The 121896-nt window shown below is 34.0% G+C and overlaps 1 protein-coding gene and 1 long non-coding RNA gene across 5 annotated transcripts; both read left to right on the forward strand.

Annotated features, from left to right (window-relative positions):
• Positions 1 to 6802: 6802 nt before the first annotated feature.
• Positions 6803 to 13450, forward strand: LOC143235552 (uncharacterized). The gene is made up of 2 exons (XR_013019283.1): positions 6803 to 7131; positions 11822 to 13450. It is a non-coding gene; the product is annotated as an uncharacterized LOC143235552 (long non-coding RNA).
• A 4852-nt stretch (positions 13451 to 18302) lies between these two features.
• LOC143234068 (dual 3',5'-cyclic-AMP and -GMP phosphodiesterase 11-like) lies at positions 18303 to 120798 on the forward strand. Of its 4 annotated transcripts, XM_076471113.1 has the most exons (21): positions 18324 to 18434; positions 58594 to 58802; positions 79250 to 80109; positions 82000 to 82161; positions 82420 to 82509; positions 84459 to 84596; positions 84992 to 85062; positions 85235 to 85298; positions 86354 to 86401; positions 87120 to 87263; positions 87965 to 88108; positions 89376 to 89522; positions 90291 to 90398; positions 103631 to 103740; positions 106531 to 106618; positions 111011 to 111111; positions 111437 to 111514; positions 114682 to 114745; positions 114849 to 114923; positions 118827 to 118910; positions 120187 to 120798. In XM_076471113.1, the coding sequence occupies exons 3-21, from the start codon at positions 79378 to 79380 to the stop codon at positions 120292 to 120294; spliced, it is 2556 nt and encodes an 851-aa protein (XP_076327228.1). In that variant the 5' UTR covers positions 18324 to 18434; positions 58594 to 58802; positions 79250 to 79377; the 3' UTR covers positions 120295 to 120798. The 4 variants fall into 4 exon arrangements, 3 of the variants coding, with proteins under 3 accessions (XP_076327226.1, XP_076327227.1, XP_076327228.1); XM_076471111.1 differs by lacking the exon at positions 58594 to 58802 and having other exon boundaries at positions 18303 to 18434; XM_076471112.1 differs by lacking the exons at positions 58594 to 58802; positions 82420 to 82509 and having other exon boundaries at positions 18303 to 18434.
• The last annotated feature ends 1098 nt before the right edge of the window (positions 120799 to 121896 follow it).

Raw genomic sequence — 121896 nt, forward strand, 5'->3', positions numbered from 1 at the left:
CTGGGGATTCAATAGCACCCTCTAGCTTGATGTATAAAGGAGCTGTGTGCCTTCTGATGACGTTAGAAGACGGTAATTTGTTTCTAGTACCCTCTCTTTAAAAACGCTCCAAAGTCAAAGAGAGGTGTTCGTGTGGTTAGTCGGTGATCTCGAGAAACCGATAAATAGCGATTTATTTTTACACTAAAATGAAAATAATGATATTGTTGCTCAATAGATGACACCCGTTTCTAGCAGTTTAGATAATGGCGGAAAAGTAACACAAACTAAGAGTAAGAGAGACAGAAAAAAACGTTGGAAATTAACGTAAAATGCAAAAGTAAACACATTATGCGTAGTATAAAACCTCCAATAATATAACAAATTTTTACTCTTATTAAAATGATAATAATAAAGAAAGCTTGTTAAATAGATTGTGATTTAAGCTGATGCATTTGAAAAAGAACAGTGATATAATACATATAAAAAACAAATATTTAATTTAACATGTCATTCACTTCTATCCAGTATTTTAAAAAATCAGAAAGTGGATTGAAAGAATATAATAAATAATTATGTCTAAACTAACTGATATATAAATAATTAGTATATTATTTGATGGGTTGGTGTGTATGAAATCAAAGACAGGATTTACGACTAGAATTTTCGATTAATTATACGAGATATATGATAAGAAATTATATGGTATAGATAAAAATAATAATTTTCAGACGTTAAAGTAATATATGATATACAAAAAGTAAAAATGAACTAATCACGAACTTGATATAGAAATTAAAACTTTACATGACTGTATTAAGGTCGTTTATTTGCAGATACGTGTTTCATGCTTCACTGATCACACTATATTACAAAATGACCGGGTTTCGAACCCGCAACCGTTGAATTACGAGTCTTACGCCTTAACCCACCTGGCCATACCAAGCCAGTAAACATTAATATTTCTTCTATTACTATTAAACGCTTGAGGGCTTTGGACCAGCATTTGTGAATGCTTTCCTACCTCCGATAGTCCCCCAAAGGTATCCATCAGCAAAAATACATAATTCATTTTGATTTAAGTAGCATATGTTACTTACACTTGCCATATGACAGAGGAAAATTACGTTACAAAATATCTTGCCTTCTTCAGTTCACATGTCCCACAAGGCCCGGCATGCCCAGGTGGGTTAAGGCGTTCGATTCGTAATCCGAGGGTTGCGATTTCGAATCGCGGTCGCACCAAACATACTCGCCCTTTCAGCCGTTAGCGCAGATAGCCCTCGAGTAGCTTTATGCGAAATTCAAAAAACAAACAAACAGTATGACATTTGCCTTTTAATCAAGTTTTCGCTTGTTTGCCCTCTGTAGGTTGTCCATATTTTCGACAGATTACACAATAAACCAGACAAAGGATTGAACAAGTGGAAGATGCTTGGAATGTGTATGTAGTTTTATTGATTTGATATATGAATTATTATTGATAGATTTTCTTGTATCATGAAGTGTAGAAGTTGAATTAGTACCAATGGATGTACTACACAGTAAAAAATTATGAAAGCTTATGTCATTTCCATAAGATTTAATTAGTTTTCTGTGCAAATGATACTTGAAGATCATTAGTTAGGATTGATATATTTTTCAAGATAATGGCTTAGTCTAATATCTTTGTAGTATGATGAGGAATCTGTCGTTTTCGTTTTTTGGGGAACTGTTTAATATGTGATTTCATTGCAATTTTAATTCCATGCGAAACTATAGGTACAGAGTAGCGTCTATTCGTTATGATTTTTTGTTTGTTTGTTTGGTGAGCTTTAAACGAAAAGACAATGCCATAGGCGTGCACAGGACGAAATTGTACTGTAAGGATGGAAGAAGTTATACCTTGGAGAACTGATCTGAAACATGAGACTTGAGAGACATTTAGACGTGGGTATTATATCTTCAGAAAAGTACATTCCTCTGTAATTCTGACATACAAGATAGCTAACGCCTGGTCTATTTTAGTTCCCACAACTATGATACAAATTTGTTTCTAGTGGCAACCAATTGAGTCCGAAAGCATGAAGTGATAACAACCTGTGTTTTAAAGTCCCTCATTAGGTGGTGTGGATGTGTGTAAAGACTTTATGTCCTTTGTGAAAATAAAACTTTAACATCTGAGAAAACGTAGCTTGTTAAATAAGGTGAGTGCATGATTTGTGTCTTTGACATAAGGAAAAATAACAACAATGAAGGGTGATAACTCTTATTTCAGATAAGAGAAGATGATTTCCATGGAACAACTACACGTTTCTTCAATAGATAGTCCATGATTGTTCGTTTTGTAAATTTCAAAAGCGTGTAGAACAGTAGTATATTTCCTCAAGCTTTTCCGAAAAAGGTTCTTGACCAGTAAGGAAATTCCACCTTGTTAAGTTAAATCGTTATTGGTTGATTAGGTATTATTGTTGTTTTGGAGATTCGGATGTAGTATTGGGTTTTCAGAGATGACTGTACATCTTATAAATTTTTTCGCCAAATGACTAACGCTTGTCATTCGTAAGCCGGTTAGATGACCATATTGTCCTTTCTTTCTTAAAAGTTTTTAATATTCCTTCACTATTTGTAAAGATGTTTATGTTTTCATATCAAGATTTAGTTACCTTTTGCTTCTGTATTTTTCAATAAAATAGTCTAAAGTCACGTGTTCTTTGGGAAATGAATGATTACTTTTCATTAACCTAATTTATCTACCACTACTTTCATTAAAATTTCAGTGTATCATCTGTAATCATAATTCTACTACTATATTATTATTACTACTACTCATCTTTGTCATTAACTGTATATACATATATGTGTTTGTATTTTCTGATAGCAAAGCTACATCAGACTATCTGCTGAGTCCAGCGAGGGGAATCGAGCCCCTGATTTTAGCGTTGTCAGTCCGCAGGCTTACCACTGTATCAGCGGGGGGCATTTATATATATTAATTCTCTCATAATTTGTAAATAAAATTTGCCATCATTGTTACGTTGGTTACTTTTCAGCATTGTTACAAATAATTCCTACTGGTACACGTGGAATGTGATACTTGGTATTAGAACACGTTAAAAATGTTCCAATGTTTAAACAGTCGACATTTAGGTTTGAGAAGAACGGTTTTTGGAGTGTTACTATTTAAACTGTTTTTCTTTAGTGATTCCCCTAACTACATCCTTCATTCTTTTATTATTCAATATATGGTATATTCTAATATATATCAGGTCACCACATAAGTAATGTCTGAAAATTCAATACAGAAAGTGCTTCATCATTTCTGTCTTTGTAGAAGGCTTTAACGACCTGTAGCAGAACGTGTATAAAAATGTTCACAAATAAAAGAAACTAATCCAACTCCACTTTTTCATATCATTAATCAAGTAAACCCTTATGAAGATGGATGTGTCTGAGAAGTACATTTGTCACATTATGCTTTATGAGTTTAAAAAAGACACTAGTGCAGCAGAAACTACACGAAATATTCAAGGTGTTTATGGTCCGTAGTCTCTCAGTGAAAGAAAATGTCGAAGGTGGTTTTAGAAGTTCAGATCAGATGACTACGGCTTAAGTGATGTGTTACGTTCAGGTCGTCCTGTTGAGTTTAACGATGACTTGCTGCTGGCTGCACTTGATGAATATTGTACTGTAACAGTTGAAGAACTAGTACAGAAACTTAATTCAAACCTTTCAACAGTTCACTGTCATCTGCAACATCTTGGAAAGGTGTCAAAACATGGAAAAATCCCCCTAAGATTAGACACAAGCCAATCTCAGAGCATGAGTGGACATTTGCACTTCTCTCCACTCTCGTGAACGTAACTCACCTTTTTTGACAGGTTAGTGACTGGAGATGAAAAATGGATATATTATAAAGATATTAAACGCCGTAGACAATAACTCAGTGCAGGTATACTGGCTAAAGAACGGCCCAGAATGGACCTCCACCCTAGGAAAGTCTTGTTAAGCGTTTGGTGGGATATTGTTGGTGTGATCCACTTTCAGTTGCTGCCACTCAATGCAACGATTACATCAGACTTCTATTGTCAACAGTTAGAGTGCTTGAATGTTGCACTGAAAGAAAAGAGGCCTGCTTTGATCAATTGTAAAGGTGTTGTGTTTTACACCAGGATAATGCACAGCCCCATACAGCAAGGATCATATCTGCAAAGATTGAAGAGCTAGACTGGAAAAAACTTCCACATCCTCCTTATTCTCCAGATCTTGCCCCATCTGATTATCATATATTCCGAAGTTTGCAGAACTATCTTGATGAAAAAAAGCTTAGAACACATGAAGATATCAAAACTACCTTTTCTACATTTTTTTCCTCTAAACCCCAAGAATTTAATAGAAGTGGCATTCAGGAGCTTGTGAATCGTTAGCAGGAAGTAATTAATTATAATGGAACATACATTATAATCAGATAAGACAGAAAACACTTGGTTCTCTCTGGGTGCATTCCGAAATAAGGTTCTACCAATAATAATATAATATTACAAATTAGGTATCACATGTACTGTATGACTGAAAGATGTATAAAGCCTGAAACGTATGGAGGTACAGTGATAAAAATATCAGGCAGACAGTGACGGCTCGGATTCTGCATCAAAATGATATGTTAAGTATCTCCCCAATAGTTCATCATAACTTTACAATACTAAACAGTGTTTCTTTTTATGACAATATCTATGAAATGACTGAGTCACGAGTTCTGGAAAGGTCTTTAAATATGATACTAAAAAGTTTGAATTTTTTGTTCTTTTTTCCGCTGCTTGTTTTTTATTACATGACAACTCGGAAACCAAAACAATGGTGTCAACCAGTATCGCTGAGATAACATAATTTCAAAGAGAGTAATTAAAAAATAAATTATAGTCATTGTGTAAACAATGTTATAATTAGCCCTTGAAGTTAGTTTTCTTACTGAAATTTGATGTTCTTTCAGAAAGTTTAAGTACAGAGTGAAACAGGAATTACCAACAAGTAATATATAAACAATAAATCTTACAGTTAGAACCTCATTATATTTGAAATTTGGTTATAAACACAATCTTCATGTGTTTATTGAAACACTGTATTAAAAACAAGCAAACAAGAAAAGAAAACACTTTCCAAAGTAAATCTATGGATGGCTAATTTCAATCCTTCTAAAACAATACATCATCTTTACGTAATAGCACAGGCAAGAACTAACATATAATATATATATATATGGAACTATTCAATCACAAATTAATTTGCCATATTTTTATCTGTTAGCATTCTATTACACTATGTGCTTAGCTTCAAAAAAACAAAAGTGTGCCTCTGTTATCATGTACGGATGGTGTAAATTTAACCTCCATTTTGTGAAAATAATTTCTTCACTTCTACAGATTAGCTTCGGAAATATTCATAACTGTAAAAAATTACTAGATCGCGTGTGTGTGTTTTCTTTTAGCAAAACCATATCGGATTATCTGCTGAGTCCATCGAGAGGTATCAAACCCCTAATTTTAGAGTTGTAAATCCGCAGACTTACCGTTGTATCAGCCGGTGACGAGTTAGTAGAGACCATTTTGAAATAAAATATGCACATGTAAAAGCTAAAAATACCTTCAAGAAACATCATAAGTTGATGTGTTATCATTATACTGACTTTGCACAATGACTTACAAATAAACTTACTTTATGCATTTTTGCGTAAATAAAACTTAAATAATGCTGATAAACTTATTTTGAAATTTAGTTCTTAATGCCTTTCTTACCACACTATATACAGTTTGTGGGTGTTTGGTCTCAAAACATAGACTTAAATACCCAAAAATACATATTAAATACTCTGTTTTGAAAATTATGCAAAATAACGTATTTAGTATAAAAACATTGAAAGTGTATCAGGAAGAAATGGATCGTACGGAAATAATTACTTACCAATCACTTGGAAAAAATCTAGTGCCATTCCCAGGTAAGAATGGAAAAAAGTCGATTACTTTTGGATATTTCCATGTGTGTTCACTTTTCCATTGAATATAGTAATGAAAGTTAGTGTGACAATGTTTCTATATATCAAGTAAATGGGAAAATATTTGGTGTTGCAGGAACATGAAAATATGCTCTGGCATTGTCAATATTCATAAATAAGACATTAGTAGCAGTAGCCATAGCACGGCTATTTTTTATGTGACAAGCTGTGGGGATAACTGTTAATTCGACAACATATTCAAAAAAAGATTCAGAACTGGTTTTCTGGTCTTCAGTTAAATTATCAGTTCAAGAATAACCTAACTACAAGTTATGGAATATAACCTAGTAAAGGGCTATTGCATGTTTGGAGTGTATATAACTTAGTAACGCACTATAGCTTTTTCGGGGGTTGGGGAGGGTAAAGTGGCAAAACATTATAGTTTTTGTTTAGAAAGGGTAGAGAATGAGATAATTATAACTATTTGTTGGCGCGTTGTTTTGATCTTATGACGTATTTTTTTTTTATGTACACGTGAATACATATTTGTACTTTGTATGTAAAAATCTGTTCGCCTCTAGAACCTTTTGTCGTCAGGACGTTCGATATTTTGATTTTTTGTTATAACATGTGCTTTTTTATTTGTTTGTTATGTAAGATACATTAATTCGCAAAAGATTTACGGTGCAGTAAGTTTCAGGAACGCCAATAAATGTAATGCAATAGCAAACTAACTTAAATAGCAATAAGAAGAAGACAGAGTAAATTAATGTGTGAGCCAAACAGACTTATGGATGGTGTTGCACTTAACTACGCAAGAGATTGAGTAAAGTAAGAGCGGCTCGGTAAAGATGCGACAAAAACAAGTTGTTATCTTGGCAACAGCTAGATGATGCTCTAAAGATAGATTGCTCTCACCGCGTTTTTCTTCACGAGCTATACTCGTGAAGAAGAAACCATACATTAGTCAAGAGACTGAACAAGTTCAGAAGTCTCATCATGAGGCATTAGCAAACTTGAAACAACATCAAACGATTACGTTTGAGAGCGAGGCTGTAATTTCTTAAGCCTACCATGCAGGTTCGAGTGTTTGACGCTCGATTTCACGTGAAAAAACGTATGGAGGTCATGATACTTTACATTTGTCTTACGCAAATCACTAATAGTTTTCTTGAAAACGGAAGGTAAAATATTTTCGTATCATTGTCGATGACTTGTTTCAGACAGCAATACAATATATATTAACGATGTTTAAACGATTATTTTTCTCACTTGGTTAAAAAAGTTTGAAATCGAGCGGATATAACGTTTTTAAATCTTCGTCTAGAGTGTATTATGTGTTATACTTAAGCAAAAATTGTTTCAACTATTGTAAAAGTAAACAGTCTCGGTTTCTGCACGTCGTGTACAGAAATTCTGGGAGGTTTTTTTCAGTTTTGTGCTTTAAAGATGCTTTCGAATCAAAGTCGTTTTTCTTTCTAACTGTAGAACTTTGTTTATAGACAGTCAATTAAAGTAAGTGGAATATGCAAATTAATTTTATTTGTAAAAAATATAAAATGTTTTCCTGTTTCTTTTGTACACACACATATATATAAAATAAACATTTACTAATCTTCAGAAATAGTGGCAATATATATATATGTATATATACATGGCTTGGTTGTTAGGGCACATGAATTGCAATTTCCAAGTTGTGGGATAGAATCCTATCGCCGCATGTGTTTTCCCTTCAACTGAGGGAATTTTTTAATGTGACAGTCAATTTCACTGTTCAGTGGTAAAGAGTAGTCAAAGTTGGCAATGGGTTATTTTTATTAGGTGTTTATCCTCTAGAGTATCACCGCAAAATTAGGGTTATCTGCATAAGATATCACTAAACAAACATACACACATGTGTACTCGAAGATAAAAATACGAAACGGACAAAACTGTGGTTTTAACAGTTAATCAACATACAACATCGTTACCTTCTAAATCTATAAAAGGCGAAATAAAATAAGATAAGCCTTAAGATACATATTATATTGTACCGTGTTGTTCTTTGAATCCGACTTTTGCACACTGGTAGATGAATGAAGCTACATCATTTCATAAACTTAAAATTTATTCCTAAGACATTTAACCCTAACAGTTTTCCGCCGTATTACTTTACGAAACTTGTAAAACAGTTATGGAGGTATTTTAGTCAGCTTACAGCAGTTTCTCATTGAGGTGACGTCACAAAAAATAACGGTTATTTGTTATGGTAAACGATATTTACCATATCGGTTTTTGTTTGTCTTTAATTAAGCACAAAGCTACACAATGAGTTATCTGTGCTCTGTCCACTACGGGTATCGAAACCCGGTTTCTAGCTATATACGTTCGCAAATATACCGATGTGCTACGGGGAGGGGCTACTACCCTACTGGCGATTTATTGAACAATGTCTGTTAGCTTTTTTTTATTTATCTGTACATATTTCTTTTCTATAAAGCTTAAAACCATTCCAAAGTGTTGAGTTGTAGTATTTTTTTCTTTCTCAAAGAGGAAATATTTTAAGATCTCGAAACTGAACCAAAAAGCTCGAGTTTTTGAGCAAATTCCTTAGGGATTAAAAAAGAAAACAAAAAAGACAACGATGCAATGCTGTAAAAACTAAATGTGAATATGTTATTTTTACGTCACTGAAATTATATTTGGTAGGTGTTACTATGTAATTTCTGATACAAATTGAAGTTAATCTTTGTCACTTTGTATATTTGTGCTTTACAACAAATATGTGTAGTCATGCCCACCGCGTGTTACGAAACCCGGATATTAGCCTGATAAACCTTTTGCCTTTTCGCTTAACCACCAGGTGGGAACTTTTTCATGCAAAAAAAAAAAAACAAAAAACTGTACAAGAAATATGAAACATTTTATCTCAAATTTACTGCTAATTACTATTTCAGACCCTTTACAGTTAACGCCACAGTGATACAGAGGCATGTTTATGGACTCCCACAGCTAGAAACCAGTTTTCGATACTCCTGATGGACAGACACGGATAGCCTATTGTGTATCTTTGTGCTTAACTCCACGCGACGTTGTCAAGTCAACGAACACCTCTTGTAATCAAGTATCACAGCCTTAAAAATATTAGTTATTATTTTTCGTCGTTTGTTTAATAACAAATTTATTACTAATTTTTGTTGTAATGCAATACAGAAAGTAACTAAAACTAAATTAATTCACATTCTCAAAATATGTCTTTTAATATTTAAATAGTGAAAAGAGGTGGAAATTGAAATCATATATACTAAATTTAAAGAATACAGATGAGCTGTCTGAAGCCCCAACATAATTCGTACTTGAACAGAAACATCAGAAGACCATAAATAATAATTTTTGTTTGCTTGGTTAATAAATATTATTATGCTTAAAGCTGCACAACGGGCCGACCACCTATTCTGTGCGCATTACAGGGATAAGATTCTGAATTTTCAACGTTGTAAGTCTCTAACTCACTGCTGAGCATAGGATGAAAATGCAACTTTATGATAAAAACAGTCCACCGATACTAATTTATTGGTTTGATTTGTAGATTGGAACTGTTGTAAAAATTCCAATTAAAACTGGAGGGGCACTTTAGTTATCAACGGTTTATTTGGTTTCTTTTGAATTTTGCGCAAAGTTACAAGAGGGTTATCTGTGCTAATCGTCCCTAATTTAGCAGTGTGAGACAAGAGGAAAGGCAGCTAGTCCTACCAACGAATAGTGGGATTTACCGTCACAATTATAACGCCCCCATGGCTAAAAGAGTGAGCATGTTTGGTGCGACAGGGATTCGAATCCGCCACCCTCAGATAACGAGTCGAGCGCCCTAACCATCTGGCCATGCCAGGCCACAGTTATCAACGAACATAGACTTCTTTTTTTTTTTTTAACAGAACAATGAGAAATAATGTTTCATCAAACACTAACCCGATTTGACTGAGTTACTGAGGAACATAATGTGAAAAATCGGTTCCTATGTTAACAGCCAGATTTTTTAAAATTTTTGTGACCTTAATTCCACCCAAATCTAATATATTCTAAACTGGGTCGTAATCTGAATCCTATTGTAACTTTCGTTCAAATCCAGTCAGTTGTTGTGACAAACCCTACTGACAACACACATGGGTAAAAAATAACGAGCTTGAGGTTCGTCATATTTCGTAAAATAAAAATAAACAAATAATTAGTGTTAAGAATGAAGTTAATAATATTGTGTTACGAATTCTTGCCACAGAAACTTGATTTATAAATAATTTAAATAAAAAAATGATAATAATTACATTTATTTGTTTAATCGTATTCACACCATAATTACTGTTATTTATGAAATGAGGTAAAAATGCTGGGAATACTTTATCGAAAGTTAAGATGAAAGTCGTATTAAGTCTAGCGTTTACTCACAAGTTGAATATAAACTGTACGATACCTAATGAATGTCTTGAATTGAAATATCTTAGGTTGTTTTATGAAAAGCAGTCATGACAACTATTTATGTTGGCACATTTACATGTTGTAGCACTTAAGAATTTAAGAAAAACTTGACTTTATGAAGACGTCAGCTTCTGAATTTTAACAGTCTTTAACTTTATATTTCCACTCCATGCTTTCAACAGTGTGTGCGTTTTGTTTGATAAAGTGTTTCATTTTACCATCTGTAAACAAACTATTGAAAGTATCATTGAGAAACGTGGTAAAATGTTTGTAGGTTCCTATGATATATTTCTCACACAAACGAAGTTCGTTAATATATATATTATTTTACACTGTTTTTGTCCTCTGGGGAACCAGCGGTAAGTTTATGTACTTACAAAGCTAAGAGTTTGCTTGCCTACTGTGGAAAGATGTAGCTAGTTTATTGTGTAGTTTTACACAGGGAAAATAACAAAAACTAGCTAGTTTTATACTTCTGAATTTAAATTTTTAAACGGAACTGTACCAAGTTCTATTAATTTAGTAACACATGTTGGTTGTTCTTGTTTCTTTCTGTGGGTAAATATGGTTGCTTGTTTGAGTTCACGCTCGATTTGTATTTTGAAGAAAGAAACAACTGATCATTGATAGCTATTGCACAGAAGAATTCCTCGCGATCCACAAGTATACCAAAACTATTGCTGTTTATTATTTGTTTACTAAAATACACATGACAAAACTGATCTTATATGAAACGTATATGTATAATATTAGTCAGAGGCTAGACAGTGCTTTAGTAACAGTTTAATTTATTTAGTTGTTTTGAATTTCGCGCAAAACTACACGAGGGCTATCTGCCTAGCCGTCTATAATTTAGAAGTGTAAGACTAGAGAGAAGACAGCTACTCATCGCCACCCTCCGCCAACTCTTGGGCAACTCTTTTCCTAAGAACAATGGGATTGACCGTAACATTATTATGCCTTCGCGGTTGAAAGACCGAAGATGATAGGATTCTAGCCCGCGACCCTCAGATTACGGGTCGAACGCCTTAACCACCTGGCCATGCGGGCCATACTTTAAGTTAGAAGTCAGATTACGCCTTTTGTCAATGTTTAAACGTATGGCTTGTCCTGTTTGTCTATATCAAACATTAACTTATGTAACTAAGTCTTCTAAAACCTTAAAAGGTGTTCTTTCATTTACATGAATTACATTTGATTGATATGAGTTCTTAAAATTACCATTGTGGTTGGTTGTTGGTTCGTCAGATCTGGTGAATTCAAACAACAAATCAATTAATAATGTGTTGTTAATTATCCCCTTAAAAAATGGCTTATAAATAACTTCATTGAAAATCACAATAATTACTATGCACTTGTTTAATTGTGTTCACACCATAAATTATTGTTGTTTATGAAAAACTGATTATTATATATATATAGCCTCCAGGTAAAGTACTAAACCTGTGGTGTCCCAGCCGGTTTGACGAACCCTAGTTGAGGGAGAAGCTGTCTGGATATAGTGGTTGACGTATTATACCATATTTTTCCTGACTTTCACTCATGGGTTCTTAAAATCAACATCGACGTTTGTTAGTTGCAAGCATGTGCAAAAGTTATTATTTGTATCCTGATATGTTATATGCAATCAAGTTTCAATACGTTTAAATTTCATCCAATTGTGGCTTTAATTCCCATGCTCAAGCTTTTAATTTCTTATTAGTATAAGAAACCACTGTTTTAAGCATTTTTATACAGTCTAAATACTCTTGTAATTACACAGGAGTGGTGCCAGAATAGCTGTAAAACTTTTTAATAGATTATAAGCTATTTGTGAAGTGGCTTTTATTCATCAATGTTTGTAAAGTGGTTAGTTGTACAAACAAGCTTTATTTTACTTCATATTATCAATTCTTCTGCTGGAACATTTACCTATTATGTGTCTACACAAACTTATAGCTCAGAAACTATGTCGTTTAATCTCTGAGATAGCCACGTTATAAAACTGTGTGATTGTATTTTTAATGCTTTTGTTTTATTATGTACTATATACACTTATGAACTTACATATTTGACACAATACTTTATGAATTAATCACATGATTTATAGAAACTCGTGCTTTAATCCAGACTTGTATCCTGTGTACTGACTGAACTGAGTATTTGAGCTTTAATGCCACAAAAGTGTTTTCTTTATAAGCTATGTTGACGTCAGGTTTGTTGTCACGCCTTTCTATTCGCAATTCAGGAACAACAAATAAAAAGTAAAATAATAACCATAAACCTTTTTTTTTATTATTCTGGTGCCAGGCCACGGCTCATTTCTGAAGATTAACTATTACCCCACCATTAGTAGATTGCAAACTTTTAATGAGACCGCATTCAGTGCAAGTTTGCAAGTCCAGGAAGGAAGCAAGGAACGGTGTATTCCTTATGGCGGTAGACACCACCCAGAGTTCATCACCGCTCGTAAGGATGTGTTTCGTGTCATCCGTGAAACACGTACAGGATAATAAATCGGCCACGAAACGGAGCGATTTACGAGCGTAAAACCAGTCCATGATCTCTACAAGGATTACAAATATCCTTCTAACCGGAATAATAAGGAGATTCCGACATAACGATGCTGAAAAAAAGAACTTATGTATCAAAACAAAGAAAAGTCAATTTCAATAAGAAACGTTACTTTGGCACACCCTGAGGTCTAGTTTATTTCAGTATCACCACCGTTCTTCATGTGACCTGCTTAATTACAAGAGAAGTGCGTGCTGAACTCTAGGTTTTTTTAGTTCATAAGCAACTGCGAAGTGAACACAGAAAAATTTTGAAATCATTTCATGCAGCGAGCGAAATATTTGATGAGTTAGTTTCTGTTGTTTCATAATTAAAATGAAATCTTATAGTTCAGTAAGAAAACCGTTTCGTTTTTTTCGTTTTTTATTTTGCATCGTGAAATAATTTTGATAATCTATATATGTTTTACTACGAACATTATCCAGAGCTAATAACATAAGTACAAGAATATGCAATATGTTAACCACACTATGCCCGTACAATAAAATAGAAGATCAATATATTAAGGGCGCAATAATCATATCGTTCGTTCTAGATTTTGAAAGAAAAACACTCATCAGGTTTGGATTTTCATGTTTTCCGGTGAGAAATGGTTAATCAGGAAACAGCATGAGAACGGAAACTGAAATTTTACAATCACACTTGCTCTTAGAGATTGCATGCGTAGTTTTATATTCAAAACAAATCCAATTTACCATAGTTATGATCAAAACAAATAAGTTTTCCACATGTGTGGCTTGGAGGTTGCAATATTAAAGACTGAAATTTAGTAATCGATTTTCTCATTAACTGCTAGTGTGATTTTATTTTCAATTTCCGATACGTATCTGTAACGCGTCACGAGTGACTTACAGGTATCATTGTTTGCACTCGCACATAGCAACATACAGTTGGGGAAATTTCGTGATTTTACTCATACCATGTAATTCATTCACAATACACTCGTATGCTGAACGTGTTTGATTTTACAGTACTTGGAATTTAGACCTGTACCTGATTTTTCGTGTAGTATACATTACCAGCTATACTTAGCGATGTGTTTATAATTGAAATAACCAGGTGAAATTCATTTAGCGTTTCACATACAGGAGATGGTAAAAATAAATAAATTAACAACTGTAGCGTAAAAACTATAGAATGGAATCACAAAATGTTTATTTTTTCGAGATTTACAAAATGAATAGTTGATTTGTTGGATTTTCTCCAAAGCTACACGAATCCTATCTGCTTTAGCCTTAATTTTGAAGATATGGGTTAGAGGGAAAACAGCTAGTCAACATCATTTACTACAAACTCTTCGGATGCTATTGTAAGACCAAATAGTGGGATTTGACCATCACTTTTATAACGTGGCCATGACCTCAACTTGAGGAACTCGATTTTATTTTTGTTGGTACTAGGATGCAAACTGTAGAACTTCATTTCACAGTTCTGCACTGAGTTGCGGTCAGCGAACTCAACAATAAATTGGTAAACTCTACATTTTAATGTTATTTATTATTATCTTTTTCAAAAGCTTTCTGTTCCTTTCAAGTAGAAAGATTTTAATCTACCTCACATCTAAACTATCGCTCAACGTTTCTAATGGAACAGATCAGAAATGAAATATACGTATTTGTTAATCAGGACAGAATTAATAAGCATTATTGGACACAACAGGCTATTAAGGACAAAACTAGAAATGAAACTTATTTTCTCCAATTGGTAGTCTAATTGGTTTGAATTTCGCGCAAAGCTACCCGAGGGCTATCTGCGCTAGCCATCCATAATTTAGCAGTGTAAAACTAGAGGGATTAGGATTAGTCATCACCACCCACCGCCAACTCTTGGGCTACTCTTTTACCAATGAATAGTGAGATTGACCGATACTTTATAACGCCCTCACGGCAGAAAGGGCGAACATGTATGGTGCGACGAGGATTCGAACCCGTGACCCTCAGAGTACGAGTTCAGTGTCTTTACCACTGGCCATGCCGTGCCTGCTAGTCTAATAACCATAATAGTCGTATACAAACTACGAATTACAGATCGTAGCCAAGTACACTATCCTCTGTTTTGCTTTTATCTTTTCTCCTATAAATCCCTTGCATTTCCATATTTTTTGGAAACTTCTCTCCCAATCTGTAATGTAAGCTACGACCATGCTTACAAATACGAGAAAGATGATTAGCACAAATAGCTGTAAACAATTATATATACTTGATAATGATCAGTGACCGAAACGTCGTACCTGTTCTGAAAACTAATCTTACCTATTGTGAAAGCTGTAAGTTATAATAAAGTATTAATTTAGCTTTAACTTTAGATGTAGGATAGTACGAACTTATAGACAATGTATTCACAACTGTTATTTCACTCTTATAATTCCACAGATGTAACTCCTACCAATTATTAATAAGAACCTCTGAACAAAAGTAACGAAGAGTGTTGTATAATATGTCAACCATACACACACTACAAATGTTATATCCACTACCGATCAGGAAGTTCTCACAAATCCAGTGCTCTTCAGTTAGTTGTGGGTGAAACAATTTATATTACTATACCCAGTTTCGACCTTCTTTGGTCATTTTTGTTAACCTGAAGATGACCTAAGAAGGATATTGGATTTTACGATCCCAGCCACGGCATTGGATTTATAGATCCTAGCCACCAGGTGGTCCCATTAAATTGTCCGTTGGACTGTTGCTTTGTCTGTACACTGCCAACTTGTTTCTTCCAATCTTCTAATTATCCCATCATGAAAGTTGCCTCCACCATCCTCGAGCCTATGGCCCTGACCTCGACTTTCACCTTGCCAGCTCCGTTCTTGTGAACGATACTCACCGGATTTTCAGTTAGCAAACACTAAAAACCAAAGACATTCTCATCATTAAATCCCTCGAAATCTCTATAACACATCCGCGTGCAAGGCGAAGGAAGATAATGCTATGCTTGAATACCCTAGTTTGCGTGAGAAACCTTTTCTCAAAAACTAAATACCTACCATGGTTGTTGTTGACCTAAGAAGGTCGAAACGTTGTTCTGTAATTTATTTTAGTTAAAGTTTTAATACTCATACCAGCCATTTCTAGGATACAATTTTACTTCAAGTGGGTTTTTCGTCATCATGAATTCCCATATCCATTCCAATGAGACACACACATTCTGTCCTTTCCATCTGTTAGTTTGTAAATCTGTTCTATTTGCATGCACGAAACTAACAGGTTTTTGTGATTTGGAGTTCTCAATTCCCTGATATTTAATAAGCATCGAAGATACGACATGCTGCTGTTTGATGCAGCTTTCTTCTGAGCCAATTTAACACAATAGTTGTGTGCACACAAACACACCAAATGCTCTATGATCACACTCATTAATAATGCATTTTGTACTATACAATGTTAAAATTCTACATCAAGTTCTCTCGCTATTTTTGAGGTTAGCTTACCTCTTCTTATGCAAAGTACAAGCTATGTTGAAAATAAATATATTATTATTTATATCACAGTGATGATCAGTAATTTCAAGAATGATTTTACAAATTGTTGATCACTTACTTCTTATATGAATCAAACAACATCAATATTTATCATCGGATCACAGCTGAAAACTGTGTAACAGCATGTGAGGTTCTTATCGTAGATGTCACGACTGTTTGAATGCTGGTGGAGTCAGGTTTGATGCAGCAGTATCTATACAGTTAATCTGTTCTACAAAATATCAATAAAGATGTTTTGCACTCTTGTAGGCTCATTTTCTATAGTTATATGAATGTTCGAAATCTGAGTACAAGGTTATTGTTTCCTGATGTTGCATTATCTCATAAGCATTGTTAAAGAGAACATCTGTTATTTAATACTTAATAATTTATAAGTAGCAATTATATTTTTACAAAAAACAATGAAAAACTTACCACTTTTCATACCTGTTAATTAATTACAAAAATATTTCATTTGCATCTCACAGAACCTGTGAATCTTCAAAACGTCATTGTTAAATAGCTAACTGCCTGACATCAACAGCAAAATTCTCCACCAGATTCATTAACTCAATAATCAATAGATTATCTAATGTGTATACTTTAAGTTTTCTTCATATTGAATTCGTTTCTAGATTTCCGAGACGGTTCTGGTAAGCGCTCACCACGTGACGCCACGCCCCTACTGGGTAAACAATAATATTTATTTGTCGTGTTCTTATTTACTCATATTAGTCTTGATTGTTGTTAAGCGCAAAGTTGCACTATCTGTGCTTTGCCCACTATGGGTATCAAAACCCATCGTTAAGTGTTATAAGCCATTTTATTTACCATTGATCCACCGGAGTCACTAATATTAATGAAGCCGGACCTAACTTTTAACGGAAGAGAGATTGCTGATGATAATGAACTGTGACTACTACCTGATGTAGGTCTAAGAAGATATACCTACCCATTCATTTTCTCTGTCATCAACTTAAATAGGTTGATCGTAGAATGGGTTTAGGTAGTAAATGTAAATTAACTTGTTTTCAAATTATAACTTTTTATAATGTATATTTGGCATTTAGTGTTTTATCATAAAAATTTGAAAACTTTCAAACTAATTATTTTTATTTTAAATAGTCCTTGAAGTAAAATTATAGTGAAACAATAAAAATTGGTTAACAGTATTTCAGTTACTTCTCTAACAAATGTTTGAGATTAGTGTGAAAGCATTATAGAAAAGTAAAAATTATTCGAAAACAAATATTTTTGAAATTCAGGAGTAACACTTAGGTACACCATGTGTAACCATCTGTTTGGCCCGGCATGGCCAAGGGTGTTAAGGTGTGCGACTCATAATCTGAGGGTCGCGGGTTCGCGCCCGAGTCGCGCCAAACATGCTCGCCCTCCCGGCCTTGGGGCGTTATAACGTGACGGTCAATCCCACTATTCGTTAGTAAAAGAGTAGCCTAAAAGTTGGCGGTGGGTGGTGATGACTAGCTGCCTTCCCTCTAGTCTTACACTGCTAAATTAAGGACGGCTAGCACAGATAGCCCTCGAGTAGCTTGGTGCGAAATTCAAAAAACAAACAAACTTTCCGTTTTAATTCTTCTGCACAAAATACGATTAACAAGTTAAAAAAGTCACTATTTTGTAATACAGGACAAAAAAAATTGAGATAAAAACATTAAATTATTTTAATAAAATATTAAACAGTTAGTTTTTATGTATTGTCAAGACAATGACTTTGTTTAAAATTAGAATGTTGAACATATTTTTTATAAACAAAACACTGAAACAAAGATCGAGCACGAGCGCAAGAGTTGACTTAACTAGTCGTGCCTTGTGCGCCCTCTATGAGCGAAAACAGAACCGAGTTCGTGAACTCTGTGCAAATTGTCGAATCATGTGCAGACCTCAGACAGCATTGACACATGGATTGTGATGGTGTAAAGAATACTGAAGGGGTTTCTGTAAAGTTGAAGTGCAACAGTGCAAGTGTTGATAACAAACTAGCAACGCAACTGACTATGTCACGTAAGTTGATAGTGTTACTTAACAACGTTTAACAAGTCAATGTCGACAAATTGAATACTTGGCTTTCTCCTCCATGGATTTAGCATCTACCTTATTTATCTTATCAAGACTGTTGGATAAATATGGGAATGCATTATTTTACATTAATAGAAATTTTTGGTACTACTAACACTAGTCGTATAAAGATTACTGCAATATAAGTATTTTAATATAATTTGTAGATTATATTAAAAAGATGCCAATCTTATAAATAAGAATAGGTTTGTAGTAAACGTTCCTTAGAGCATTAGATAAAAAAGTTGAATAGTATAATTTTATAGGCTGGGTGTACGAAACACAGGAAAATAAGGTAATTCAAGTGTGATTAAACTGAAGCATTTATGCGCGTTAATTCTATACTGTTTCAGACGTTTTATTCAAGTAAAGATAATGCAATTTGCTGATTAGCATAAATTCAGTTACAAACTATCTTAACATTAATTAATTAAACACTGAGAATATTTTCTTCCATGGCCAGGTGGTTAGGGCGCTCAACTCGTAAGCCGAGGGTCGTGGGTTCGAATCCCTGTCACACCATACATGTTCGTACTTTCAGCCGTGGGGGTGTTATAATGTGACGGTGAATCCCACTATTCGTTGGTAAAAGAGTATTCCAAGAGTTGGCGGTGGGTGGTGATAACTAGCTACCTTCCTTCTAGTCTTACACTGCTGAATTAGGGACTGCTAGCGCAGATAGCTTTCGTGTTGTTTTGCGCGATGTTCAAAAACAAAACAACAACAAAAGATCCTTTTAGGCTAAATTATTCTAAGTAATGTTAGTACACTGAATGGACTGTCGTCCATTAATAAAACCAAAGCACCACAAATAGCACAACCAGACGTGCATGCTTTTGTTGTTGTTTTTCTTAATGTTAATAGAAGCCAGAGAGAGATTTGTTAATATTCAGATATGATAAGGGCTAAGTATAATCATACAGTTGTATGTTAGAACAGGTGAACAACTTTTGCTGTATTTTCTTATCCAGGTGTTTAAACGAAAGGTTTACCAACCCTGATGTACACATTTCAATGTTTGGACACTTACAGCTTTTCGATAACATTCAGTCTTAATGCGGGATGACAGTCTCACACCTAGTAAAGTAAGGCTGAGTAAATTATGCATTCTTCAAAGTTTTAATACGTTTAACAAAACTAAGCAGTAACACTGGTGTTCCAAAATATCGTTTTTAACGGTTTGTTATAAAGTAAAAAAAATTACCGATAAAATTCTCAATAACAGAACGAACAAATATATGCTCATATAATTCAGTTACTTTAATTTAAACAACTTTTTTATAACAGTATGGGTTTATTATGTCATGAGAAATAAACAGTTTCTGGTGAAAAGTGTATATATAAGTCTTAAACTGTACAGAAAACACCAGCAACAAGATGTCCAACCTAGAACATGTGATAACAATCATGTGAAGCTGAATATATCTTTTTAACATTTGTTAGTGTATTATGCATTTTTGGCATGTAAATAGCATTTTAGGTAGATTAAAATTGTAATTGATTTGTTCTAGTACTTAAAAAAATCTGGGAAGTTACTCGCGACAGAAAAATGATTCTAAATTATACGTTTATAAATAAATATGTGTGTGTGTGTGTAGTGTAGAACTTTATGAAATGTTATGACTAAGAGGGGTTTGAGAACAAGTGTTTTATACCTAAATGTAACTTTGACCGTAATTTTGCGCTTAAAAACAAGCTTATTCCATTACAATCGAACTAACTTAGTCTTTTATGAATGGTTTACACAGGTTAACTAATAATCATTTTATATTTTTCTTTGCGAATTTGAAACATGTCTGTCACAGAGAATCTTAATATTGGTTGACAAGTAGATGTATTTAAGCTTGACTCTTGAGGGATGGTTTTCAAATTAGCATAGTCATACTGAGTTAACCTTTTGACCCAAGAGGAAACATTTCAGCAATTTAATCTTTTAACAAGAGATAATTCCGAGTTATTTTTTCACACCAGATAATCCTTTCAAAGTTGGAGAATAATGATTTAAATAACACTTTTCATAACCATAATGTTTAATAAATACTATGAAAACAGTGATTATATCTAATTAGCCTCATTTCCTCTTATGATAAAACGTGTTAATACAGAAAGCAGTTAAGTTATTTGCTGTTATTCATTACTTTTGTTTCAGTTTTTACACGAGCGTGAGTGAGGCTGTGCTACTTCTCTGATCTTCAGAGCTGGGGAGCTGGATTCGAATCTTTGTCTTACCGTAAAATATTCCCTTTACTTTATGATATGAGTAGGATATAAGAGTGACAGTTAATCCCTTAGCGTGGATGGTGGGTGGTATGATGCACTTAACCGAGTGCTTTCTTCTGGTCATTAGTTCAAAAGTATATATGACACAAGTACAGTGGTTTTGCTATAATTACCTAATACGATCATTTGTAATGCTTATAAAATGTCTCCGACTCATTTGATTTCAATCATAATGAAACAAAAAATACCATTTTGTAATTGCCAAATGAACGTAGTTCATTGACATATTGCTACATCAAGGCATCGTCTTTAGGTCTGATACTTTAGTTTCTATTTTATGTCAATTAAAAAAGAAGGGATATTTTAGATATGCAATTATCATTAATTAATTAATTGGCTGTTTGTGGTTTAATGGAGCAAAGCTATTGGGCTATCTGCGCCAAAACAAGTAAAAAATATAATAAAGTGAAATACTACAAAGACTAAAAAAAAGAAAAATTAGAAACCAAAAATACTCAAAATCAAGTTAAAATACTTAAATAGAATAAAAATGCCAATGGCCTATACAAATTAAACAACACAAACAAGCTGGACAGTGTCACCATCTCCAATGACACCACCCAATGCCAGGGGTAAATCTATAGAAAGTACATGTCGAAAATGGTGCTCATATTTATGGTCATAATGATGGCCCAGCAGTAAAAAATTTGGATTATTGTGACATGAATGTCACAAAGGCCGCACATTGGTGGATCAGTTCCAGATAAAATATAACATTAAGTTAAAAATTGTGCATAGCCTAGTTAGGATAACTTCGCCCTTTTGATCCTTACGGAATCAAGATAGACAAAGAACAACAGAGGATTTGACCTGGAAAAGCTTTTTATGATGTTGCTTACTTCAAATCACTTGCCAACTGGCGCAAAGCTGAGCCTTGAACATAAAACCATACTCCATGTATGGTACAAGCACGGCTATGAAAGCATCGGAGTAGATGAACTTATCTGTGGTATCAGCAAGCTTATTCCGCGAATACAAACAAAGTCAGGTATCCAGAAAAACTGGATAGAAATGGAAGATAGAGAAAAGTGATTCAGTTAGTTCTGAATAATAACGAGAACAAGGGGAAGAATTAATGTTAAATGATTTTAGAGTCAGTAGACAGCTAAGAGATTTGTTGTAGATTGTACAATCAATGTACTGCTTAGCTTTCACATGATCCAAAGCAAAAGAAATGGCATACAACTTGGCATTGAACACAAAAAACTGTAAAGATGATCTTGTGAGCAACCATTGAACCACAACAAACCATGTCAGAGCCCACTAAGTTATCTGATTCCGAACCATCCATAAAAAACGGAAACAGAAGAATGGTTCAAAAGATGCTCAGAAAAGAGAATACGATACTTCCAATCAAAAATATACACTTTCATCAGATGACTCAAGGAAATGTTACAGGTGGGGATGGTAATGAGCCGTGGTGGGAGAAGCCAATAATCAGAATAGCAACAATACCTAATGACAAACTCAATTACGGTAGCTGTACCTTGAGACAAAGGCCAAAAGGAGGAAAGGCAGACCATTTACCTTGAAAGAGCACAGCCGTCTGAGAAAGGAAGACACAACAATAGGTGGGATGCTGTGATAAGGATAGAAGCTTAGTAATATATTGTAAAGGAAGGTACAAACAATGAAGGTAAAGAGGAGTTTCATGGGACTCAATGTACAGACTCTGGACTGGCGAAGTTTAGAAGTCCCCATGTAGAATGGAAGTTCCAGCTAGTAAACGGGTCCAACATCTTAAATGCAGAAGGCCTGGCAGAACCATAGACACATATTCCAGTTTGGATCACATAAGGGCATGATAAATCTTAAGCATAGAACATCGATCCACTCCACATGAGGTGAAAGAGAGGAAATGGAAAATGTTCACTACTCTTGTACACTTAACATGGAGCTGTTAACATGAAAAATGGAAGTAATCTTACAGTCAAAGATAAGTTCTGAGAACTTTGCTTCAGGAAAGGAAAGAATACCACCACCAAGATGGAGCTCAGGATGGGATTGTAAACTCAATTTGCAGCAAAAATGAATGTAAATGGTTTTAGAGAAGGAAAAGGTAAAACCATTTTGTTGTGGTTCATTTCAACAAGTGAGTGAGAGCAGTCTGAAGCTGCCTCAAATAAATATAATGCTCGACGACCAACAAAAAATACAAAAGTCATAGACATAAAGGCTGTTAACAAAAGTAAGAGGAAGTTGTTTAGTAATAGCATTAAGTTTGATATTGAAAATTGTGACATTGAAGACACAAGCTTGAAGGATTTCAAGTTCCTGTGTTAAAGAACAGGAATGGGTAAAATGCACAGGGACACAGAATACTTTGTCAAGTAAAAAGTTACTAATAAACAAAGATAAATTGCCATGCAACCCATATAAATGCAGGTTCCACAAAATGTCAAATGTCAAAGTAGTGTCATAAGCCTTCTCAAAATAGAAAAAAATAGACACAAGAGGTTTTATCTTGAAGAAGGCTTCCCTGATTGAAGTTTAAAGTCAAAAAGCTGATCCATGATGGAGTACTGTTGACAGAACCCACATTAGGTGGACTAGAGGAGGTTATGTGATTCAAGGAACCTAAGAAAATCTAATAGAGATAGATATTCAAAGCAATCAGATGATCATTAGAAGGAAACTTGAGATCCTTACTAAGCTTTGAAAAAGGTAGAAATAGATACTTGTGCAGCATAAGAGGAAAACTAACCAGAAGAAGAGCAAGAGAGGAAGGAGAGAGATGGTACAGCATTTCACAGTGAACATTTTTGGGACCAAATGATGTATTGCCAGAACAATGAAAAGCAAGCTCAAGCTCCAACAGTAAAAAAGGGCGATTATAGTCACAGATACAATCAACCAAAAAAGGAAAGAGGCGGTTACTCTGCTCGAGATTTAATGACGAAGAAGGCAGAAGAAGAAGCAGAAGAGCTGGAGAAATAAAAAACACTCCCCGAGAGTATCTATGATGCTCTGTACAACACCAACTTCCTGACCATTGAAGAGCAACAAAGAAAAGAGATGGGAAACATAGTTCTCATTGAATCCTTCTGAATCTCACCTCAAGTGACTTTGGAACCTGTGGTAGGAAAGATGCTGATTGTGAACTTAATTCAAGATTCCTTTTGGCTTTGATGTCTGACTTGCTGAGCATGGGTAGTGCTGGAAAGAAATGTAGTTGGAAAAACTGAGCTACCTGCAAGAGGTATGCCACGACTGTTTCTGAGACTTCTGTGTCTGCTGCCAGGCAGAAGATCACTATGGACGAGGATATACTAGGAAACATATCGAGGTGTTGGGGGTAGACGAAAAGATGCTAGAATAAAATAATCAGTTATTGCTTCCACACTATCACTAACATATTAACGACAGCAAGATTAAGTTCCGAAAGAGGTGAAAGAGAGCCAGTCAGCTTGCTACAGGCTCCACTGTGGCATTCGAATTGGGTGGCATCACCACGACTGATATGCCTCAAAACGATGAAAAAATATCATTGTTTCGAGAGTCAGTGTCAATCCTCTAAGAAAAACAAGAAAAAGTGGAGGACAACAGATAAATAAAACAGTAGCAGTGAACGACTGACTATATGCATGCAAATATGTAAAAGAACAAGTACTGAAGAGAGAAAGGTTGTGATCTGAGAGCATACGCTACATGGAATGACCCCCTCCCATTAATATCAACAACAACAGCAAGGGATTGCGTCCATTAGAGTCTCCCAAAATGAAAAAGGAAGACGGTAACTGTTTTATGAAACCATCAAGGTCTGATTGATCTTAAGTCTCTCTGGGAGATAAGTAGAGGGAGCAAACAGTGATGGTATGTCCCAAAGAGATATTGACGGCTACAGCCACCAAGGGTGTATCGAGTGGCAAAGGTAACAAGGACATATATTGGACAAGCAGCATGAACTTGTCCACTACTCAACCTGTTATTCTGCTCTAAAGAAACATGTCTAAAAGTGACAGTATAGGCAGGTTTCAGGACTGTTTCCTGCATAGAGAGACACATGGAATAATGGGAATCGTTCAAAGTCTTAATGTAATCTAAATAAGAACGAAAACTTCGACAATTTCATTGTATCTGTTAAAATGGCATATAGACTTCTTCATATAATAGTTCACAAAATTTGGAAGAACTGAAAATGGCCAATAGACAAGTAATTTTGTGGTATAAGCATTTTACCTGTGCTATTTATGATACGCTTGAACACGTGTTCCAAAACGAGAATGTTTTTAAAAAAATTAAATTTTTATATTGATAGGAAAATGCCATAAGCTTTTTGAACTTAAACAAGGGATTTTCAAAATTTTTGAATCCATAACCCCTTTTGTTAGAGTGACATTCAAAACTTCCAGTGGTCAGATAACTAAAATACAAATGTTTGATAGTAATAAAGATCTATTCATACAAATTATTTTGTTATTCCATAATTTTAAAATAATCAATCACGAAACATATATATCACACTAAAAAGACGAGATGGGTGTGACCTAAATGTAACGTTGCCAGACTGTAAATTCGAGCATTGATGGTTCGATTTGGTGCTTTTTCTCTAGAGTATCAGTTTAAAGTTAGGAATGACAAGCACAGTTTTATAAACCCAAAAGAAACTGAGAGCCCAGACGCTATAAACCCAATTTCTCACTTTATTGATCATTAGGAGAGTTGTCAGGATTCTTTCGCTATATAGACCAGCTTAAAATCCAAACTTGAGCCCCGTTATTTTTAATGGGACTAACCGAATTAAGCTCCCAACGGATTAAAAAACGCCAGCAATTGTAAGCTGTTCCGCAAACCATATTCGAAACTCGTTTGGTTACATTAATAGGTTTTGCGCAAAGTTTATGACGGTTGCATGAGTCAGTTTGCCTATCACGTGACACTTTCTTTATTTCCCCATGGAAGCAAGAATGAAGATGTTTTGAACTATGTTTAACCATGTATTAGTACAGGAATAGTTAAAACTGCGTTGGGAAGAAAGTTTGTAACTAATGGCCGCTATTACTACAAAATTTAAATCGAGTCAATAATATAGCGTTCGTATGATGTGTAAATGCGTTAAAAATTGTTTAACATGTTTGAATATTACAAGATTAAATACGTAAGGAACAAATAATTAAAAAATAATACATATGTAGAATCTAATATTTAAATAGAAAACCAGGAACACTTATATAAAATCCTTCGTAAAACATATGCATCTTATTACCAGAAATTCAGACATTGTTTGAGTGTTTTGAACAGTTAACGTTTATTGAGGTCGTTCCTAATCTCGGTGATGTAATGAATTGTTTAAAACTCCATATATAGAAATTGAACAAACATTTGCTTAATTTCTAAACTCTGATATCGAAGGCCCGGCATGGCCAGGTGGTTAAGGCGCTCGAATTCCTGTCGTACCAACCATGCTCGCCCTTTCAGCCGTGGTGGCGTTATAAGTGATGGTTAATCCCATTATTCATTGGTAAAATGGTTCTGGAAAAAGAAAATTTGAACTCTAGTGTTTCCATAGCACGCCAAGTTACATAACAGCTCTGAATATTAAGGTTTATATTTAAAAGCTATTGCTTTAAACAGGTATTACCAGTTTGCTTAATAACGAAGGGAGCAGGCATCGGTTTTTGGAAGATTTTTAATTATCACAGTTGTCATTGTTGAGTTTATTTGACAATGAAAACTAACAACAGTCAAGTAACAAATGTTTGAAAGCTTTTAGCCTAAAATAATTATTAGTATACAGGTAGGAACGAAATATTACCCTTTTGCTTTAGAACAAGTACTACAGGTGAACCTATAGAAGTAATACAGTGTTTGTCAAATATAAATTGTTGGAAGAAAGTTTAGACTTAAATATGTAGGAAGAACTGTGTTGTTTTAACCGTATTTTTTGACGTGAACGACTTCGAATTTCACTGCAAAAACATAAAAGAAACAAGAAGACTTTGCTAATTTGGCAGAGGTGAATGAAATGTCACTTTATTGACGAATTACACGAGGGGTAACTAATATGACGTCTAACAATACACCAGGTTCTTAAGTTGCATTCTCAATGTAGAATTTCTGTAAAAGAAGCAAACAGTTTCAGCAAAGGTTTAGAATTGGGGTAAATATTCCCTATCTTTAATAGTACACTGTTGCATCTGTATAATAGTGATAACTATAAAGATAGAGATAGTCAAGAAAATAATTTTAGTGACAGATAAACTATCCATAAAATGTAGTTACTACTATACTTGCTTTTCTTTCTGGTTTATTAAAGAGGACTTTACATATTCGTTATTTGAAAAGCAAAATTGATATTATTATTATTTTGGCAAAACATATCGAAAATAAACTTGTATTAATAAATTAACATTAGCAGTTGTACAAAATATCAACACCAGAGGTGTTCTGGATGAAACTAGTACCGTGTTTCTCCGAAAATAAGACAGGGCTCATATTAATTTTCACTCCAAAATATGATACTAGGGCTTATTTTGGGAGATGTCTTATTTTGATATATTAAAAAAATGAAGTTACAAAGTAAAACTATTAAACTAACCATTTAAAATAAACTATTGTTAAACTATTAAACTAACTGATTAATATTTAAACAAACTAATTAACTAACTATTAAACTAATTAATAAATTATTTTTTTTTATTTCTTTCCTCTTCCTGCCACTCTTAACTAGGGCTTATTTTAAGGGTAGGGCTTATATTAAAACTATCCCCAAAAATCACACTAGGTCTTATTTTATGGGTAGGTCTTATTATCGGAGAAACACGGTAACTGTATTGATATAACCCTAACCTTGTTTAGTACTAGGTATCTGATAAATATACTGCAAGCGTGCAAATTTATATATATTTTAAGTTAGGACAAAATGAGCAGTTAATTACGCTATGTAACACAAATTTTGTTCCTGGATAGTATGTGTTATTTCTTAATTGCTTATGTTGTAAAAATACACAAAATGGCCATTATTCCCTTCAAACTTAGCTTTTGTGATATGGATAATGAAGTTTAGAAATTAACCTATTTTCTATGAAAAAACGGGAAAATTTGCACAGTTTCATTTAAATAAGGTCTGAATAAAACAACATATGAATCAAGATTTACATGTATTTATACTAAAGTTATACAAAAATGAACAAAATGTTTAGAAGTGAATAGTTTTCCTGAGATTTGCGACTGTAATGTAAATCACTTTCACGTATCAGCCCCAAATATAGTCTCCAATTATGTTTTCGTTATACGCTTCTTGGTAGCGGCGTTCAAAGTTCAGTATATCTTGGTGGAAGCAATCGCCTTTCTCCTATGAGTATGCTCCCATGTTCTCCTTGAATTTATCAAGATGAGCGTCAAGGATATGGATTTTCAGGGACATCCTGCAGTCCATTTTGCCATAGTTCTTCACCAGAACCTCAACCAGTTTCACATAGATTTCGGCCTTATGATTGCCCAAGAAGTCTTAAACCACTGCCACAAAGCTGCCTCAAGCTTGTTTTTCCTTCCTACTGAGCTTTTTGGGGAATTCTGTGCACTCCAGGATCTTCATTATTTGTGGTCCAACGAAGACACCAGCTTTGTCCTTTGCCTCAGACAGCTTAGGGAAGAAATCTCGAAGGTACTTGAAGGTTACATACTCTTTATCAAGAGCTGTGACAAATTGTTTCATAAGACCTAATTTTATGAGTAATGGTGGGAACAACACCTTCTGGAGGTCAACTAGCGACTCACACTTGACATTGTGCCTCCCCACAGAGAACTCGGTCCGTTGTGGCCAATGCTTTCTGTTGTAGTTCGCTGCGGTGTCAGTGCTCTCACAAAGGCAAAGATAACAGGAAACTTGGTAAAGCCTCCTTAAAGACCCATCAAAAATGCCACCATTTTGAAGTTTCTGATAACCTTCCAGCCATATTCATCATACTTCAAGGCTTCTAGCAAGGTCTTGACGCTGTTGTATTCCTCTTTGAGGTGCACCGAATGAGCCAGGGGAAGAGACGAATACTTATTCCCGTTATAGAGCAGCACAGCTTTGAGGCTTTTACAACATTATAGAAAGTTTTTGTGACTTTGAGAAAATTTTCTATCTGAATCTATCTGGAATGTTCTGGAAAATAGGTAAATTTGAAAATTTCATTACTCAGGTCACAAAAGCAAAGTTTGAAGAAAAAATAGGTCTTTTCCATTTACTTTAGGCATAAGTAATTGGAAAAAAAAACACTTTCTACCTAGGAAAAAGAAAAAGTAAACATTTTGTTACATAGCGTAATTTATGTGAGAGCGATCTTTAAAGATGCATAAAGTTGGCGATAAAAGTAAGTTCCTTATTGCTGATTGTAACGGATTCACTATTACATATTTATTCTAATATCGACGTTTGTGTACTTAAAATTTATATTTAGATATACATGTAACTTGTGTTGTTAAATGTGTACTGCGAAATTATCGCCTATTCCTTAAATTTGTAGAAGATTCTCGAGCGTAAGAGTCAATGTCAATAACATACTTTGCGTGTATGTAAAATACTAGTACTGTTGCCTTAGCTGAAATTTCTAGAAAATCTTCCCTCAAGCTTACAAAAGGAACCAACGCAACGCGGAGAGACAGTTTAATATTGTTGGTTTACTACAGTTAGTATACTTTAAACCTCGAAAACTATAATTGTGATAAAAACCTATTATTTTGAAAATACAAATTTTGACGAGGAACGTTTATATAGTTCAAACATTACAAACCGTTTAACTTCAGTGAATTAACTTGAAAGTTTGTGTTTCTAGAAAGACATCGCATAACTTGAACAGAAAAAATTCACGTGTGAAGGGATAGCTAACTACGCGTTAAGTCTACTGTACTGATATCAACTCGAAAGTAATTTGCTCATTGTGAACATTCGACAAAATATTCAATTGCAGACCAGATAGAAGACTCAGTTTTATTTGTAAGTTTGTAAAACTTCTGTATATAAATCATTATTTTGAAAAACTATTTGTAACGACCATTATTATAAAATGTATTATTGTTTGTGTCAAGAAAGAAAATTATGTGTATCAATCCTGTTGGCAAACATTATAAATTTGAAACATCTCCAAATTTTGTTTCAAATTTTAATTTAAATCAGCTTCAGGCTGCTTGAAATCGTAATACGTAACATAATAAATCGGAGACTCGTCCGAAATAAATTATAATATGTAACATTTATACAGACTGAATGAACACCTGAAATAAAAAGCCGTGACTTTTCATATTTTTCAGCCATGTAATAGGTGGCACCGTAAAGCATTGTTTTAGTGTTAGTTTTCTTGCATCATTTAAAATTTTGCTTTCAAAGTATAGCTGACTGGTGACAAACTTACACAAAAACGGTGTATTTGTTTTCAAAGAAAGTTATATGTTTGCGACATCATTTTAATATTTACTTCCATATCAAGCGATATTTTGACAAGTTACACGTCAAAAATAAATTGAATTGCGTTTTTTAATGCTATTACGTGTTATGAAAATATTTTAAGGTGTCATTTTACTGAATTTTACTGGACGTGAAAATTTTTATAGAAAAATAATGATAAATACGTAAGAAAAAATTAAATATAAACGGAAAGTCGGGCACATCGGTAGTTCATAGGATTGTTATATGAAGTATTCTATACAAACTATTTGTTGCAATAAAAAGTACACAAACAGATAAGGTGATACTAGATGTATAAATTTTAAAACAATTCGCGATCTATACTTTGGTTGCCATTGTGATTCATATAGCTAAATTAAAAAGTTTAAAGTTTTTATATGTCCATGGAATGGACACAACATTTATAAATTCAGTATAGCCATATCACTGAGAGCTGTATTTTTTATAATAATGAAAACCATAATCACAAATTTATAAAATTTAGTTCTTAATTTGGTCAAAAGGATAGTGTATAAAACTGTCCTAGTAACTGAGTTTCAATACTTGTAGTGGACAGAGCACTTATACCTTATTTTCTAGTTTTGTGCTTATTTACAAACAAACAATAAAGCTGCCAAAGTGGGGATTAAATTGTAGAAACTTGTGATTGTGCTTTTAATTTTGGTTTCATTACCAGTTGTAAGTCCGCACTTCATTTTAAAATTCATAATTTATAATACTCTTTTTTTTTTTTTTTTACTTTCTATGTTATTTATACCACTAGAAAATATACATTTTACCTCCAGATACTGTCGTGCGTGTCCATCGATATGTATCGCCATCTGTTGGGTAGAATTGGGTTGAAATGATATTTATGTACTTGCGTGATGTGTTTACCATTTATGAAAAAAAAAAAAATGTATATAAATATTCATCGAACTATCAAAATTGAATATACACAGACCAGTCAAGTAAGGTGGATAAATTTTGTAGCGATAGTCCTAGCCATCTAGGGGCTAGCCCCGCTTACGTGATCAAGTAGATAGGTAGGTAGTAGATGAAAAAGTTGCTGTTTTAGAAAAACTGACCACTCAAAGTGTTAGTTACGATATGCTATGGCGTATATATATGTGTGTGCTAATAACACGCTAAAAATATCGCCAGCATTTCGGGTATAACATTTCAGTCGGGTAGTTTTTGCTTGAACTATGAGGAAACCTCATTGATCCCTGCTATTAATTAAGGACTACGGTATTTTATAATAGCATTTTAAATATATCTCATTTAATAGCAGTCGACAGTGGCTTGAAAAAGTATTACATGAACTCATATGTGGCAATTTTTAACTTCACAATGTTATTCAATATTTAACTTTTTAAAATAATAAAAGATACATAGCAAAACATTTTATCAGCCTGTTGTTACAAAATAAACAGATTGTTACAACTGAAAATGTATTATTTATTGACGTACAAAGTTAGTGTTACAAGGCTAATGAGTCATGGCAGTGCATTATGAATAATCCATATTGTTTGTACATTTTTGATAACCATAGCGATACGTACGCAAATAATTATAATTTGTGTTGCGAACATAAGGCCAAGATAATACACGATTAAAAATAAAATCTCTTTTTCACAACATACGGTTATGACACTGCTATTTATATTATTAGTAAGTACTTTTGCATACGTTTAGCTAGTGTATGACAATAATAATCACGAAAGTATTAATTAATTAATTATTATTTGAGTATTTAAATTAACAATTGTATCTCAATTCTCGTTTCTTTTTAATGAAAGTATTTCTTTTATTTCTATTTTTTTCTCAGAAAATAACGTCACAGGCACTTCCTGTTTTGTCACAAGTAACTAGACCATTGCTGGTGTTTTTAAGTAAATACAAAATAAATAAACAAACGACAGTCGCACATCGTACATCACTAAAATATTTTGTTGTTGTACCAGAAGCACAACGCTCACATTATGTTGCTCACGTGCGTTATTAGCCAGCCAGAGTTGACATAAATAGACCGAGAAAAAAATTAAACAGTCTTTCCCTCGACAAAAAATTAAAAACGTTTGGAATACATTCAAATACCAATTTAGTTTTTTTGTTGCGGCGAGCTGTCATGATCGTGCAATATTTTAAATAGCTTATGACAGAACAAAACTAAACCAGCAGAAAATTCCCCTGTAAAAATAACTTCTATGCCACTGTTAGGAGAAAGAATGTTAACAGATGTTATTACATCAGGTGAAAAGTCCCTGTAGCAGATTCCAGACAACTTAAGAACAAGTTTCACAGTATCTAGCAAGCTCGTATTGACTAACAACAAGTACAAATGTGTAACTTGATTTATCTAAAATGTGTTTGCAGCACATTTCGAATAATTTTAAGGTGGTTTACTTTGTTGTACTAAATATACCTAATTGCCATTTATTATTTTACGGGTGTGAAAGCTAAAACATGAAAAAATCCTCAACAGCTGCGGCACTTGAAATTCTTTTAGGCAGGATTAGAGTAAATGAATCTATGAGAACTTTGTTTTCCTTATTTATTAGCTATATTTTAATGTGCCAGCAATACCAAGCAATACCTGATTCTGTTTCATTATTCATCAAAATCTCCACCAGCTTATCCTCAAACTAAAATTATTTTAGGCAGGATTGGAGTAAATGGATCTATGAGAACTTTATTTTCCTTATTTATTAGCTATATTTTAATGTGCCAGTAATACCAAGCAATACCTGATTCTGTTTTATTATTCATCAAAATCTCCACCAGCTTATCCTCAAACTAAAATTATTTTAGGCAGGATTGGAGTAAATTAATTTGTTACATCTTGGGTGTCGACAACTTCATCAATCTATAGGGTTTGACCTCCTGAGTTCAAAACTGTAATTACATCTCAAATCGGCCAAGAGTTGACGGAACTATAGACTAAATGCTCGTACTTGAAGAACACGAGAGATACTCAATAACCGCGGCAGTAATTAGATCTCAAATCAGTCGAGTTTTTATGTTTGTTTGTTTTGAATTTCGCGCAAAGCTACGGGAAGGATATCTGCGTTAGCCGTCCCTAATTTAGCAGTATAATTTTACTAGGGAAGGCAGCTGGTCATCACCACCCGCCGCCAACACTTGGACTACTGTTTTACAACTAATAATGGGATTGACTGTAACATTATAATGCTTCCACGGCTGAATGGGCGAGCATGTTTGGTGTGACGGGGATTTGAACCCGCGACCCTCAGATTACGAGTCAAGCGCCCTAACCATCTGGCCACATCAGGCCAAAATCAGTCAAAAATGAAGCTGTGAACTTGTGTGTGTGTGTTTGTATATTTTCTTATAGCAAGGTAACATTTGGCTATCTGCTGAGCTCACATAGGGAATCGAACCCCTGATCTTAGCGTTGTAAATCCGTAGACTTACCGCTGTAATAGCGGAAGCTGTGAACCAGTTAAAAGTTTGCTCTTGAAAAAATAATTCGAAGTCATTCCATGAGCCGTGGCTAAAAACAAAAAAAAAAACACAATAAAAATGATGTAATGAGGGTTTGAAAAGGTTAAACCAACGCTAGCATTTTTGATAAATGTAAAACTACTTCATATCTCCCACGGACATTTAAACCCAGTATCATGCCAATATGTATAAATATTCCTTATATAAGAGGCATGTAGTTGAAAACTAAGAACATTATTGTAATTAGATGAAAACACAATAATTTTAATTACCATTACATTGATATCCCTCATGGTTCAAAAGAGAAGTTACGGTGCTAAAAGTTGGATTTTAATACAACTGGTATGCGCAGCTTAAATATCTTATCGTATAGTTTAGTGCTAAACGACAAACTATCTCGAACGGTTAGAAACCTTGAACTTAGAATCTAATCAATTGTATACAAGTGCTAGTAACTTTTAGTTTAAAGACAAACTAAACTTTTTTTTGTTACGAAAACTGATATTTCGTCACCAAATAATATGAAACAAAATATCAAGAAATAACGCAATTACAATACTACACTTTTTAAAATTTTAAGAGGATAGTGGTTCTCAAACGTTTTTGTTCGCGAACCATCTGAATTATTACTTTCATATCGACTGACCACAGTGAGATCAAATAGACCATGTTGTTGCCTCTTTACCGTAATTTCAAAACTTTTTAATGGACCACAGATTAAGAACCGTTGTAATACAAAATCAATAACTCTGATTGATGCGCCTTTGTAATTTTATCATTACCAATAATTAAAACTCGCTTCAATGACGTATCTTATCATTTAGCAAACACCCGATAGTCGTCACATAAGCTTCAAATACTTCCCTGATAACCTATGCGTTTATCAAATATTAAAATAGCAAGAATAATGTAGGCACTTCATCTATAATTATTACAATCACGCTGTTTCAACTTGAGTAAATCAGGATTGGACGAAGCCTTTCGATATGTACCTTTCTTGTTTGTTTGTTTTTGAATTTCGCGCAAAGCTACACGAAGGCTATCTGCACTAACCGCCCCTAATTTTGCAGTGTAAGACTACAGGGAAGGCAGTTAGTCATCACCGCTCACCGCCAATTCCTAGGCTATTCTTTTACCAACGAATAGTGGGACTGACCGTCACATGTATAACGCCTCCATTGCTGAAAGGGTGAGCATGTTTGGTGCGACAGGGATTCGAATCCGCGACCCTCGGATTACGAGTCGAGTGCCTTGACTAACTGGCCATGTTGAGCCATACCTTTTTTGCATAAGCTGTGTTTATGTGTATATACATATACAACGTTTTAGCAACGTTGTACATTTATCTATACATGGATTGCTCTTGTTGACAACATACTGAATCCGTTGATAATCAAGAAGACGTTTGTAGGGCAAACCCTCCATTAAAACTTATAGTAAGTTAACTAGGAATGGTTGTTGACGAAGTGTCATCTGATGTTCACATGCTTCGTTGTAGGTCCTTAATAATTACGAGGCCTACCGTTTTTCCAAAATAAACATCTTATCTAAGAGCAAAAGAGGAGTCTGGTTTATTTCAAGACGACACTTTTCTTTCAGTAGGTAGTTTTTTTTAGTTTTTTTTTGTTTTCTTTTTACATAAGGAGTGTTGCTAGTATGCTGTGAAAACATAAGGAAAAAAAAGACAAAAATACAAAACGTTGCGATATGATAATGCTTAAGGATAAACGTAACGAAAGTCATAATATTTCTCAAAGGTAATAAAAGCTAGTTCCCATTTGTATATTTTTGTCTGGAAAAAATATTTTTGGTAGATCGTAAGATAATGCACATCGCAGTCTTCAAAATAAAACAAACAATAATATATATCATAACAAGCTTTCACCAAACTAACACTTCCTATAGAAATTTCTGTTGATATCCAATTAAGACTGTCTTTGAAGAAAATTGGATTGTTATTTAACGTGATAAACACTGCCTATGTGATGACGAGAAAACCTACTTGTAGAGAAAAATATATATGTAAAAGAACCTGATAGACTTGACGATGACCAAAGAAAGTCGAAACGTTGTTCGCTCCTTTACATAGAGTTTTCTCTATTCATACCAGCAGTTTTACATATATAAAACACTGTCCTTGTTTGCTTAAGAAAGAGGGAGCAAATGAATTAAACGCAGCACAGACAGCCCATTGTGTTTCTTTGTGCTTAACAACAAATAAACGAGTAACAAAGTGTAAAAAAAAACGGATGTACCTTTGCCCAAGAAAACTATGAACTTCTACAAATAACGTCTAGTGGCGTAACCACTGCCCATCCATTGTGTTAACTCACCTATGAAATAGATGTGTATATTTATACATATCTGTCTGTTGTAGTTGGCAATCTGTGGTGTAAGACATAATCTAATGGTTAGCGAGCGTCGAACCCGAGGCTATTGATTGGTGGCTTGTTTACGTAAAAACGCACTCCGCATTCTGGGGTCTCATGCCCGCTCTAAGAATAACAACCAGATCTCAGTTTTTGGTCTGACAACAGTAGTACAAAGGTTGGCAGCGTTGACTAACTTCCTTTCCTTTGACAAGAAATTAAACTTTTAACGAATTTCAGCTATTTTTATTGGTGGATTTCAATTGTTAGGCAGGTGAAATTATCACATTTTCTCAATACAGAGACATGGAAAAACACACACATTGTATTTTGGTATTCGCTCAATAACCATTTATTATATATACATGTAAAATATGAACAGTATTGTTCCAATCTTTCAGTTTTGAATACCTTCTGTTTGCGCACAAACCCAACTTACTCGTGTGAAAAGCAGTACTGACGTAACTAATGACTTCTTTTTTTAAACGCTGCAGTAGCTATACTGTAAAGTAGAATTATTTAAAAGACAAAAAATCCTTTTGTTCAGGGCTGGTTTGAGATGTCTTGTGGTTATGGACGCTAGACTCGGAATCTGAAGACTGTGTATTCTTATCCTCGTCCCATCAAACATGCTCGCCCCTTTAGCAATGGGAAGTTATCCTGTGACCATCAATCCCACTATTCGTTGGTAAAAGAGTTACCCAAAATTTGGTGGTGGGGGGGACGACTAGCTTCCTTCCCTCTAGTCTTTCACTCCTAAATTTGGGCTAGCGCAAACAGCCCACAACTCACTTTGCACGAAATTCCATCAAACCAGTCCCGGCATGGCCAGGTGGTTAAGGCACTCGACTTGTAATCTGAGGGTCGCGGGTTCGAATTCCCGTTACACCCAACATACCGCCATTTCAGCCGTGAAGGCGTTGTAATGTGACGGTCAATCCAACTATTCGTTGGTAAAAGTGTAGCCCAAGAGTTGGCAGTGGTGTTGATGACTATTTGCCCTCCCTCTAGTCTTACACTGCTAAATTTGCGCGAAATTGAAAAACAAACCATACGAACCAAAGCGTTCAGGGTTGGCCCTTTAGGTAAGCGACGTGTGCTCCTGCTCAGGGCTTCTATCTCAAGGGACGACAAGAAATAGGAATAAATGAATTGAAACTTTAAACAAATGTTCTAGTTACGCGCCTGTATTATAACATGTATTAGATAGTTTCAAACGTCTATCCATTGCTTGATTATTGTGTTGCAGTACAAGTATTGTATTTTAGTGTAAATGTACAATAAAACAATGACTGTTACAACTATAACATCAAAATATAATCATCGCTTAAGTTTTAATTATGCATCTAATAACTTGTACAGTTATCAAAGTTATGCAAAAAGCAAACTATCATATAAAAATTACTTAAGCATCTAATGGATAATTATGTTCAATGTTTTAAGAATAACAATAAAAATACTAGTTTGCCCTTGAAGAAGAGAAGTTCACTTTTTGAAAGTACATGGGTTATAAGGTGTTTATTATTACTTGTTTTTTTATATCAGATCAGCATCGTGCTGTTTGCTTTGTCCACCGTTCTTATAATTTTACAATAAATGTAAATCAGTGTCTGATAATCTTGTCGTACCTCAGTATGTGAGAAACTATATCCACTATTGGAAATTATCATTTAAACCAATAATTTACACTATTTTTCTTGATTGAAGTCCAGTGATTAATTATATATAACCATAAATATCCTAGGCGTGAAAAAACGTGCGGCTAAAAAAAAAAAGACGAAAAAGATTCAACGTGCGACCTGAAAAAATGAAATCAAAACAGGCGACCAAACTGGTAGCTACACTTATAGCACTGATAACAACTTTATTGTAAATATTTCTTCATTAGTTAGCCAGGCTGCATTTTTTGGTACAACTATGGGTATTATGGTGGGTAAAATAAAACACACAGCCTAGATAATGAATGAATAATTGGTGTAAAAGTCTTAAGAGATTTTTACTTCACAGAATCTATCAGATTCTTTAAAATAAATGGTGGTAGTCTTTCTTTCTAAAACAATGTTACCACTTTCCTTTACACTAACGCCATGGAATTTAAATTAACAGTTTCTTGTCATCATCTCCTATGCAACTGGAACAGCCGTATCAGGCATCATCATTTATGCTAACTGCTTAAGCTGATATCACGTGGCGCTAAAACTTTTTAATTAGCAGAATTTCACAAACTTTATTACATTTATGATGAAAAATTCGCAATGAATAATCAGTAGTAACCGCTCCTCCGTGTGATTGTTTTGAAAAATTGAGCTAGGAAAAACTAATCTAGTTTTCTTGGCCTAGTAAATATTTATGAATCTGCCCATAAGGTCACGTTATAGTTTTAGTGGTCTAAAACAGCCGTCTTTAATCAAATAATGAAAAACTAAAGGAATAGTATTCTTTTACCCATAGGTGAAGTTATAGTAAAAGTGTTAGACCAACACCTCACGTGACCTTTTGTTTAGGCGTGCACAAAAAAAATGTTAAATTTGAGCAGTTTCTTCGTTGAGCAACAATGCGCATGTGGGTTACGTCTATATGAAATAAGACCACAACTTGTAGGTTTCAAAGATCTACAAGTGTACCAAATTTGAAAAAAACCCTTGAAAGTTAAGTATATTTTTTGTGAAATAAAATTTCCGTTCTTTTAGTGCTAAGAAAGTATAGGAGGAAACTCAATCAAACACAAGTTATATTTCATGTGTTTCTTAATGGATTGCTTTGTCAAACACAAGTTATATTTCATGTGTTTCTTAATGGATTGCTTTGGAATTTAAACTGCGAAGTTAGAGTCCAGAGAAGCACATTCAATGAAAACAGTTAGTTCATTAGAATAAGAGTTACTATTCATATAGCATCTCATCGAAATATTAGGTCATCCCTCAAGTAATGTCCAATTTTAGGTTCAGAAAAAGAGAAACGATTTCAAATGATTTTAATGTTATTTAATCAATAATGTATGTTCCTTTATTACTAATTACTTCCTGCTAACGATTCACAAGCTTCTGAATGCCACTTCTAAATTCTTGGGGTTTGGAGGAAAAGAATGTAGAGAAGGTAGTTTTTACATCTTCATGTGTTTCAATCTCTTTTCCATCAAGATAGTTCTGCAAACTTCGGAGTAGACGATAATCAGATGGGGCAAGGTCTGGAGAATAAGGAGGATGTGGAAGTTTTTTCCAGTCTACTTCTTCAATCTTTGCAGATGTGATCCTTGCTGTATGGGGCTGTGCATTATCCTGGTGTAAAACACAACACCTTTACAAGTGATCAAAGCAGGCCTCTTTTCTTTCAGCGCAACATTCAAGCACTCTAACTGTTGACAATAGAAGTCTGATGTAATCGTTGCATTGAGTGGCAGCAACTTAAAGTGGATCACACCAACAATATCTCATCAAACGCTTAATAAGGCATTCCTTGGGTGGTTGTTAATTTTGGCCTGTGCTTTTGCCAGTTTACGTTAACTGCAACACTTAACATTTTTATAAAATATCCATTTTTCATCTATAGTCACTAACGTGTCTAAAACAGGTGAATTACCTTCACGAGAGTGCAGAGAAGTGCAAATGTCCACTCTTACTCTAAGGTTGGCTTCTGTCAAATCATGGGGGACACATTTTCCAGCTTTTGATGTCTTTCCAAGCTGTTGCAAATGAAAGTGAACTGTTTAATGGGTTAAATTAAACAGTACAATCTTTAACTGTTACAGTACAATCTTTATCAAGTGCAGCCAGCAGTAAGTCATTATTAAATTCAACTGGACGACTCGAACGTGGCGCATCACTTAAATTGTAGTCACCTGATATAAACTTTTGAAACTACCTTCGACATTTTCTTTCATTGAGAGACTCCACACCATAAACACCTTAAATGTTTCGTGTAGTTTTTGCTGCACCATTGCTTTTGTTTAAGCTCATAAAGCATTATATGCCTAATGTACTTTTTGACACATCCATCTTCATAAGGGTTTATTTGATTAATGATCTGAAAAAGTAGAGTTGGGTTAGTTTTTATTTGTCTCAACAGTTTTATACACGTCCTACTACATATTTTAGCCATTAAAGCCTTCTACAAAGACAAAAATGATGATGCACTTTCTGCGTTAAATTTTTAGACTTACTTATGGGATTACCCGATACAACGTACATGGTTTTGTTTGTATTTTTGTTACGTGTTCTGTAATGCATAAAATTAATTCTATTTTACTTTGGATATTCTTGAAATCGAAAGATAACTCTGAATTACCTTTGTATTTTTATGCCTATCTGAATCTCCCTTTTTATATTTATTTTTTATAATAAGTTATACAAAAAATATATCTATTGACCTTGTTAATGCCAAACATTTATTGTTGTTATACCTAAAAATAACTCAAAATATTTAATAATATTGTAAACAATGCTGCTTTTGCATCAATAAATTAAGAACATCACTCTATTTTAATGGTAAGTCTGTGTGTGTGTTTTCTTATAGCAAAACCACATTGGGCTATCTGCTGAGTCCACCGAAGGAAATCGAACTTTTGATATTAGCATTGTACACATACTTCACAGATGACCTTCTCTGGGACAGCGGTAAGTCTACGGATTTACAACGCTGAAATCAGGGGTTCGATTCCTTTCGGTGAACTCAGCAGATAGCCCGATGTGGCTTTGCTACAAGAAAAACACACTCATTCAACGGTGAATACCACCCAACCAAAATCAGGAAAAGTCACGAGTTAACAACAGAGAGAGAGAAATGTATACAACTCCCCATTGAAGTAAATAAACTATTATAAAAAATCTTGACTTCTGGCAACGCCATTTAGATAAAAGTTTAATTATTGTAATACGTGAATAATAATATTTTAAAATAATACATTTTTTACAGTCTCTAGTAATTGATATTCGATTCAGTCTTGTGATAAATCTGATTAAGAAAATTAATATTTTCCCCAAAAAATGTAAGTAAATTTTGCCACATGTTTAACTAACGTCGAATCATCATTATTTGTTTCTATGTTTTAATTTTATTAATTTTAAGTTACATTTTAAATTTCTGTGTGTTTGCCCTCTACAAACTAATGTATATTACAAGGACTCTTACAAACATCGCATTTATCTTCTTGTTTCGCTAAATGAATGAATGCGACAAAAATAATATCTTGTGAAATGGGCAACTGAGGTATTTGAAGACACTGATCAAATGTGGAAATTATTGAGGATTATAGAAGATGAAGAAAGTTGGCCAAACAGGAAATTATGACGTCAAAAAGGATGTATGAAAACAATTGATAGAAAATGTAAAAATTAAAGCCAGTGTTTTTTAAAGAGTAAAAAAATATCATTTGGGTAGAACCCTTGAGGGATAATAAAGGCTGGTTTAAGTCTGATGATTATGAGATAGCTGGATTATTAAATTCTGCTTTTACTTCAGCTTTTACTAATAAAGATTGAAGCAGTATTCCTTATCTTGAATAGTTGATAGATAGCAATAAGGTCAGACAGAATGATTGCATTAATTCTGAGCTTGTTAAGAAAAATTGAGAAATTAATGAAATATAAGACTCCTGGATTACATAATATTTTCCCAGGGGTTTTGAAGGAGGTTAATGATTGAATATGTGAGCCACTTGCTACTATTTTTTGAAAGTCCTTAAATAATGGGGAGGTACCAAAAAATTGGAAGTTAGCAAATTTCATCCCTCTTAGCAGAAGAGGTGATCAAAATGGTTCTAGTTATTATAGTTCTATTAGTCTTACATCAGTTGTGGGAAAAGTTTAGGAAAGTGTGATAAAAGATGCTTTGCAAAGTTATTTAACCCAGTTTAGAATTTTATTGGATAGTCAACATGGTTTCACTAAAGGAAAATCATGCCTTACAAATCTTAACGTTCTTTGAAAAGGTTACAGCTTATATAGAGGAGGATAAGGGTGTAGATTTGGTGTATTCTGGTTTTCAGAAAGCTTTTGATAAAGTATCACGTAAAAGCTTGTAAAAAATATCTTTTTTAGGGGTAAAGAATAAGTTAGCTATTTGGATAGAAGAGTGTCTGAATGGAAGAAAGCAAAGGGTTTTTAGAAGTTGAGGTCAGTCACATTGGATTAATGTTGCAAGTGGAGTACCTCAGGGCTTAGTATTAGGATCTTTGCTCTTTTTTGACTTACATAAATGAAGGAATGGTCAATAAGATACTTAAATTTCCTTATGATACTAAGGTATTCGGTATTATTGACTGTTGCTTTACAAAAGGATTTAGATCATTTAGTGAGTTCAGTAAATACATGACAAATGGGTTTTAATTATAAATGCAGTACCATGCATATGAGTTATTATAATTTTAATTATAAGTCATTGTTCTGCAGAAGTATAAATCTTCCAAGTTTCAGATTCTTGACTGATTCAAGATGGTTTTCTTCTAGGATACTCCTGTTTTTTGCACCATTCATCTTTCCCTTAAACCTGACAATTTTCTTATTTCTTGCTGATGAGAAGTATTGCTTGATGATTGATGCTTAATGATTGGGTGATATTCTGTATTGGACTTGCCCCAGATGTAGTGCTTTGAATTTAAACCAAAAAGCTCCATGAAGCACATTCCACTTCTTAATAATGGAATTTTTCGTATTCAAATGGGTAATTAAGAAAATTGAAATGTTCCTATAACCTTCTCCTGTTATTTGTTTCTCTATCACTTTAACCTTTACTTGTTTGGAAATCCCCTTGGTCTTCGTGGTTGTCATGTCACTAGGTACGTTATGGCTGAAGTCTAGTTAAACCACATTGATTACACACAGACAGAGACCATTGAACTAATTTTGTAATATTTGAAACTAATCTTTTACACCCAACCTGATTTAGGGTTGTCGTAGCAAAGGGATTGAATATTTATGCAATTGTAAATATTCTAATTTATTTTGGAAATCTAACTTATTTATATAACATTAGCGTTTTTACATTTTTCTCATTTGGAATAGAACGGATAGATTCTAAAGATAAAGTCCCGTTTAAAGTTTCACGATTGCAATCCCATATAGCAACAAAATGTGAAAACTTTTGCATAGGTTTAATACTTTTGTAAGGCACTGTACAACCTTCTCTCTCTCGCTTTTACTCAAGACTTTTGATGATGAGAGGGTAATATCGACATAAAGTTGTCCAATGAATATATATCAGTGTATTGTCCCTTTCTAACGTCGTGGTGTTTTCAGTTTATTTAAATAACTGATTATAAGTATATTAAACATAGGTTACTAAATACTCCGCAGACATGTCGCTGTGCTAATGGGGGGTAAGCAAATGAAATGTATTTCATTTCATGCTTTATATAACAGGTAACAAGAATAAAACAAAACCGTACACGTAAAACATTACTTTGTGGTAAAATTTCAACTACTGTATGTTATTCAAAGAATCAATTGTGTTGCTTTGTTACGCTGAAAAAGGTTTTTATCACTATTGATTTTTTGCAGTTTAGCTACTCTTTAGCTTGTATTGCTAGCCTGCTATGCAGTACATAAAGTACTCTATGAAATAGTTTTGTTGAAAACTAGTCCGCACGCTCAAACTCCGGATCTGAGATTTCAAATAATGGTTCTGACAGACATTTCCGATATACAAAAGAGTAACGTTATGCTTAATCATCACTATAACAAGCCTTAATTATTGTAAAAATATTAACTCATTTTAATATGTTAATATTGTATAGAGTTATATGTACAATGTTATGAACATAATTAAGCATTTCATAACGTAAAAGTCTCTTTGGAGTTTTCACGGTGTGTGTGTTTTCTTATAGTAAAGCCACATCGGGTTATCTTCCAAGTCCATCGAGTTTTCAGGGAATAAAGTTAATGAAATGATTGTTGGTTGGCGTTTAGTGAGGCAAAGCAACTATGCTATCTGCTCCAAACAAACGGTAAAAATCGAGTTGAAAATTAAACAGTGTCTTAGATTCAGATGAGAGACTCAAAAATAATTAAAAAGGACAAATACCTTTCTCACACTAAATCAGCTATCAACTGGCGCAAAGTCGAGCCTTGAATATAGGATTGTAGTTCATGTTTGGGACAGGCAAGGATGTAAGAGGACCAGAGCAGACGGGCTTAGTTGTGATATCAGCGAGATTGTTTCTGAGAATATCGACATGACCAGGCATCCAGAAAAACTAGATAGTAATGGACGATAGAGAAAAATGGGTCAATCGCCGTATAATATCGATGATACCAGGGTGAGAATTAACACTAAGGCCAGTAGAGAGCTAAGAGAGTTAGTGTAAATGGTACAGTCAATGTACTGCATATCTTCTTCATAATCCAGGGCAAAAGAAGTGGCATATAACTTGACAGTAAACACAGAAACTATAAAGGGAATTCTGTGAGCAAACACCGAACCACAAGAAACCATAACAGAACCCACAGAATCACCTGACTTTGAACCATCTGTATAAATGTAAATAGAATAATGGTTCAAAAATATTTTGCAAAAAGAAAATAACTCTTCCAATTGAGAGTATTCGGCTTCCTCAAATGACTCAAAGAAAAGTCATATATGGAGATGGTAATAAGCCATGGCGGAATGGGCTGATAACTGTAGACAGCACTGCATACAGTGACAGATCCAATTCAGCCAGCTGCACCTGGATATGAAGGTCAAAAGTAGGAAGAGCAGACTGTCCATTACGAAAAAACATAATCTTCTGAGGAAGAAAGACACAACCCTAGGTGGGATGCTGTGGTAAGGATCAAAGCTTGGTGGCATACTGCGGAGAAAGTTGCAACTGACAGAAGTGAAGCAGAAGTTCATGGGACTCAGTGTATAAATTCTGGACAAGAAAAGTTCGGAAATCTCCCATGCAAAACAAAAGACCCTAAAGGTAAATGCGGTTCAATATCTTTAAGGCAGAGGTCCTGGTAGAACCATAGACCAAAGCCCAATAGTAAAATTTGGATCAAATGAGGTCATGATAGATCCTGAACATACAACTTCAATCCACTTCCCAGATGAGGAAGAGAAGATACAGAAAATGTTCAGTGCCTTAATATACTTGACACGTAATTGCTTGATTTGAGAAATAAAAATAAGCTTGCAGTCAAAGATAAGCCAAAGAATTTTTGTCTCCAAAAACCCCTGAAAAAACAACATTACCGAACGGACTTCGTAATCGGGGTGTAAGCCCTGTTGGTAACAGAAGTGTATGTAAACGATTTTGTGGAAAGAAAAGTTATAACTATTTGCTGTGGTCCACTTCAACAGGCGACTGAGGGCAAGTTGAAGTTGCCACTCAATACTTTCAGGCTTTAGAGTAAAAATGTTATCGATAGTTTTTAAACGCTGAATCTCTTTTTTCTTCCACTCACTTAGGACAAGAACAAATATAACAGGAATGGGAACCATCACAATTGACGCAGTGAGGGTCCAGTTGACACTCTTAAGTGTCCTGATTCTTGGCAGCACAACGAGCGAACATAACAGAACCAAAACGAGATGTCTTCGAATGATAAACCACTGACAGCGAAAACATTTGAGAGGGCTAGGAATATATAGCCGTACATTACAATTAATATAATCTGCCTTGACAGAGGCAGGTAGACGTGTAAATGTAAACTTCAAATTAAGAACATTAGTAGGCAACATAATTCCTTCTTTATGAGTGGAAATACGTCTTACTGCAGAAATTCTTTGGCTGGAGAAACTAGCGAGAAATTCTGACTTGGGGATGATTCAACAATGACTCCTCTAGAAGAATTTAAAGTGGCATGGAAAATAACCTCAGTAGGTATATCCCCACTGATTTTTAAATTCACGAAGAGTTCGCTGTGTTTGAATGTAGATATTTTCACCAAGATGTATCCAGAACAGAGCTGAATTTGGAAAGGCAGCTAAACCCCTTCTGAAATATTTCTCAGTGAAAACTGAATGATGAGAAAACCAAATACAGGTATAAAAGTCGGATGGAGACTGCAGTTTAGATTATTCTAATATTGTCAATTTCCAATTAACTGTTTTTTAAATTTTCTTAAGGATTGGGGAATCCATAAGAAAATGAAAATGATTCAGTGCCCATTGATCTAATAAACCATTGAGTCTTACGAGAGCTCTACAATGTCAAACATGGAAGGACACTACAGCAACGCCAGGGCTTTGTAACCCTATACATGAACACTGACATCAGACACAATGTTCACAACGCTCGTTGATAATGCTCAACCTTGGTATTCAGGTGATCTTAGCCCAACAGAAAGCTCACCAATTCTGAGAAATCCAACCCAAAGGCCATAAATCTACATGAATTCAAGGCCAAAGTAGTCTACGAGGTCTGTTCAAAAAATACGCTGACTGACGTCATAAAACAAAATGTACTTTATTTAGAAGTTACAGGTCTGGGACCCCTTCAAAATACTCTCCTCCCCAACGCACACACATATTCCAACGGTGTTTCCATTTGTTGAAACAGTCCTGGTACGCTTCTTTTGTAAAGTCCTCCAGCTCCTTCGTCGCATTTGCCTTAATCTCGGGAATCGTCTCAAATCTTCTTCCTTTCAAGGGTGTTTTGAGTTTGGGGAACAAGAAAAGATCGCAAGGAGCAAGGTCAGGTGAGTAGGGGAGGTGGGGAAGAACAGTGATCGAGTGTTTGGCCAAACGCTCACGAGTTCTGAGGCACAAATTTCGCAGCAATGCGGTGCATCTTCAATTTTTCGGTCAAAATCTCGTAACAAGATCCAACTGATATCCCACACTCTTTAGCAAGCTCCCTGACAGTCAGACGTCGATTTGCCCACACCAGGGTGTTGATTTTGTCGACGTGTGGGTCGTCAGTTGACGTGGAAGGACGTCCAGGACGCTCATCATCTTCAATGGACTGTCGACCATTCTTAAAACGTTCATGCCACTTGAAACATGCCGTACGCTTCATAGCAACGTCACCGTAAGCCGTGTTAAGCATAGCAAAAGTTTCAGTCGCAGATTTTCCAAGTTTAACACAAAATTTCACAGCAAGTCGTCGCTCCTTCAGGTCATTCATTCTGAAATCTGTCAAACGAAAAAATCGCACTTCACTTAAAACCGCGTAGCTAATACACAAATAAAGATATCTGCAATCGGGAAATGGCATCGTAATCAGCTGATCTGTGCAAACCTAGCGACACCAAGCGGATTCCCCTGGAACCAACTGGAGCCTCGCAATTCAAACAGTCCGCGTATTTTTTGAATAGCCCTCGTATTGCAGTGCACCAGACACCACTCAACCACCACGATCCTGTCCTCTCCTTCATGAGTTGCTACACATGGCAAACACGTGAGTGGATGTTCACATTCCAGAGGAGGTAAACCGAAGATGCAGAGTCTTCTCTGGAAGGTCCCTCTCACCACGTACAGGAACACACCTCGATGGGTTTAGAGGATGGAAATTAGTTAATAGCAATATCCAAACGGAACTCACTAGATGCTGCCTGATTTTGCCCATTGAATACACCACCAGTGTATGCGGTCGAGATTCTGCAAGATTTTGCAATTATAAGAAGAAATTAACACAAACATGAATTCGTTAACATGTCTTAAATTGAAGGTCTTACCTTGATGTACCAGTTCAGAATTAGGGAGAGTTCTCGTAGATAACCCTTAAATATAATTTTGTGGACATCTGAAAATAAAGTCTTTAGTGATTTCTAATGAAAATTAATATCAACTTCCGGCCAGAGAAACTTGCGTATTTCGCATAAAATTAAACATCAACTTGGTGATGAGTATAGATAATTAAATATAGTTTCCTTATGTCCTTACTTATAAAATTCAAAACCAAGGTTACTATATCTAGAGAAAGTGCTAATAACGTCAGTAGCTAGCAAAATTCGCGCCCATAGAAATAGGAGGGAGTTAAAACATGTATGTAAGGAATAATCTTTTGTAGTGTAAATCAACAAGCTAAACAAATATGTGTTATATGTGCCTAAATGCAAACATTTTAATAAAAATTAGTAAAATAATTTAGTTTATAACATAATACATGCAATTATTTTGTGACAGGTAACGGGGCAACTACCCCTTCTTGCTCTTTCCTGCGGGAACCTATGACTAGAAACCAAACTAAGTATGGCTCGAAATGAAAAACAAATTAAATTGTTTTATGCATTTAAGTAAAATGTTCATAAAAGAAAAAAATCAGATTTTGTTTTTTTTTAATTAGGGGAAAAACGCAAAAATGTATGATGTTGATATTTACTCTGACCATCACACTTCTCTGTGAATGTTTGTACAGCAGTCAAGAAAAATCGAACATGTCATAACAGCACTTAATAGGCAATGAACTTCACTGGGTAAAAATATATTATGCAAATGAATCATGAGGACATCCAAGTGACTTATCAACTACACTAAATGGTCAGTCGGCTTTCGCAATAACAGCTCTGTATTATAAAATACGAGTTTTTTATAAACAACAATTAACATTTTCATTTAATATATTTAAAGGATTTCCAATGTTGAAGTTAATTGGTTGTTTTTAAAACCATTCGAGTTGCTAGTAAAATTCAGTGTAGAGTGCAATCAGAAATACCATCTTAAAAATACTTGGAGTGTTAAAAAACACATGCAAAAATAGGTACGTATATATGAATTCGGTTCAGTACGTGGAGGCCAAAAAGGAAACTAACAGGAAATCTTAGTCATCTTTCCTCTTTCTGTTCCTCCTCCATTGGAACGCTAGTCCTCGTTGTCCCTAAGGACCTCCATTAGTGCTTGTTTTTTCATGAACCGAAGTCACAGCAGGGCTGCATGGCACATTGCCCAACTCTTTCTTGAAGTGTCAAACATGTATCCAGTTTATCGTACAAAACCCACTAGCTTTACATTATCGAAGAACAACCCACGTATCTAATTCCAGTGCAGCGAACCAGTGAATTAGGATAAGACACACCACAAGGAAAAATTATGATGTTTTAAAATTTAAAGGCGTTTTCTTTTTCTAGAATGAACTATCTGCTTCTAAATAGTAGAAATTACATGCTTTAACATTATAAGGTATGTTATAAACATGTGTTTATAATACATGAAAAATATAAGTACTATAATTAAATATGAACATACAGAAATAATTTCATATTTCTATTGTTGTTCTCCTTACAATTGAGGAAATTTTATTTTGACTTAAATGTAAAAGAGCAAAATTCCGTCTGTTCATTGAAGGGCGAACTTATTAAATATTGTAGACCACTAAATCGATTACTCACATTGAAGTGTGAAAATATTCTAAAATAGCATAGAATATCTTAGTCGGTTAATTACATAAAAATGTACAATATTTCTATAAAAACTTCCAACACTCCAGTTGATTACTTACATAAACATGTACAGAATTTCTTGAAGTTAGAATACTTGAAATAATAGGTTGATCATTCGTCAAGTTATTTAGTTCATTAAAAACTGTCATGACACTTCGAGCTAGATCGTACAGTTCCTTCTAAACTGTGTTCCTTATAAACTGTGTGATATGGCCGTACAGTTCCTTAACAACTGTGTGATATGAGCGTACAGTTCTTTATAAACTGTATGCTATGACAAAGAGCGCCAGTTCAAAACGTTATCCTTCTCTTAATAAAAAAATATAAATAACTTAGCAATTGTTTAACCTATTATTTAATTTTATTATTTTAGTCGCTTATGTAGTTTTAACTGTATTTGAAATGTACAAACATTCTCTAAGGATGTCTCACACATGAAATATCTCAGCTGATTATTTGCATAGAAATGTATAAAATTTTACAAAAAGTATAGAATACCTCTTCCATTTATTTATACAGGAGTGTACAAAATAGGCCAGAGGATACATGGAACAGAGCCTGTCTTTCAATTACAAAAACTCCTTAAACATTAAAATGCCATCAAGTATTCCAGTATATTAAAGGTTTAAAAATATACGTTACGGTTATAGTAAATGTAATAAGTTGCTATCTTCTAGCCGTCCCTTTTTTCAAAATAAGCAATACCAACGAAAATTGACCGTCTGCACCCCACGGCTGGGAGGGCCATGTTTTGTCCCGGATTAGATTCTTGTATTAGATTCATGAAATAAAGTAAAGAAGATAATCACATACTTTATCATCAACACTCGAAATAATTAGTTTAAAAGACTTTCGTAAGATGGAATTGTTAAGAACTAGAGGGCGCAGAAACTTAAATGTACAATCAAATCGTTGTATGTATATAAAGCACTCTCGGTAATTAGAAACCATATTTAGACTGATTTTGATCACATGACACAAATATCAAACTCAAAGTTAACACTGAATAAATACCCAACAAGAATGTAATGCCAGTATGACAACTGAAATTGAAAGACTAAAATTAAAGCACCAAGTGTGTTTGTTTTGAATTTCGCGCAAAGCTACATGAAGGCTATCTGCGCTAGCCGCTTCTTATTTAGTAGTGTAAGATTAGATGGAAAGCAGCTAGTCATCACCACCCACTGCTAACTCTTGGACTACTCTTTTATCAACGAATAGTGGGATTGACCCTCACATTATAACGCCCACACGGCTGAAAGGGTAAGCATGTTTGGTGTGACGGGGATTCAAGCCCACGATCCTCAGATTACAAGTCAAGTGCCTTAACCACTCGGCCATGCCTGGCCCAGTAAGTGTGAGATTTGCGCCTCTGGATCCATTTTGGAGTTCACGTGCAATGAAGACAAATTCTCACATTTGGTTCAAATTAAGATCTTTGTATAATGGCTGGATCCCGATCAATATCTATATGATATTAATTCAGGAAATGCATAATTTTGCTTTATTGAATATTAATATGTATAAACTCTTGGGGATCATGCCCACAGATCTTCCAGAAGGTAACAATTTTCACTACCCGCAGAACTTTTCCGCGTGCTAAATTTTTGCTTTTTTGAAAAGTCTCACTTGAATAGATTTCTAAAATTTAATAGATTTGCAATAAGTAATAATATTTTTGAATTAGATCAACCAATAAACAGTACTAAATTGTTAAAATAACAAAAACAAAAGTGGTAAAAGTGTAAAAATTGTAAAATTTGCAAAGTTTGGCGGATTTATTTTTCCTAGTGATAACATATGTACTTCAACGGAGGTAAATCGCCAAATTCCATCAGATCGGTGTGTGTTCCTACAATTACAATCGCGAGTGCTTTTAGTAGGTACGACGGAAAGGTCCGAGTGGTATTCCAAATGCTTTAGAAGTTGGACTCAGTGAAACATGTGTTTTATTTGTTAATATAAAGAATAATTAAACAAATTAGAGAGTACGAAAACCATTTTCGTTTCTAGGTAGCTCTGATTTTTTATCAAGCGTAATCTTTTAGATCACATTTCTATTTTTTTACCAATTTGAGATCTAATTACAGCCGCGGTTACCGTGGATTCCCTATGTCTTTAATTGCTATCCAGTTCACACTGAAATAGTTTAATATAAATCTATTCGATTGTTTCAAATATTCAATCACCTTAGTGTAACAACCTTTTATCATATATTTATACAACGTACCTACAGTCATGTGAAAAAGTTAGGACACCTTATAAAATCCTGTGTATTTTTGTAACATTTTTACATATATAGATATTTAATCTCAATTTCAACAATACTGAGAGATTATAGGAATATAACTAAACAATTAAAACTGAAGAAAAGACTTTTCAAGATCTTCTGTAAATGTAATTCTACAAAAATGCATATTCGAACTGAGGAAAAAGTTAGGACACCCTACCCCCTAATAGTTAGTGTTACCCCCTTTGGCTGAAATAAATGCAGTGAGACGCTTCTTGTAGACATCTACCAGTCTCTGACATCGGTCTGAAGAATGTTTGCCCCACTTCTCAATGCAGAATTCTTTCAGCTGTGAGATGTTTGAGGGGTTTCTTGCATGTACAGCCCGTTTCAAGTCACCCCACAGCATCTCAATGCGATTAAGATCTGGGCTTTGACTCGGCCATTCCAGGACTCTCCATTTCTTAGTTTTCAGCCAGTCTTTGGTGGATTTACTGGCATGTTTTGGGTCATTGTCGTGTTGCAGGGTCCAGTTCCACTTCAGCTTTATGTTTCGTATAGATGGTCTCACATGATCCTCAAGTACCCTCTGATACACAGTAGAATTCATGGTGGATTCTATGATTGTGAGCTGTCCAGGTCCTGCTGCAACAAAGCAGCCCCAAACCATGACACTTCCACCTCCATGCTTCACAGTTGGTATGGGATTATTTTCCTGGAATGCTGTATTTGGTTTACGCCAAACATGTCCTCTGCTCTGGTGTCCAAATAATTCAGTTTTGGACTCATCTGTCCAAAGAACATTATTCCAGAAGTCCTGGTCTTTGTTTACCAGAGAAAAAGTTTCCTCCTTGCACACCTCCCATGAAAGTTAAACTTGTGCAGTCTCTTTCTGATGTAGAGGCATACACTTTCACATCAACAGTAGCCAGAGCCTGCTGTAGGTCCCGTGATGACATGTTAGGGTGTTTGGAGACCTCTTTTAGCATTTTTGGTCTGCTCTCGGGGTAAACTTGCTTGGACGACCAGACTTGGGCATGTTGGCAGTTGTTTTGAAAGTCCTCTACTTGTTGGCTATTTTCCGTACAGTGGAATGGCTGATTTCAATATATTTTGGGATCTTTTAAAATCCTTTACCAGACTCATAAGCTGCTTCAAAATGCTGAGCAATAATCTTCTAATCATGTGCACCTGGTGTGATACACCTGTGTGTGAGTTGAGCCATTTTAAGTGGGAATAAATGTGGGGGTGTCCTAACTTTTTCCTCAGTTAGAATATGCATTTTTGTAGAATTACATTTACAGAAGATCTTGAAAAGTCTTTTCTTCAGTTTTAATTGTTAGTTATATTCCTATAAACTCTCAGTATTGTTAAAATTGATATTAAATATATATATATATATCCAGAAATGTTACAAAAATACACATGGCATCATAGGGTGTCCTAACTTTTTCACATGACTGTATCAAGAAAAAAAACACTAAAAATTGTGGGAAAATAAATATAATGTTTAACGTGAAATAACAACGAAATAATGTAATTATTTTGTATTAGTGTAATAGCAAAAATATTATTTCTCGAAAATTAAAATCGTTTAGGAAATGAAAAAAGGGAAAAGAAATAGTTACAGTTTATGTAGACTAAATCAGTTCTCATTGCGAGGTAAAAATCAAGAAAAGGACAACAACTATTTTTCGATTAAACTCCAGAAAACTGCAGCTGAGATTATTAGTACTTTAACTCAATCACATAAAAGACCAAGTGGTTCAGGCGCTTGACTCGTAATCTGAGGGTCGAAGGTTCAAATCTTTGGTACACCAAACATGTTTGTCCTTTCAGCCATGGGGAATTATAATGTATGGTCAATTCTCCTATTTGTTGGTAAAAGAGTAGCCCAAGAGTTGGTGGCGGGTGGTAATGACTAAATGCCTTTCCTACTAAATTAGAGACGGCTAGTGCAGATAGCCCTCATGTAGTTTTGTGCGAAATTCAAAATAAACATACGAGACACGCTTAGAAACAACAGGGGTAAAAGCACTATTACTACAAGGGATATGTGAAGCAAAGGCTGCACTGGTGTAAAACCGAGTCGCTCATTAATGTTATGTGTGCTCAATGAATTTCACGAGAAAATACATGAATACTACCTGTACTTGCTGCTTCTAAATTTGAAGTGATAAACTATAGGGAAGGCAGCTAGTCGACACTGCCCACTGTCAAACTCTAAAACTACTGTTTACTAACGAATAGTGGGATTGGCCATCATGTTACAATAACACTGAAAAGGCAAGCATGTTTGGCGAAGAATTTCGACCCTCAGATTTTGAGTCGAGCCCATGCCAAGCGGTTAAGGCACTCGACTCGTAATCCGAGGGTCGCGGGTTCAAATCTCCGTCACACCAAACATGCTCGCCCTCTCAGCTGTGGGGCGTTATAATGTTATGGTCAATCCAACTATTCGTTGGTAAAAGAGTGCTTAAAGTGTTGACGGTGAGTGGTGATGACTAACTGCCTTTCCTAAATTAGGGACGGCTAGCGCAGATAGCCCTCGTTTAGCTTTGCGCGAAATTCCAAAACAAACAAACCTATCAATTATTCAGAACGCCTCCCGGTAAAAACGTCAAACTGCTGACCACCTCGTTAGACTTACTGAATCTCTATTTCAAGCTTTTAACCGGAACGAGGTAGCCGTGGGTATATTCTTTGATGTCAGGCGAACTTTCGATTTGGTGCGACATAACGCTCTTCTCTATAAGCTATTCTCCATGAACATTCCGTCGAGCCCATGCCAGGCGGTTAAGGCACTCGACTCGTAATCCGAGGGTCGCAGGTTCAACTCTCCGTCACACCAAACATGCTCGCCCTCTCAGCTGTGGGGGCGTTATAATGTTATGGTCAATCCAACTATTCGTTGGTAAAAGAGTAGTTAAAGTGTTGACGGTGAGTGGTGATGACTAACTGCCTTTCCTCTAATCTTACGCTTCTAAATTAGGGACGGCTGGCGCAGATAGCCCTCGAGTAGCTTTGCGCAATATTCAAAACAAACTAGACCAAATGAGTCGAGCGCCCTAACCTTAGAGATACGCCAGACTTAATGAACATTGAATATAAAATTGGCCATAATATATTAAGAGAATAATCTAATTTTTATGCATGAGTAACTAGGAACATTTTTTGAAACAGGCACAGGTTTGTGTAACTAAGCTAGACAAATTAAGTAATTTAGTTTTGATAATCTCGGTGGTTCAGCGATAAGCTTGAGAGCTTTTAAACACTAAATATCAAAGCTCGATAATCGATGCAAGCAGAACGCAACTAGTCCATTTACAAGCGTCGCTAGATACTGGTACATGTACTCTGTTTCTATTTGATAGAGCCCTAAATCCTCAGTTGGTGTCTTGAAAATCAATACAGAAAATTGTTATTGATATCATATTGAAAATTTCCATGTCTATGTGTCAGAGCCCCAATCTTTTAAATATTTGGCAATGTCTCATTGTAGGTTTGTACTTAAACTGAATACATCTAGTGATAATATTATCTCATCTGGAGCTAATTGTGTTTTCAATAGGGAGAGATCATGTTTTATTGTTTTAGATATATCGTTTTTAAACATCTTTTAATATAATATTTTTGTTTTGTTTTTAACGGTTATTTAAAATAAATAAATCTAGTGACGTATTAACAATACTGGAAACTTTCTTGTGTTGTAGGCCTAACTGCAATGATAAAGTAATGTGAGTTGGTATTCCTCAGTTTGTTATATTATACTTTTTACTTTTAATTCCATTATATTCTTTTTATCATTGTCAATATTCAAACAATTAACAGTCTAAAATGTATTTTAAAAGCCTTGAGATGGCGGTCGGGACTCTTGACTAACTGTCTATCAATTTACAATTAGTGAGGACTAATGGAAATAATTCCGAGAAACAATTACTTACTCGAAGTAAAAATATATTCTCAAGACGGCCAAAAGAGGATCTAAACGGCCGAAACATTGTTCTGAGCTTTATTTTAATTAGTTTTAATACCCATACCAGTTGTCTTGAGAACACAAACCACAATCTACACATAAAAAAGTTATCCAATCTGTGGAAATGCTTTGGAACTGAACCTAACTTATTTTTTTATAAAAAATGCTTCCATCTGACGCTATTCAGATATTTCTGTTACATTAAAACTAATTTAAGTTCACTAAATATAAATGTGCCAAAGTTTGGTAACACGGGTTTCAGAGGTCAAATTTTGCATACACGGATTTAAACAGTTAAAATTAGCGGGTTCGATTCCCCTCAATGGACACAGCAGATAACCCTCTGTGGCTTTGCAATAGCAAAACACAAATACTTAGAAGATATTCAAACAATATTACTATAAAAATTAATCAATCTACCTTTTTATTTATTTGTTATTAAACATAAAACTACTCAAAGGGCTGTCAATGGTGTGTCCACAGGCAGTCCCTGAGCTTATCAAGTAAATAACCTTTTATTACTTTCTTTTGAATATTCTAAAGTATTACTGCATCACCTGACGTTAGTTATTATAATTTATTTTGAACAACGAGTTTTCGATTTATTATATTAACTGATTTATTACGTTACGTACGTTACATCTTACGATTTCAAATATTAGGAAATTTTAATTTTAATTTAGAAGTTATTTGAATCTCAATATGTATCAAATTTATTATATTTGCCAACAAGATTGATACACATAATTTTCTTTCTTAACACAAATGTATTTTAATATACAAACAACAATACAATTTATAATAACAGTAATTACAAATTATGGCTTATATACACGAGTTTCACAAAGTTACAAACAATACTGAGTTTTCTATATGGTCTGGAACTGAATATTTTATCGACATTCAAGGAGAACAAATTAATTTATCTTTATGCATAGGTACATTTCTCTTGACGGCTAGCTAGCTTGAAGCACACTTAAGTTTTTTATCGACAATAATGTCTAATGTCCTCGTAATAATACTAACGTTTGAAGTTAATTCATGCAAATTAAACCGTTTGTAATATCCAAAATCTATAAACGTTCCTAGTCAAATATCTGTAGTTTTTCGATTAATAAATGTTTATCTCAATTATTGCTTCCAAAGTTTGTAGTATACTGACTGTAGCGACCCAAGAATACTAAAACTTTCTCTGTGTGTGTTGCGATTTATCAACTAAATTTAAGGCGAGGGAGGTTCTAGAAAATTCGGTTGAAACATTACTGTTCTTTTCGGATATACGTATATTTATATTGTTGATTTTTACGTTCGAGAATTTTCTAAAGCTTTGAAGAACAGGCGATACTTTCGCAATAAACATTTAACAATATACCTTACATGCATTTCTAATGTATATTAAACTGAAATAGACATACGAGGGCTGTTCAAAAAATAAGCGGATTGACGTCATAAAACAAAATGTACTTTATTTAGAAGTTACAGGTCTGGGACCCCTTCAAAGTACTTCTCCTCCCCAACGCACACACTTATCCCAATGGTGTTTCCACTTGTTGAAACAGTCCTAGTACGCTTCTTTTGTAATGTCCTCCAGTTCCTTCGTCGCATTTGCCCAAATCTCGGGAATCGTCCCAATACTTCTTCCTTTCAAGGGTGTTTTGAGTTTGGGGAACAAGAAAAAATCGCAAGGAGCATGGTCAGGTGAGTAGGGGGGGTGGGGAAGAACAGTGATTGAGTGTTTGGCCAAAAATCACGAGTTCTGAGGCACAAATTTCGCAGCAACGCGGTGCATCTTCAATGTTTCGGTCAAAATCTCGTAACAAGATCCAACTGATATCCCACACTCTTCAGCAAGCTCCCTGACAGTTAGACGTCGATTTGTCCGCACCAGGGTGTTGATTTTGTCGACGTGTGGGTCGTCAGTTGACGTGGAAGGACGTCCAGGACGCTCATCATCTTCAATGGACTGTCGACCATCCTTAAAACGTTCATGCCACTTGAAACATGCCGTACGATTCATAGCAACATCATCGTAAGCCGTGTTAAGCATAGCAAAAGTTTCAGTCGCAGATTTTCCAAGTTTAACACAAAATTTCACAGCAAGTCGTCGCTCCTTCAAGTCATTCATTCTGAAATCTGCCAAACGAAAAAATCTCACTTCACTTAAAACCGCGTAGCTGATACACAAATGAAGATATCTGCAATCGGGAAATGGCGTCGTAATCAGCTGATCTGTGTGAACCTAGCGACACCAAGCGGATTCCCCTGGAACCAACTGGAGCCGCGCAATTCAAACAGTCCGCGTATTTTTTGAACAGACATCGTAAATATCAAAATAAATCTATAACAGTAAATCCGTTAAATCTGGAAGTACGTGTTATGAAAAACTAAAAGGGTATTTCCATGGGCAAGTTCTTGAAACTATTTTTTTTTCAAATAGTAAAAACAAAAAACTGCATTTTAAGAAAATGTATGTTTGACTGAATACATCTGGATCTATTTAATTCACTACCCTTGTTTACATAAAATACTACTACTACTTAAGTAATACCACTCAATTATATAACTCTTTATAATCCTTATCCCCCGCTAGTAAAGTGGTAAGTCTATGGATTTACAACGCTAAAATCAGCGGGTTCGATTCCCTTTGGTGGGCTCAGCAGATAGCTCGAAGTGGTTTGACTGTAAGAAAACACACATTTATAACCCTACATTTTGAAATTATACAAATCGAAATCTAGCATTTTATTATTGTAGCTGTTTTCTATCTTAATTTTTGTTTATATACCTTCTTGTATTGTAGTAAAAGAGACACCCATTTTCTTACATTGACAAATTGTAGGTTAACCGTCAGTTTATGTATTACTATTCATAAAGAGTTTAGAAAAGCTAGTAGGAACTCTTGTTTGCTTTGTCTTAATTTGATAAAATACACAAGTCATTTTTAACGCTGTATTATTATGAGCTTGTATATTGATGATAGTCGTTGATCGTGTAATAAATGGAGCAAATATAATATATTTTAATTAATCGTTAAATTTACACTCGTGTATTTTGATATTCGTTTTAGTAACAATTGGTATTTTAGATTTTTTTATGGTGTTTATTTGTTTACAGATGGCAGCACAATAAACAGCCAGCAATTGAATACAAGCATTAGTCTATCGGACTAGCGACTGATTCGTCAGTAGTTTAGAAGCTAGGTACGCAGTTACGAGTAACTAACGGTTATGATGTAAGAAACAAAAACGTTTCATGCAGGAACAGGAATATCTATAAAGCGCTTTTCCTAAATTTCAGGCTCTGAGAAAAACACCTTAACATATGTAAGTTCTAAAAGTAGTTTTAAAATATTTTATTGCTGAAATATATTAGTAGTTTTGAACATATATTGATGTGATATAGTTGAGTGAATAATAATGAAAACGACAAAAAGCCATTTCAAAATCTTCATGTATTTTTTTTCACATATACTAGCCTAACAGTGTTGCGCTCACGAGTAACTATTGCATATATTTTTCAATGTTTTACTTTTGAATGTTTGTAGTGAAGTATTTCTCATGTCGTTTAAAATGAGAAACCTACAGATTATTTCACTTTTTTTTTAAATTACTTTATTCGCAATGACATTCTTTAACACGAGCAATACCGACTTTACATAAAATTCTAAATTTTAAAATTTCGGTCATTTGTGAATATGTATGTAGTTCAAAGAGTGCCGACCATATCACTTTCAGTTGTAGTTATATATGAGTTGTTGGCCTGTCATGGCCAGATAGTTAAGGCACTCGACTCGTAATCCAAGGATGGCGGGTTCAAATCCCCGTCACACCAAACATATTCGCCCTTTCAGCCGTGGGGATGTTATAATGTGACGGTCAATACCACTATTCCTTGGTAAAAGAGTAGCCCAAGAGCTGGCGGCGGATGGTGATGACTAGCTGCCTTCCCTCTAGTCTTACACTGCTAAATTAGAGACGGCTAGCGCAGATAGCCCTCGTGTAGCTTTGTGCGAAATTCAAAACAAACAAATATATCAGTCAGAAAAAAAGTTATTGCATTTTTAGTGGTTGAGTGAATCCTGTATCGGTGCATGGTAAGTTTTTGACTACTGAACCTTGAAGATGAAGATATATTTTAATAGGAAACACAAATTTCCTCATACATTCATAATTTATTTCATTTTTTGATGAAATAAAACGCAAATTGAGCGTTAAAAGACTGGATTTCATATTATGTAAACAATTAATTAAACGAAAAGCAGACGATAGTAGCCTTCACGTTTCTTTTCTCTAAATGAAATAAATAATAATGTTTAACTGAAATACCATGATTACAACAATAAGGACTGATTGTTTGGAATTAAGCACCAATCTACACAAAGGGCTACGTGTGCTCTGCTTATCACAGGTATCAAAACCCACTTTCTAGCGTTGGGTTCTAGTCATACTACCACTGTGCCATTGGAAGTAACAACAAAGAATGGATTAAATACCCTGTTGGAATCGAGTGTGTATTTTATCTTTTTACATTAGTAAACTTATTGGAAAATTTCTGCATTGCCTGAAAAACTGGTTTAATTTTATTTCATTTTAAAACAGTACCTGTTTTTTGTCAACAGATAGTAGATTATCTTAAACAAGGGTCATCTTTTAACGTATCCGCAATTATTTGTAATGTTATTGTACAGATTGATTCTTTTTTTTTTTTTTTAATTTAGGGGAAACGACATTTTTTAAATAGTTCAGTTCATCATAAATGTCCTTTTTGTTGGAATAAATATTAAACCTCTACCAAATAAGAGTTTTGTACATACTGATTTTCTGAGAATAATGATTTCTACGTTTTCGAGGGGCAGGTTATATTTTTGATTTTTAATAGAATTCAGCATGCATCTTTCAAGCTGAGTATCATATAATTAAAACATCGAGAAAACATCATTACCTTCTGTTTTATAAGTGGATTGTATATGTGGATGAACTGAGTTTAATTGTTCATGTTACAGTTATCTACATATCGCAAATAAAGGTATTTTTTTCATTTAATTAACTACAAATTTAATTTAATTTGTCGATGAAGACGTCATAGAGAAGAGGGCAGCGGGTTGCCCATCCTTGAATCATGATTTTTGTTGATAAACCGTTACTAAACTGAAAATACGAAGTGCTGTCAAATTTTCTAACTGCTTGTTCGTCCATCTCTTACGATAGGCTGAGTAGAAATTTCATCTGATCATTTAGGTAAAGCGTTTAAGTCACCCTCTACTGGAGCTTTGTTGAATAGGTTTTTATGACAAAGAACACCGTATGATTTGGTTTCATTTTTTTACATATTAACTTCATAAGAACCTTTTTGGATATTTACAAAAAGACAAACAAAGAAAAAATTCGGCAAATTACAGTCCAGAAATTCTTTTTTACTCAAACCCTATGTTTCGGCTTACTTCTGTCTCAAGTGTTACAAATAGGAACTAATAATTGAAAAGAATAATGGGATGCCATAAGTACAGACATTGGGTTTGAATAAAATCGTTTTTATTTTAATTCTGTGGTATGATTAGTCGTAGTTTTTGGTTTGTTTGTTTTTTGTAAATATGATCTAAATTCTCCAATCTGCTCTGCAAAGTTTATATTCTGATATATCTTTGAAAATTTGTTTAATACTATACTGCTCGAAAAATAAAGGAACAAGTATATATTTCACTATATTTTTGTCATAACTAAATTTATTTATGAGAAACATATCCGTTCGTCTACAAGTGTATTTTTAAGCTTGCGAGTGAAGTTTGAAGCAACTCAAACGAAACTCACCTCACTCAAAGAGAATACAACTCAAGGTACCCTAGAAAGGCTGTTACATGAATCTATGCATTTCTCATTAATTCTCGAAACAAACACCAACATGGATCTTTTGCGGCTCGTTTTGTCAGCGTGTACCTTCATCTTGTGTACCCAAGCAGTCAGGGCGGTCCAGATGCTGGAGGATGGCCAGACCCAAAGGAGGGTGGTGCAGTGCGTCACCAAGTGTCATCAATCGACTTTGGCGACGCTACTAGGAGACGAACTCTTATGGCAGGAGACCAGGTCAAGGCCGTCATCGCTGCACAACAGCCAGAGAGGACCGCTACATTGTGACTACTGCTCTGCGGGATAGGTTAGCTGTGAAATGACCTTCAGCATTCCACTGGAACCCGTGTGTCGACCCAAACAGTTTGCAATCGTGTGCACGAAGGTCGCCTCAGGACCATACGGCCTGCAAAAAGCGTTACTTTGACAGCGCGACATCGTGCAGCCAGGTTAGAGTTTCTTCGTCAGCACCTGGAATGGAAACTTATTCAATGGACCACCGTGCTGTGGACAGACGAGAGTAGGTTCACTGTATCTTGTGATGATGGACGTGCAAGAGTGTGGAGACGCCTAGGAGAACGATTTTCTGCCTGTACCATTGTGCAATTCGACGCTTATGGACGAGGTTCTGTAATGGTCTGGGCAAGCATATGCTTGGGTGGCCGCATGAACTTACTCATACTCGACAGGGGTGCTCTGAACGCACGACGATATTGAGACGAAATTTTGAAACCCATTGTGATGCCTTTTGCCAGTGCTGTTGGCGGTGGGTTCATTCTCATGTAGGTAAACGCGCGAGCCTACGTCGCCAGATTGGGTATGGACTTCCTTGACGAGGAAGGAATAAAGACTTTGAGTGGCCCACCAGACCTCCAGATTTAAATCCAATTGACCATTGTTGGGTGTGTTTGTGTTTTTCTTATAGCAAAGCCACGTTGGGCTATCTGCTCAGCCTACCGAGGGGTATCGAACCCCTGATTTTAACGTTGTAAATCCGGAGACATACCGCTGTACTGGCGGGGGGCCCATTGTTGGGATATGTTGTTGAGGCGTGTTAGTGAACGCTAGCACCATCCTCAGAATGTACAGGAACTCCGACAAATCATGGTAGACGATTAGGCTGCCATACCCCAAGATAACATCGATAGACTGATTCGAAGTGTGCCAAATCGGTGTCAGGAGTCTGTCACAGCCCGTGGAGGTCACACCTGATATTAAATGTTTCAAACATTTCTTGAATAAACCTATGCGGTATTAGTTTTTCTCCTTTTTGTTCACGTAAGAAAGTAAAACGTGATATATTGTAAATTGATACACTTTGCGAAACAGTGGTAATATGGTTAGCGTGTACAAATTATTTATATTTGTAGGATTCTTAGGCTTATCCGAGTAGTGAAAGTGGATTTTTCTGGGGTTACTTTTTTTTTCCCCATATTAAAATATTGGGGTTATTGAATTTATAGATTCGTAACCAATGTGTATACGGAAAGTAAGATCAACATTGAGATAAAAACTAGAGTATAAGTATCACCGCTATATATACATCTTTCAATTTTTCTTTTGGAGCCTTAACGTTGTTACATGTATAAAAAATAAAAGGTTTTAAGTGATGTATGAAATGCAGCATTGACAAGTTCATTAGTGAAGTATAAGTTTACTTCTTAGGTAAATGATTTAGTAATTCAACCCACATATATGAGGTAAAATAATTAAAGGAGGACTGGTAAGATTAGGGACCAGAAGTTTATCTCAGATTCATTATTCAAGAAATATTCGATTAAAATATACAGAAGAAAAAAATTCTTATTCAAGTAGTATGGATAAAATGTAAATATCTACTATTTCTGTTTACTACAATAAAACTGATGCAATAACTAAATGAATAAGCAATGTTCTTCCAGGCAGTAATAACAATTATTCATTTTCAAAAACAAAGGTAACAAGATCAAATTAATAGTTTTATCAACCAAGAGTTGGGTGAAACCTGAACATATTCAGAAGAAAAAATCAATTAAGAATAAGAATTATATTATTACAAAAAAAGATAGAGCTATGAATCACTACATTTTCTAGACTTTGCTTGACACATAAGCACAATAATATAACACATTGTGTAAGGATTTTGACAGAAGTGCCCTTCAACAGCTGTACAGGTGGTATTCAAAGGTTATGACCCACTTAAGTTTTAGTGAGAATGACCTTGCATTTGGATAGTGCATGCTGTTTTGGGTAAATGTAATGCTTTTTGAAACTAAGAAACATTGCATTTAAATATCTTGATATATGGCTTCAACTTGAATGGTTGGAAAAGAAAATCCTGTAAAAGAAATCACCCAGGTTAATTATAACCACATGTACGCACACTGTAATTGTGATTTTCTGTCATGATAAAAATTGTACATTTAATTTTATATTTCACTTGTGGTTTCTCTTACATTACTCTAGTTAGCAATAGATTTAGTACTACTCCCTAATTGATATATAGAGCAAATCTCCTGTTATATAGGGGATCTATTTAGTATATCTTTCACTTGGACATACTATACATATAAGAGGTATTTGGACTAATTAAAAAGTGTTTTGTGATATATTCAGGTGAACTTTATTAATCTTAAAACTTCATAAGATAATTTTGTTAAAAAGGTTTACTAATTGAGACAAAGCTGAGTGAAATAAAGAGAGTGAAAAAAAAGGTAAACAGAACAAATATTCCTTAATAAAACACTCAACATAAAAAGTGTGTACATTTTTGATGGACTAAAGAACTTGGTTAAACTGCAGCTTATAAAACTATTTTACTTTTCTAAACTAAGCTTTCATACGTTTTTGCTTCTCCTTGTTCTGTAGATTTAGCATTGAAGAAATCTTGTTGTATGCTCTTCAAATGGCATATATATGAGACATTAACTTTTAGATATTACTTGAACAACCACTGAAGGATGTTATTAACTTAATCCTTACGTAAGGCCACATTAAGTAATGTTCTTCATGGGTGGTAATATGTTACATCTGTTGTTGAAAATGAGAAATAAATAAAGGCTCCTGGAAACAAGATTAGTTAACCAGTTTACTTAACCATGTGTTGTGTGCATTCAAAACTGAAGTGAATATAAAATCAATAGTATAACACTCTGAAAACATAGAGACCCATGGTATATCCCTATACCACATTTTCTTATATATGATAATGTTATATAATGTGTGAAATAATTTTCTTGTGGTTAAATATGATAAAATTACTTCTTTTATAATATTCTTATTTTTATATGCAAAAAAAATTCTTTTGCACATTGGCTCTCTCTGGACAAAATATAAATGCACCACTTTGTTTCTGTTGGAATTTAGTTTCAAAAAATTTAATTTATGTTTTCTGTGAGGTTGTATTTGAATATTTACCCTAATATTGACTTTTACTGACTTATCTTGTCAGTCCTTTAGATTCAGGCAACATTTAACAAAATGCGACCAATACTACTAAGCATTAATTAATTACAAAAAAAAATGCTGAATTTGTTTATATAGTGAAAGACCATAACACAACAAAAACAAACACAAAGTGAGATTTTATAAAACAAATATTTAACAAGCTTTCCTTGCGACCTACTTAGATTTTCTCACTATCACATTGCAAAGCAACTCATTCTAAAAGCTAACCATCCCTTTAGAAAAATAAAACTGTTTTAATGGATGATGACCATTACCATGGTAAAATGTGTACTTGTATCCTCTAATTGTACCATTTTCACTATTAAGTACTAAGAAAACAATTACATATTGACAATTTAAATTCTTTTAGATATGTTAAAAGCCTCAATCAGATTCCCTCTTACTTTTTCTGCCCCCTCCCCTACAAAAAAAAAGTAAATTCAAAGATCTTAACCAGTTCTCATTTGATGACCTTTCCAACCCAGATATTGTCTTAGTAGCCCTTCCTTGAACCCTTTTCAACAATTTGTTGTTCTTAGAAGGTAAGTAGTCCAAGACTGAATACAATACTCCAAATGTGGCCCACCCAATGAATTTATAACCTGTGTAAATTTATATTCAAAATTTTTTGCATACAAAACTAAAAATCGTATTTACTTTATCACTCGAAACAGCATGCTGTTGGAATGGCTTAAGAAACTGATGATAGTTATTAACCTTAATACTATGATTCTTTTCCTTCATAATATTGCTTAGGTTTTTCTCATCAAAATTATATTTATGATTCAAATTATGATAACCTGCATGCATTACCTTGCATTTATTATAAATAAAAGCCATTTTCCAATTCACCTAACTTACCAAATATAAATCTTTTTTTCAAATCAACATCTTCCTCCTCATATCTAGCAACATCTAAAATCTTACTTAACATTATTAAAATATGTAAATACTTTATTTACCAATGCTTCATCTGTATTACTTTTGTTAATAAAAAAGTACTAATGTTCTAATAATGTCTGCTGAGGTATTCCACTTGTGACTTTAATCCAGTATAACTGAATACTATTTATAACAGCCTTTCAATTTCTTCAGTCAGCTACTTTTTCTTACAGTGAGGCAACTGATCCCTCACACCTATAGAAATATTTTTTAACAAGCTTTTTATGTGACACCTTGTCAAAATCTTTCTAAAAGATACATTTGCCTAAAAGAGGACTCACTTTTGGAAAATTAGTAAAGAAATATTTTTTTCCCTAGTGAAAACATTGATTATCCAACATAATTTTGAATTTTGTTAAATTACTTTACAAGGTATTGTTTATTAGGCTTTTATAAACTTTCCCATCTCTTTTGTGAGGTATACTGATGTAAGTCTAATAGGCTTATAATTACGGAGACAATTTCACATATAAACAGCTATTATCTATCTATGTACATGACTTATATATAATCTAGTGGAAGGCATAATAACAAGAGCCAAAGCAGTATTATAAACGTGCTGAAAAAATGTATTACACGTAAAAATATATTGTTGAAGAAATCTATGCTTAAAAGCAAATTCTGCAGGTGTTGGCTTTGAGAGTGAAAACTATTATAGAAAACATACAAAAGGAAAACATTTCTGTGATTAGACTCTACCAGCCTCACCCACTTGAGAAGACTTGTGGAATTTAGTAAATATTTTGAATATTATTTTCTTACAGTTAATGTAAACAAAGTAGATATAGTGATGGCTATAAGTATTCTGTAGACTGCACATGGTTAGAGTCCATAGAGTTTAGAAGATTAATGCCAATAAAAATAGATAAAGTTTAGAAAAGAAAATTGATTTAATAGTAGGTTTGAGGCTTGGATTTATTATGATATAATTATCTTTCTTTTTACATGTTAGAAACAAGATTGTTTATGTCAAGACTATGGTTACAGAGGTAAGGTCATGAAAAATGATCAATAGGTTTAAGCACAGATGGAATTCTGTCAAGTAACAAGTCAGAATTTTGTATTCCATGGCTTATTCAAGTTGTTACTCCATTTCTTAATGTACAAGTTTGTATTTTAAACTTTTATCATTCTTCCACTGGAACAGAGTATCCAAGCTCTAACAACTTTAAATGATTAAAAATCATTTTTACTTTTAATTGAAGATATAAGAAACATTTTGTTTAATTGTATTTCATTTCTCAGAAAATTGAATTGGACATTATTCTTTTTTTATTATGTTTCTAAATAAGCTTCAATTATGCACACATTGTGTTTTATATTTAGTGTAGATTGTTCATGTTATTTTACACTTGTTTTTAGTCTCATTATTTCATTCAGTATCAACTCAGTTAATTAAGTAAGAATTTTATTAATACTCTGGCATCAATATCCTGATTGTATCTCTGTCAACTTATTGTTCCAAACCTGTTTCTTTGTCTATGGATGCCTTCAGTGGGTGTTGAATCAAATGAGTGAGTCATGGGAAAGTAGTGAGGCATCCTGAATTGTGAGGTATACTGGATGCTGTTTATTTGAATATAATCCACAATGGATAGTTTGAAGAAAGTTTGGTGCTGTGACAGCAATATATCATTACTGTAGAGTTTGCTATTAGCTGAAATATTGTTTTTGTGACTTGAAATCTTAAAAACCAGAGATGATTATCCAAGAGAGATGGGTTAAGACAAGCCTTTCCTGGGCATTGCAATTTTGCTGATTCTGAGAAGCTTTATGGAGAGCTACTAAGGCCTGTTAATTGTACTCTGCCCTTGAGGACTGACTTCATTGTGAGGGAAACACAAAATGAAGATTGATGAGTTGATTTGCTATCTTGAGAGTCTGAGAAATGGTGGAGTAGCCTGTACAGGATTTCCAGATCATCACCATTCAGATTAACTCAACATTGGCTATTCTTTCATGTAGAATGATTGAAAACGCTGTAGAATAGAGTTGTCTTACTAGTAAGTGAGATAATGAGTGCCAAACCAGGTGAGTGGGTCACTTTAAGCTGTAGGTGTAATGCCAATGTTAATGTAATTTTTGGTAGACCTTCAAGTCTAGTAGAGTTAATGAATAACTTCTTAAAGTAATGAATTGCTCTATCACTCTGGAATAAGGATCTAATTCTCATCAGAGCAGTTGGAACCATGAATGTTCCAACAATGCTGTAATGATAATGTGAAGGATGGCTTAATCATGTGATAATCAGAAAGTCAGTGAAGGGAGTTTCTGGCCACGATCATGTATTAATAAGTCAGTATTTAAATTCATAGTAAAAGAATATTAAAATCACTTTCTGGAGTGTTTCAGGTAGGTAAGTAACTATCTGGAAAGGCTGCATTCTGAAAGAAATTGATCAGTGGTTATTCCTGAGCCCAAATGGTCCAACCCTAGACTACATCAGGTATTTGAATAAGAAGCAACTCTGAGAATGCAAGACAATCAAGACTGATATACAACAATAGTTTGGCTCAGTAGAAAACAGAGCAATCCATCAGTTTGAATTCAATGCTTAAGAGGAGCTATGAAAATTTTGTTTGTTTATGCATATGATACACTTCATTTGCTTGGAAATTTTATCCTACAATGGCTTCAGGAGATTGTGATGATATTCTTAGAGATAAGTATGTAGAAGGGCTTACAAGTGAAAATGTGTGGCACCATTTGAGTGTGAGAGACCATATTATAACTTAGATAGTATCTGTTATGATGAAATACAAATTGCAAGTGCAGTGACTTCTGCTACAACAGACCATCTTACCCAAACACTCATGTTATACCAGTTTTGAACCTCACCATAGGTTGGTTTCTTTGATTTGAAGTTTAGCACAAAGAAACCCAATAAATTATCTGCACTCTGTCCACCACGGGTATCAAAATCCGGAATTTTAGCATTGCAAGTCTGCACATATACCTGCTGTGCCACTTGGAGGGCTCAACAAGGGTTAACCACTCATTCACACATCTTGACGTTGTAATGGATCTTACTGATATCCACTGAATAACAGGCTTTCCCAATCTTCCCATGATGTATATACTACAATATATAATACTGAGGCCTTCACTTGAACGTCATCCTACAGAGTAGAAGTAAAACATATTCATTTTATCTTTGGAGTGTTGAGTCGCTTTTGAGTGAACTGGTCCACCTACAAAAAAAAAAAAAAAAGAAATACATGGATGTCAGATAATACGTCAAATTCACAAAATTCAGCACTAAACAATGAATACTGCCGCTGCAGCTCTGGGAAACTGGTAAAACGCACGTTAGATCTGGCTACCGACTTGATATAATACAATGAACAACTTGCACCAAGTATAGTGGTCATCCCAGCTCTTTCAGGATTGGGTGGGCCTGTGTACGTATCTGTTGGAATACAAAACTGAGAGACAAAGTTTCTGGTTTATACGAGAATGACCAAAACATTGGCAGATCTCACATTTTATCAAGTGTTTTTAGCAAAATCAATACTCAGGACTGTTGACCCGAAATAGAGGTAACCTAAGGTAATTGAGAAGCCATTATTTGATTTTGCTTAAGAGGATGTGTTTACACAACAAATGTAATTATTGCTCACCTTGCATCTGGTATCTGCATTCTTTGAAAGGATGTAATGGAGAGTTTATTGGTACGTTTTGCCTTTGATGTTCGGCACTAGAGTAATCCATTGTTGGCCACACTGACTGAACAGTGGACTGCAAGATTGCGTACGGGAAATCAAGCCACACTAATCACTATGTACACAAGTAATGGTGTTCCATGTTTTACTACAGACAATGTTTCGTTTGTTGCTGCTATTCAACATGATTATTAAGCCAACACATAAAACACTTATTTTCTGTCCAAAAAGCAAGAAACTTTTTTTTTCAGGTAGTTATCAGTATTGTCTTGCAATTGTGGATTATTGGTCAGCCAGGTGCAAGTTGGTATTGTTATTTGGATGATAAGCAAAGTGTGAGCAATTAATGTTAGGTTTGCATCCATCGCTCCATTTATAAAATGTATATATGTACCTGAGATCGATCAATATAACAGCAATGTCTCGTTGACTTGGTGGAATATGCCAATGTGTTTTTTGAACCACAGGACACAATCTCATAGATAGAGATGACGCAATCCCAATTAAGCAATTACTGCACAGACTTCCTCTCTGTAGTACTAGATGCTAAAGACCAAAATCATACAGCTTTCAAAGTTTGCTTCTTTGTTTACAACAACAGTTTACAGAGAGATGGAGGATATGCTTAGGTTTTCTATTGATTTTAGGTAGATGAATGTGGTAGCTCATACTGACACCTCTTCATTACCATGAACAGATGTATACCTGAACGCACTAGAAAGGTCCTATTTTTTCAGTACTTTATATCTGAAAAGTTGAGAGCAGAACTAATATTATTTTTAGCATGAAAGATGGTTTGTATGAGTCTTGCATTGTGCCATTTGGTTTGTGGCACTTTCGAGAAATTAATGGAGCTTACATTGAAAGGACTGCAATGGAAGAAGTGCCTGATAAGTTTTGATATTTGGTCACGCATTCAAGTCTGTTACAGCTACTGATCCACAGAATTTTAAGACACTAGATTCCTTCAGACCTTGCATAACACAAAGACTGGAGGGTACTAACATGTTATTCGAACTTGTAGTAAAATTTGATGGTGGTTTTAACCGCATATGAGTCAGGACATTCAGAACTGGTGTGTTTGCCGTCAAGAGGAAAAGAGATCTATACAGGAAAACTCCAGAAAATAATTTAGTTTGTTACTTTTAAACTTAGTTAGAGATAATTTATGTTCATCTCGCTGCAATTAAACCATGATCCAGAAGTATTTGGAGCCATCTATGCGTTGTAGGAGTGACAGTCAGATATCTTTATTTGAATGGAGTATCCCATAAGGTGGCGGTAGGTTACGTTGACTAGCGGCCTTCCTTTCACTTCAACATTAGGAGCGGATATGCTCATATAGCTTTTGTATATATTATTCAGATGTTTTTCAAGACGAATTAAATTTTCTTCCATAATTATTAATAATTAGTTTGTTCCAATATCTGCTGACCTGTAAACAACGAGTATGTGAAACCAAAGTGGAAATAATATTACGTAAAGACAAAAAGAAATGAAAAGTATAAGAGACTTTGGATTTAATTGTTCGCTTATTTGTTTTGAAATTTCGCGCAAAGCTACATGAGGACTATCCTCGCTAACCGTTACTAATTTAGCAGTACTCACCATCAACTCTTAGGCTATTCTTATACCAACGAATAGTGGGATTGACTGTCATGTAATAACGCTCCCATTGATGAAAGGGCAATCATGTTTTGTGTGACGAGGGTTCGAACACATGACTCTCAGATTACGATTCGCACGCCCCAACTCCCTGGCCATACTGGGCCCGCAAACAAAGAAAGAAATTGATTTGGAGGGATAAACTAAACATTTTTGTCAAGAAAATTTGCCACAAAATCTGATTAAGTTAAAGTGCTTAAGATGGATTACAGTAAAGCAGATTGGGGATATGAAAAAAAAGAAAAAATAAAGACATTTATATTCATTAAACCGTATACGTATTACAAACCATGGTGTCTGTTCGACTGTTCGTCTTCCGTTTGAAAAGCTGCGCATGCAAGCAAAGCTTGTTTGTTTGTTTTGAATTTCGCGCAAAGCTATACAAGGGCTATCTGCGCTAGCCGTCCATAATTTAGTAATTTAAAACTAGAGGAAAGGCAACTAGTCATCACCACCCACCGCTAACTCTTGGGCTTCTCTTTTACCAACGAATAGTGGGCAGAGCTAAACAACCACATTTGAAACAAATTCCATATAGCCCTAAATGGCTTTCTATAAAGAGATACACGCACTTTTGAAATGAATGGGGAATGGGTATGAATAATGTTATGCCAAATTTTATTTCGCGAGTAGAATATTCTACATAAAGCAGGATATTCTACAACAAATTATTAGGAATTAATCACGCTGTCATTCCAATTTGAAAATGTGACGTAACTCGTAATCCGAGGGTCGCGGGTTCGCGCGCGCCCGCGTCGCGCCAAACATGCTCGCCCTTTCAGCCGTGGGGGCGTTATAATGTTACGGTGAATCCCATTATTCGTTGGTAAAAGAGTAGCCCAAGAGTTGGCGGTGGGTGGTGATGACTAGCTGCCTTCCCTCTAGTCTTACACTGCTAAATTAGGGACGGCTCTGTGCAGTGGGCTAACAACCTACTCACTTAAATACTTGTTGAAGAATCCGCAAGCGATTGCGGCCCTGTTTTCCAAGATGGAATCTTATGGTGATAACTAACTTATGTGAGTAAAATTTGTGGATAATGTAAAAATATATCGAATCTATTAAGTTACGAATTGATTATGGAGAATGAACAGTATTATCACGTATAATAATTTGCTTATTATTTGACCAAAATTTCTTTGACTTATTGTATTGTATTATGTTTTTTTAACAGTTAAATTATGCTTATCATTTTTGTACTCAGTATGTGTGTAAAACACACCATGTCAGAATTACTTAATGGTTTGTTTGAGAGCGTATTAACACATAAAACTGTTTGAAAAGCATTAGAAGTCAAATATCCTAAAGCCTAGTTTATGTTACGTTCTTTTTATCCGAATAAACTAGTTAAGGTTTTTACAAACGTGTGTTGTTTGAAAGGGAAATTGATTTAAGTTTTTGTTTAATTCTTTCAAAATGCTTTCTTACATCATATAATTGAACTACTGACTACCACGTGGGCTTAGCGCGTTAAGGCGTGCGCTTCGTAATCTGAGGGTCGCGGGTTCGCGCCCGAGTCGCGCCAAACATGCTCGCCCTCCCAGCCGTGGGGGCGTTATAATGTGACGGTCAATCCCACTTTTCGTTGGTAAAAGAGTAGCCCAAGAGTTGGCGGTGGATGGTGATAACTAGCTGCCTTCCCTCTAGTCTTACACTGCTAAATTAGGGACGGCTAGCACAGATAGCCCTCGCGTAGCTTTGTGCGAAATTCCAAAACAAAACAAACAAAACAGACTACCACGTACGTAGTTTTGAAGGTGGAGGATTGTATGTGACTAAACCCTTTTAAATGTAGATCAATAAATCGTTCTCTCTCTGTGGGTCGGGGTGAGGATTTGAACGTTTACGGTTGTACCCGCGATGTGTCATTACACACGCTCTGCATTCAGCTGTGTTTGTGTTATAAGTTTTGACTATTTGGATAAGAGTAGATTGTAGGTGGCGAATACTTGTGAGCAGTTATATACCTTCATATCAGTAGTTCTAATTAGACGGCTAAGACTAACTCACTGAGTGTCTGATTAGTCATTCAGCTTATGTGTCGCTCAGGTTGATAATATTCAGTGTCTCGGTCTACATATTTAATAAACAGGTGTGTTAGTCCCATGAGCTAATACTAGTTACTCTTATTGCCTACAGTGTTAATGTGCAGGGTTCAGTTCTTTTTGCATACAATGAAAAAAAAACACAAAAAACGGAAAGTTTTGTGGTTAAAATGCAAGTTGTTAAGCTTAGCTCGATCATAAGCTATAAATAAGTGAAAAACATCTGATTTTCTATACTGTTGACAACCGACAGTTTTCTACACGTAAAAGAAAGGGCACCCAGTTGTCAAAAAATTTAATTTTCTCGTTGAGTACCCTGATGTTTTGGGTTTTTTTCTTGGAATAATGATGTTAATTTATGAACGGATTGTACTACCGGCGTTAAGAAGAGAGAAGCAAGAGTGTAATTAGAACGTGTCAGTTGCGAGCTAGTGAAGGGTGCAGAAGGATTCGTCTCCATGGAGTTTTTTTTTTTTTCCATTAAGCTGTAGTAGGTTCCTCAGCCGTTATGTTAAGGGATTGTATTTGACTGCAACTTTCTCTAGAGATAGCACTTATGATTACATTTTAACGTTACATGGTGTGTTAATTTAGCATTGTGAGGCCTTAAGCAATCATTTATTTATCTTGCTTAAGGCATAAGTTTAAATTTTCTTTAAAAAATCGGATTACTAAATTTTTGATGTGGTTTTTTATTAATGAAGGTACAATACTGTGTTTCTACTTTAATATATTCAAACATTTCTTTACGAAAAAGACAAATATGAATGATTCTGTGTCTTTGAATGGCAGTAGCAAAGGAATTAATACAACAAATGAAAAGGTGTATTAATATTTCCATTGTGTAGTGCTATGTAAAAAAAAAGAAGCGCAGATAGCCCTCGAAAACAAACATACAAAAAAAGATTGCCAGAAGGGGTTAACCGTATATAATGACGGTACGGCTTTCCACCTAAAAACGTACAGGTACACCGTGCCAACAAGCACCCACCTCACTACACCCCTGGATACTCACCATTACAGAGTTGCGTTAATTTATGTACCGTATGAAAAGTTAACTATTTCTCTGAAATACATTGCTGAGAGTAAAATGGTTATAAATTCAGTAGAAAATATCGAAACTATAGTTTTGTAATGGTTTTTGTCAAATATTTTATAAGCGTTAAAACAATTTCTATATACAGGGGTAGTCTGTCACAGAAGGTACTAAGGGAATTCTATGGAATTACTTAACACGGAAATAAAACAGTGAAATTCCAGCATTCCAAAATCGTTATTCGGAACAGATGTTAGTGGTCTAGTGGTAAAATGTTTTGTGCCAGAGAGCCAATGAAATCCCAGTAAATTTCCTACCCTTGAAGTATATGCACATACAGGCTGTATTTCAAATGTTTGCTTTGTTTTTAGTTACCAGCCAGTCAAGGAAGTATAACGAACTCTTATGTACGAGTAACAAATACACCTTTGATACATATAATTCGCAGTTCATATATCATCTTCACAAGATATAATATGTTATTATTTGTAGGTGTTTCTAAGTTATAATTTTTAACCTACTATAACTTTAATATTTAAAAATCTGCATTTTGAAAAGGCAAATTTGATACTTTAAAATGCTAAATGCTGCATGTTCTATTTAAGTTACTTTATAAACACGTGCACTTAGTTTAGTCAAAAAACAACAACAACAAAAAATAGAAAGTGCTTTTGTGTCCTCTCCGACCTCACAATACCACTGGTGCTGATAGGAGAAAAATGGCATTTTTCCAAAACTAAGTAGCTGGATGACGTCACTCTCGTCCACCATTAAGCCTAACACTACTGATGTATCATACATAACCAAGTAACAGTTAGGAGTTTATGAACACAAGTAAGTATTTGTAAAACGTGAAGTTAGGCTAAAAAGGCTGGAAGACTTGGTTTCCAAATAACTGCGTATTGTTTTAATATTTCAATTTTATTTTATAGGCAATTGTACATTCTGTATATTATACGTATCTTACATAGAGACGCCACTGTTATGTTTTTTTCAAGCTTACAGGTGGCACTGAAAAGCCAGAAACATGTATAAATATTCTAAGGTGGGATTTTAGCCCTAATCAGCTTCGCACGGTACACTCAGCTGTTTTGATATAATTGCCAAACGAATTTTATTTATTTTTTGGTATATATAGTTTCTATTAGATGGCATACCCTGCATCTATTCTATTGTTTATAGGGAACACTTTTGACCATGGGCTTTATACATTTCTGTTATTCTAGCTTTTTCCTAGTTCCAGAGGTTTTAAAATTGTAACTGATTTTACTTTTCTTAAGTCCTTAGGATTGTTTTTCTTCTGTTATCTTTGTTTCTTAGCCTTCTACTAAGCTTGGTGATAACTTATTATATACACTACGGCTCCTGTTGAGTGTAAGTCCACGGATGTGCTACAACATTGGTGCAAGGTTACCCGGCTGAGCCAGAATTGATGAAATGGGCGGTACTTCAGATATATCTTGCTTTGCAACCATATATGCAAAAACGGCTCTTTTGGGTTGAGAAAATATTTTACATAGAAGAGCGAACAACGTTTCGACCTTCTTCGGTCATCGTAAAGTTCACAAAGAAAGAGGTAACTGACCGGAAGCTGACCACATGTTTGAAAGGGGTTGTGTAACTGAGTGTCGGAATGTATAGAACGATGTTAGATGTTTGAATATATAATTTTATTTATTTTAGTATATTAATATAGGTATAAAGGCGTTCCTTTATATTGGTTTATTTTGGGTTTAAGTTGTTGTATAAGTAAGGCTTCTTTTATTTTGCGTTTGTTTATGTTTGTTTCTTTATTTAGTATTTGAGTGTTTTCTACGGTTATGTTGTGTTTATTTGACTTGCGGTGTTCGAAAACGTGTGAAAGTGACTTTTTATGTTCTTTGAATCTGGTTTCCATTTTTCTACTTGTTTCTCTAATATAGAAATCGTGGCAGTTATCACATTGTATTTTATAAATAATATTGGTGTGGTGTTTGTCAGTGTAGGTTTTACATAGTATAGACCTCAGTTTTGTACCTGGTTTTTGAATAAATTTGGTATTAACTGGAATGTCATATTTTGTTACTAGTTTTTCTAAATGTTGGTTTTTTTTCTGCTTTTGCACCATAGTTGAGAGTTCTTTATATAGCAAGAAAGGCACTAAGATAGAAGAATGAAGCAGTTGGAAATAATGTGTATCTAAGTAAATTCAAAGGTTTTCGCTCTTGTATAGTACTAGAAAGTTCCAATGTCACACGTGGCAGTGTTCTACTACATGTTATACAGTAACTTTCTAATTTTTATATTGAGAGTTTTCACCCAAAGTTCTATTGTGTTTTCTCTTTCTTTTTCTCAGATTTAACATCTTTACGACAACAATATATCTTTACGTATATGCAAATAATTTTGCGATTTCTATCCTTTTGTCTGGTGTTATTAGAATTGTGACAATAAATTAATTTTATATACACATATACATATTTCTATGTTTTTAGTTCACAAACTGAAACCCCCAGTGGCACAGCCGTATATCTACGGACTCAGATCGCGAGAAACTAGGTTTCGATCCCCATGGGGGACAGAGCACATGAAGCTGAATCTATGTCTCCCGCTGTTACAGCGGTAAGTTTATGGATTTACAACGCTGAAATCAGGGGTTCGATTGCCATCGGTGGACACAGCAGATAGCCCGATATTGCTTTGGTATAAGAAAAAAAAACACGCTGAAGCTGTAGGAGAATTATCGAATTTCTATAAATAAACGTCAGTATGTGTGCCTATTTCTTATTCGTTTCCACATTTCTTGATCAATAAGTACGAAACCTTATAAATTGATACAGAATGACGCGAGAAAAATCATGAGAAAGGTCAAACTTTTGATCTAGTTTTATATCTTATTTTGGGAAACTGCCAAATCAACACAGTTTGAAACAGTGATACAAGATGACATGAAAAAGGTCATTAGGGTGGTTCGACCATCTAATTTAATACTGATAGAATTTTTGAAAAACAGTATGTCTTTAATGTCCTATCCGGCCTCACTATACTATGCATACATATTATATATTATTATGTAATGTGTATTATATTAGAAAGAAAATAGAAGTGCCATTTCCTGTTCTTTCTTACGAACGAATTTTTATTTGATTGCAGCTACTGTATAATAATAACCCCCCTCCCCAATATCTTGCTATTGCTTTGAAAGTAAATATTTTTTATTGGTATGCACGGTTTTCATACATGTCCACATGCAGCTATTATATTGGTTTAAATCTTTATAGAATTATGTTATCGTAGTAGCTTTTGCGCATAGTTTTTCTTCTGTTTTTTAAGACATCTTTTTTCTTAACCTTTTACTATGCTTGGGATAATTTATATCACATTTTCATATACATTCATTCTGAGAACCATAACTTACTTCGTCTCTATGTTTTTGGTATTCTCAGATAAGACTGAAACAGACAGTCAAGAAATAAGTCCATAGAACAAGAGATTGTTAGGAAATGTATACATTGTGTGATTTAAGTCAAACTCTACAAAACTAAATAGAGAATGAAAACAGTTCTTTGCTCTGAAACAAGTAATATAGTTTCCTAATCGAAGAGCACAACAACACATGATGTCCATTTGCTTCTTGTAAGTGGTCAAGTTCTCTCTTTATATAAAAACCGTGGACAAATTTGAAAATGTTTACCTAATATTTTTCATATAATTATGGAGTTGCCTGTAATTTTAATTTCTTTACCACCCAGTGGTTTCGTTCGTGGAATTTTACTTGTAAATGGTAGAAAAAGATGTTATTGTTCTCAAATTTTCATAACTTAGAAAAATAAAATTAAAATATGAATTTTTATATTACTAAGGAGAAGCTACAAAATGGGCTATTTTTGTGTTAGAATATTTGTGAATAATATTTTTTTATTTTACGTGAGAGAATTTTTATTTCTGTTACATGTTTAATGAAGACAGATATGGTATGTAATGTCTTTAAAAACAAAATACTTCGAGTCTAAATTGTAAAAGTTTCAGGAGCTTAGGGCTCTCGACTCTCAATCTGCGGGTCGTGGATTCGGATCTCTATCCTACTAAACATTTTCGCGTTTTCATTCGTGGGGTGTTATCAAGTGATGGTCATTTCACTCTTCGTTGGTAAAAGAGTAGCCAAAATGACTAGTTGCCTTCCCTTTAGTCTTACACAGCTAAATTAGGGACGGCTAGCGCAGTTAGCCCTCGTGTAGCTTCGTGCGAATTCCAAGCCAAGCCTTGTATTGTGGAAAGGAACATAGAAAATAGTATGACAGATGAATGTACCAATTCTTACTCTTCTCGCTTCAAAGATCTTCATATTGTATACAAAAGGCCCTCCTTTTCCCCATATACAACCATTGTCATTTTTTTGTTAACCTGTTGTATTGTTTTAATTTAATAACGATCTAGTTTCACTACAGTACTACAGGGAGTTCGGAAAGTCACTGTGCACTTATATATTTATTAACAGACATGTTTCAATATAGAATACAGGAGGTAAATATGAGTGACAATTGTAAACAATGTTTAAAAATATTATTACAAAACTGCACAGTGACTTTCCGAACACCCTGAAGTATAAGTGTGATGAATCATTGTTACATAGAACGAGCTTTAATATTACTGTGAATTTGTATTATGACCTCTTTAAACTTTGGAATGATGGCAATCACAAGGTAACTTATGTTCCCTTCAACAAATAAGTATTTGTAGAACAAGAATGCGCACACAGAGAATTATTTCTCACGATTTTGCGCTTATAAGTCTTTGGTATGTGAAGCAGACAAATAAAACAAAATGGTTTAACCAGCTGTGAAACGTAATTTAGAAACTATAACAATATCGATAATTTATGTATTTCTAATGTAAAACAAAAAATAATGCGTTCAGAATTGTGTTAATTCTTATTTAATTTTTAATATGTTTTCATATATTGATTATTTCTCAGTATAACTGTAACTGCTCTAAATACTCAGTTTATTTACAATTTAACCAGGAAATGCAAACAAAACATTTGAGTGTCTTTCGTTTTGTTTTTTTATTTAAAGTTTTAGTTGTAACTTGTTCTGAAATGAAAATGTTTTTATATTTGATTTTACAGGTGGTCATATAATCGTATTCCATTATAAATATATTATTTTCCAGGGAAGATAAAGAAGTCAGCCAAGCTGGAGACGTCGAAGGAAGGTGGATCCTACCCTGTGTTGTGGCGCCCTCTATGGTCGCCTGGCTGGCACCCAAGGGGTGGCTCTCAACACTATGAGACCTTTAACATGAGTGAACCCCCCATAGGTGACGTTACAAATCATCCCATAGAGGATGCAACTGATAGTCATGTGTACGAGAGTTTAGAAGCTTGGTTAGATGAGCATCCTACGTTTATAGTCGATTATTTTGTAAGAAAGGCTTCTCGACAAATGGTAGATGCCTGGCTTTTGGCGCATGCTGTTCCTCAGAGCATAGTATGTGAGGTTAGTTCTAATCCAACTCGTCCGACGTCACGCTCTGGTTCTGGAGCAGCCACACCAGTTCGTAAAATATCTGCTCATGAATTTGAACGTGGTGGAATTCTTCGCCCGATGGTGACAACTGTAGATGGCACGCCAACATTCATATCCTTACCTCTGCCTGAAGAGTCCAATCTTTCGGCAGGACAACGATCATCACGGAAGAGCCGACAAGAACTTCAGGGTTTGGATGAGAAAGAATTGATATTTGAACTAGTGAAGGATATTTGTAATGATTTAGATGTACGTAGTCTTTGTCATAAAATTCTGCAAAATGTGAGCGTAATAACTCACGCTGACAGGTGCTCCCTATTTTTGGTCCAGGGTGAAAAAGATTTCCCTAATAGATGTTTAGTCAGTCAACTTTTTGACGTGTCTAGTGACTCAACGTTGGAACAGATAGAACAAAAAGAAGAAATTAGTGTTCCTTGGGGAAGAGGTATTGTTGGATATGTGGCCGCAAGTGGGGAATCTGTTAATATTCCAGACTGTTACCAGGTAAACAGTGTTATCTTATGTTGAATTAATTTCCCCGTAAATGGTAAGTAACGTGAAATTGATAATCTACACAGTTTAAGTGATTTAGTATAACTTTGATTTATTTTTAACCGATGCATAAAGAAATTTCATACAGCTAGTATTTATTTGATTTTTGTTTGGAGTTAAGCACAAAGCAGCACAATGGGCTATCTTTGTCCTGCTCACCACAGGTATCGAAACCCGAATTTTAGCGTTGTAAGTTGGCAGACATGCTGCTGTGCAATTGGGAGCTTATTTGTTGTTAAGCACAAAGCCACACAATGGGCTGTCTATGCTCTGCCGACAATAGGTATGGAAACTAGAATTTTTAGCATGAAAAACCCCTTGAGCCACTGGCGGCGAATAACCAGTAAAGTGTGATATGTTATTGGATATTAATGTATTACAATATTTAAACAGTACTGAAAGGTTTGTTATGATAAAAATACTGCATAAAAACAATTAACAGTTAAATGATCCTACAAGCAAAGATGTAGTTTTACATTTCCTTGTGAATTGGCTATTTTTTTAAAGTAATGGTATAACAAAATAAGCAGAGAGGCTTTATAATATGTATGGTGTTTACTAACTAATTGAAAAGAAAATATTTGAGTTGATGTAAGACTTCATGAAAAACCAAAAGTCAAGATAGAAAATAATGATAACATGTATTTTGACCAGCATCTGTTGGTGTGTGATGTTGGTAATTATATCACTTTTATATTTATTTGTGGGCCCCCCGCTAGTACAGCGGTATGTCTCCGGATTTACAACGCTAAAATCAGCGGTTCGATTCCCCTCGGTGGGCTGAGCAGATAGCCTTTGTGGCTTTGCTAAAAGAAAAACACACACACACATTTATTTGTGGAATAACGTTAATAAATACGTGAAGTTGTTCGGTTAGTCTACCCCTCACTGTAATGTTAACTTAAACTTCTTTATGTATTTTAGATGTATGGATAAAGTGTAGCATAAAATCACAATTCGTTGTCCTTTATCATTCAACAGACTAACTGGGTAGCTACTTCTTTTCCTCACCACAGCGTGAATTTCACGAGGAAAGGATAACGTAGTGGCCTAATCTGTTGTTTTATTCGTTACTTCTCTGCAGTAGATTTGTTTCGTCGAATTCACTGCTTATTATGCTTTTTGGAATAGCGAAGCCAGTAAATAATGAAGGCCGTAAATAGTGGTGTACTGTAAGCTGTTTGGTTTCGATGTTTACTCGTCAGTATTAACCTAAGATACTTTGTGTTAGGATAACATATGACCGAAATTCATAAATAAATAAGTTTATATTTCTATAGGAGTGTATTTTGTACAGGTTATACGATAATTTTATGTTTATGATTAACTTTCAAATCTTTCAATATCACTGAAACTAAAACAAGTAGTTCGATGATTAATGACACATTTTAGGTTATGGCTTTCACTTTGCTTTTAATAGTTGAGTATGTATTACATCTCATATATGGCAGTTATTCTTATTATGTATATAGAATAGTAGCTCGAAGATGATGAGCTAAAAATGATTTAACATACTAGAGACAACATGTTCCTTTTCAAGATTTGTTTGTATAACTACATATATTTCAGTTTGAGCAAATATTTTCTCAGTGTCTTATTTTAGCGCCATCTTTTGAACGTAATACAAGTTTTTATTTACAGAATAAATGTATAATTACTTGTGACGTTCAGAAATTATTTTATCTATATAGTTAAGTTGAGAAAGAGAGAAATAAAACAAATTATGGAATTATTGTAACAGCTTTTATTTTTTATTGAGAACAATGAGAAAAACGTCTCTCGAGCCACATTATTAAAACACTTATACTAAATTGAGATAAGAGACTTTTACAAATTTTGTAGGATTCAAGATTCAACAACCTGGTGGACCAAAAAACTGGGTACACAACTAGAAGCATGCTATGCATGCCAATATCCAATATTGAAGGTGAAGTTATGGGCGTGGCACAAGTTATAAACAAGTATGGACCCAATGGAGAACCTTTTGATCATAATGATGAAATGGTACTGCATAAGTTGTTTGTTGGTAAATGAATGTAAGAAGTTAATAAGGCATATCAGTGCTGAATTTTATGATGTATCTGTAAGTGTAATAATATCACATGAGGAATAGTTTGATCCAACCATAATTTTTTTTATGTGAAAGTAATAGTTATTTTGTTATTGAAAAAACTGGGATATGATTATATCATATGAAATACCTACATTATAAAGTGTAATATGTTTTTTTAAGGTAGTAGAAAAAAATGTGTATTTTCACAGGTTTTTGCTCAGTATCTACAATTTTGTGGTATTGGACTTCGAAATGCCCAGTTGTATGAATGCTCACAGCTGGAAAACAAAAGAAATCAGGTAGTAATATTATTTTAATAAATAAGTTAATAACAAATAATAAGCTCTTGAAGACCAAAATGAAGTAACATACACTGTAGAGTTTAGAAATGAAATTTTGAGTGAAATGTATTGGTATCCTTCTTAAATTTTAAAACACACAAAGAAAAATTTCTAAAATATTTTTATATATTTTCTGTGAATACATTTTAAATCTTTCAAAAATTCACAGTTCTTAGTAGTGGCATTTCTAGGATTTGTAATGGGGTTGTGGGGTAGCAAGTATTTAAGGGCAGAAGGGTAGTTAACTGAATGTTATTAAATATAAAATAAATAGTCTATTGGCCTTTAAAGAGTAGCTATTTATTCCGTTTAATCATAAAAATATCTAAAATTATCTCAGGTTTGCTTTCTGTGCACACCCACTAGGACTGAGTTGATTGGAGATATTTCTTTTGGTTCAAGTTGTATCAGGTCATCCCATAAATTTAATACAGAAAGTGCATCATCATTTCTGTCTTTGTAGAAGGCTTTAATGATTAAAATATGTAGTAGGATGTGTAAAAAATGTTCAGACAAATAAAAGAAACTAATCAAACTCCACTTTTTCAAATCATTAATCAAGTAAACTCTTATGAAGATGGATGTGTCTGAGGAGCACATTAAGCATATAATGCTTTATGAGTTAAAAAAAGGCAATAGTGCAGCAGAAACTACACAAAACATTCACGGTGTTTATGGTGCAGAGTCTCTTAATGAAAGAAAATGTTGAAGGTGGTTTCAGAAGTTCAGATCAGGTGACTGCAGCTTAAGTTCAGGTTCCTGTTGAGTTTCATAATGATTTGCTGCTGGCTGAACTTGATGAAGATTGTGCTCTAACAATTGAAGAACTAGCACAGAAACTTATTTCAACCTGTTCAACAATTCACCCTCATCTACAACAGTTTGGAAAAGTGTAAAACTTGGAAAATGGGTCTTCCATGATTTGATAGAAGCCAACTTTAGAGAAAGAGTGGACATTTGCACTTTTCTGAATGCTCATGAATGTAACTCACCTTTTTTGGACAGGTTAGTGACTGGAGATGAAAAATGGATATATTGTAAAGATGTTAAGTGTTGCAAACAGTGGTTCAGTGCAGGTAAACTGGCTAAATCACAGCCCAAAATGGACCTCCACCCAAGTAAAGTCTAGTTAATCATTTGGTTGGATATTGTTGGTGTGATCCACTTTGAGTTGCTGCTACTCAATGTAACGATTACATTAGACTTCTATTGTTAACAGTTAGAGTGCTTCAATGTTGCACTGAAAGAAAAGAGGCCTGCTTTGATCAGTTGTAAAGGTGTTGTGTTACACCAGGATAATGCACAGCTTCATACAGCAAGGATCACATCTGCAAAGATTGAAGAGCTAAACTGGGAAAACTTCCACATCCTCCTTATTCTCCAGACCTTGTATCATCTGATTACCATATATTCTGAAGTTTGAAGAATTATTTTGATGAAAAAGTTTGAAATACATGAAGATGTCAAAACTACCCTCTCTACATTCTTTTCCTTCAATCCCCAAGAATTTTATAGAAGTGGCATTCAGAAGCATATGAGTCGTTGGGAGGAAGTAATTAATAATAATGGAACATACATTAGTGATTAAATAACATTAAAAGCATTTGAAATCCTATCTCTTTTTCTGAACCTAAAATTGAATATTACTTAAGGAATGACTTGATATATTATGACTACCCTGCCTACCCAAGAAAAAATGAACATTTTCATATCAGTGAGAGTCACAATGTAGGGAGAATTTAGAAAGCAAAGAATGCTCAGAAAACTTTCCACAATCAAGAAATGGTTTTGTAAGATTGAAATCAGTTTTTATCTCAATATATATTTATATATACTTGTTTTGTAATTTAAAGCTAATTAAAAAACTTTATTGCACACCTGTATATGCCTTTTCTTGGTTCTTTCAGGTACTTTTAGATCTTGCTCGAGTGGTATTTGAAGAACAGAGCACAATTGAACATGTAGTTTACAGGATAATGACTCACACCCAATCTCTTCTTCAGTGTGAACGTTGTCAGGTACTACTTGTGGATGAAACTACAAAGGTTAGGAATAATAATCTGATTTGTGTTCTCTTGACATTTATGGCAACAAATTAATAAAACTATCAGAGAAAATAATTTCTTTCAATAGATTAACCTTATAATTTATAGATAAAAATGTATTTTGTCAATTCATGCACATTACTTTGTATTTCTAATTTACTATGATGTCTTTAAAGTGTGCTTAAATTAACTTGAATAATGAAATTGATTTTATACATAATCTAGAAAAACCACACAATTATTAAATTATACTTTCTTTTAAAGACTACAGTTTGTTTTCTGTGAGTGACGATATTATATTTAATATATTTGTATTATTTTGATTAATTCATGTTTAACATTTAATTTTTATATGGATAACCCCCCAATAAGTGCATCATTGTATCTCATACTAGGGAACATTTTCTAGAGTGTTTGATCTGGAAGCAAATGATCTGGAACATGAAGATTGTGGTTCTCGCACGAGGTAGGACAAAACGGATTTCACTAATTTGTCCCATCTTGGAAAGTTTCAAAATTATTTCAGCTTAAACTTGTTTGTTGTGATTATTAATAAATTTCTGATATTTTACTGTACTTCTTGTAACTACTATACATTATAGGTAGGTCTTATTAACTTTGTATATTAATATTTTTAGTCCTTTCGAGGGAAGATTTCCAATTAATGTAGGGATTACTGGTTTTGTTGCTACAACTGGAGAGGTAAGGAATACTTTTGAATAAATCCTGTTTTACAAGTAAGAATTTGACTTTTTCTTTTAAATATTAAGGAACATTGACATAAATAGAATATTTAATAGAGAGTAAGATTGAAATTGGTACATTTTAATTTAAATATTAAATTAAGTTTTAAATGAAAAATATATTGATTTGATTAATGATTGATAGTAAAACAGTACATTATTCTTGTTTTTTAATAGACATTGTGATGTTTAACATGAAGATAATTTCTTAAAAAAGAATCTATATTTCAATACATTAGATTTATTTACTAAAGTATAATATATAGATAAGTCTATCATATGAGTCTACACTGAAAAACAAAGGACAGGGATTTTTTAATAGGTCTGTTTCAATATTCAAATAAAGATGCATGTCTTGAACATTGATAAGTTAACTCCCAAATAATTATAGCAGACCTTTTTGTGGTGATTATTAATTCCAATTCTTACCCATTTTAGAAAGTACCTACTAATGGTACTGTGATATTTTCCAAAGAATGTTTGAAGAGTACTATTTTTTAAGAAAATTCTCTAATATTAATCTCAATGAAGTGTGCAACATATTTTGTAAGTAAAATTTTGTTCTTAGGTAGTGAACAATATTTATTTTTTTTCACATTTGTTAGTACATGTGATGGAAGAACAGACTGTAAACTATGCAGAAATGTTTGATATATTAGAAATGCTAACTGTTTAAAATGTTTGTGTCAGATTTTTGTTATTAGTACTTGTGCATGTAACTAAAACTCAAGAGATAATGTTTTATTATTTGATAAAATACTTTATTGTACATTATAAATGATTCTCAAACCATCTAATTAAAGTGTCTGCTTACATTAATAATTTTTTTCAACATTCTGGTCAGATATTTTAAAGTTTTGCTTATCACAGAAAATTTTGTCACATTCCAAATTTCCATAAACTTAGTTTTACTTATTCATACAATGTATAATTTGTCTGTTTGAAACTTAAAGCTGAATCAAATTTTAGTTTTTACTACTTTTCTTTTTTAATATAATAACTAATTATTCCCAGGTGCTGAACCTTTCTGATGCTTACAAAGATGAGAGATTTGATGCTTCTGTGAGTACTGTAATATTCTGATGTACTTAACCTTTAAGTTGTAGACATATTTAAGTATACAATGTATATTCTCACCACAAATTCAAGTCCTTTTTGAAGAGGTTATTCTAAATTTTATACTTATTAATTGATATTTTGATTGGTTTTTTCATTTATAAAGTAATTATACTTATATTTTGTTTTTATCCTGAATTTATCAGCAAAACCTATGTCATTAAATCAAAATTTTTTTATTTTTGTTCCTTAATCAAATCGTACTACTAAGATTGGAAAAATGGGCTTTTATGAATATTTTGCCTTTATATTCCATCTATCCAGTGGAAAACATTGTGTATGTTTAAACAAAAAAAAGAATGCTATTAAATGACTAAGTATAATATCTGAACTTCTGATGCACTTTGGTAATAGTAAAAAAAATTAAAGCTATTTAAATTTTTTGTTAACAAAAAATATTCAATGATTAGGGTTCAATTTGGGCATGTAGCTGATAATTATTGTGAGAAGTATATGAAACATAAGTTTTATAATATTAAAAAATAAATATATTTTTCAAATTACTAAGATAGTAGGTGGGAGTGTATGGTTATGTTATTAATTGCCAAAGTACACGCATAATGCATTTGATCTAAACTTAATTTGGACTGGAGATTTTCCAAACTGCTTGATACTTGCGTTTTAAAGCATAAGGTTTGCCGATCCATCCATCTTGATGCTCCAGGTTGATGAGGGCAGCTCATTCCGACATTGTAGTATCCTATGCATGCCCATCTGGAATGCCAATCGGAAGATCATTGGTGTGAGCCAGCTGATCAATAAACTTAATGGAACACCTTTCAATAAAAATGATGAAAATCTATTTGAGGTGAGAATGTGTTTTTGTAATTCAAAATGACAAACTTCAAGGGAGCAAAACCTGATCATTCACGTGAAAAATAATATTTAAAAAAAAGTGTAACAGAAAATACTCCCTGTGAAAAAATAGTTGGAAAGTTAATATTATTTGATAAATATCAGTACATAGTTTGTCAATTGATGTTACTTGTACTTGTGATTAATATTCCAATTTAAAAAATTCTTAATTTGAAGTTAACAATTTTTTAATATAAATCTAAATCTTTTTGATTTAGTTGATTAATTTATTTACATACTGATGTTAGTTGTGGTTGTTAAGATCTACAAAATTTTTAATTGTTTTTAGTAAAACTTCGAATTATTTAATTTATTAGGAAAATGTTACTGACAAAATACTTTTATATTGGTATTAAAGTATTACAGTTGCATATTTATATTTGCTGAAAATACATATTTGATCACTTATCACTGTATTAGAATTATTTCATATTTATTTTTTAGTAATAAAGTGTGTAACTTTATTCCATAATACAACAAAAAACGTTTTTTTGTTATGCAGTATTAGCTTTTATTGTAATTACAAGTCTTGTGCTCAAAAGAAATCAGAATAGTTGTGTATTAAGCCATAAGAATGTAGTTTGTAATTAAAATAATATTCAAATGTATATGCTAGAAAATGTTTTTGTTAAATCATCCACTTGTTGTTCTTAGGCATTTGCTATTTTCTGTGGCATGGGTATTCACAATACACAAATGTATGAGAAAGCTGTAAAAGCTATGGCCAAGCAAAGAGTAACCCTGGAAGTCCTCTCTTACCATGCTACTTCTCCCTTAGAAGAAGCAGGAAAACTCAGTGTGAGAGATGTCTTTTTTTTTTTTTTAATAAGATCTTACCATATTTCCTTATGAATTCCATATAAAGACATTTCCTCTTTGATTTCAGTTATATCATAAAATACCAGTCTTTCATTAATTCTGCATTCTAATTCTTTAAATTAGTGAAATAAGTTAAGATTAGATTTGTAAAGATGAGCTAGAAATGTTCTGAAGTAAAAGCAGAGAGATGTTTATTCAGGATATGATTTCGTTTCTGTGTGAATAAATAATTTCATTTTATATTTGGTAATATATTATTCTATGGAGTCTGCTGATTAAGGTACTTGATTCACAATCTTATGGTTGTGGGTTTGAATTCTATTATCAAATATGTTTGCCTTTTCAGTGGTAGGAGTGATTATAATGCAATAGTCAGTCCCACTATTCATTGATAAAGCAGTTGTTGCTGAGTACCTACCTTCCCACTACTCTGTCACTGTTAAATTAGGGATAACTAGTGCAAGTAACCCTTATATTGCTTTGCATGAAATTTTAAACAAAGTCCAATGCTACATTGGATGTAAGTATATGTGTGTTTACATGCACACACACATTTAAAAACCATGTATATATATATATATATAGTGAAGTAGAAAGTATGATTAATTATCTTATACTCTTGAACAATTTTTGAAAATATTACTTTAAAAAGTTTCCTTTGCTATATTTGCAATTAATTGGAAGATTATTATTTAACGTAAAACACACTTTTCGTTACTTTCTCTCCTTTTTTCTTTCTTGAAGGCACTCGACTTGTAATCAGATAGTCGTGGATTTGAATCCTCATCACACCACACATGCTTGCCCTTTCAGCCGTGGGGGTGTTATAATGTGTGGTCAATCTCACTATTTGTTGGTAAAAGAGTAGCCCAAGAGTTAGCAGTGGGTGGTGATGACTAGTTGCCTTCCCTCTAGTCTTACACTGGTAAATTAGGGATGGCTAGCGCAGATAGCCCTTGAGTAGCTTTGCATGAAATTCAAAACAAACCAAACCAATCTTTCTTGAAGTACAACTCTGTATTAAACTGGCCTGTAAAAAGAATATTTATTTTAAAACCATTTGTTATTTGCTTTCATTTGAAGTTACTGAAATTCTTTAAAAAAATAATTAAAAGTAAATAATTGGAATTTTATTATTACCCAAGTTTTAGTTACTTTTAAATTTAGAACTTAAATCAGTGATATAAATAATTTTTTTCTTTTTCTGTTTGTGAAATTCAATGAATATAATATTTTTCTTCTACAGACCATTTTAATCCCTTCTACTCAAGCATATAGATTGCATGAACTCAAATTTAATGATTTTAGTCTTGAAGAGGAAGATATGTGTAAAGCTTGTATTCGGATGTTCCTTGATTTAGACTTGATAGAGCGCTTCCACATTGAATATAAGGTATTTAATACAAATGTCGTTTTATTTCGTTACTTGTTTTCTATTGAATGAGAATTTGAATGTCATTCTTAAATTTATTTTTTATGACATACTAGGTTTGCTTAGTAATAAAGCTATTTATAAATCTTTAATTATTTACTTCATACATTTAAGGTTAAACGTTTTGTTAATTGTGATTATAGATAAGTTATCTCTACAAGCTTGATTTTTACATTTTCATTAGAATTTAAATAAAAGCCATATCAAGTAATTACTTCTGAGACTGTTTTGCTCATATCTTTTTGAAAATTAATGAATTATGTTTAAAAATGTATTTATTTGTCATATTTAACTCATACAGCTAATTATTTCTTACTTTCTGCTATTTTGTTGGTTTTTAATTTTGGTAAACAATTATTAAATTTACAAAAAATAATAAAATCTATTTAAATATTAAGGTAAAAATAAGTTTTTTAAAAAAATTTCTCAGTGAGTTTGTAGTTTTTTAAAGTTCTAGAGATTTGAAGTCAAATATCTTTAAAAATGCATGCTATTAAATAAATAATTAGCTTGATGGTACTTGCTAAATACCAATCAGTTTTTGTATAATCAGTTTCAGGGTAGTCTTTGTTGTGTAAATATTTAATATTTGAATATTTTATCACTTCTTAAATTAAGAGGTATCTTCAAGAAAAGTTTAAATAAACAGTAGATTTTGATGTGTTTCATTTGTTATTGATACATGCTATATGATTATTTTTCAATTGTACTGTATTCCATGAATTTTAGGTCTTGTGCAGATGGTTGCTGAGTGTAAAAAAAAATTACAGACAAGTAACATACCATAACTGGAGACATGCCTTCAATGTTGTACAAGTAATGTTTGCAATCCTAACGGTAAGCCTGTAAAGCAGTAAAAAAAAAAATTATATTGTAATTAGGGGTGTCATTTTGGAGAAAGGGGGCAAACGTAGCAGTTTTCCCTTTCAAGCTTGGAAAGTCCAAATTGGTAGTTTCTGTGAGAAATTTCAAGTGGCTATATTAACACATATACACAAATTTTACCTTAACACAGGGCCTCCAGCTGAGTTGGAGAATAACATCAAATAAGTCTTTTTTGCCCTGTCTCCCATGTTTTTTTGTGAGATGACACTCTTTAGTGTGTAATGCTGATTAGCATATGTATATGAACTTACAAAAACTCCAGATGCTGAACAGATAAAATAATCTAAATGTTATTCAAACCAATATTTTTTCAAGAATGGATGTGCTCTTGACAGTCTTTTTATCGATATTATGAGTGTGGAAGTGCTAGATAAAATTTGTAACTTTGTTTTTTAATTTCAAACCAATTTTTACCATCACATGAAATGTTTTATCTGATATAAAAAGCACTTCATAGATTTATTTTAATATTTCAAAATTTAAGGAAAATTATATTTAAAACAACAGCAACATAACTTCAATTTTGCTGGCAGGATATGCTTAGCACAGTATTTTTCATTTAAAGTCAATGAGCTAGCTTGAATGTTTTCATATGAAGCCAATGGTACATTATAAATGTAATTTTAACAGTAGATAGATGCTGATTTCCACCTAAATACTGGAATACATCAAAGTTATCTGACAAATAATGTGATTAAAAGTAGAGAAAATATTTTGTTTGTGTGTTTCCTCTGATAGTTTCCTAATGACTGTTCCACTAAAAGTATTTAGAATTTAAACACAAATGGTAACGCTGATTGTTTGTCTAACTGAATTTAAAAACTTACTGTTACCTAATTAAGCTTAACCATTTTTTGGAAATTATAAAAAAATGCATAATTTAATGGTAACCTGAACAAGAGCATGTGTTATAAAAACTAAGCACTATCAGAAGGTCTAGATTAATTGATATGCAAAACTAAGTAGTTGGTGGAAACAATGAGTGAGTTAATACAGTTTGTGGTTTTACTGGTTGTACTTTGGAGTTCCTCAGTCAAACAAATATATATAGACTGTTGAAAAGGATATTTTTTTGGTTTTATATTGTAATCAGCTTTGAAGTAGTTTCAGTTAAGCTTAAAGTTGAAAAGTGCCTCCACAGTGGTGCTTCTTGAATTAAGTAATATTTATTTGTTTACTCAGCATTTTGTTACTCCTTCAGGGTTAGGTGAAATATTGGCAGATTTATGGTGGTACATACTGAACATTCTGTGATGTAAGTTGAAATAGTATTAGCTACATAGTTTTACTCCCTCAGGATTGGATGAAGTAATAACACTTTATAGTGGTAAATACTCAGCCCTCTGTAGTATGGGATGAAGTTATATGAGGTGTAAAGTTTTTTTTCCAGAAGTGTAGGATGTGATGAAATAATAGCAGATATATAGAAGTACGTATTCACTGTTTTTGAATAGTGTGAAGATTAATCATTGATTCATAGAGTTTACAGTGTTTTACTCTGTAGGATAAGGTAATGTAATAGTGGGTGCATCATTCAGTACTGTGTAGGATAAAAATAACAAAGTGTTGCCCCATATGAACCCACACGACGATCACTGATGTTTAAATGGAATTTAATGTGATGAACTACATTCATACCATCCACACTGTGAAACTGTAATAATCAAGAATTAACAAGCTCACATAAACAAACACACACACACACATTTGAATTACAGGCCCATAGAAGACAATTGTACACAAAAGCCATATTGTTGCTGATACGAGCACAAAATTACAGCTTAGTATACATATCAGTTCAACATAGGATCGTAACAAGATAGAAACAATGAATTAAAACCTATACTAAATATCTTATACATTCCGACTCTTACATTATCAAATAAAGACAATTTTTGAAAATTTCCAAAAGATAAACAAATCAATATCTCGTTCGACCAGCAGGTACATGGGAAGTCCACAATTCAAATTTCAAAGCCTCCGGTGCTTATTGTAAGAAATCCCACGTGATTGTGATCAGGCTTATAATAATCAAATTAGTGGCAGGTATTTCGATTTAACACTTTGCATCCCAAGAAGAGGGGCAAAGCGTGTTATAGCGTTGATGGTCTGTACACGATAAGCGACTGTAACCGGGTTAGTAGACGTACTCCAGACAGCTATGTCATCGGTGTATTGTGAGGCATGAGTGTGAGTTACGGCAGGGAAAGGAATGCCATTTACAAAGCGAATGTAGAGCAAAGGGCTGAGCACGGAGCCTTGGAGAACTCCCACTAATAAGGGGAACGAGTGAGAGAGTTCATTATTAACTTTAACTCTGGCGAAACGGTTATTTAAAAAGCTAGCTATCCAACGGATAAAGGTATACGGAATGTTCATGGAGAATAGCTTATAGAGAAGAGCGTTATGTCACACCAAATCGAAAGCTCGCCTGACATCAAAGAATATACCCACGGCTACCTCGTTCCGGTTAAAAGCTTGAAATAGAGATTCAGTAAGTCTAACGAGGTGGTCAGCAGTTTGACGTTTTTACCGGGAGGCGTTCTGAATAATTGATAGGTTTGTTTGTTTGTTTTGGAATTTCGCGCAAAGCTAAACGAGGGCTTAATCTGAGGGTCGCGGGTTCGCATACCCGTCGCGCCAAACATGCTCGCCCTTTCAGACGTGGCAGCGTTATATTGTGACGGTCAATCCCACTATTCGCTGGTAAAAGAGTAGCCCAAGAGGTGGCGGTGGGTGGTGATGACTAGCTGCCTTCCCTCAAGTCTTGCACTGCTAAATTAGGGACGGCTAGCACAGATAGCCCTCCAGTAGCTTTGTGCGAAATTCAAAACAAAACAAACAAACAAAATAGTTCGTGATGTTGGGACGGACATGAAATTATTTATTTTTTTGAGGAGGTGAGTGCTGTCAAAAGTGGGAAGGTTTGGTATAGTGAAGGATTTCTGGAGGACTTCGGCGAAATTTGTGCATTTATCTTTATCAATAGAGGCCGTTTGGTTGTTGTATACCAAATTATGAGAGATAAGGTTTAGTGATGTTTTACAAACAAATTTGAATTTGTTCCAGAATTCTTTAGGGTTGTTGCGGGAATTGTCTATTGAGGCGCAGAAGTTTTATTTGTTGTCCTTTTATTAGTAGTTTAATGGTATTATTTGATTGGTTTAAAGATGTTGGTTGCGTGTAAAGATAATATGACTATGGATTTTAGGGTTTAAAATCCAATGGTGTAACGAGAGAGTGCGGGCCTGAGTGGTAGTGACAGAATGGAAAACATCAGTCATATAGTTGGTAAATTTAAGCACAAAATCGTCTAGGACTTGGGGACCAGAAATTAAGGGAGGAACGTAGAAGGGAGTGTTAGATAGAATAGAGTTGACAGCATCCCGGTTGGTATTAGAAAAGTTAAGGGTAAGGGATGTGGGAGGGGAAAAGTGAGTAGAATTGTTAAAAAGATGTAATGAAACAGGAAGGTGATCATTACTAATGTGATCGTTAACTTGAAAATCAGAAGTATGAGACAGAAGGTTAGGAGTAACTATAACCAGATCAAGGAAGTCCTGGGAACCGTTGACATATGTATGTGTTGGATGATCGCTATTGATACATGTTAAATTGTTCGAACATAGAAAATTACGAATAATAAGTTCATTGCGATTTTTGTGCGGCAAGAGAATTATTTATGCTTGGAATTTAAATCGCCTACAATTATGGAGTGTTTTTTGAGAGAAAGGGCGTATTGTAAAAAATAGAGTCGGGAGGCTTAGTGGGGATGACATAAATTAAGACTAGAGTGAAGGGGGAAGTTAAAGGGAGTTAATTCAGTTAAAATGATTTCGTTAAGGGGCTGAATGGGAGACTTTAAAATTTTAATATTTAAGTTAGGTTTAAAAAGAAGGGCGATACCTCTAGTGGGGACAGAATGGGGGACAGAGAAAATTTTATAACCAGCGAGGGTGAAAGAATGATGGCTACATGATGGGTTTCATAAATGGAGGTGATACCGGCGTATTACAGAGGTCAAAAAGTTCATATTTCTTAAAATAAAGGTCACCTTGGATATTTATATGTAGAAAAGAAACCATAATACTTACCTGGGGTTGGCCTTGGTCCTTCTTGTTTCAATCCAGTGATGTATGGCGTATGGATCCAGGATTTTGTTATCTAGGAAGAACTTGAAAGATTGGGTTATACAGGAAAATAGTTGGTAGGACGACTCGAATAGTTTTTTGAGCACCATAGTAGCAACATCAGCTACAAAAGTTGCCAGCGTCGTCGAGACATCTGGGATTCCTTGGAGTAGTCTCCGAGGTTTGTTGTGCACCAGTCCTGTTGAAATGTGGGCTCTGTGATTTCAGGGCTGCTGCATAGTCGACATGCTGCGCCTGGTCGGGCTTGGTATTGGTCGCAGGAAGGCTGGGGAAATCACTAGAAGAACCAGCCGAGGGTGCTGGTTTACCGAGCTTCAAGTTATTCAGTTCTTACACTTGTTGATATTTGGGGCAGCCATGGTAGGATGCAGCATGATTACTATAACAGTTGCTGCAAGTGGTTTCCAGATGGGGATTCTGACAGTTACTTACGTGATGAAGACCTTCACAACAAACACACCGGTGAGAAGCTTTATAAACGATACGAGTGTGACCAAAACGTTGACAGTTGTAACACTGGAGGACAGCATTCACTGATGAGATTTTAACTGTCTCGACAGGGTATTCAGCAAACCAAAGAGTTATGCCGTTGGAAACTTGATCCTCGAGGGCAAGTTTCACAAGATGGGTAGGACGGCCGGTGTTGAAAGATTTACTCCTTTCTATGCTGGGTGTGTTAATACAGATGTCAACAAGTTCAAGTTTTACTTCGTCTATGGTAGTGTCTAGAAGGATGCCACGTACAGCCACATAAAACTTATTTTGAGGGACACCAGGAACGTGCGGGGAGATTTTGAATCCTTTGAATTGGGATCCGGGCCATGGAGATAATAATTTGGCGTAGTGTCTCGGATGAGAACATTTTATGACTACATCCCCCTTCGGGAGACTTCTTATTTCTGTGAATTGAATGTCTAGAAAGGTTTTTAAGATCTCTTGAGCGATGTCGGGCTGGCGGAAAGAAGCTAGAACACCTTCAATGATGATAGCAGGGGGAGTTTTAGAATTGGCAGACCTGATTGGGGACTTGTTTGTTGGCGACTGGACGGATTGAAGAGTAGGTGAAGACTCACAGACTTCTGGTGGTATAGTCTTGCTAGGAGTGGAGAGAGCTATTTATGAATGTGTCAGTGCTCATGTCATCCAGCATTTCCACATGGACAACACGTGATGCCATGCAATTAAAGATCAGACCGTACTTCTTTAATTCTTTACGACCTTCCTTCATAATAAATGGGGCGAGAAACTCCAGTGGGTCACATACAGAGACTACTGTAGAGAGGATGCCTCGTTGTATCAAGGGTCGATCCATGAGGCTCACTCAGAATTGAAGCAGATCAGACTCTACACACCACTGTATGCCCAACACTCTCTCCAATGGGATCCCCTCCTCTGGCAGATCAAGGTTTTTTGTTTTTGGTGCCCTGTCTATAGGGGAAATTGAGTATAGAACTTCTTGTTTGCTTGATAAGAACTTGTGCAGATGAATGCTTCCCTTTGCACAGATTTTTTGGGTCTTCTTTATGAGATGGATGGCTTTGCTGACAGTTTTTACACTCTTTAAGCCATTGCCCTTATAAAAGCCTTCTTGAATGAAGCAAGTGGCTTGGGGGCTTTCTACCATGTTGTCATATGCCAGTTGCTTGAGACAGCACAGGAAGGTGACGACACTGCTCCAAAGAGGTACATTGTCATTTGGTAGTCCACCACATCCCTGGACGAGTGTTCAATCCACGGGAACCTAAAAACCTCTGTCTTCTTTCTGGATCGAGAACTGGTGTAATATTTTTTCAGTGTCACAGGTCAAGGCTATGGTTTCTTCACGGAATTGATAGAGCATTCCAACCAAGCTGTTCATCACATTTGGGCCCTTGAGCAGATGGCTGTTCAGCAAGTGTTCTCGAAACTTCGCTGCACAGTCGAAGATGACTCGAATCTTACTTGGCTTTTTTTGGTGATACACTCCATGATGGGGAATGTACCAAGTCACTTTATCAGGAATTTCTGGGTCTGGAACACTCGGCATTCCCGATGTGGATCATGTTGTTTGTAATGAAGCTTAATCTGAGAGGTACCTCGAGTCCTTTGAAAACCTTCTCTGAAGATGGTTCAGGCAATTAAGGGCCATTGCTCTGTTGTTCAGAAGTTTAGGCCTCTCCTTGAAGGGTAATGACATTTCATAATACCCTTCTTCATTTTGATGGATGGACTGACCTATGATCTTCTTGAATGTCAAGTCATCCTGTGAGAATAGTTGATATCTTTCTGTATGGACATCATTGAAATCTGACTCGAAGGTACTGTTGATTTCTAGAGGGGTGCACATTTCTTCCTGTATGGACTTCATATTTGGTGTTCCCTCCATGTGCCACTTGGAATACCTCTGGGATTTTTCTTACAAGTATTGTGTGAGAAACTCCTGTCATGTCTCCTGAGTTCTCTTCCAGGTCTATGTGCCCCACAATGCTCCATTCCAATTTAGTCTCTATGGCAGATGGCTGGTTGCCCTCACCAGTAACAAGCTCTTTGGGGCCAAAGCTTGTGGGCAGTTGTACCCAATCAGAAGGCCAACCTCACAGTCTTGCTGCAGTGCAATTTTATGCACTATTCCACGAAAATGGGGCCAAGATCTAGCTGTTTTATGGGTTGGAATATGTGACACATTGACAGGGATGTAGTTCCTAGAGTAGGCAGTTAGGCAGTTGGCAAAGACATCCCTTGTGGAAGTGTGCAAACTGCGTACTGTCAGGTTCTGGATTCGGAGACAGTTGACCCTTTGGTTCTTAGACATCATTGTTGTGAGCCTCAAAGTTGTTGATTCTGCTTGAGCTCCAAGTCTGTTTGGTGTCTCTCTCAAAATGAAAGTGGTATTGGGCTGAGTGTCCAGGAGTGCTTAAACAAGATGTTCCTTGGTTGGGTTATGTGTACTAGCGACAAAGACAGGCATAATTATTATGTGAGTTGTAGGTTCATTCCTGGACATCAAAACTTTACAGCACAATGCACTCTGAGTTCTATCCCTAACATGGCTTCTGTCAGTGTCTTGTGTGTCTCCAACCGAGGTGTCCCTTGTCTCAGTGGATGTTGTCTCTTGTGGTGAAGACTTGTTGGGTGTTTCTTGTTGCATTTTTGGCAAATGCGCTCCTGGGGACATTTTTGTGCTAAGTGTTCCATCGTGAGGCATCTATAGCATAGGCCATCTTTTTAATGTAGTCCCCTTCTTTGGACAGGGCTGTGTTGGAGAAGGCTCTGCATTGTGTCATAAAGTGGTCTTTACTGCCACAGTAGAGGCAGGTTTTAATTCTGCATTGTCTTTTTGGGTGTGTCAGTTGTTGATGCAAAAACCTTGGCAGACATAGTTTGTTTCCCTCTTTGGTTTTATGACTGATCTCCATTGGCCCTCAAAGATCCCAGTGAGACCATCTCTGCTTTACTCGTCATGAATTTTGCAAACTGGTGAAATGATGGGTATTCACGATCGGGTTTTTTTGTATACACAACCCCTGGCCATCTTGTCAAGACCCAATCTGGTAGTTTTATAAGTAGCTTCTATTTTTCTCTGCTGTCATTCAGGATGTTCAGACCTTTCACTTCAGCCATGGCTGATTTGCACTGATTCAAGAAATCTGAGAACTTCCTAAGACCTTCTCCATATCTTCCTGTGATATTGTGCCATTTGTCTAACTTGTTCCTGAATGCCTCAGTTAGAGCAACTGGATTGCTATATTGATTTTTCAGGACTGCCTTAGCTCACTGGAAGGCATTCTCTGAGCTGAGCATGAGATAACCAATGATTGCATGCCTCGCTGCTCTGCTGACATATCTTTTGAGGTAATATTTTTTCTCTGCATTGCTCACCTTCTTTGTTTCGATGAGGGACTTGAATGCCATCTTCCAGTCATGATAGGTTAGTGGGTCACCTGTCAATAGAGAGTTCAGGAGATAGAAGGTGACTGAGGCTGACTGTTGTGGCCAATGCTTCAGCTAGTTTCATGGTGTCCATCTGTTCTAGGCAGGATTGTGAGGTGTGTGTAGACACAGTTGTTGGTGTTCTCTCATTGTTATTCTGTTCCATATTTTGGATTGCTGAATCAATAGGGATGACACGTGCAGCTATTTTTGACACAGTGTCTGTAGGAGAAATGCTGATGGCTGTCTGTGTTGTGAACAATTTGGAATTACTCTCAGATGCTTTCAGTTCTTCCACATATACCTGATATCTGGCATCCTCTCCATGGGCAGTAATTTTTGGATCCTTTGTTGTTCCAATTTTTTTTCTTTTCATTTGGGGTTTTGCTTCAGCTCTTCTCTTTGTTTCCTTGAGCTCCAGTGCTTTCATTTCAACTTCTTCCCTCATTTTGTTCTCTCTTGCGTCCAGCTTGGCTCTGTGGGCAGCCTCATTGGCTGCTGGCTCCATCATTTCCATGGTGATTGAGGTTCTTGTCGAGCTCCTTGATGATGTAGATGAAACTGATTTCCAACAGCGAAGAGATTTTTGAGCTTGACATTATGGGAGGGGAGTTTCATCAGGATTATCCCATGTAGGAGATCTCTATCAGCTTGTAATTGGTCAATGCTTCTTCTAAGATTGGGAACTGGGTTATCAGTCAATTTTCTAACATCGTCATAAACATTTTCCAACTTTGAAAACTTTGTTTCCAGTTCAGTTTTCATCTGTTGCCTGGTAATTATTTTACACACACCTTCTAGCTTACTTGTGGTGTAGCTTCCAAAACTTCTTTGAGTGTTCTCATTGTCAGGGTTGGGTTGCATTCTCACTTGTGAATGCTTGAGACCTCTGGCTCAAGTGTTGTGATGTCTTTTTACACACTTTCAACAGTCTTTGCTTGATTTTCTCTGACTTGTTCTGTCTCCTCCACCACATCCACTGTGGGCTTTACATGATATTGTCTTGGTTCTTGTACATCTATCACTCAAGTAGGATTTGCATCATTCAACATGATGAGCACATTTCTGCAGTTCCTATTTTTCTGTATCTGAAGAGTGTCTCAATTACAACAAGTCATGACGAATTCTAAAGGTGTCTATGTTTCACTATTGCCCCACATGAACCCACACGACGATCACTGATGTTTAAATGGAATTTAATGTGATGAACTACATTCATACCATCCACACTGTGAAACTGTAACAGTCAAGAATTAACAAGCTCACATAAGCAAACACACATACATATTTGAATTACAGGCCCATAGAAGACAATTGTACACAAAAGCTATATTGTTACTGATACGAGCACAAAATTACAGCTTAATATACATATCAATTCAACATAGGATCGTAACAAGATAGAAACAATGAATTAAAACCTATACTAAATATCTTAAACATTCTGACTCTTACGTTATCAAATCATGACAAAGATAAACAATACCTTGTTTCATCAGCAGGTACATGTGGAATCCCTAATTCAAATTCCAAAGCCTCCAGTGCTTATTGTAAGAAATTCCACATGGTTGTGACCATGCTAACCTCAGAGTGAATCTATTTATAGGTATACTTAGTCAGGTATTCTTATATGCTTGGTTGACAATGATGGCGTAATTATAACATAAAAAAATTGTGAAGACGTATAACTTGTATAAAGGCAATATAACAAAGCACTCAAATATACAAATGCATGCATTATCTCAAGGGTAGATATCAATTTTCATATATTCAAGTACTGTGCATGTGAAAACTAATTATCTATGGTTATGAACATGAATGTCATTGGGTTTCCAAATTGTTCCCCAATCCAGATTAAACCAGATTCGTTTGGAAGGGCATAAAACTCAGATATTGTTAGGATTTAGATTCAAAAAATGAAATTGAGCTGCCTGTGGTTACACAAAGTTCACACTAGTGATACTTTTGTATTAAATAGGTTTCATTTTTCAAACATTTTTTGATTAGTTGTGGCTGATATACTGCTATTACCATGAGATGTAACAAATATTATAAAATGAATATATTATAAAAAACAGAAGCTGTTTTCACTGTGTAAAAGCCAAGTTATTGTTTAAAAGTGTTTAATTATTATGAATCTGCACATTGTTTTAAAAATGTGATTGCATATTATATCACTTAACTAACTCCCAGTTTTATAAATAATTTTCCTATTTCTTGAGCCACAATCTTATGTTGATCTTATTTTCATATTTTAGAAACAGTCAAAATAAAAGACAAGAGTCTGTGACATTACAATTTTTTGTATAGATGATGGCCAAAAATAAATATTTGCTATGGAAATTTTATTTGTAATGAAATGTATTACAGAATTTTTTTCTGTTGTTGCAGAAATGAATATTTCTGTTGCCACATGTGTAGGCCACATCATTTTTTATATCTGTATCAAATTTTTATGGGCTTACTTGTGTAATATTATTTTCAGTTTAATGTTTTTCCTGCAAATTATCAGTGTTTTTTTTGTTAGCACATCTTTAAGTAACTTTAGTTTTCAATAAGATTTTTATCATTATTAAATGTAATAATTGTTAAAAGATGAAAAGGTGGTATTGTTTTAATATATTGTTGGGTGTTTTGTCACGAGAACTGTTTGTTAAATTGTAGGATCTTAATTTTGTCATATTTTGAAATATTTAAATGTTCTGTTTTGTGAGGTAAATATACAAGATGCAAAAGTCTCGTGAACAAATCTGCACTAATCCATGCTATGCATAAGCCAATGAAATCACACATATTTCTCTAGTTGTGGAACCCAAATTATTTTGTCTCACTGATCATAGAAAGACACCATCTACTCACGCTGCCAAAAAATACAGAAATGTCATATGTCACTTGAAGTGTGAACCTAAAAGGAAAAGACACATATCAGGACCAAATAATATAAGCTAAAAATATACATTCAAAGAGAAGAGAAAACTCCTGCCATTGTTGGTATTATATGTATCACATTATATCAGTGATACTATTATTCCAAACCTGTTCCCTCCCATTTCATAGAAGAGCTCAAAGCTATGCTCTTCTTTCACATTCCATTTCTATTGCACTCTCGAGCAATCATAATATAAGAGCACAGAGCATTTAAGACTGAAAATCGGATCAGCAAGCAACAATCATATCAAAAGTATAATGTTCCCAAACATATTTAGTGGATTGCATCATTTTAAGCATGAATTCAATTATTCTTTAATTATTGTACATGATATTGTCATATGTACTGGATCCTAGTAATGAAAAATTCATCTGGACAGAAAGTATGCATCTGACTTGTGTTTGGTAATAGACACAAAAGTGAAATATCATATTATTTGTAAGAGAACAAAGATATTTGATTTTTCAGAGAATGTACATGCAGTAGCAATAAAGATTGGTGAAACAGACTTTGATAGATCTCAGGAGCTAATCTACAGAGAGTTCTTTAATCTGACTGGACTAAACAAATCTTAGCCTCTTCACTTGTCTTCCAAGATTCAATCTTTAAGGAATACTCAAGTAAACTACGCATGAATTTCTTTGAAAGCTAGGCTAATTAAATTCAATACTAGGATTTTCAACATAATTTTGTAAATTAGAAATGCAGCAGACTGCTTAAGAAAACATTTTTGTTCATTGTTTGTTTTTATGTTTGATTTAGACATATATATCACCTATGAGGCATTTGTGTCTAACCACTCTTGTGTGAATTATTGTGCCTGAAGAGAATAGTGGCGTGGCTCTTCTAATTTATAACATGTATATATATGTGTGTGTGTGTGTGTATGCAGAAAAGTACAATGTTATGCTACACAGAAGTAGCTATTGGACATTTATGGCTGTATTTACTGATGAGTACATTGTGTTGGCCCTTGTTTATGGATAACATAATGATGCAACACTTATTCAATGCATAATCCAAAATGATGTTGAAAACATTCACATCGAGATACAACTACATGATTTGAGATTCACTGGACCACCTTCATACACTGCGTGTGAAAACTTAGGTGCCTTTCTTTCAACAACAGAGTATAACCAACATCCTACAGGGAAATCTAGTATTTTAAAGCTTGTCACAAACACATATTGGGTAGTAGAAGCAATAAATGGGAATTTAAAACTATGAGTGTTTAGATGTAGTATTACCAACTCAAAAAAATTCCTTTCATTGGTAATTACATGAAAATTGTCAGTGGTCTTTTCAACGCCTGTCAGTTTACACTTATACAAGATGCAAAACCTGATTCGTCCATCATACAACTCATGCTCAAAGTGGTGGAAAATTCAAAATAGTCCAACAGATTATAGAGTCTGAAAGTTTAGCACAAAAAGTGATAAAATATTGAAGCAAGTGCTGTGTTTCTGGGATTCTCAGGCTGTCATACACACAATATCATCTATCTGAGGATCGAATGTATGACATGTCAATCTGTAGTGAAAGGGATAGTCTTCTCGGTACAAAGATTCGGTCCTGCCATATTTCAAGTAAAGTTTGCTCTTTTGGAATTCAGTATGACAATCAGAGTGGCCCATTTGTACTACCTTAGTTTTCCTGCATACTCTTATACAGGTACAAAAGTAGAGGGATGCTGTGCACAAATAACTTCTATGTAGTTTCTGGAACTCCAATGACTCAAGGTCCACAAGACCATCTTTCATATTCAATGATGTTAAGGATATTATCAACAATTACACTTGTAATGAACTTTACACTGACTGAGAGGGAAATGTGAACAATTAGTATACATGGTATACAAAATGCAAAAGTTTTAGTAATTTTCTAGTCAGTTTTGTTGCTCTGAACATCTGTGGGATAAGGTGAACACAAATAAACGGTAAGTAAAATGAGATACCATAAACTAGAAGCTGAAAAAACTGTCAGACTTTTATTCCTTTGGAGATGAGTACTCATTTTACAGTAATAAAATCTATTGAACATGTTTTTTTATCTCTTGTATGAAATATTGTATTTGGTACTTTTTAAGGTTAAACAGTAAATTCCATTGTTATATAATGTAGCATTATATACATGTAGCATGTAGTTATGATGAAACTAATAAAGCATGCTTGGTTTTGTTTACATTTTGGCAGAATACAAAACTGTTGAGAGTTCTTGGAGAAATAGAGACATTAGCTCTTATTGTAGCGTGTTTGTGCCATGATCTGGACCACAGAGGAACCAACAATTCCTTCCAAATTAAGTAAACATTTATTATAATTATGTAGCTGGATAAGAATGTGATAAAATAGCAATATATTTAACAAATGTGTTTAGATTTTTTTGTAGGTATAACCTACAATACATTTCTATATTCTATTATGTTTTCTTCTGTTTGATTTTGTCAACACCAGTGTGAATAGGAATAGCAAGAGTATGCTTAAAGTACATCAAGAACTTTGAGTTTCCTACATGAAAATTTTTTAATGTTTTTATTTATTAGGGAATAATGATGTCTATCGATTGCATCCTGAAAACCATAATTAGTTTTATTTAATACCAACTAAGTTTGTAGCAGTAGTACTTTCTATCAAAAGTATTCATACCTTGTAAACTTCCAGGTTTCATAAAGAGGTAAGTGGGATCTAGTGGTTAGTGTTCTGGTTTATGGATTTGAATTTTTATGATTTGCACCCTATTACTGCCAAAAAGAACTCATGCTCGGAACTTTTGGGTCATGGTTACATTATAATAGTGACTGTCAAATCCCACCATTTTATTAGAATAGCCATAAGTTGAGGATGTTGACTATCTTCCTTCTGATATATTATTTCAAAATTAGAAATGGCCTCAAATAGCAGTAAGTTTGCAGGAAAATGAACAGAAAATGATCAAACAAACACATTTTCTAATATATATTATACAATTTTGAACTTTTTTGCAATCTGTTCTGTTAAGATCCAAAATTTCTCTGTGTTATTAGGTTTCAAATATAAAACATTTTAAGTGATATCTGTATTTATTGAGGATAGATTTTTACTAGGTTCGAAATAAAAGTATTCATTCGAATATGCTTTAAAAATATCATGAAAACATGTATGACTGAAAATGTTATTCAGTTCTTTTATATACAAGTAATATATAATTGTAGAATTAAAAGGTATTTAGTTGCTTAATCTAAGAAACACTTGCGTCAGTTAAGCTGTTGAAGACGTTTTTGGACAAGTATTAGTTAATATTTTATATAGACTTGGCTCCTATGTTTTTTTGTGAGCCAGTGTTTAGGTGCATTATTAGAAAAAGTTATAGCAATGCTTAGCTTGTTCACAAACAATAAACAATATGTCATTAGGATAAAATGCTAAGAAAGGGAATAAGTTATAATATATTAGTATTTTGTATTCATTTTGAATGAAACAGTAAAATTATATTTGTTTTAAAGAAAGCAGTGTATGTTGTATTTAAGCTACTATAAGTTTATCAATGATTATTGGGAAATATAATGCAGGATGTCTGGAATATTGCCTCAAAATTCAACCAAGTAGTTTGGTTGCGATTTAACCTTTTAGTTTCCATATAAAACAATACAACCTTAGTAATATTTATATTAGGGCTTTATATGAAGAAGCCAACAACTTCTGTTTCCTTCCATGTGTATCACGACATTTGCTGGAAGATGGATCCTTGCCCAATGGGTCTTATTTCTGAGGAAATGATATGATGGATAGGAATCTACCCTTGTTTATCAGCTGACAGGGTGTCATCAATTTTGTACAGATTTCCAACACAGTTGACCAAGATGCAGCCCATTCTGGTATTTGTTCTTCAGTATACTTTCACTGTACATTCTGTATGTTGATCTTAATACTGTTCTCCTCTCTGCCATCAGAAAGACTATTGTTGAATGTTACCTAACGATTTAAATTTGGATCCACCAGTACAGAACATTGCCTCAGTCGTTTCTTATCTTATTATTTGAAGTTGGATACCAATTTCACTCTCTTGGTTATCTCTTATCCCAGGTAGTGGTTTTTAAGAATGCATCTACGCATTCATTGAGGCCATTTTATACTAATGCTATCTTACTGTCACAGAGGTAATATTCACACATGTACTTAAGCTTGGTCGCTGGCAAGATCTTTTCTGGGTTGTTGTGTGTTGTTTAAAAAAAACAGCCAGAGCTCTTAACAACATGTTTGAATAGTTTGAATTTTTATTTCAATGACTTTTATCATCAACAGCAGTTGTTTAATATACCTTCTTCAATTTCAGTGCAGCTTCTATTGAAGCTTGAAATTTCACATCAGTCTATTAGGAATAGTCTTCACCAGCCAATACTTTAGTTTCTGTAAATTTTTCTTGTGGTGTTTCTGTCCTGGAAATCATGAGTGCATTCACCACATTATTATTTGTGTTAGGAATGATGCAACACTCTCTATGTTTATAGGTTCTATGCTGGTGTGGTACTGTTAGATTAGAAAGATATCAGCCAATTACAGAGTACTTGACTGTAATTGTTATCATGTTTTTTTACATTTTATTTGTGCTGCGAATGATGCAGCTCTCTGTACTGTTATAGATACTAATGCTGGTGTGGTATTGTTAGATTAGTTGTATGACAGCCAATCACAGAGTATGTTAAACTATAAGTACATGACTACAATTTGATGTCACTAATTGACATACAATAAAGAGGGAGCAATCCCATAATATTTACATTACCCTCATTTTATGTACTATTTTCATGAATATATTCAGTATTTTTCATACAGTGTTAGTCCAAAAGATTCTGTTATTTACAAAGTTTATTTCATGTATACACTGTTTCCATCTGACAATAGGAATTCATTTTTATGTCACATAGTAAAAAAAAAAGACTCAAACATTTATTTTATTTTACCATTCAACAGAGAAATTGAGTATATAATTTATTTTATTTCAAGTAACATGTCAATCTTTTTGATGAGTAGTATACTAATTAGTACAGGTGTTTATAAAATAATCTAAATACTTTATTGATTTAGTTTCAGTTTCTCCTGTCTTTTTCTGTCAGATCCTGTTCACCTCTTGCTCAGCTGTACTCTACATCCACTATGGAACATCACCATTTTGACCAGTGTATAATGATACTAAACACCCAGGTGAGATCTTGATTTTCACAAACATTGTATGTTCAAACTATTTAGTTATGGTTTAATGCATTTTTTAAATATCTATTTTACAAGCATATGTTGCATTTACTTACCTTCTTTGATCTGTATGCAATATTACTTAGTTTGTCTAATACCTCATTCAGTCTAGATTGCTATATTACAGAGATTTAGTATGTTATATTAAAATAATTTTTGGGTCTCACTATGACATTACAGTCCATTATTTTATGTCTGCCATGATTTATCTGATGGCTCTCCATTGACACAGAGACTTGTACTACTAAAAATAGAGTTTCTACACCTGTGGTGGGTAGAGCATAGATAGTCCTTTGTATAGCTTTGTGCATAACAACAAACAAATAAACTTTATCTCATGACCTTGAATCTTGAAGCACAGTTTCTAGTACAAAAGGCTCTGTCATAAAGAATTCATAGCTAGAGCAGACCTCTCCTACCTATCTGCTTTCTATAAGCCATCTAATTAATGAAGATGATGGTTTCCCAGAACTAGTTTCAATAGTCTTAAGTGTTCACACATCCATAGATGTTGTGTCCATTGAATTGACTAGTATGTATTCAAATGAAATAGCTTGAATATCCATTTCCTTTCTTCTCCAGTTATGAGATGTGTATCAACTGAACAAATGTCATGGAAGTAATTTGTGTACTGTTATGTGGGTCACATGAAAGGCTTTCACAACTGACCTTTGTGTTCATATGTTCTTGCGTGTTACAAGATGCTATATTCTCTTTGCTTACTATATCTGAGTTATAACTTGTTTCAGGTCTTGTTTCTGCATAGTCCTGATGTCTCAAATTGATATTAAATTTAAAAATGTTTTGTGAATGCTTAATATTATAGGTTTTATTAACCTAAGTTGGGTCTATGTATCTTCATGTCATGGTTCACCCTACTGCAGTACAAAGATATCATGGGTGCTGAATTTAGCAAGAAAGATAAAGAATTGCAAGCTGTCTTTCAGAATGAAAGAATATGAAGGTGTGTGTACCTAACAACTACACCAAGGAAAAGCGTACATCTGTACTGGTTTATGTATTTTAAGATTGGAACAACCTTGTTAAAACTAAATAAAAGTGTTATAATACCTTAATGCTACTTGCTTATTCACAAACTATTTGAAATTTTTATTAATCAGAAAGACTTATGCAAATGTATTGCCAAATTAGTTTCAAATTTTGTTGTATAATATGAAGTTAAAAACATTGCAACAAAATACATATATTTGTGATAAGATGTATTCATTTAAACTCTGGTAGAATTATAAAGCAAAGCAGAAGTAAAACAGTCAAGAAAAATTACGTAAACTATCTTTGGACATTTAACTGTAAGTTTTATAATGTGGTTGCTATATGTCTACTGTTAATATGACTGAAACATACTTATTGCCAAAACCATTTGAAACCAAGAATATATAGAAAAGTAAGAAAGTTTGAATTTTCAAGGAAATTACTTAAACCATTTTTTCTTAGTATTTAAAAGTCAAAAGCTAATGGAGTAACTAACTTAAAAATCCAAGCTACACAACCGTGTCTAAAGTTAAGAAAAACATCTTTAGCAATAATCACAGTAAATATATTTTTGCTTTTGCTTCTTAATTTAAATATGTGGTTTATTTTACCCCAGTAAATTGAGATCTATCAGAATCTGAGCTTTGCTAATATAATCTTTATTCTTCAAAACAATAACAGATTCAGTATAATTTCTGAGGTTTTCCTAGGAATGTCCTTTTCTTTAAATCAACTTGTACCATGATATTGATCATGTAGCTATATATACTTTGTTTTTTATGAAGTAAGACAGAATTAGTTTGCGTACTTTAAGTTTTAGTTTCGGAATAATAATTTGTAAGGTAAAATACTGTTTTCTAGACCATCATTTGGCATAAGCAGACAATACACAAATAATTTAAAAAACAACAAAAATAACTAGATTTATAACATGAAATTATTTGAAATAAGATTGCTAATGTAGTATAACAAAATGTTTCAAAAAGATGTTAGAGACCACAATAATAATTGTGAAGCTCAATCAAAAGTTGACAAAATTTATTATGGTGAAGATCTTTGTAGTGGTAATTAATTAAACCTATAATCTTCCTATAAATTGTATAAGGTGAAAAACTTGTCTTTGGTAATTCCTCCATGTACTCTTCTTCTCAGATGTGTATTGAGTTTCGTTTCCTTGCAATATTTAATATTTTTGTTTTGAAAGTTCCGAATTTTGCTTAGAAACACATGTATCTATTAGATCTAGCCTAGTGTTTAAATTTCACATTAACTACATTACATTTTATCTTCAAGTTTAATTTTTATCTTGTTGTTTACCAGTGTAATCATTCAAGATGTTACTTTTTCTGTCAGTAATATTTCCTCAGTTCTGTTGATAATTGCTTTGATACTGTTTATGTTTCTGTTTCAGAACTACATGTAAATATATATTTATAGATATGATGTTTTATGAAAATAAAACTCCAATTTTAATTAAATTTCCCAGTGGAAGTAACAAAAAAAAAGTTGTTAAATTTTTGTTTCTCATATATTCTGAGCTAGGAGTTAATGGTAAGTTATTAATTTGTTATTTCATGCTTCGTAACTTTACACATTTTTTGTATCGTTATATACAGTAATTGTTTTGGTTTACCATGAAATAAATCTGTTTATAGAAATCAGTAAAGACAAAACAAGTTCTGATATTTAATTTGTTATTGATACTTTTTTGTGTGGATTTAACTAAAATTTAGTTCTAAAAACTATTTTGAAATTTTCATTATCATTTCTTTTAAGTTATTGAACTTGTTTTTGGTGTAGTAAAAAAGAATGTTTGTTTTTCTTCCCTTGTTAATTAAATTGCTTTGTTCGAGAAATTTCAGAACAAAGAAGCTATGTGATAATTACCTGCAGCTAAAGCTGAAATGCTTTTAAGCTGACTCAAGACGTACTTCTAGTTTTAACCACATTATACAAGTGATTGTAATTGTTGCTATTTGGATGAAAAAACTGGTGAAAATGACCCTTATGATGATCAGGCCTCTGGCTGGTAGCTTTCCCACAGATCAGTAGCTCAAAATTAGGAATGAATTGTAGGGTGTCTTTTGCTCAGTTGTTTAAGTCCACTTGTCTCTAAGGTACCATATAATTAAAAATTGCAATTCTTAGCAAACAGATTCTTAAGTATAAATATATCATAGTGTTGTCTTAGTTTGTCAATAGCTCCCAAGTGACTGTGCACTTACAATGCTAAAAACCGGGTTTCAATATCCGTGGTGGGCAGAGCACAGATAGCCAGTTGTGTAGCTTTGTGCTTAATTCAAAACAACAACAACATAGTTTGTCAATAAAATCTTAACAAATTAATATTTTACCTTTGATGTAATTGTTTGCTTTAATTAGATACGAGGTCTGTTAAAAAAATACGCGGACTGACGTCATAAAACAAAATGTACTTTATTTAGAAGTTACAGGTCTGAGACCCCTTCAAAGTACTCTCCTCCCCAACGCACACACTTATCCCAACGGTGTTTCCACTTGTTGAAACAGTCCTGGTACGCTTCTTTTGTAATGTCCTCCAGCTCCTTCGTCGCATTTGCCTTAATCTCGGGAATCGTCTCAAATCTTCTTCCATTCAAGTGTCTTTTGAGTTTGGGGAACAAGAAAAAATCGCAAGGAGCAAGGTCAGGTGATTAGGGGGGGTGGGGAAGAACAGTGATCGAGTGTTTGGCCAAAAACTCACGAGTTCTGAGGGCTGAATTTCGCAGCAACGCGGTGCATCTTCAATTTCTCGGTCAAAATCTCGTAACAAGATCCAACTGATATCCCACACTCTTTAGCAAGCTCCCTGACAGTCAGACGTCGATTTGCCCACACCAGGGTGTTGATTTTGTCGACGTGTGGGTCGTTAGTTGACGTGGAAGGACGTCCAGGACGCTCATCATCTTCAATGGACTGTCGACCATCCTTAAAACGTTCATGCCACTTGAAACATGCCGTACGCCTCATAGCAACATTACCGCAAGCCGTGTTAAGCATAGCAAAAGTTTCAGTCGCAGATTTTTTAAGTTTAACACAAAATTTCACAGCAAGTCGTCGCTCCTTCAGGTCATTTATTCTGAAATCCGCCAAACGAAAAAAAAATCGCACTTCACTTAAAACCGCGTAGCTAATACACAAATAAAGATATCTGCAATCGGGAAATGGCGTCGTAATCAGCTGATCTGTGCAAACCTAGCAACACCAAGCGGATTTCCCTGGAACCAACTGGAGCCGCGCAATTCAAACAGTCTGCGTATTTTTTGAACAGCTCTCATATGTATTTTAAAATTATTTCTTTATGAGTAAAATTTTATGTTTTTAAATGAGTAGGGAAATCAGATCTTAAGCCATCTGTCTACGGAAGAGTACACACAAGTGGTTCATGTTCTTGAAGAGGCTATCTTAGCTACAGACCTTGCTGTATATTTCAGGTATTGGATAAAAAATATTAGTTTTACTCAGTTTTAAAGATTTTGACACAGTATGTGTCTTCAAAAATAATTTTTACCAACACATTGTATAATATTATCTTCAACTATATATTGTAGAAGTGATTTTTTATTTTGTGATGACCTGTAGTACATACAGGTCACCACTTGTTAAACTGTGAACAAATACTTGAACTGTTAGACTGCTGAACTGATATTATTATTGTAATTAATGTATGAACAGTGTATGTCGTGGATTAATTTCAATGAGAGTGTCAAAAAACATTAGTTTACTGTAAAAAATCATTGTTTTGTACATTTTTATCAGGAAACGAGGTAGCTTCTTTAAGTTAGTAGATACAAAAGAGTTTGATTGGCAAAACGATGACCAGCGAGAACTCCTCAGGTAAGTGTAACAGATTTGCTGTTATACATTTATCTTAATATCTGCATTTGTTTCAGTTTGATGAATATGATGTGTATTTTGCAAGTCCCACTTGTTCTCTAAATTTGTAGAAGATTCTTCTGAGTAGGAATCAACAATATTTCGTTTCAATGAAAATACTAGCATATCTTCAAATATTGTTAAATGTTCGAGAATCTTGTATAGTTGGTATAAAAGCTAGCCGAAACACAGTAATAGAATATTGTTTGATCACTACAGTGAGTAAACTATAAGCCTCAAAAGCTATAATTATGATTAATGCTTATTAATCAGAAAACTATAAATATTTGACCAAGAATGTTTATAGATTTTGAGCATTACAAACCATTCAACTTCAATGAATTAACGTTGGGCATTGATATTTCTACAAGTATATTAAATATCTTTGGTGGTAAAAAGTTAGCTTCTAAGCAATGTGAGGCCAGCCAAGTAAATACAGTTAGCTAGCTTAAGCAAGATGTAACAATATCAACTGTCGATAAAATATTCAGTTTTATCCAGGTAGAAAATTGGTTATAGTTTGTATGTAATATATATAAATCATTATTTGTAATGACATTGGTAACAACCATTATTACAAATTTTACTTTTGTTTGTATATTAAAGTATATTTGGGTTAAGAAGCAAAATTGTATGTATCAATCTTATTCAAATTAAAATTTCTGATCATTTGAAATCTTAATACATAGTATATGTAACATAAGTAGATGTATTTCATATTTATATTCCCTTTGTGAAATTATTTTTCATTTCTTTTGTGCTAAAATGGTTCAAATGAATATTGTATATGAAAAGTAGAAAAATTAAGTATACAAGTTTTATAATTTCACCAGAATTATAAAATTTCAAAGCACAAAGAACTTTTGATATAACCTAGATTAACTTATAATCAGAAAACTGAAGTAATACACTAGGACCCCAACTACTACAGTCTGTGGACTCACACCACTAGAAACTGGTTTTCGATAACCATGGTGTGCAGAGCACTGATGGCCCATTGTGTAGCTTTGTGCTTAACTCCAAACAAACAAAATAATACAATAGATTAACATGTTACTTTTAGCAGTTTGGTTTTCTAACAAAGAATGTTTAAATTAACAGAATAATTCTAATTTTCTGCTGTTAAGCTAATTGCAAAGCTCTTCAAACTGGCTCAACCACAATATATATTGAAAAAATTATCAGTTGATAATCAGCCTTCCCTTTAAGCTGCATAGCTATGCAGCTACACAACAACCAATCAAATGCCACACACTTCATCACTTCATTATTCCAGCTGTGCACGTCCTCAGTAATGGTGAAGAGTCTCAATATACTGATGGCTTTAATTACCCTGGCAGTCAATAGTTGTAAAGCTCAAATAACTAACTTGTGTATTGAAAAGTGGCTTAATGATTGAATAGGGTTGATGGTCTAAAACACCCCCTCAAAAAAAACAACTGGTATCACAGATCTGCACGTTGTTTTGACACTGGTGAACATGAAAAAATTCTTTCCACATGTGGATTGAAAAAAATTAGAGGGAATATTAGTAATAGTACATAAACTAGTGAGATAGTCTTTAAACCTCATTGTGTAATAAAATTACTACAAAAGCTGTATGTAAGAATTTTTTTATCATAGATTTTAAGAAACATCCCATTTTCAGGTACAATGAGGACAGAAATTAATGCTTAAATTTGTAATTGAGGAAATAATTTCAGTAAACATACTGTATAAATTCAATACACATGCTAAGTTAATTTAAATACACTCTAGGATCTGAAAGACTTGTGTATTTCCGGCTTATCCAGTCTTGAGGGGATTTCTTTCTTACTAACTATTCTTGACACTTGAGGCTTATCACTTTTTAAAGACATATTGATATATTAAAAATAAACTTGAGATACAAATTCATGAGTAATTGACAGTTTAGAGTTTCTGCAGAACTATAACCTTAACATAGTAATTTAGTATCAATGAAGACATTAAGCACTTTGGTTACTGTCTGTTATTTCTTACATCTAGCTTCATCTTGTAAAGGAGGCATAGAGTTCAATGTTGCATTTATGGTATCCTCTAATTTTGGATTATTCAGTCAGTTACCTTGGTTATTAAAGACATCAGTGTTATCCTGTTATTGTAAAATTTAGGACAAAAACAAGCATGCAATGTTGATAGTTGTAACATAATTAATTGCTTCTAAAATAACCACCTGTAATTATACAAGCTATATTAGAAGTAGGAAAACAATATCCATTTTTAACATATGTGAAAATGTTACATGATGCACAAATTATCAGGGTGTAAACCATATGGGGGACCAGTATCTATCTGTGTAAAGCTAAATGTGATTTCAACAAGTATGGTTTAATGTATTTTTAAGGTTATTTTTCAGTAAACTATACTGAACGATATTTTTGTTACTGAACTCTGAAAATATATGAATGATAAGGGCTGACTCTATTCCTTTTTAAATTTATTTATTTATTAATTTTAGTTTACTCAGAAGATGGGACAGCTGAGATGAACCAGCAGATTTCTTGTTGTTCCTAAATATTATGTCATGTTAATTGTTTTAAGTTTTTTTTTCCCTAAACTATAAATTTTTTCTAATCATAGTTTTAATATGCATAATAGTGAAAAATGAAAACAAAGTTTGAGTTAATACTTTAATTCATTACATGTCTTAACATTCCTTTAAAAAGGAACAACACTAGAAACGGGTTTTGATACTCATGGGCAGAGCACAGAGATAACCCATTGTGCAGCTTTGTGCTTAATTACCAACAAACCTCTAAAAATTAAACAAACATAAAAAAATATTTCATGATGAGATGAACAAAAATTAATCTATGCCATAATTGAGGAAATGAGAATATGATTCATATTTGATTAATACAAGGTATTAGATTTTATAGATGATAACAAGATGTTTATTAAGAATGCTTAAGCTTGACAGTATTGAATCTTAATTTGAAATTTGATATAACAGAGAACCTTTTATTTTCAACCTATTAATGTTCCTGTCAATATCCAAATTAGTTTGTTTTTCATTGCAACCCTTACACATTTAGGTATAACTGTATGTAGATGATTTAATGTAGCTAAAAGTAATCATCTCTAATAATGATTTTGTATAACTTCAGGGGAATGTTAATGACTGCATGTGACATAGCAGCAATTACTAAACCATGGGATATTCAGAAGGTGGTAAGTGTTAGATTTCTTTACCTTGTACCTAATTAAGTTTAGATTATACCACTTACCACTTTTTTTTTCAAGCAATTAATATGTTGTTATAAACTCTTGACAGGTAGCAGAACTGGTTGTTAGCGAATTCTTCCAGCAAGGTGACATTGAGAAACAAGAACTTAACATTCAACCTATTGTAAGTTCATTTAGAAGATTTTTTTTCCTTAAAGCGTTTATTACTCGATAACTGTTGTGTTCTTATCAAGCACATACAGTTTATTTGGAAAAAAATAAATAATGTGTTTACTCTTTTTACTCACAAGCACTTGTTTATTTATGCTGCACCAACTTACAGATGTAACAGAAGATCTACAAACAAGCTCTTTTTTATTTAAATAGTCTGAATTTATCAATATGTTGTCTTTCCTGATGGTCAGAGTTACCATGTAAGTAAAATGATACTTGTAACTGTGGTATTTTGTAAATTTATAAAAGTTTATTATTACAGAGTTAAGTAAGAAAAACAAAGTTGTATGTTTCATAAAAGTTTAATTTATTAACGACCATGGTTTCTACCATTAAAGACGTCATCAGGTACAAACTGGAATGGTTTGTAAACAGGTTTATATGTGTTTAACCAAAGAACCAGAAATGATCTTGATATTCACCTTGAGAAGATCAAATTGTTTTAGTTGTTTAGAACTTTTTCTGTAATTGTTTTAAGTGTTCTGTTTATTTCTCAAATATCCAGGCTACTTAGTTTTTACTTTTTTAGAGATATGTAATGTTTGTAAAATTTTATTCCAAATCAAATTGGTGTTCAGTTTTAAAAAAGTAGGATACAAAGGTTGAGTCCATTTTCTTTGATTTCCATATTCCATAATGTTGTTAAATTCTTGTTTTTATGAAATTTCCTGTTTGACCAATGTATATATTTAGTTAAACTGTATATAAACCTCTTTACAAACCATCATTATCCCTAACGGATGAAGTTTTTGTGAAATGTACAATCGTCTTTGTTTTTTTTTCCTCAATTCTGAAAAATGTTTAAGGCATCATTTGGGGCATTAAACTAGAGTTTCAATGATTAGATAAAGTTATTGACACAATAGTTACATCTTATTGCAGTTGTGCTAACATATGATTTGATTGGAAAAACTGTTCACTTATTATTCATCTAAAACTGACTAGTCAATATAATTTGTACACTGACATTCACAGACTCAGTTTGTCAGTGTAACTGCCTAAAATTTCTTCAGGTAAAATAATACTAAAAAATAAGAATAAACAAGCATAGTTGAATGGACAGGTGATGTATTTATGAAGGAGTGGAAGGTCTTTCCTTACACCTATTATAAATCAAGTTTCCATTTGTATAAAGAGCCAAGTCATTTTAAAACTATTTTCTTCAATTGGTAATTGGATACTTTTGATGTGTAATACATTAAAACAATAATTGTTCATTTAGTTACTGTAATGTTATTAATTATGTAAACAGATTATACTAATCCTGAAGAGTTATGAACAGTAGTTCTTGTTTAGTTTGTCGCTGATCTGCATTTAGGGTCTTAAATAACTGAATTCATTCAACATCTTACCGAAAGCTAATTATCCAACTTCTTGTTTCGGTGAAGTCTGAGAAGGTTTTATTAACACGTAAAAACTCTGGTTCCGTACGTATTGTAAAGGTAGGAGCTACAATTGATAGCCAGAAATTCGACGATAATGTTTTTAAATATTTGTATTTTGAAAGTTCATTCAGCAGTTTACAAATTTTAAATTATGCTAGTTTTTTGTCAGCAGAGACCGTTTGACAGTGTTTGAATGGCAGTGACAGATTAAATGTCACTCACATGAAAAATTCGATTTTTTATTTCTATAATGCTCGCTACTTTAACAAAATTTGCTGTATTACAAAAACACCAAAACACTGTGCACCAAATACATTGTAGTATATCATAGTGGTGAAGCATCGAGGGGGGGAGAGTAGGTTTAGCGGCTGCATTACTTCAGTAGGATGTATTGAATGCCTTGTATACAAGACGTAATATAAGTGTTATTATAGAATAAGTATGAAACACAAAATGTATGGTAACACTAGTAATGTTAATGTTGGAAAATGAGAACCGGTCTAATTATAGCCCCTCTCCCGAAAATGTATGTTTCATTAATCAAGAATGTGAAAATGTTGTTAAAAATATTAATGATAATAACACACTTTTGTGTAATTTTTTTTGTAGTTGAAAGTGGTTACGAGCTTCTGTGTTGCTGTTTATTTATCAGTATCACCAAACATGTTTGCTCTTTCAGCCGTAGGGGCGTTATAATGTAGGTCAATCCCACTATTCGTTGTTAAAAAAGTAGCCCAAGAGTTGGCGGTGGGTGGTGATAATTAGATATATTAGAGACGGCTAGCGCAGATAGCCTGCGTGTAGGTTTGCGCGAAATTCATACACAAACAAACGAACTTATCATTATGTATTTAATTAAACAACGGTTATATGCTGATAATTACTGACTTTTAACCTACTTGGAAATGTCCGGGTTTAAGAAAAATCGTTTTTTTTTAATTGGTCTCAAGAGGATGTTCTTGCAATACAAGTTTACTGTGTGTAGCTATATGAATATCGCTTTATCCTTCAAATACATACATGTTTAACAACGTGTATTTTTACTATTAAGTACGATAATACTTAATAGTAGGGATCGTGATGAAACAAAATGGCGGCCATAAGAATCGCCCGTTTTAAATCATCTTTAAAATGTCTGAATATTAACAATAACCATTTCACAGTATTGAGTGTGCAAAAGGGTATTGTACTTATGAAGCTTGGCGCGAATAGCCTGGCTACTTTGTGCCATAAAACACCAAATTAACCAACCAACCAATTATGAAGCTTCCTATGTCGCTGTATATGGATATATGGAGTGAATCAACATTTCACTATTTGAATTAACCTTCACCTAATGTGACTCTTCCATATAAGTGTACAGAAAGATGATATACCTTTCTTGTTCTTTTACAAAACTTTTCCAACCGATCCAGCACCCTGCTTGGACAGCGTAAAGTCTACAGATTTACAATGCTAAAATCAGAGGTTTGATTCCCCTCGGTGGACACAGCACATAGTTTGATGTAGCTTTGCTATAATAAAAACACGCCCAAATGCTGCGCTACTTATGATTTATAATCCAAATTGAGGGTAGGTTGGAAGAAGTCCAGATGAGTAAAAAAAAAAAAATCGAATCCAGTATTGGGGCGTCACTCGCTTAATTTTCTGTTAGCGTACATAAACATAGCTAATAAAAGGGAAATAAACAGGTATACCAAAAAAAACAAGTAGGGATGGATATATACGCAATCTAGCTAGCTATAGTAACATCGAAAATTTAATGCTATAAAAATATTGAAAATATAAAGTAAAAATTACAAAAACCGAGTTACTTAAAAACAAAACATATCCCTAACTAACGCAATTACAGTAATTTGTCAAAGTAAGGATACAACTTTCTATGTTACAATTGCTAACTAGGTTGCGTATGTATTGATTCCTAATTGTCTATAAAAGTAAAAAAAAATAATTGTTGAATGTAAAAAACACAACCGTTCTGTTATATATTTTAATTTACATATGAACGTTGCATTTTATTTATATATTATTTACACACACACACACACACACACACACACACACACAAGGTACATATGATACTTATGATGACGTCATCAGTAATTTATGCAAATTTAGTATCACCGAAGCTCGAACTTTCGTTGGATAATGTCTTTCGAACCATCGAAGATGAAAATTCATCTTTCATTACAGCCTTAGTCACTAAACCGCTTAGTTACAAAAGAATCGTGTTTGCTAACAGTACATAATTAACATCTTCAGAGTAGCAAAATAATAGGCTTTAGTTCGCTTGAACGTTGAGTAATAATGTAAACTGCCTGTTTCTGTTGATGAAATATCGCCATGGAAATCTCCTCATCGGAGTTACTAGCATTCTAAGTTGAATGTTTTTATTATTGCCATCGGTCCTTTTTTTTAGAAGTTGCCAAATACATGTTGTTTGCAACTTTTTTTTTTTTTTTTCGTAGGATATGATGAATAGAGAAAAGAAAGACCAACTTCCGCTTATGCAGGTCGGTTTCATTGATGCCATCTGTATGCCGGTTTATGAAGTATGAAAATTTTATATTTTACCTATAGTTTTACTAATAATTATAATGCTGTGAATATATTATTATTATTATGTAGTTGTTCCTGTATATTTATATAGCTACTAAATAATAGGTGAGTAAAAACTTATCATTTATACTGATTTTGTATCAGGATTTAGACTGTGAACTTAAATTCAATATTATTATTTCCATTCTATGGGCCAGACATGGCCAGGTGGTTAAAACACTCGACTCGTACTCTGATGGCCAAGGGCTCGAATCTCTGTCACACCAAACATGCTTGCTCTTTCAGTCGTGGGGGCGTTATTATGTAACGGTCAATCCTACTATTCGTTGGTAAAAGAGTAGCCCAAAGGTTGGTGGTGGGTGGTGATGACTAGCTGCCTTCCCTCTAGTAATACACTACAAAATTAGGGACGGCTCGCACAGATAGCCCTCGTGTAGCCTTGCGCGAAATTCAAAACAAAACAATTCTATATTGAGGTTTAGATAGATTTAGAATTAAAATTGTTTGGGGTGAATAGCTCAGAAAACTTATTCCTTTTGACGTAAATTTAGGTAAAATTAGACTGTGTGCTGAAGGTGAGTTTATTGATATACTATATCCATTCTTTCTGTATGCTTAATTTAAGATTTATGGTTTTGGTTATACTAAGTGCGAATAGGTCTGTGTATTGTTCCCATTTTAAATAAGCAGGTATGATTAGGTCTTTCAAATTTATATTTAAGATCACTAGATAAATAGATATATAATTTTATTATTTGTATATTGTTATGGGTAATTCGAAATTTATTTTCAAATAAAGCAATGAATCTATTCATTTACAAGTGAGGTAAATAACTTTAAATGATTTTTAAAGCAAATATTAAATAATAAACTTCTGTAATAGCTATATATTTTTACTTAATTGTTGGTTGTAGTGTTTGTGTGTGTGAGAGAAGTGTTTTGTAGAGGTGTGACACTTAGCGAAACAAAATTTACGTTTTTACTCCAAACTGGAAGGAAATTCAAGATTTATCAAATCTTATTTCACATCTTGTTATTAGTTGATAAACACAAAGTCGAACAAACACCAAGTTTGGGCGTTATTATCCTGGTGTTTGCACTGATATATTCAGTATTAGAAGTCTGGAAAATTATAGCTATAGGATAGCATCTGAGTTCAAAATAATTTTTGATTTACTCTTAAACGATGGTCGACATTTTCTTTTGAAAGGGGACTGGTCTTATTATCTAGAAATTTTCCTAAACGTTTTTATTGTATCTTTTGAATAGGCATTTGCTAAACTTTCGGAGAAACTGGAGCCTCTTTTGGAAGGTGTGAAATCCAATCGGTCACAATGGCTTAAAATGGCAGACAAGAATCAAGAAAAAAACCTGTAGATTGAACTTTGATATGACCTCGAAGAAACTAACTTCTTTTTGTGGCTTCACCAAGAAACATGTTTTACGAGTTACTGATAATATCATTAGTTGATGACTTCAAGAAGGAAAATTTTTATGTTATGTTTATGAATATATGTGCAATCTATTCGTGGTTGGTGGGCTTTGTTTTTAATAGAGTTCGTGAAAAGAACAGGGGTCTGTTATAATATACAGGGATTAGTGGCAGGTGAAAGTTTCTGAAAGCATTCTTGCATAATAAGTAGATTTTTTTCCTGAAATAAAGCTTTAACTTGGTGAATTCATCATAGAGAATTTCATCAAATGTTAAAAATCTATCAACGGAGTATTTTTATAACTAATGCATTTTTTTTCTCATACATGAAATAAGTATTACGATGTTCATTAGATAACGGAAAATATATTTGTTAGAGGAAAAAAGAATATGTGAAATATTGAACGTTAGCGTATAGATGTTTTATAAATCGTTAAGGAGGGTACAAATGTCTCAGTACGGTTGTCAAAATCACATGACCCATCACTACGTCATCCACATATCCAGAACGAGTAACATGATTATTTGTCACATCATTAAATTTCACACACCCACTTTTTCGTATCTTCTTGTTTGTGAGAAATTTACAGAATCGAAGAATCAGTTTCTGAAAGTGGCTGTGAAAGAGAAAAATGCAAATAGGAAAAGGGATTTTCACCACAGGAAGTTATAATAAAGTTTTATTCACCTGATTCTTAAACTGATACACTTTCGGATTGCTGGTAGCACGGGTATTTAACTCAACACGTGGAGATACAATTTCTTCGTGAATTAATATTTGTCACTTGTTTTTTTCAACCTTATTTCGTTTTTTATCGTATCTAACTGTTATCAAACTTTTAGCGTTTTGTGGAATTGTTAAATAAACTGATATTTTTTGTTGTACTGTCCACCGAAATGTAGAACATTTCGAATCTCCTTGGTCTCAAATAAAACAATTGTTGAAAAGGGAAGTGACTAATTTTATAATATTAATCTAAATTAATTGTATCTCCAAATAACTGTATTCTGTTTTTAACAAATGCATCGGCCCAGCATGGCTAGATGGTTTAAAGCACTCGACTTGTAATCCGAGGGTCTCGGGTTCGAATCCCCGTCATACCCAACATGCTCGTCCTTTCAGGTGTGGAGGCGTTATAATGTGACGGTCAATCCCACTATTCCTTGGTAAAAGAATAACCCAAGAATTGCTTGTGTGTGGTGATTAGCTGCTTTCCCTTTCGTCTTACACTACTGAATTAGGGACAGCTGGTGCAGATAGTCTTCGTGTAGCTTTCCGTGAAAATCAAAAACAAACAAACAAACATATGTATCGGAAGAAAAAATGTGTTGGATAGGATAATATTAGAAGTTAATGAAGCTTTCCTAATTTGATTGAAGGAAGAAAATCAGGAAAAAGAAGGAAGAAGTAAGCGTGACTTGATATTTAACTTCTGATCACTTTAACTGATATTTTCAGCTATCAAAGTCGTGTTAGCATATTCCTCTTTGTCTACAGTAACTCATTATTTTGGGCCAAAAACTGAACTGAATTTGGAAATATCGAA

This window comes from Tachypleus tridentatus, chromosome 12 (genome assembly GCF_004210375.1).
Source record: "Tachypleus tridentatus isolate NWPU-2018 chromosome 12, ASM421037v1, whole genome shotgun sequence".
NCBI lineage: Eukaryota > Metazoa > Arthropoda > Merostomata > Xiphosura > Limulidae > Tachypleus > Tachypleus tridentatus.

Bases quoted from the DNA above. Each gene is read 5' to 3' on its own strand.
- LOC143234068 (XM_076471111.1), top strand. From the start codon at position 18,332: ATGGATTGTGATGGTGTAAAGAATACTGAAGGGGTTTCTGTAAAGTTG. The intron at 85,299-86,353 runs GTAAGGAATACT...AATTATTCCCAG, and splicing joins TTGTTGCTACAACTGGAGAG to GTGCTGAACCTTTCTGATGC. The intron at 106,619-111,010 runs GTGAGATCTTGA...TTAAATGAGTAG, and splicing joins TAATGATACTAAACACCCAG to GGAAATCAGATCTTAAGCCA.